The following is a 144179-nucleotide window of genomic DNA, read 5'->3' as shown; positions in this document are numbered from 1 at the left end:
CCAAAGTCGAACCAACTCCCCAAAAGTAAATTTCATTTACTCAAAACTTTTACTTGGAGTTGAAAATTCCTGCAAAAAAATGAAGGCGGCAGTGATCACCAGCCCAGGCGGTCCAGAAGTTCTTCAGGTCCAAGAAGTCGAAAACCCTAAAATTGGAGAAGACGAAGTTCTAATAAAGATCGAGGCGACCGCACTCAACAGAGCCGATACGTTACAGAGGAAGGGATCGTATCCGCCACCACCAGGAGCGAGTCCATTTCTCGGTCTTGAATGTTCTGGAATCATCGAAGCGGTTGGAAAAAACGTTAAGCGGTGGAAAATTGGCGATCAGGTATATCAAGATTTGTTCAGAATCGTTGCTTTTCATATTGGATTCATAGAATTTGTGATTCGATACTATGTTTATTTTGGATATATATATATATATTTTTTATGTAATTTTTAAGGTTTTAATTTTTTTTTGGAATTTTAGGGTGTTTTTTAGTTAATATCAGGTGGTACCCCCATTACTGTCATTCTGATTAGTGGTTTAGATAATATGGGATTTACTGATTGTTAGTATAGTTACCAAGTTTGGAGAATTTTGTGACTATGATTGTTAGTATGCCGATCTACATGAGTAGGCCCTTGGATGGTTGGTTATCACTCTTCACCAAAACCCAGAGAGTCGGGCTAGCCTGACTAATTTAGTAAGATTTCAAATCTTATTAAAGGTCGTTGAGCTCACATTGTTGTATCCAAAAAACATAATCCGATGCCATAGGGGATGTAGCAGACAAAATTTTAACAACTTTGAACAAAACAAAACAAAAAAATCACCATTGAACTTTAAGTTTAAATTTTAGAGTTCGGTAGCCATTTTTTTTGTTTTCTTTTTTAATCTGAGTTTTCCCATGAAATCTAGAAGGTTACGGTGTTGGATTGCCAATTTGGTAATCCATGTAAACCCAACAACGCTTAGTAAGGTTAAGTTAATAAGGAAACTGTTTTTCAAACCAAAATTCCTCTTCAACTGGATGTAGTGTTTGGAACGTTCCATATTGGAAAAAAAATTGGGTCCACTCCCACACTGATTTTTTAGTGTAGTTCTCCAATGGTTGGACTAACATTCATGGGGTCAGTTGGTGAAATGTGTGTTGCATGGCACCAAACAACCGTAAGCTTTGACCATGTGTGATGTTTATATTACCCATCATGTATAACACTGATAATATTTGTATGTGGTGTGACGTTGAGTCCTTACATTTATGATTTTAATGCAATTTTGTGTTGCATGGTGATTTATAATATATATTTTTCAGGTGTGTGCGCTTCTCGCTGGAGGAGGTTATGCAGAAAAAGTAGTTGTTCCATCTGGGCAAGTTCTTCCTGTCCCACCTGGTATTTCTCTTAAAGAGGCTGCGAGCTTTCCTGAAGTGGCATGTACTGTTTGGTCAACTGTTTTTATGATGAGTCACCTATCTTCAGGAGAAACTTTCTTGGTAAATTCAGACTTTATCTCAATTTTTTTCTATAAATGCTTGTTCATACATAATTCCATCACAGATAGAAATTCCAAGTTTTCAAGCAATGTCTGCTAGCATATTTGTGAATGTAAGCACGTGTGCATGCGATTGTGTGTTTGTTTGTCTCTTTGTGTCATCGTCATCATCACAATTTGGGAACAACTTCTCAAATCGTTTCCTCGAATTGATTCCTATCAAAAGCCACGTCCTTTTTGGTCTTTGTCCAATCAATGTGTTCAAATCCGCTCTCACTATCTCAATCAACGTCACTTTTGGTCTTCGTCTTAATTTATTTTAAAATTTTAAATCCGCGCCTTCTTTCTAACTCTTGTTTGTCTTCATTGTACCTAACTAAACCATATCAATCGACTTTTCCTTAGTTTTTCACTTCTTGGGGCTGTTTTTACATTTTCATGAATTTCTCATTTCTGGTTTTATTTTTCTGTCTTTCCACTCATCTATCTTAGAGTCATCATCTGTGCTATTCTAAGAATTGTACAGTGCAAAATTGTTTGATTCGCGATGGAAGTGCTTATTCTTGGGATCTAGGGTTGAGGAGAAATCTTAATGATTGGGAAATAACATAGGCGACGACTTTTTTTGATCTCCTAAGTTCTCACCAAATTAGGGAGATGGATCAGGATAGAAAAGAATGGACCAAGAGTAAGGATAAGATATTTTCTGTTTGTTCGTTTTATAAATCGTTGCTCCCTTCTTTTGAAACACCCTTCTCAGAGTCTATTGTTTGGTCCGCCCTTGTTCAGTCCAAGGTTTCTTAACCTTAGACAATTTGATTTTATGATGGTGGATTTATCCCAACTTTTGCTCTCTTTGTAAAAGAGATGGGGAATCTGTTAACCAAATTTTAAGTCATTGTCCCTTCTCGAGGGATATTTGGAAGTGTTTTATTTTACTTTTCCAAGCGGGTTGAGTTTTTCCTTGAGGTTTCTTTTCTCTTTTAGAATGGTGGACATATAATGTGTTTTCTTGTAGAAAAAGACGTCCCTTAGCTATTCTTCCCTTGGCCATTGGTTGGGGTCTTTAGAAAGAGAGAAATAAAAGGGTGTTCTGGGGTAAGGAAAGTACCACTTGAAGTAGAGGGTTTTCTCTATTTTTTTTTTTTCTGTTTTTGTTTGTTTGGTTTTTCTTTTTTTAAGGGGCTATCTCAGCTTCTTTCTTTTGCTCATTTCTAATAAATTTACGCTTATCAAAAAAAAAAAAAACCTTTTAGCTACATAAAGCCTTAGCTGGTCTTATTGTTGTCTTTTAATATTTGATTGGAATACTTCAGTCATGTAACACCCCAGAAAAGAACCCCCACTTTAAACTTTCAGTTTTAATTTTATGAACAACAACATCCTCAGACCTACACGAGGGCTTTGGATACTTTTCGACCATCGATTTTTACTATCGTTTCCTCTTTTTATGTGTCATTGTTAAATTTCCATTCCACATGCTTTGTGATTGTCCTTATTTTAAAGTCCTTAGACACCAACGCAAACTCTTGAGAGTTCCAATTTTGCATTGACTCCTCTAGTCTCATCAGGACTCTGCATCATATGCAGACAGCACACGCCAAGTGTATAAGCTTATTTATTCCTTGAAAAAATAGTGTGGTGTGTTGTTAATATATCCTGAACACTAATTAAATCACAGATTCATGGTGGATCTAGTGGAATCGGCACATTTGCAATTCAGCTAGCTAAACATCGAGGAGTGAGAGTATTTGTCACAGCAGGTCTGTCAGCACTATCGTCACATATATTCATTATCTATCTGATACATGCTTCTCATATTGCTAAAATTCATCCATATAGGAAGTCAGGAGAAATTAGCTTTTTGCAAGGATCTTGGGGCCGACATCTGCATTAATTATAAGACAGAAGATTTTGTTGCACGGGTAAAGGAAGAAACAGGAGGCAAAGGTCTGTTCTATTTTCTCATAATCTTGTCAGTTCAATTTTAAACCAGTGGTTGTGAAAATTCCTTATTGAAATGCATGCTTTTGTTTACGTGATTCCAACACGTCAAAGTTCTACGATAGTGTTTCTTCTCACTTTGTCATACCTCAAAAATGTTCAATGATAGGTGTTGATGTTATACTGGACAATATCGGTGCGTCCTACTTCCAGCGAAACCTTAACAGCTTAAACATCGATGGCCGGCTTTTCCTTCTTGGCTTCCAGGGCGGCACCATCACAGAAGTGAATCTTAGCAGTATCTTTGCAAGGCGACTTACAGTGCAAGGTATTATTATTACTTTATTTTTTTGGTGGGCATGCTGGATAACACCAGAGGAATGAAAATCCTCTGGTCTAGTGCAGGTGTGAATGCGTGTATTTGTCGCAATAGGTGCAGTTAACAGTACATGGGTTTGCATGTTGGTGCATACATTGGATTTATTGATTCACACCCTTATTTTGAGTTCCATCGAATACAATTTCTAATCTACACTGCGATTTTGAATTCATCGAAACTGCCTTCATATCATATATTGTAGAGGTTCCGTTCTAATGGAAGTGCATATTACAGGAGCGGGTTTGCGGAGCAGAAGTATTGAGAACAAAGCAATAATTGTGAGCGAGGTAGAGAAGAATGTTTGGCCCGCAATCGCTGGAGGTAAGGTGAAGCCTGTGGTTTACAAGTCCTTCCCCTTGTCTGAAGCAGCAGAGGCTCACCAATTAATGGAAAGCAGCAAACATATTGGAAAGATACTTCTCATTCCATGAATTTAAGATTCTTGTTTTTAAACCTTCTTATGAGCATCTATGTAGCTAAACGTCCGAGATCTTGTATGCAAGTAAAGGTGGACTTAATATGTGGAATTTTATCGACAAGTTTCATATTTTTGGTGATAAAAGCAGTCATGATTATCAGACCAGTGTATATATATTCAGGCTGTTTCTTATAGGCCAATTTTAGTCATTCTCTTGCACTTGAAACGTTGTTAGGTTGGTTTATGGCTTCAGAAATGAATGTTTTGTACTCTAAGAAAATGCCGAGTTGGTTCATGTCTAAATTAAACGATGGTCTCAATATTTATTTTTCTACTCGTATTATTATATGGATCAAGAGTAAAGATAAGAGATGAGATCAACTAGTTGCACACCACACATTACCAATTGCAGTCCATCATTTAAAAATCCCCTTTGCACTCCATTTGAATGATTACACTCCAAAAATACTTTAAAAAAACATCGCACTATGTTGTTGTTATTTTTTTTTTAAATAGATTTTTTAGTTCTTCCTTGACTATGCCCATATAAATTATTGTTGGTTTAATAATTTTTGCAGAAAAAATTTGTCATTTCATAATAATGTTTACAAAGTTACATTCTCTTGAAATACACAAATTCATATTAATTTTAAACAGAATTAATACTTTAATTAAGTTGAAGCCAAAGAAATCATGAGCAAAGTAAAGCATGAGCATGAGCATACAATACAAAGCTAGGAGTTAAAATAAGAGAATTGTTAAATGGACGACGTTTTTTGCCAATGCCAAATGACGTGTTGGCTCATAGTCCAACAAACATTTGACATTTGGTGCAATGACATCAATAATAGAGAGAGCTTCTCTCTCTTACCCATTGCCCATACATTTATTTTTTTAGATTTCAAATCTTAAAAAAGGTCATTGGGCTCACATTGATTATCATATTGACAACAATATAACCATTTAGATTTCACGAAAATATTCATATTGAAAAAAAATTAAAAAATTAAAAAATATTATTTTTAGAGTTTGATCCAAGGTGTTGAAAATGGACAGCCACCGAGAACCCAAATTTAAAAACAAAATTCAATGATGAAAGTAACTATTTTTAAAATTTTTATTTTTTAAAGTTCATCTAATTTTGTCCTGTACAACTCCATTGCATTGGATCATGTTTTTGAATGTCACAAGGTGATCAAATCAGAAAAACTGTTTTTTTCCATTATGGGTACGAGAGAGAAAAGAGCGTCAGGGACGTTAGCTAAAAACAACGTGCATTTAACATCAATATTTGATCACCTTGTTTGATGCTAAATGCATCATGTTTTTGACCAACGCCCCTAACACCTTTTTCTCTCTTCCATAGTGGAAAAGAGCAAATTTTCTGATTTGATCACCTTGTGACAATCGAAAACATGATATGATGCAATGGAGTTGTAGAGGACAAAATTATTTGAACTTTAAAATTAATTTTTTTTTTAAAATACTTATTTTCACCATTGAATTTTATTTTTAAATTTGAGTGTTCGATGACTATCCATTTTCAACACCTTGGATCAAGCTCTAAAATCATTTTTTTTTAATTTCTTTTTCAATATAAATATTTTCATGAAATCTAAAATTGTCTGTGTTGTGTGATTGTCAATATGGTAATCAATGTGAGTCCAACGACCCTTTTTAAGATTTGAAATCTAAAAAAGTAAATATGTGGGTAGCGAGCAAAAGAGAGAAGCTCTTTCTATTGTTGATGTTATTGCACCACATGTCAAACGTTTGTTAGACTATGAGCCAACACTTCATTGGATGTTAAGGGCGTTGGCCAAAAATTGTGTCCAGTTAGCATTTCTCTTAAAATAAAGGTTAAACCCTAAAAAATTAGATAGTGGAATAAAAGCAATAGGTTAAAAGAGAGGTTATAAATAAAAAAAAAATCAAGGATTTTTTAAGATGAGTGTGCAACCAACAATTAGTAGTGTGCAATTAGTCGGTTCCATTTTTATACGTAAGTGTTCCGATTGGCTAACTTGGGATAATGGGATGGGATAAATAATTTGACATAAATAGGGTGCAACAAGTAAATATTGGGTGCCAATAGAATCTATATAACGCACATCACTCCGAAGTCCAAAGTCGAACCAACTCCGCAAAAGTTCATTTCGTTTACTCCAAACTTTTACTTGGAGTTCAAAATTCCTGCAAAAAAATGAAGGCGGCAGTGATCACCAGCCCAGGCGGTCCAGAAGTTCTTCAGGTCCAAGAAGTCGAAAACCCTAAAATTGGAGAAGACGAAGTTCTAATAAAGATCGAGGCGACAGCACTCAACGGAGCCGATACGATACAGAGGAAGGGATCGTATCAGCCACCACCAGGAGCGAGTCCATATCTCGGTCTTGAATGTTCTGGAATCATCGAAGCGGTTGGAAAAAACGTTAAGCGGTGGAAAATTGGCGATCAGGTATATCAAGATTTGTTCAGAATCGTTGTTTTTCATATTGGATTCATAGAATTTGTGATTCGATACTATGTTAATTTTGGATTTTTTTTTTATATGTAATTTTTTGGGTTTTTTTTTTTTTGGGAATTTAGGGTGTTTTGTAGTTAATATCAGATGGTACCCCCATTACTGGCATTCTGATTAGTGGTTTAGATAATATGGGATTTACTGATTGTTAGCATAGTAACCAAGTTTGGATTCGGTAATTACTAAGCGGGTTCAACTCTGATATTTTCGGGAAAGTTACGTAGAAAATGGGGGGAAATTTTGGAGAATATGTTAATGATGATTTTGAGATTTGAATGTTGAAGAAAATAAAATTGAGGGTTAATGTTATATGCCTAATAGGAATGGGAGTAGAGTAGTTTCGAGTACGTATGATGTATAGAATATATTCCTGATAAGTGGTAGAATAGTTAAAATTAGTTGGGTGCATGGGATCATAATCTGTATGGTGGGAGAAGTTGAGCTGTGGGTTATGGGATAGTTCTTTGAATGAATAGGATTATGGGTAGTTTGGAGAAGTGGGTAGTTAGGGTAGTGTTTCTCTTGTATTTAAATTCATTGTGTGATGAATGAAAATATACAGAGAATTATTATTATTAAAAGTCTTTTGGGATTTGGAGACTAACCATCTCGAATCAGTTAACTTGGAGGTCTGATCTCCCTCGAATGAGATCAATCTCAATCTTTTTCTTCATCTTTTATTATTTTTGTCATCCAATCTAAGTAGGTACGTAATAGTTAAGGATAAAAATGTTACCATTTAGGACTATTAAATGGTAAATCATAGATTATCCGATTTAATTGAGTAGTCTCTTATTTGGAGAATTTTATGAATTTTTTAGAAAATTCTGAGAATTTTACAAGTTTTTGCAAAAATCCGGAGAATTTTGTGAGTATGATTGTTAGTATGCCAATCTAATGAGTAGGCCCTTGGATGGTTCGTTATCACTCTTCACCAAAACTCAAAGAGTTGGGCTAGCCTGACTAATTTAGTAAGATTTCAAATATTATTAAAGGTCGTTGAGCTCACATTGTTGTATCCAAAAAACATAATCTGGTGCCATAAGGGGATGTAGCGGACAAAATTTTAAGAACTTTGAATGAAACAAAACAGAAAAATCACCATTGAACTTTAATTTTAAATTTTAGAGTTCGGTAGCCATTTTTTTGTTTTCTTTTTTAATCTGAGCTTTCCCATGAAATCTAGAAGGTTGTGGTGTTGGATTGCCAATGTGGTAATCCATGTAAGCCCAACAACGATTAGTAACATTAAGTTAGTAAAGAAATTGTTTTTCAAACCGAAATTCCTCTTCAAGTGGACGTAGTGTTTGGAACGTTCCATATTGGAAAAAAGATTGGATCCACTCCCACACTGATTTTTTAGTGTAGTTCTCCAATGGTTGGACTAACGTTCATGGGGTCGGTTGGTGAAATGTGTGTTGCATGGCATCAAACAACCGTAAGCTTTGACCATGTGTGATGCTTATATTACCTGTCCTGTATAACACTAATAATATTCGTAGGTGGTGTGACGTTAAGTCCTTACATTTAAGACTTTGATGCAATTTTGTGTTGCACAGTGATTTATAATTTATATTTTACAGGTGTGTGCACTTCTCACTGGAGGAGGTTACGCAGAAAAAGTAGCTGTTCCATCTGGGCAAGTTCTTCCTGTCCCACCTGGTATTTCTCTTAAAGAGGCTGCGAGCTTTCCTGAAGTGGCATGTACTGTTTGGTCAACTGTTTTTATGATGAGTCACCTATCTTCAGGGGAAACTTTCTTGGTAAATTCAGACTTTATCACAATTTTTTTTTCTATAAATCCTTGATCATGCATAATTCCATCACAAATAGAAATTCAAAGTTTTTATAGCAATGTCTGCTAGCATATTTGTGAATGTAAGCACGTGTGCATGCAATTGTGTGTTCATTTGTCTGTTTGTGTCATCATCATCATCATCATCATCACCATTACCATTTGGGAACAACTTCTCAAATCTTTTCCTCAAATTGATTTCTATTGAAAGCCATGTCTTTTTGGTCTTTGTCTAATCAATTTGTTCAAATCCGCTCTCACTGTCTCAATCAATGTCACTTTTGGTCTTTGTCTTAATTTATTTTAAAATTTTAAATCCGCGCCTTCTTTCTAATTACAACTCTTATTTGTCTTCATTATGCCTAACTAAACCATATCAATCGACTTTTCCTTAGTTTTTCACTTATTGGGGCTGTTTCTACATTTTCATGAATTTCTCATTTCTGATTTTATTTTTCTGTCTTTCCACTCATCTATCTCAGAGTCCTCATCTCTGCTATTCTAAGAATTGTACATTGCAAAATTGTTTGATTCACAATGGAAGTGCTTACTCTTGAGATCTAGGGTTGAGGAGAAATCTCAATGATTGGGAAATAATAGAGGCGACAACTTTTTTGATCTCCTAAGTTCTCACCAAATTAGGGAGATGGATCAGGATAGAAAAGAATGGACCAAGAGTAAGGACAAGAGATTTTCTGTTTGTTCGTTTTATAAATCGTTGCTCCCTTCTTTTGAAACGTCCTTCTCAGAGTCTATTGTTTGGTCCACCCTTGTTACGTCCGAGTTTTCTCTTTTTATTTAGCTAGCCTCCCTCAGGAGGATCTTAACCTTAGATAAATTTGATTTTACGAGGGCGGATTTATCCCAACTTTTACTCTCTTTGTGTAAGAGATGGGGAATCTGTTAACCACATTTTAAGTCACTGTCCCTTCTCGAGGGATATTTGGAAGCATTTTATTTTACTTTTCCAAGTGGGTTGAGTTTGTCCTAGATGTTTCTTTTCTCTTTTAGAATGGTGGATGTATAATGTGTTTTCTTGTAGAAAAAGGCATCCCTAGGCTATTCTTCCCTTGGCCATTGGTTGGGGTCTTTAGAAAGAGAGAAATAAAAGGGTGTTCCAAGGTGAGGAAGTACCCCTTAAGTAGTGTTTCTTGAAATATTGGATTTTCTCTAATTTTGGTTCAAGCTGAGTAGAGAGTTTGTTGGTGTCTCGTTTGAAGTTTTTGTTTTCAGATGAGATGCGCTCTACAAACCGTAGTTCTCGGGGCCAGGGCCTTTATTTATTTTGGAGTATTTCCATTTTTTTCTTTTTTGTTTGTTTGGTTTTTCTTTGTTTAAGGGGCTTTCTCAGCTTCTTTCTTTTGCTCATTTCTAATAAATTTACGCTTATCAAAAAAAAAAAAAAATTAGCCACATAAAGCCTTAGATGGTCTTATTGCTGTCTTTTAATATTTGATTGGAATACTTCAGTCATGTAACACTCCAGGAAAGAACCCCCACTTTAAACTTTCAGTTTTAATTTTATGAACAACAACGTCCTCAGACCTACACGATGGCTTCGGGATACTTTTCGACCGTCAATTTTTACTATTGTTTCCTCTTTAATGTGTCATTGTTAAAGTTCCATTCCACATGCTTTGTGATTGTCTTTCTTATTTTAAAGTCCTTAGACTACAAAGCAAACTCTCGAGAGTTCCAATTTTGCATTGACTCCCCCTCTAGTCTCATCAGGAATCTGCCTTATATCTGACAGCACACACCGAGTATAATATTTACTTCAACTTGGGTAGCTTTTTGTATCACAAGATTGTGGCCTTAATTGTATTCTACTTATGTAACAAAAATATCTATAAATGGAGAGTGAAGAAAAAGGTAATAAACTATGGGTCAAAAGGATAAGACAATTAAATTGATGCTTGATCTGAGTTGTTAACTGCGAACAAGCAGATATGATAATTCCGTAATAAAATGGGTGTTCCCATTGAGAATAAACATATCAAATAACCAAAACATTCATTTTGATTTTTGATTTGTCTCCTTGTTTCTCTTCAGCATTGGCGGCCGATCTGACTGGATTCTGTATTAAGCATATTTACTCCTTGAAAAAATAGTGTGGTGTGTTGTTAATATGTCCTGAACACTAATTAAATCACAGATTCATGGTGGATCCAGTGGAATCGGCACATTTGCAATTCAGATAGCTAAACATCGAGGAGTGAGAGTATTTGTCACAGCAGGTCTGTGAGCACTATCATCACATATATTCATTATCTATCTGATACATGCTTCTCATATTACTAAAATTTATCCATATAGGAAGTGAGGATAAATTAGCTTTTTGCAAGGAACTTGGAGCCGACGTCTGCATTAATTATAAGACAGAAGATTTTGTTGCACGGGTAAAGGAAGAAACAGGAGGCAAAGGTCTGTTCTATTGTCTCATAATCTTGTCGGTTCAATTTTAAACCAGTGGTTGTGAAAATTCTTTATTGAAATGCATGCTTTTGTTTACGTGATTCCAACACGTCGAAGTTCTACAATAGTGTTTCTTCTCACTTTGTCAAACCTCAAAAATGTTCAATGATAGGTGTTGATGTTATACTGGACAGTATCGGTGCATCCTACTTCCAGCGAAACCTTAACAGCTTAAACATCGATGGCCGGCTTTTCCTTCTTGGCTTCCAGGGCGGCACCAACACAGAAGTGAATCTTACCAGTATCTTTGCAAGGCGACTTACAGTGCAAGGTATTATTATTACTTTATTTTTTTGGTGGGCGTGCTGGATAACACCACAGAGGAATGAAATCCTCTGGTCACCGTGTGATTGAGTATGCTAGTGCGGGTGTGAATGCGTGTATTTGTCACAATAGTGCTGTTAACAGTACATGGGTTTGCATGTTGGTGCATACATTGGATTTATTGATTCACACTCTTATTTTGAGTTCCATCGAATACAATTTCTAATCTACACTGTGATTTTGAATTCATCGAAACTGCCTTCATATCATATATTGTAGAGGTTCCGTTCTAATGGAAGTGCATATTACAGGAGCGGGCTTGCGGAGCAGAAGTATTGAGAACAAAGCAATAATTGTGAGCGAGGTAGAGAAGAATGTTTGGCCCGCAATCGCTGAAGGTAAGGTGAAGCCTGTGGTTTACAAGTCCTTCCCCTTGTCTGAAGCAGCAGAGGCTCACCAATTAATGGAAAGCAGCAAACATATTGGAAAGATACTTCTCATTCCATGAATTTAAGATTCTTGTTTTTCAACCTTCTTATGAGCATCTATGTAGCTAAACGTCCGAGATCTTGTATGCAAGTAAAGGTGGATTTAATATGTGGAATTTTATCGACAAGTTTCATATTTTTGGTAATAAAAGCAGTCATGATTATTAGACCAGTGTATATATATTCAGGCTGTTTCTTATAGGTCAATTTTAGTCATTCTCTTACACTTGAAACGTTGTTTGGTTGGTTTTTGGCTCCAGAAATGAATGTTTTGTACTCTGAGAGAATGCGTCTCAATATTTATTTTTCTACTCGTGTTATTATATATTTCATTTCTGCAAATTAAAAATATAAAAATAAAGAATTACGATGTTTCCTCTTATCCCTGGTTCGGAAGAGAATATGAACCAAAGAGGAGAGCCTTGAGAGTGTGCCGGTAAGGCTTCCTCTTATGACTTGAATGTGCTCAACCGTACGGCCAAACCATTTGAGTGCAAGGAAGGGGTCGAGGTATTGATGCTGAAAGTCTATCTTGCGTGGTGTGTAGGTATGGGTGGCAATGGGTTGGGTTGGGTTGGGTTGAGGTAAGGGTATTATGAATTATCAAACATCAACCTATCTCATTTAATAAATGTGACAAAAACTTAAATCCAAACCCAATTCATTTATAAATAGGTGTACCCAACCGAACTCATATATAATCTCTTTAATAAAATTTTAATCTTTATTGGAAAAAATAAATTCCATTTCTATTGTAAAAAATAAAATATACACAATGGTAAACTTAATTCAATGGTGAAAAATAATTTTCTTTCAAAAAAAAAAAAAAAAAAAATCAAAGTTCGTAAAATTTTGCCCTCTACAACCATATGACATCAGATCATGTTTTTTTGATGCCATAAGGTGATGTGGTCAAAAACCTTTCCTTAGTAAAGAAAGTTTTTTCGATATTAATATTGATTAAGCAAAGTGTATTTCATCATCACATGAGACATAATAGGTGTACTTGGTAAGATCTTAAATCTTGTTGAAGGTCATTTTATTAATATTAGGAATCAAACACTACATATCACTATATTTTAATGAAAAAAATGGAGTAAAATTATAAATATAAATAAATAACTCATTAAGAAAAGTGTTTTTTCTTTCCCAAACTAAAGTTTAACTATTTATTAATTTAAAAATATTTTAAAACACTCTTTATATTTTATAAAATTTGATAAATAAATAAAATGTATTAGGAAAAAGTTCGAGAAGATTCTAGAAAAAAATGAGTAATTTAAAAAATTCTTAAATAATTATTGATATATTTAAAATTACACGTTAAGTACAAAATAACTAAACATGTCTAAACGGGTTAACACTATTATGACTCAAACCCACTAACTTCATGTCATTTTCGAGTCGTGTTCGCGGGACATGTTGAGATTATCATCCCTATGTGTAGGATTGCAATTTGGGCGGGGTTAGCCCGATCTCAACCTGATTGATGGGCAAGCCTAGGCTCAGTTATGTAGAAGATGAGTTGAACCTAGGTTAGACTTTCTCAACCTGATGTCAATTCGGATTGACCTCGGGTTGAGGGTTCGAGCAACCCAAACCCGGTGCTATATACTAATCTATAAATACTTTCATATATCCTATATATATTTTTATATTTATTTTAAATTATATTTTTAATTATTTCTTTTCAATAATTAAGGATTTCTTTTTTCCGTCCGAGTCCATTGTTACATGTGTTCATATATATTAGAGTCGTGCTGGAGTAACATGATGGGGTACATCATGGGGGACATTTGAGGTACATCATGAGGTACATTTTTGACGTGGATGTGTATCATAACCATACATATTAGGCAAGGTTCACTAAAAAAAACTGAATATTTTATAAAATCAAAATTGAAAATCACAATTTGTACAGAAGTGTCGATACTGAAGAAAACTTGGGTAGTATATTTAAACTCTGGCATAATGGATGTTACGGCGAGGCTCTAAATGATGATAGAGAATGAAAGTTCAAATAGTGAATATATCTGGTTGTATCGGTGCAGAATTGTTGATGCTGAAGAAAACTAGGGTGAAAGTTGAGTTCGAGAAGCTCACTTAGCTAAATCCTTGTTTTATATTAGAATCAGTGACTAGGGCTTTATCCATTTTCACTTGTTACCCGTTACAGACCTTTCTGTTACTTTAGGAATCCTCTTCGGGGAAGATGGACCTAGTGTTTTACACTCTACAGCTCGGTTTTTTCTACATGGATTTTGATCTCATCGCCAAAAGTATTGACAAAGCTAAGAAGTAAGATGCGACCTAGAAAACATAATCATTTTGGACAAATTGAAGAAGTTGATTTACAATTTTTGTTGCGCTAATCATCTACACATGGATGGCAGTTTGTTCGAGGAACGAGGTGATTGGGAAAGGAAGAACTGATTGTCCACTAGAAACTTCAAGAAAGCAACTAATCTGTTTCTGGATTCTATCTCAATGTTCACGACTTATGAGCTTTTTCCCTTATGACACCTTTGGGTCGAGTTTCACTAAAACAAAAGGTACTCGGCTTCTTCTCATTACATGTTGGTTCATAGTCCTTGGTGTTGATGTGGATGCCCCAGAGATCTTGACAGTGATTGGAAAAATCCCATATATTTCAGAGTTTTTGAACTCTTTACATGAATACCAATACAAATCATTCTCTCAGCATTTGGTAAGTTAACATTACTATAAGTAGGGCAAAGAATATGCAATTTAATTGAGTCGTGCTGGAGTAACATTGAAATGTACATCATGGAAGACATTTCTGACGTGGGTGTGTGTCAGAATCATAGACCTTTTCATCGAGATACAAGTGAGATCTTGATGAAAGCATCTATGGTTCTGACATACATTCACGTCAGAAATGTCCCCCACGATGTACATTTCAATGTTACTTCAGCATTATACAATTTTATTTGGAACACTTGTAAAAATGAAGTACTACTACTAAAGACTGACAAACAATACCCAAAGAGAGTTAGGTTAAACTAAACATAAAGTTAGACAAATTGGTAATGATGTTTCCCATATAATTAGTAATGGGTGGACAAAGTGGAGTGTTATGTGATCGACATATACCGTTCAAAGTAAAAGGAAAACTATACAATACAATGGTATGAAGATGTTGACTTATCAAATCAAATTGGACCGTTATCTGAATCCCCACTTCCGGTATTACATGAGGGAGATTCGCACAGCTGTTTATTCTCAGTTTTTGGAATCCTATAAGAGTGTTACCATGGAAGCCATGGCGAATGCGTTCGGAGTAACTGTTGACTTCATCAATTTGTAAGTATTCCATCTCATGGTTATATTTATTGATAATATTTGGCCATTCGTTTCTGCACTTGGGCTCTGGAGGGTGTCTGTAAGGTCAGCCATATGGACTAGTGTCCGATCTGTTTATCTTAATGCTTATAAGATGGGCGCTTAAAATTTAACAAGCACTATCTAATTTTTTTAATCCATTTTTTCATTTTTTATGTTTTCAAGGAAACTGTCACATTTCATGGCAGCGGGGGGAAACTTCACTGCAAGATTGACAAAGTTGCAGGAATTCTTGAAACAAATAGGCCCGATGCAAATAATGCTCTTTATCAAGCAAGGTCTGTAACGCAAAGCAAAAGAACCCATTTCTTTGAGAAATTCAGTTTCTTCAGTCATCGTGCCTTATGCAGAATAGTCTTCCTCAAGCAAAGCAAAAGAACCCGATAAAGGGTCCACAAGGTCATGTTAAGGTCTCATGTTATCGGTCAATGAGACAGACTGATATGTGTTGGCTTGGTTTACCCAATTTCGCAAAGACATTTGAAGTGGTTCAGTTTACTATATTTGTTGAGAAATTCAATCTCCCATTTTTGGAAGGAATAAGCAATTGAGGTTTGTGTTGGAAGGAGCCTTATTTGCTAGTCTCAGAATCCTTTGAGAAGGATGAGGGGTAGGGACCATCTCACCCCGTAATCTTCTTGTAAGAAAAGGCTTAAAATGGGTCGGATTCGGCTCTGATACGAGTATATCCATATTTAAATCAAAATTTATTTATCTGGACCTGAATCCATATCCAAATTTGACTTGGATCCTACTAGATAAACCATATTCAAATCATAATCCGGATCCGACACAACCAAATTGCTTGATTCGGGTTCGAATAATCCTGCATGGTTCAACATTTTTTTCTTCTATAGTTGTTTGTTAATTGCTATATTATTCTATTTTACTATTATAATAATTTTATTTTATAAGTTATGTTACACTAAAGTAGTAGAAGAGAATATTTTGAAAATATAATCTTCAAAGCAATATATAATTTGGATCTAAGCAGATATACGGATGGATCCATATCTGACCCGGATTTAACTTGGATCATGGGACAACATATTCGACCCATTTTTTTTATTAGGATCTACTCCAAAGTCCCAAACCGGCTAAATTCAGATTTCAAATCACTCAGATTTGGGATAAAATCCAACCCATTTTATGCCCTACTTGCAATGTCACTGCTCTTCATCCAAAGGAAAATGCAAGTTCATAAGATCAGGTTATGACTAACCAAACCTAGGACTATTCCAATGACCAGTGACCTCAATTCCAATACATTATAACAAGCCTTTGATCAATTGATTCCATTAACCATAAGATCAGTTAGAATTGAATGGAGGAACAGGATTCATTCAGCCGATGCCAAATTTTTGGGGTAAGGCTTCGATGATGATGAACCATAAGATTAGTGGAGACAATTTTTCCCCCATCTTTCCCAGTTCGGTGAGACTATATAGATATTATATAATCACTTAATTCCTTTCGAATCTATTAATTCACACTCTTCCGCTACGTCTAGTGACATCAAAGACTCAATTGAGATCCATCACATGGCTTGCAACAATTTCGTCATCATAGAGCAAGTGGATCAGCAATTTGATCGAAGACTTTAAGGCTATTTTTGGATTGAGAGAAGTGGAGAGAAGAGAAACTCATTAAGAGAAGAGAAAAGAAGAGAAACACAATTTGTCTCCACCATGTTTGGATTGACAAGAGAGAACTTGGGACAACTTTGGGATTTGAAAATATCATAAAAGAGATCTAGGGGCAGAGTTGGAATTGTAAAATATTTTATAAGGCTTTCTCTCTTCTCTCCACTTTTGGAGAGAACGAAAACTACATTTTTTTTCTCTCCTCTTCTCTCCCCACTTAACAATCCAAACAAGAGAATGGAGAGAAACTCATTTATTTTCTCCTCTTCTCTTCTCTTCATTTCTCTCAATTCAAACATAGCATAAGAACTAGAAGACCACTTGCTCACCAAGATGCACGACATGATCTTCACTACTTTTTATAAGCTTAATGACTAGAAGAAGGAAGGAGAAGATCAATTTGGGCAATCAGAGAGTTCTCCACCATTTTTCAGCCACAAGATATCCACCCACCAGCACCCCCTTTGCTTCCCCTACCCATCCACCACCACCTTCAACCCTCCTACACATTTTTCAGCCCCTCATAACCCTTCCTACAATTACCCCAAGGATTTCCACCATCCCTCCCTCAATTCCCCCCAAAATTAAGCCATTAGAAGACCAATTAATGAGACCGAATGTACCAATTTTCAAAATTCTGGACAGAATTTTAATCATACCCAAATTGCATCCCATGTCTTCTTAAACCCTCAAACTTATCATCCACCGCCACCCCATCAAAACCCTTCTAATAACCCTCTTTTCCAACCCCTCCCCACGCCTCATACCTCCCTTCATCAACCTTCTAGCCATACCACAATACTCTTAGACCTTCAAAGTCAAAACCCTCACTCCAACAACCTCATATCAACCCCCACAACATGTTTCTCATAATCCCAAACCTCTATATAACCATAAAAAACCTTCTCAAACCTAACCAGCCTCTTATACTGATTATCTCGATGAATTGGATCCTTACTCTACCCTAACACCTACCCAAATCTATCAGCTTGAATACCGGCTTAAGATGGACATCCCACAATTCAACAGCCTTCTCCACATTGAGATTTCCTTAATTGGTTGTTTATTATGGAGCATTTCTTAGAGTACAAGCATAGGCGTTTCAAATCCTATAAAGAAGTAGATTTGGTGATGGTCTACCTTAACAAGAATTGTTTGCCAACGAGCACTTACTTCAAGACTAAGTTCAAGAAGATAGGTTCACTCCGCATCCTCAAGAAAATTAGCAATAATGCTTAAGTTGTAAACTTAACGAAAGACAAGCACATCTTTCCTTACTATCCCGACGATGGAATTTCTTTAACTGCGCCAAACTCGAGGACAAGTTATTTTTTAAGAATGGGGTCTGATGTATAACACATTATTATTGATTTTTTAAAGAAAATGGATCATAAATTTATTAAAATGAATTTTTTTAGCAAACCTGCAAGGTATTCAGGATTGTATTGGTAGAGATTCTGTTCTGAAATTTTCTTACAAGGTAACTTTTGATTAGAAATTTTTTTAATAAAGTAATCAAGTATTAATTCTTGATCGGTAGGGGAAAAACGATAACCAGACGGAATCATGAAGCCTACTTGATGATCTTCTTTAACATTAACACTCAGTTCTCCAATTTGATCTTTCATCATTTCTTCTTAATTGGTAACTAAGTTCTATATTCTTTTCTTGATTGATAACTAAGTTTGTACGGATGTAATTCTTGAGATTTCTTGATTGATAAATAAGTTCGTAGGTGTGTAGTATATAAGAAGGATAAATACGAATTTGAAACTAATTTGGACTTTAATAAAAAAGACCCTAACTTGAACATGTATTTTAATCTTATAAAAATAACGGTTGAGATGAGATCCTATTAATTTTATTTTCTCTTATCTTAACCATCCATTTAATGGAAATTCACACATACGGGATCCCTGATTCATTCATTTACATTATATAGGCTAAGGATAGATGAATTTTCTGGAATGATATAAATAGATAAACACAGATCCTAGAGATAAGTACAATCTTTTTAAGGATTCTATTTGGATTGAAAATCTTAGAATCTCAACTGTCTGATTGATGGACACCTTCAATCAATGGCCGAAGTTAGTATTTTCCTAAAAAGAATGAAGATTTGTCATTATGAGTTTCAAACTCATATTTATACTTATTATATACTACATACCAACGAACTTAGTTACTAATCAAGAAGAAAATATCGAACTTACTTACCAATCAAAAAATCAATAAGAAATCATGGAAGATCAAGTCGGAGGATTGAGTGTTACTGTTAATGAAAATTATCAAGAAGGCTTCATGCTTCCACCTGATTACCGTTTTTTCCCTACCAATCATGAATTAATACTTGATTACATTATCAAAAAACTTTCTAATCCAAAGTTACCTTGTAAGAAAATCCTATAACAGAATCTCTACCAATACAATCATGAATACCTCGCAGATTTGTCCAACAAATTCACTCTCATAAATTTATCTCTTTTAATTATTATTTCTTTTGTTTTATATACCCTCATCTTGTAAACAAAAATTTCAGATTTTTTTCTTCCTAAGATCTACCATCTTCAAAATCTTTTTTACCCTACTCATCACTTCAACCTTCAAATACCCTCATCTCTATCTACTCTTACGAACTAGGTTCATTCTTGATTGGCGAACCACGAATTGCAAACCCAAATTTGAACCAAACAAACCCACGAATCAGGTAACATAGGTTTATCCACTTATATCATTTTAGAAAAGTCCTTCTTTCAATCTTTGACCAATATAATGTAAATAAATACATCAGGAATCCCGTATGCGTGTGAGTTTCCATTAAATGGGCGGTTGAGATGAGAGGAAATAAAATTAATAGAATCTCATCTCAACCGTTATTTTTATATGATTGAGATACATATCCAAACTATAGATTCTAGGACCTTTTTTGTTAAAATCTAAATTAGTTTCAAACTTTTATTTATCCTTCTTATATACTACGTACCTACGAACTAAATTACCAATCAAGAAATCTCAAGAATTACACCCGTACGAACTTACTTATCAACTAAAAAATCAAGAAGAAAATATCGAACTTATTTACCAATCAAGAAATCTTAAAAAATTAAGAAAAAAAAATATTGAACATCAAGTCAGAGGACTGGATGTTATTGATAAAAAAGATCATCAAGAAGACTTCATACTTCCACCTGGTTACCGTTTTTACGCTACCGATCAAGAATTAATACTTGATTATCTTGTCAAAAGACTTTTCAATCAAAAGTGACCTTGTAAGAAATCCTATAACAGAATCTCCACCAATACAACTTTCAAGACCTCGCAAGTTTTACCAATAAATTCTTTCTCATAAATTTATCTCTTTTAATTATTATTTCTTGATTTTCATGACCGAATCAATTTATCGAGATTTGGCCGAGTTGACTCAATTTGACAAATTCAACTCGCTTGGACCAGCCCGATTTGGGTTGACCAGGTTGAGTCCATACTAAAGTCAATTTTGATTTTAATCTTATGTGTTTAATCTATTACAATTTTAAGTTATTTAGAAGTTGGTTAATTAGTTTCTATTTCAACTTTAGGAAATTTCTATCTTATCTGATATCTAATTTGTTTTCAGGTTTCTATTTGTTTGTCTAAATTCGTTTTAATTCTTTAGGCTACAATTAGAAATGCTTAGAAATGTCAAAATTAAGTTCTAAAAGGATTAGAAGGTTAGTAATATATTATAAAAACGTTAGGAAAGTTATTTTTTAGTATTTTAGAAGATTTTTAAGATGTTATGATAAAGTTATCTATATAAAGAGCTTCAAAAACGAAATTCAATCAATTCCAAACACATCAAGTCAATTATCTTTTTCTATCTTAATTACTTTTTAATTTTATGTTTTATTTTCTTTCAAGCTATTGTTTATTTATCAATTAAATGCATTGATTTAAATTGATTTTGTGTGTTCTATTGAACTCAATCTCTTAATTCCTTTTGAATCTATTGATTCACACGCTTCCACCACATCAATTGCAATCCATGACGAGGGATTCGTAGAGGAAAAACTGATCAAGGAAGAAGCAAGCAACAAAAAACAGTGCATGTTTGTAATAGAGTACTCGACTTTCTCAAAAATTAGACCTATACGAACTTATTTACCAACTAAAAAATCAAGAAGAAAATATCGAACTTATTTACCAATCAAGAAATCTTAAAAAATTAAGAAAAAAAAATATTGAACATCAAGTCAGAGGACTGGATGTTATTGATAAAAAGATCATCAAGAAGACTTCATACTTCCACCTGGTTACCGTTTTTACGCTACCGATCAAGAATTAATACTTGATTATCTTGTCAAAAGACTTTTCAATCAAAAGTGACCTTGTAAGAAATCCTATAACAGAATCTCCACCAATACAACTCTCAAGACCTCGCAAGTTTTACCAATAAATTCATTCTCATAAATTTATCTCTTTTAATTATTATTTCTTGATTTTCATGACCGAATCAATTTATCGAGATTTGGCCGAGTTGACTCAATTTGACCAATTCAACTCGCTTGGACCAGCCCGATTTGGGTTGACCAGGTTGAGTCCATACTAAAGTCAATTTTGATTTTAATCTTATGTGTTTAATCTATTACAATTTTAAGTTATTTAGAAGTTGGTTAATTAGTTTCTATTTCAACTTTAGGAAATTTCTATCTTATCTGATATCTAATTTGTTTTCAAGTTTCTATTTGTTTGTCTAAATTCGTTTTAATTCTTTAGGCTACAATTAGAAATGCTTAGAAGTGTCAAAATTAAGTTCTAAAAGGATTAGAAGGTTAGTAATATATTATAAAAACGTTAGGAAAGTTATTTTTTAGCATTTTAGAAGATTTTTAAGATGTTATGATAAAGTTATCTATATAAAGAGCTTCAAAAACGAAATTCAATCAATTCCAAACACATCAAGTCAATTATCTTTTTCTATCTTAATTACTTTTTAATTTTATGTTTTATTTTCTTTCAAGCTATTGTTTATTTATCAATTAAATGCATTGATTCAAATTGATTTTGTGTGTTCTATTGAACTCAATCTCTTAATTCCTTTTGAATCTATTGATTCACACGCTTCCACCACATCAATTGCAATCCATGACGAGGGATTCGTAGAGGAAAAACTGATCAAGGAAGAAGCAAGCAACAAAAAACAGTGCATGTTTGTAATAGAGTACTCGACTGTTTCAAAGATCACCTTTCCAAATCCCCCCCCCCCCCCCGATCTAATTTTGATGTCAACAGCAAGGCTATGTACACAAAGAAACTCAGCTGAAAAATTGAATTTACATGCTTCCGCAAATTCCACCTCCACCTGAAATGAAGGGTTTATTGGGAAGTTAGGAGTCAACAACAACTGATACAATGAGTTGCCAAGACCAGATTTGATCTAAGCTTTCCTTTTTAGTTGATGCATTACTAAAAAAATAAAAGAATTGTAATGAAGATAATATTCTAGTGGAAGACTTATAAGACTAAACTTATTGAAAAATTGGGTTGTTTTAACGAACAACATGGTAATAAATCCAATGAGACCAAAGAGTTGCCACGGATCCCCCTGTGCCAATGGTGTTAGCTTCAAAGAAGCCGTGTCTGAGAAACACTGGGAAAGCCTCATTGCATAAGGTTTCTTTTTTGATTTGCTGTACTTACGGGTCCGAAATTTAATTGTTAAAGATATCACTCCAAGGTTACCATACCATAAGTAATTTATTGTAGATAGTTTCAAATCATAACCCCAAACCATCCCAAATTTAAAGAAAGTCAGTATTTAAAATGTATTCATTATTTGGATATTTTTCTGTTTTTCTTTTCCCCCTTTTCCACTTTCCTCTTTAGATTACAAAATCACTGCTCATGGAAATATGGCATGTCAATCATGTTCATTTCTATTATTTATATTGGCTAATTGTTCAACACTACAGCAATGCCACCAATATGCATCAAAATGAAATATATGGACAAGCATAGATAGCACAGATAAGTTTAAAGAAGGTAGTATTAGGTTCATTAATGCAAACTTTTAGTCCCCTTAAGTAGTCACAGGGGTTTCCAACACCATATTGTAGGTGTACATGGGCCAACTTGTGCAGCCAACACTGGTTTTGACAATTTCACTTACTAGTGGCGAACAAAAAAATTTTCCGATAAGTCTTAGAGGATGATGATGACTCACTGGTGGTTGAACAAGCTAACACTTGCAGCCTGCACCAAATAACGGATAATATATCTGATTGGAAAGCTGTCGTGAATGAAAAAAAAAAAAAAAACCCAATTAAATTGTGCAAGGGATCGACAATTAGTCATATATCAAGCTTGTCAATTGGTTCATTCTCTAATTGCTTTAGTAAAAACTGACCATTTATAATCATTTTGTGAACTTCTACAATTAGTACTCTTCCCTGGTCCTCAATAAAATCAACCATCTTCATTAAGTTGAATCCAATATGGTTTCAGGAGAAGTAATTCTATCCAAGAAATAAACAGAAACTAGAGATTGTATATGTTTAGTTCCTAATTGGCTAATTTCAGTTGGAAAACTTGAAGATCCCAAACTTGGGCACTTATGATTTTACCAACATTATAAAATTAAAAAAGCAGGAACCCATAATTTTGTTTCTTGAAAATCATTGATTATGCTAAGGGAAACTATAAAGGCACCCCAGTTATTCATCAGGACCACCCGTGTACAAAGGGCACCCCGTATTATTGGATTCGCAATTAGAGCAACTCAGAAGATGAAAGCAACCCAGTATTTTTCTGAAAATGTCGACATGTTTCTGAATGTCAACACTCAACAAGACTTTTTTGTTCTATGTCAGACATAAAAATGTCGGGCATTTTTTATAAATGTCGATTTCTAAATGTCGACATTGACATTTTCCGTGGGGTGCTCTAAGAAACATCCATATCGATTCGTGGGGTGCCTTTTATAATTTCCCATATGTTAAAGATCTCAAATGAAATTGTAGTTATAAGTCTATCCATGTACAGGAAAAAGTTGAATAGGCAGGTATTAGTCCTCTTCGTCCCTATATGAAAGTTTAGAAATTTTCCCCAAGTCAATCAATATAGGGCTCTTGGGGTAAAGAAACATCAAATTTACAGCCTCGCTTAACAAACCCACATCCCCAATCTCACAAAAAAATATGAAAAAAATAAAATAAAATAAGAATCAAAGTACAACAAGATCAGCAAAAAACTAATTTTTATTTACTAACTTTTGATGAGATGTAGAGTAAAAAATTCATCTTTTCTTGAGATGGGTATTTGAAAACTCAACTGAGTGGGATTATATAATTAAGAAACAAACAGAATCAATAGAAAGAAAGCTCAAACAAAAGGACCCACAAAGCAAAATTTCGAATTTTTTTTTTTTTTTGAAAATTTAGAAGGACAGAAAGAGGAAGAGATCATACACACTTTGGTGAGGCGGGGGAGGTTGTGCTGTGGTGTGGATGCTTCGAAGCGCTCACAGAAATGGATACATTGTTCGCGACACCTTATCTCGTGCGCATGGAGGAGTATTATAGTGTATGAAGTTCAACCTTTCTTATCATACGCATTGTGCGAAATGGGCGACCTTTTAACAGTGTGCACGGATCAACTAAATTTCGAGGTGACTCGGTTCAAGACTCAATACAACTAACTCTCCAACTAAACTCAAAAATTGATGACCGAGTTGTGGTAGAAACCCTACTGAGTACTGAGTTATGCCTATGTTTTGAAACTGATGACATGCATCCCTTGACCTCAGTCTTCTACAGATTAAGAGAAAATACTCAAATGCCCTCATCTTCAACCTTTAGTCAAAACCCAGAGATTTCTTTTGAAAACTAGTTATCTTTCACTTTTTTTGATAAAAAATTTAACCCTCATCATCTTTTTTAAGATTTTATCTACTTCAAGTCCTCAACCTTCAACTCTCAAGGTGAGATTGAATTCTTGAGGATTGTTAAATAGATTAAAATTACCTTAGAGATTGAAGATGACTTGTTCTGGGCAAAAATAAATAAATAAGATTTTTTGAAAAATTAAAAAATGATTTTGAGTAAAAAATCTAGTGTTTTGTGTAAAAGAATAGTTCTAAGATTGAAAATGATGAATTGAATATTAATTAAGTTGAGTGGATATACCATGGAGGTTGGAGAACTTGAAGATGACAGGTATAAGAAGAAAATTCTGAGTTTTGGGCTAGAGGTTGAAGATGAGGGCATTTGAATATTTTCTCCTTAATTTATTTAGAAGACTAAAGTCAAGAGATGCATGTCATCCAAGGGGGCATGTCTAAATCGCTCTAATATTTTCAGGGAGGTTAAAAACATATTATCATTTTTAATTTGAGTTATTCAAGTTAGGGGTGTCAATGGGTACCTATTTAAACAAAATTGAAAATCTGGGTTCGATTCCATTTTTATTGGAATCGATTAGAATTGAGTTTAAAATGAAACTGAACTAATAGGATCCAAAACCATTAGGTTCTAACCAATGGGTACTCACAAGTACTCAGAACTCGTTTATTTTATCATTTTTTTTTATATTATAAATGATTTAAGGTATTAATTCATGCATGTTACTCTTCAAGTTTTCATATAAACTATGGATTGAAGTTTAAAACGAACTATCTCTTCTAAAAATGTATTACTTCTAAAGAAGATAAATTTCTATTTTTGAAAATAATAAATTATTAACTTATATTTTTAGTATAACAAATTATAATTAAGTTAATAATTTTGATCATAATATATTAATTCTTTAATGAAATTTTTTTATTATAATGATTTGAAATACTTTTTTTCTCATTCAATTCTTGATAATCCAATCTGATGGCTACTCATGTTTTTAGGTGATTCCGATTTCATTTATTTTGGCACTAAAATTGGAATGAAAAAAAATATAATGATTACGGTTTTAAATTCATAAGGAATGGAAATGAAACCGACCCATTGATATCCCCAATTCAAGTCGATTTGTGAGTCGTCGACTTGACTTCTACTCAAGTCTGACGAGATTGTTGTTTTGATTTGTAATCCGTCACAAAGATTAGTTGAAATGATTCAGTGGTCCCTTTCTTTGGAACTATTCCACCTCAAAACCAAAAAAGATTAATGATTTTAGCGTTGGATTTGGGATTTTCTCGAAACAAGCCCAAATGAGTTTCATTGAGCAGAAAACATTGTGTAACAAATATTGTAGCCTGGATTACTCATCAACTCCTATGATATGAGTGATCTTGAATGAATACTTTTCTTCTAATAAAATACTTCGGAGTAAATTATCATTTCCATGCAACCTTCGATTAAGGGAAAATTCTCAAGAAGCTATAAAATGTAGGGGTGCAACTTGGTTCGGTTCAAAGAAAAATTGGAACCGAACCAACAAAGGTCGGTTCCACTAGATTAGAATCATAATCAAACGAAATTACCATTAGAACCAAACCAAACTAAGGTCGGGTTGGTTCGGTTTTATGGGTTGCCAATTTCCTATAAAATTGCTTGGAAGCAATATATTTTTAATGAAAAATAAATATATAATAAAAATAAAATTTCATAATTCATATAACAAGTCACTAATCTCTTCCTAAAAAAATGTCATTAATATATCCTTAAAAAATTCATTAATTTATGTCCTAAATCCTAAAGTAATTCATAATACATCAAAATATATATATATATGGGTAGCGTTCGACTGACAATCTTAGGACAACAACATTAATTGGCAAAATTTGTCCTATTTGACTTAAAAATTTCAAATTTGGCTGATTTTTTGTGAGGATGATTTATATGATGAAGAGATCTTCCTCACAAAAAATCAGCCCAATCTGAATCCCACGAAAAGTGGTTTACAATGTTGATGATTTTTGGACCGTCGATTTTTATTATAAATTTGTAAATCACTTTTGATGGGGTTACAAACTAGTTTGAAAACTAAAAATTTGAAAATGGAAGAGTTTTGAAAGACTGTGTTGGGGACCCCTATAATGGATTTTGCACTCTCAAATGGCAGGTGAGCGAAATGGAAGGGGTTTTGGAAGATACATTGAAGTTGCTTTAAGGTTTCGATGATGATGATAAAATGGAAAGGAAGACTAGGAAAATTTTAAAAAAAAATTAGGAACCCACCCTTTTACGGGATACGTCCCCCTTTCATTTTTTAAAAATAATGACATGTCCTTCTACATTTATTTGAGATATATCGCCTTTATTTTTTAAACTCATTATTTACCTTTTGATTTTGATATTCTTTTATAAACCAATGAAAAATAATCTCAATGCACTTATTATCATGATCATCATTGTTATCATTACCTTTACCATCATCACCATTACTATCGTATTATCGATTTTTTGGTTTTTGTACTTTTAAAGTTAGGCATATAATACATGTATAAAGTATGTGCCACATATTTTTCGTTTATTAAATTTTTTTTACTGGATTTTTTAACCCAAAATGAAATGGCACTCAAAATTTTGATGTATTTTGAATGGGTGAGTCAATTTGCACACACCGAAATAGCTCATTTCACCCACTTGCTAGTAATACCCATCTTAATTTTAAAATATCCCTTTACACACACACACACATAATAAATGTGTTTTAACCTCCATTGTTTATTACACACTAAAAGTATCAAACCATTTCTTCATCCTCTCTCTCTCTCACACACACATTTATTTTTCTTTACATCTTGAAAGAATTCAATAAGAGTTTTAAACTTTGATCTTACTTGTTCTTCTTATTCTAACACTTTTAATCGAGTTGAAATTGTTCACATGAGAAAATCTTGCTGGTAAAAGTTGAGTGCTAATATAAACTCTTACACAAATCACATTAAGCATACAAATTGATACTACATATGAAATGAACTCAAACTGGGATCTCATATCGCACTTCTTGACGAAAAATCCTGGATCCACTTTTACCTTAAAGAAGTGCGATATAATGTTCGGGATTGAAGTCACCTCAAGAACTGCACGACTCAAAAAAAATTTCCACAAATCACTCCAAAAATGCAGCAGTGACCACAACCTTAAGAGTGGACCTCACATCGCACACCCAGACGTGAAAGTATATGGAAACCATAGAAGTGCAATATGAGGTCCAAGCTTGTGGTCATTGCAGCAGGACTCGTTGAAAATTCCTACAAAAAAAAAATGAAGGCAGCAGTGATCACCAGCCCAGGCGATCCAGAAGTTCTTCAGGTCCAAGAAGTCGAAGACCCTAAAATTGGAGAAGACGAAGTTCTGATAAAGATCGAAGCGGCAGCACTCAACAGAGCCGATACGTTACTGAGGAATGGATCGTATCCGCCACCACCAGGCGCGAGTCCATATCTCGGTATCGAATGTTCTGGAATCATCGAAGCGGTTGGAAAAAACGTTACGCGGTGGAAAATTGGTGATCAGGTATATCAAGATTTGTTCATAATCGTTGTTTTTTTTACATTGGATTCATAGAATTTGTGATTGGATACTATGTTTATTGGGGATATTTTTTAGGGTTTTAAATTATTATTATTATTTTTTTGTAGCATTTTGGGGTGTTTTGTACGTAATATCAGATGGTACCCCCTTTACTGGCATTCTGATTAGTGGTTTAGATAATATTGGAGAATTTACTGATGGTTAGCATAGTCACCAAGTTTGGATCACAAAAATAATAATAAAAAAATGAAAAAGATCGAGATTGATCTCGTTCAGGGGGAGATCGGACCTCATAAGCCACCAATTTGACATGGTGAATCTCCAATCCTATTAAGGACTAAATATTTTTTCTCCAAATAATTTCGTTAAACATAAAAGAAATATAAATACAAGATATAAAATAACTACACACTTCTCTAGAAAACCCACAATATGTTAAGTGCCGGATCACAAAAAAAATAAAAAAAATTATAAGCTACCATACTCTCATCCCGATAGATAGGCACATAACCAATTCGGTAATTATTATGGGGGAGGGAGGTCAATGATTTTCATGGCACATTGAATGCACTAACATTCAAAACTAGAAAACAATTCCTTTTTTATTTATTCATGATTCTTTGTTAAAAAAAACCCTAATACAATCTATCTATAAAGAAAATAAATCCAAGAATCCTAATCAAACTAAAATTCCAAATAAATAACCTAATTTCCTAATTTTTCAATCCTAATAAATTTAAATAAAAGACAAATGAAAGTTATGAAACTGCCCCTAAATATTATAGTAAGCCCATGGGCCAATAAAACATCCAAATAAGCCTAAAAAACATAAAATTTAAGTCCTAAACAAAATTTTTAATAAAAATTAAAATCTACTCTTCAAGTTTTGATGTCCCCATTGCAACCATGAGCATTGACCATGTGTAATGCTTATATTATCCGTCCTGTATAACACTAATAGTATTTGTATGTGATGTGACGTTGAGTCCTTCTTGCATTTAGAATTTTCATACAATTTTGTGGTGCACGGTGATTTATAATATATATTTTACAGGTGTGTGCACTTCTCAATGGAGGAGGTTATGCAGAAAAAGTAGCTGCTCCATCTGGGCAAGTTCTTCCTATCCCACCTGGTATTTCTCTTAAGGAGGCCGCAAGCTTTCCTGAGGTGGCATGTACTGTTTGGTCAACTGTTTTTATGATGAGTCACTTGTCTTCAGGAGAAACTTTCTTGGTAAATCCCAATTTTATCTCAATTTTTTCTGTGAATCCTTGTTCATGCATAATTCCATGACAAATAGAAATTCAAAGTTTTTATAGCAATGTATGCTAGCATATTTGTTAATGTAAGCACATGTGCATGCGATCATGTGTTCATTTGTCTGTTTGTGTCTTCATCATCATCACCATTTGGGAACAGCTTCGCAAATCTTTTCCTCTAATTGATTTCTATCAAAAGCCATGTCTTTTTGGTCTCTGGCTAATCAATGTGTTCAAATCTGCTCTCACCATCCTAATCAACGTCACTTTTGGTCTTCGTCTTAATTCATTTTAAAACTTTACAATCGTGCCTTCTTTCTAATTACAACTCTTATTTGCCTTCATTGTACCTGACTAAATCATATCAATCAACTTTTCCTTAGTTTTCCACTTGTTGGGGCTGTTTCTACATTTTCATGAATTCTTCATTTCTGATTTTATTTTTATGTCTTTCCACTCATCTATCTCAATGTCCTCATCTCTACTACTCTAAGAATTGTACGGTGCAAAATTGTTTGATTTGCAATGGAAGTGCTTACTCTTTGGATATGAGTATGAGGAGAAATCTTAATGATTGGAAAATAACGGAGTTGACATCGCTTCTGGATCTCCTAAGTTCTCACCAAATTAGAGGGATAGATCATGATCGAAGAGAATGGACCAAGGGCAAGGGTAAGAGATTTTCTGTTCGTTTGTTTTATAAATTGTTGATCCTTTCTTTTGAAGCGTCCTTCTCAGAGTCTATTGTTTGGTCTGCCCTTGTTTCGTCCAAGGTTATTTTTTTTCATGTGGCTAGCCTCCCTCGGGAGGATCCTAACCTGGGACAATTTGATTTTATGAGAGTGGATTTGTCACAACTTCTGCTCTCTTTGTAAAAGAGATGGGAAATCTGTTAACCACATTTTAATTCATTGTCCCTTCTCAAGTGATATTTGGAAGCGTTTTCTGCTACTTTTCCAGGTGGGTTGGGTTTTTCCTAGAACTTTCTTCTCTTTTGGAAGGGTGGATATATAATGTGTTTTCTTGCAGAAAAAGACATCTCTGGGCTATTATTCCCTCGGCCATTGGTTGTGGCCTTTGGAAAGAGAGAAATAAAAGGGTGTTCCAGGGTACGAAAAGTACCCATCAAGCAGTGTTTCTTGAAATATTGGGTTTTCTCTACTTTTGATCCAAGCTGAGTGGAGAGTTTGTTGGTGTCTCATTTGAAGTTTTTGTTTTTAGATGAGATGCACTCTGCGAACTGTAGTTCTTGGAGCCTTTATTTGTTTTTGACTATTTCCATTTTTTTTTTTTCTTCTGTTTTTGTTTGTTTGGTTTTTCTTTGTTTAAGGGGTTGTCTTAGCTTCTTTCTTTTGCTCATTTCTAATAAATTTACGCTTATCAGAAAAAAACTTTTAGCTACACAAAGCCTTAGCTGGTCTTACCGTTGTCTTTTGATATTTGATTGGAATACTTCAGTCATGTAACACTCTAGAAAAGAATTTCCACTTTAAACTTTCAGTTTTAATTTTATTGTCAACAACATCCTCAGTCCTACTTGATGGCTTCAGGGTGCTTTTCAGCCATCAATTTTACTATTGTTTCCTCTTTTTATGTGTCATTGTTAAAGTTGCATTCCACATGCTTTGTCATTATCCTTCTTATTTTAAAGTCCTTGGACTCCAAAGCAAACTCTCGAGAGTTCCCCCTCACCCTCTTGTCTCATCATGACTCTATGTCATATGCTGACAACACACACCACGTGTAATATTTACTTCAACTTGGGTAGCTTTTTGTATCACAAGATTGTGTTCTTAATTGCATTCTACTTATGTAACAAAGATATCTATAAATGGAGAGTGAAAAAAAAAAGGTTATAAACTATGGGTCAAAATGAGAAAAATATTAAATTGATGTTTCATCTGAGTTGTCAACTGCTAACATTCAGATATGATATTTCTGAAATAAAATGGGTGTTCCCATTGAGAATAAACAAATCAAATAAACCAAAAGATTCATTTTGAATGTCTCCTTGTTTCCTCTCTCCAACATTGGAGGCCGATCTGACTTGATTCTGTATAAGCTCATTTACTCTCCTTGAAAAAATAGTGTGGTGTGTTGTTAATATATCCTGTACACTAATTAAATCACAGATTCATGGTGGATCTAGTGGAATTGGCACATTTGCCATTCAGATTGCTAAACATCGAGGAGTGAGAGTATTTGTCACAGCAGGTCTGTCAGCGCTATCAACACATATATTCAACATCTATCTGATACATGCTTCTCGTAGTGCTAAAATTTATCCATATAGGAAGTGAGGAGAAATTAACCTTTTGCAAGGATCTTGGAGCCGACGTCTGCATTAATTATAAGACTGAAGATTTTGTTGCACGGGTAAAGGAAGAAACAGGAGGCAAAGGTCTGTTCTATTGTCTCATAATCTTGTCAGTTCAATTTTAAACCATTGGTTGTGAAAATTCTTTATTGAAATGCATGCTTTTGTTAACGTGATTCCAACACCTCAAAGCTCTATGATAGTGTTTCCTCTCACTTTGTCAAACCTCAAAAATGATCAATGATAGGTGTTGATGTTATACTGGACATTATCGGTGCGTCCTACTTGCAGCGAAATCTTAACAGCTTAAACATCGATGGCCGGCTTTTCCTTCTGGGCTACCAGGGTGGAACCATCACAGAAGTGAATCTTACCTGTATCTTTGCAAGGCGCCTTACAATGCAAGGTATTATTATTACAATTATTACTTTAGTTTTTCGTGGGCATGCTGGATACCACCATATAAGAACGAAAACCCACCATGTAAGGGAGGGGTGGACAGCACTCAAAGCACATACAATTATAGCCCTTTTCCAGTACCTACTTATGTGACCCTCCCAATCTTGGGGCATCTCACAACTATTCTGTTGCACCCATTTCCAAGTCATGACCAAATCTAATAATAATAATAACACATGGTGTTGTGGACATGGGTGGTATGGTTAAGCCTGGGATTGACTATGCCAGTGTGGGTGTGAATAGGGGATTTGTTGCCTTAGGGTCTAGAGCATAGTCACAAAATTCTCCTAAATTTCGGTTTAATTCGGTAAAATTCGCAGATCTAAGGGTTCACCGATTTAATCAGCGATTAATCACATCAATTGTTAAATCGCCCGATTAAATTGGTAACTTGGCAATTTATATGGAAATGAGGTTTGGCTTTTAATATCTCACAGATTCCCATGTAAGAAATTAAGTAAAATTTCTTTAATAACCCTCTGACAGGGACTTCTCTTAAATGCAGCCTAAATTTGTGGGATGGTGTCTTTACAACCCTACAAATTTCTTTGTTAAATGCCTGCTCATCTTTCTTTCTTAATGCAAGAAGGACCACTTAGCCAAGTGGTAAGACCTTGTGGAGGTTGTTCCCAAGGTCTTAGGTTCAAACCCCTTGAACCATTCTTATACTAAATGCTAACTGTTAACCACTAACCCCACCAAGCAAACAAAAAAGAATAATCTTTCTTTCTTAATGCTCCCTCATCCATTGAAAAATCCTTCTTTCTTAATGTCCTCTCACCCCATAAAAATGATTCTGTCTTAATGCTCCCTCACATTTCTTTTTTATGCCTCTCACCCCCATAAAATGTGAAAACTCAAAATTATAGATATTCGAATCATTCAGATAAACCATTCTAACGATCATACTTAAATTTCAAACCCTTACAATCAATATATTAAAGTTCATAGATTAAAAAAAACAATATATTTTTATCATTATAATGCATTCTTTAATCTAGATTTAATTAGTTTCTGAAATTTTCCCGAATTTGTTTTTTTTTCAAATTTTTTCTGAATCAACCAAACTGACCCCTCACTGAATAATAATCAAATCATCCGATTTTTGTTACTGTGGTCTACAGTATGGGTGTGCATGTTGATGCATTCATCTGAATCCATCGAATATGATTTGTGATATACACTTTTTTTTTTTCATCGAAATTGCCTTCATAGCACATATTGTACTGGTTTCCTTTCTAATGGAAGTTATGTGAATGCAGGAGCGCGCATGCGGAGCAGAAGCATAGAGAACAAAGCAATGATTGTGAGTGAGGTAGAGAAGAATGTTTGGCCCGCAATCGCCGAAGGTAAGGTGAAGCCTGTGGTTTACAAGTCCTTTCCCTTGTCTGAAGCAGCAGAAGCTCACAGGCTAATAGAAAGTGGCAAACATATTGGAAAGATCCTTCTCATTCCATGAATTTAAGATTCATGTTTTCCAACCTCCTTATGAACCTCTCTATTTAGCTTGTAAAGTCTCATATATTGTATGCAAGTAAGGAGGACAAATGTGTGGAATTTTATCTTCTAGTTTCATATTTTCTGTATCAGACAGACCAGTGTGCATAATAGATTCAGGCTGTTCTTAAGCCAATTTTAGAGTTCCACCTTCTATAAATCCTAGCTCCAAGAAATGAAAACTAGTTCAAATTTTTTTTTTTTTAATTAATTAATTTGTGTCTTCTAATACACTTAGAATCAACTTGATGGATTTTCATCGAATCAAGTTATTGAAATTGAAGAAGAGAATTTTTTATATTTGAAGACTTAGTAATAATATAAGACATGATGGAAAGTCCAGTTTGAGATTGTAATGTTTGTAAACGATCATCTAGATTCTAGAATTAAAGATCATAAGGAGTGAGAAGTTACAATGAGAATTAATCTAATGGATGAGTTCATCATATAGAGAAGCATTTGGGTGGTACTCCCTCCTAGGAAATGAAATGGGACGATGATGACGTACGACATGGAGAAAGAAACTGAAACCAAACATAATTAAGGATAAAAATAAAAATTTGAAATGAATGTAGTCAAGAAAATGTTGGAGTGGGTTAAAAAGGCAATTAAACTAAGAGCGTGTCTTAGTAGATCAAGATGGTTGTTTGGATATGTTCAATGATTATAATACGAACGCACAATCTATGATAGAATGCATGGCTTTGTGCTCAAGAAAGGAGGAAAAGATGATTTGTATAGCCTTACTCCAAATCAATCTTTGGTATAAGACCAAATCCAAGGGAAAGCTCCATTTTGATCTTCCATAATGGAGGATGTGAGTATTAGGCATTGGAAAACCCTGGGGGGACTTTGTTTTTCCCTGCATTGATGTGATAATCATAGATTGTTTCATCGAGATACGAGTAAAAAGCATCTATGGTTATATGCACACCTCCGTGTCAAGAATGTGAGAGTCGTAATAAATCCTAATGGACCCTAGCACCACTCTTATGAATCATCATTTTAGATGTTTAAGGTGTTTGTAATTCGACCGTGTCTTCCAAAATGGTAATCCATAAATATTTTAATAGAGTCGTGCTGGGGTGACACAGGATTTACTGTGATTCTCACAATTCTGACGTGGACATGCACACATAACCGTAGATGATTTTTAATCATATCGTGAGAAAACACATTTATGATTATGTGCATATCCCACATCAGACCTATGAGAATCACCGTAAATACTTTGTGTCATTTCAGCATTTTCTATTTTTTAATATATTTATGGATTTTTGTTAATGTGTGCCCTCGTGCAATCAATACACTTTGGAAATTGTACCAAGAGGGTATTTTGGTTAAAAATAAATTTTTTAAGGGCATTTTGGATACAAAATCTAATTTCCAAAGTGTATTTATTTTAATGTGAGCACACATAAATCAGACGCTATATTTTTTTAATTCAATCCAAAATGAAAATCGTATGAAAAACCTTACTCAACTGTAAAAAATTTGGAGCCCAAAAAATAAAAAAATGGAATAACTCTTAATATCTTTCATTTTGGAGTTTGAAAACTTAAAACTCCAAGATGGAAGAGATTTTGGAAGATTGTGCTGGAGATCCCTCTAGTGGATTGTGCACTCTGAAATGATAGTTGAGGAAAATAAATAGGACTTAAAATAGGTCAGATTTTATTCGAAATCCAAGTGATCCGAATCCGATTTTTAGCAGATTTGATTTCTCAAGTGTATCCAAATTAAAATATGGGTTGGATATGGGTTGATGTCCCTTGACCCGAGTCGAATACGGGTGGGATACGGATCATCCTTATATCCGAATGATATATTATTTTATATATTGTAGTTTTATATTTTTTAGTCTATCATTTATCAACAAATGAGTACTAGGTGAAGTGGCCAAAGCTTTTTTTCAAAAGGAGAAAGGTCTTTGATTTCAAATCACATTTAAGCCACAATTTTTAATAAATTACTTTATAATGATTTAAAATTATCCAACCTAAATCAATTAATTCAGTCGGATCGGATCTGGATATGAGTTTAATGAAAGTAAAAAAAAAAAAACAGAGATGGTTTGAACTAGTAGGATCCGAATTAAATATCCAAATATAGATATGGGCAAACACATCCAGGTCGAACACAACCCGTTCTAAGCCTTAGAAATAGAAGAGGTTTTGGAATATGTGTTGGACTTGCTTTAAGATTTTTGATGATGATGAAAAAATGGAAAGTAAGATTAGGAAAAATAAAATAAGAGAGATTTACCCGACGGACCTAACCATTGCATTTTTATTACAAAAACTCCTTGGGAATTCTAACAACTCTAAGGGAACCATACAGTATGATGTTTGTTACCTACCAAACCTTGTAAAATTCAATTGATGGGGCTAATTTGTTATTTAACATACTTTGGAGTGAATCCAACCACATAAGTTAGTGGCATCCAAAAACATGATCTGATACCATAGAGTTATAAAGGACAAAATTCTAAGAATTCTAAAAAGACATTGAAAAAAAAAAGTTAATTTTCATTATTTAATTTTAATTTTACATTTAGGAGTTCAATAGCCATCCATCTTCAATACCTTTGATCAAGCTAAAAAAGGATTTTTTTTATGAATTTTGTTCTCTTGAATCTGAGTTTCTCTACAAAATTTAGAAGATTGTGGTGTTAGATTGTCAATTTGATAATCCATGTAGGCACAACAAACCTTTCTCTTAAAATAAAGACGACCGTAATGATTTGAACATGTACAACAAAGATCAATGATGGCAATAGTGAAGAAGAGTATTTTTATACAAGTTAATGACTCTAAAAAAAAGAGAGGAAGGCTGAAAATGACATAGAATAAAGTCTAGTTAATTGAAATTACTTGACGAGGTAAGTCCAAACTTTGTTCTCTCTCTCTCTCTCTCTCTCTCCCTCTCATTTTAGATAGGATATTAGGCTTGAGAACAATTGGCCACCTCAAATTGTTTAGAGGACCACCTTTGTAATATATGGCTTTTCTATCTATTTTTTATTATCGTTCTTACCTTCTTTCCTCTCCTCTCCTTGTTTCGGCCTTCCACTCTCTTCCCGACTCAACCCAATTTATAGCTCAAGCCTAGTACAGAGTTGGTGAAGTGGACCAAGGCTTGAGTAGACATTGGGTTAGCCCTCACCCCAATCAAATTCACCTGATTTGCACACCTAAACACTTGCCTTCTTTTCTCTCCTTGTTTCTGCCTTCCACTCTCTTCTCAACTCAATCCAATTTATAGCTCAAGCCTAATAAGGGGTGGGTTAAGTGGCCCGAGGCAAGAGTTGACCTTGGGTTTGCCCTCAACCCAACCAAATGTACACAATTTGCACACCTAAACACTTGCCTTCTCTCCTCTCCTTGTTTCTGCCTTCCACTCTCTCTCTTTCTTCCCGACTCGACCCAGTTTATAGCTTGGCTTGAACAAGTCAAGCCTAATATGGGGTGGGTTAAGTGGCCCGAGGCTTAAGTTGACCTTGGGTTTGCCCTCACCCCAACCAAAATCATTTGATTTGCACACCTAAACACTTACCTTCTCTCCTCTCCTTGTCTTTACCTTCTACTCTCTTCCCGACTCAATCCAATTTATAACTTGGCTTGAGCAAGTCTAGCCTAATATGGTGGGCTAAGTGGCCCGAGGTTCCCGTTGACCTTGAGTTTGCCCTCACCTCAGCCAAAATCACCTAATTTGCACACCTAAACACTTACCTTCTCTCTTCTCCTTGTTTCTACCTATCACTCTCTCCCCGACTCAACTCAATTTATAGCTTGGCTCGAGCAAGTCAAGCCTAATATAGGATGGATTAAGTAACCTTACTCGTTGACCTTGGATTTGCCCTCACACCAACCAAATTCACCTGATTTACACACCTAATCACGTTCTTGGGTTTGTTACGTGTTTTATAAGTTAATTGTGAGTTTGAATTTAGGCATTCTTTAGAAGTTAGAAAATAAGTATTTAAATACCATATTCATGCCTTTTTTTCAATAAATTTTATTAGAAGAAAGATAGAAAATCTTAATAATTTTAATCTACATAGTTAAGAGAGGACATTCAGGAGTATGTCATCAGTATAAAATCCATGTCACATATAAAAAGTGATACATTCCTTCTCACCTATATTAGATCTTCCAAGAGGCAATTAAAAAACAGACCTAAGATCAGCTTTAGTGCTTCCAACACCATTGGACCTTCTCGAGCTCAACTGAGTGCTCCATCCCAAATCAACCATAATCAACACTGAATTACTGATCTCATAAAAACAGGCTTCCCAAAACAAAAACAAAAACAAAAAAATATGATAATCAAACAACCGATACAAGGTTGAAGTAACGGGCAGTATGATATCTAATCATATTTAGGTTCATTAATTTGCTCATTATCATCTATTGCTGAAAATTAATTTCAAATAAAGGGAATGATCATTGTGTCTCATAAGTTCAAATTCAGTCATTAAAACAACTAAAAAACTGTAACTTGACGACTGGGAATGCAAGTCGACATTGGAAAGAAAATGCTTAAAGCTTTTTTTGTAAATGGGGTTGGTGGCCTTGAAGGCGACAAAATGGGAATTACCAAGTAAAAGAACAAGGAAATACCTTGTTCAAGGGATGGGTGGAGGGTGGGGGTCAAGGGTCTAAGTTTCGGCATTCCTTGTGAAGTCGGTGCAAGTCTGGCAATTGCAGTCTGAGAATCGGCATATGTCACATCCAAAGCATACACAGGTAGTGCAACCCTTGCATGTCGCAGAACGAGTGCAACTCCTGTACACTCTACGACTTGCTCGCTCTTCTTCGTCATCGCAGGTTAGTCTGGAAAAACAATAAGAAGCATTCAAATGTAAATTGATTTTGCAGGAAAAGAGAAATGAACTACACCACACACACACACACACACACACACACACACACACAGAATGATCTACAAGGAATACAAGTTTACTACTGATTTACAAATAAAGGATACGAAGAAGGAATGAGATCTATCTTGGTAAGTTCTCTCGATTGGCATTATTGACTTCTACCTTCTGGGCTTTTATGGTTCAATAAATTTTAGAAAATAGTTTCGTAGTTAACATACATACATACATACATAGATACAAATATATACAGGGTTGGGATCTGTTGACTCATGAGAAAGCACATGATCCCCGACCGTGTAAACACAAAATCAAACGGCCGAGATTTATATGTATCTCCATGACACACACCTCGGGGGTACTTATCTCAAGGATAAATCTTAACCATTAGATTTTGTATTTAAATTGTTGGGATCATGTGTTTTTCATGAGTCACCGGATTCTGACCCATACATATAAGGACCTGTTCGGGGGACATCTAAAGTTGACAACTATTTTTACACAACCACCCGGATGCTGTCCATTTTTCCAATGTTTTCTACAACACCGCCAGATGCTGTGGGATCTTGTAAAATGGATGGCATCCGAGAGATGTAAAAATAGTTGTCACTTGTGGATGTCCCCCGAACATGACCCATATATATATAAAGAACACATACAAAGATTTTTGATAGCTTGGGTGAAAAAAATTTAGTTGTTACATACAAAACTACATGTCAACAACGAGACAGGTTCTATTAGTTTAAGAAATGCAAATAAAGAATGACAAACACTGATCCAGCAACTTATTCTAACCCAACAAGGTAAGGAAGACAATCACAAGGTCCACATAATCCAATCAAACAGAGTAAATAAGACAAACATAAGCAACCAAGCACATTTGATGCGTTAACTTGGTCAATCATAATCAAAAGCTTTCTTTTGGTTCAGGCATGCAAATTTCTTCCTAAAATAAATTTAAAAAAAGATCCCTGAGTAAAACAACACCAGGCAGGAAATTCAAATTCACAAGTTAGAGTGATCAACTTTCAGCTATAGTGTAGAAAATGTGCAACCTTTCCTTTTCAATGGTGAACACCAACCATGAGTTCTCACCACATGTCATTATGGAGAAGATTTTCAATCTTTAAAGCCTGTTGTACTCTATTATCTTTGAGAACTGGAAAATCAGATTTTGGGCTTCTTTTTTTCTTTTTTTCCTTTTTGAATTCCTTTCGTAATAATGTGAACCAAGCAAACCTCAAGCAGAATATTAGGGATACAATTGGAGTTTTTTTTTTTTAGGCTTTAGGGTCATTTATTGTTTTATACTAAATAGCTGGCCCAAAGCCTAGATAAAGGAGGGTTACATCAAGTTGGCAATCATTGTGAAGTATCACCATTACCTAGCATGAATCTTGATCCTTTGTTTCATTGACAGAACTGACTAGTGGAACAAGATTCGTTCAGCGAACCCCAAATTGTTGGACAAGGCTTTGATGAAGACGACAATGATTGTTATTTATTATTTCTTATTATTATAGGGGAGTTATTTGGGGATATTTATTTGTAGATTGGTGGTTTCATGGCCTCGCAACCATGGAAATTTTTCATGTCATCGTGAATATGTTACTATTTCTAAGAATTGCAAGGTTAAGCTTTAATTTGGCGATCCCTCAGTTTAGGATCACCTATAATTAGGAGTTCTGTATTGGAAGGTTAGCTTTTTAAACTAAATAATTGAATTTTATAGAGTGAGAACTTCCTCTAGAAAAGTTGAGACTTGAGAGTACAAGCCCTAGTGTCAGTCATGTTAATGCACATTCAATGTTTTCAGATGCTTAGGCATGAAGCAAAGCACTCAACTGGCCAATGCCTTGAGGCATAAAGCGAATGTCTCACACGCATGATACCTTTCAATAAATAATAATAAATATTAAACAATTAAAAAAAGAATAATCACCACATATTCCCAAATTTCAAATTCAAATAATCAAATTCTAAGTATTAATCCATTACAATAAACAAAAATAATAAAAATATTATTTTATAACAAAAAAAAAATCATATTTAAATAGTTGAACGTTTTCAGGGTAAACAACTATTTATGTTTATTGCAAAAATATAACTAGATATTATTTTTAGTCCTAAGTAATCCAATTATGTTGTATTCTAACAAGTAACAAGAACAAAGAATTAAAAGCACATATACGTGTGTATATGTGTATATATATGGGGTCCCGTTCGGCGCCTCACTCTTTAGCAGACGGAATAACAAACGTACTGTGACCATTGGATAAAACGCAATCGGACGGCTGAGATTGAATCTAAAACGTGATCTGCATTTAAGTTATAAATTAAATAATATTTACAGCGCCGTCCTTCCATTTTTAAATATTTAGTGTCACCTCCCTAGGACTTAAAAAACAAAAAACAACAGAAAGTCCAACTCTCGTCTCTCACTGAAACCCTCTCTGTCATCCTTTCACAACTACCACAAACTTTCTCTGTATTAAAATCTTTCTCTCCCATGGATCTCCCACTATAACATCTACTACCATTGTTTATGAAAAACTACTCATATTTTCCATTTATGACTGTTGTTAAGATCCCAAAACCACTCAAGAAAAACAACTTTTTTCCCTTTTTTTTTTTTTCTTTTTTAATAGATTTCTCAAATGGGTGTTTCACAAAATCCACAAAAGACTGATAAATACAGGAATTAATTTTTAGCTTGGAAATCTCCAAATCATAGATTTTTTTGGGAAATTTCTCAATTGTGAAGATCTCACATAACCCAAAACTTATATCCAATAAAGGGAAGAGAAGCTGTGTGTGAACACTTCAATTGCTTGAAAACCTCCAAAAATCACATTTCTACCAACATTTGAAATACCATTGGTAATCCAATGCAGAGGGTTCCTTCAAAATTTTGAAGCGGGCTGGCCGCTTCAAAGATTTTTCCGACTAAACTCTCCCTCCCCCTCTCTCTCATTTAAATTTGAGAGATTCTATAGCACACCAACTTTTACTTATAACACACTGATCGTTGTGAAATTAACCTGTTGTTTATATAAATGAGAGAGAGAGAGAGGGTCGAGTGGGAGGGAGGGTGCAGCGAGAGCGAGAGAGAATGAAAAACATAGAGGGTTTCAGCGAGAGAGATGGGAGAGAGACGAGAGTTCTACTCTCTGTTCTTTTTTTATTTTTAAGTCCCCAGGGAGGTAGCACTAAATATTCAAAAATGGAAGGACGGCATTGTAAATATCGTTTAATTTATAAGTTAAACGCAGATCGCGTCTTAGATTCAATCTCAGCCATCCGATTGCGTCTTATCCAACAGTCACAGTACGTTTGTTCTTCCATCTACTAAAGAGTGAGGCGTCGAACGGGACCCATATGTATATATATATATATATATATATATATATAGAGAGAGAGAGAGAGAGCTAGATATATGTAATCTTGTTTAATTAGTAAAAAGAAGTAATGAAGAAAGAAAAGAAATAGAATAAGAGATGAAATATATTATTTGAAAAAGGAAAAAAAATAAAAAACTTATCCTGAGGTGTAAGCCTTGTGAGCTTTATATTTCAACCTTATGCCTCAAGGCATTTTTAATGAGTCTCATCTTGATGCGTGCCTCGAGGTGTAAACCTCACCCGCCTCTAAAAACATTTACACATTGTGAACATCCTTTGGCTTGGCTTGAAGGGGTCAAGATAGTCATCTTTAGAGATGGGTCCCACATGATCTGCATTGTGAGGGGCCCACGTGCTGAGAGAGGTGTGTCATCAATGAACCTCTCTGAAAAATTGTCTAAAGACAAAATCAAAGCAATTGATAATTCGTTACACAGATTTGTGTGCACGAAACAAAGGCCCAATATGATGGGCCTTGTGTTTTGATATTTCTTTTCGAAAACCCCCCAAACACTTAACATCCTCTTTAAAAAGGGGTGCTTGCCCATAGATAGCTTGGCCCTTCCTAGGATATTCCCTAGTGCAACCTAGGGTAGGCTTGAGGTGATCAGGTCTAGTGTGAGGCTTGTGCATACTCATTATTCTACTCGAGTAGGTGTACAACCCATCCTTTACATCTATTGAATCCAATGGATGGATATGACTCTCAAACATCATGGAGTGGGTGTGCCTCACTATGGATGTTTGGTATTCTTATTTTATTTGGTTGCAAAGTTATGATCACATGTTCATGTAATATGTGGCATTTTCTAATTAGAATGGGTTACTTTAATATATTTAAGAATTGAAGGGTTAAATTTTGGGGATCACAACTCAAGATCACCCTAGAGTTAAAGAGGGTTCTTTTTATTTAAAGTTTCTCTTGTATTGAGACTTTGTTGTTCAAACTAGATAATATCATTTTTTTACATAGAGAACTTCTCTTGAAGAGTTGGAGAACAATTCCTGATGTTACCTTCATTTTAACATGCTTAATATGTCCGGCTCTGGGTTGGCCTAAAGGGGAAAGAAAAATGTATTCGGTGATGGCCAAATGCCCAAAGGCTGCGTCATTTGGAATCTTATCTTAAAGACTAGTTGAAAGCAATTGATGCTCGTGAATCAAGATTATATGAAATAAGGATCCCTAACGATTAGTCTTGTATTTCATTTTTTTTTTTCATCTAGAAATGCCCCCCAAGAGCTTAGCATCGTTGTTAAGAAAAGGACTCCCTCCTCCCCACGTCCATCACCCTGACTTCCTTTTTTAGGGCATTACCTAGAATGCATCAGAGTTGACTTGATCTCGAAAAGATAATCTCGGGTCCCATTAAGCATAGGCCATGCTTAATGCAAGTCAAACGAACTACCACTACAGGATTCGTTAACGTCAATGATCTAGTATGGACCAGTTCATACCCTTGTTATTTTACTCACATAGGTACCCCTTATGTTTGTTTAGGTCTAATGAACGAATATGGCTACCTCGAAAATCAAGGTATGGGTCTCTCTAACTATTAGATGTCTTGTTCCCTAGGCCAAGCACTCTAGTGTAAATTTATATGGGAATATTTATGTACAATGGTGATCTCATGCTCTCGTGATATGTGACATTTTCTAATTAGAATGAGTTATTTTATTCTTTAAAGAATTACATGGTTAAGATTCATTTTGGTTCTCCCATGGTTCAGGATCATCCACATCCACTATTTCATATTTAAAGCTTCCCTTTTGTCAAGACTTCAATTTTTTAAACAACGTAATAGAATTTTACTGAGTGAGAATTTTCTTCCATTAGAATTGGAATACAAGCCCAACTATCACAATCATTTTAATGTTCTCGATATGATTGTGCTCTACTGTGGGCTTAACGCAGAAACATTTGATGGTGGGGCCCACATGGCATGTAATAAGGGAACCCCATGCGTAGACGAGTTCAACGCAAAGCAATTTGTGAATAAGTGATGTTCATGCAAAATAAAGGTCCAAATTGGTCTCATACCAAGAAATGTTCCAAACGCTTAGCATTATCTTGAAAGAGGAATGCTTTACCACCTCCTCCCCATGCCCATCACTTTAACCCTTCCTAGGGTATTCCCTCGTGCAACCCAAAGTTGGCTTGGGGTGATATTGGAAGGAATCATCATTAGTCCCCTTGAGCATAGGGCATGACAAGGGATAAGGCTAGGCAGGAGGACTGGCACTACAGGGTTCATTGGCACCAAGGATATGGTACAACCGTACAAGGCCTGCCCAACTTGTCATGCCACTTGAGTTATTGTACAACCTATCCCTCACCTTTGTCAAATCCAATGGATAGATATGGCTATCTTGGACATCAAGGTGTGTGCCTATATGGCATGCTTGATGCTCCTAATGTCGAGTAGACCATCATCACGTAATATGCACAATCTGGAATGGCATGTCAATATACTAAAAATTGTAGAAATATGGCCTAGTTGGGTGTTTAATATGTGTCATGAGATCTTCCTAGTTACCTTATCACTTGGGCTGTAATCCAATGATGGTTTTTTGGATATGGGGAACCCTTGGCATGGCACGACCTCATGTCGACCACAACATCAAGGCATGGAAATGGATAACACGTGCGTCCAAGTATTTAAGGATTGCAACTAGTTGTTCCATGGCCCCTCTATTATCAAATTCTTTGGGATTGTGACACCTACTCTTCTCAACTAATCAAACAAAAGAATAAGACTACTATCATGTTTGTAAAATTGGTATATCAGCCTCACCTGAGATCCCATCACTAATGTTGCAATGCACTCTCCACCTGTAAATTGTGCCACTGTTCTCATCATGGGTACATAGCTGAAGTAATTAAATACTAATTTGTTTCTAGTCCAAATATTCTCCTTCAAGCCTAAACATCCTCGACTGTGAATGTGTATGTTGTACCTCCATATAATGCCTTAAGAAGATCAAGTACACAACTCATTGGAGCCAAGTTCTTTTTCAATCTAACGAGTATGATGTGAAATAAGTAGGCCTCAAAGTTAAATTCTAGCAGGCTAAAAAAATACAAACCATGCACCTCCTTGAGGATGGATTAAGGTAGATGTTGATCTTAGAAGAAAAGCAAACCCTAAGCTAAACAACATCCTACGGCACAATGGATCTTGTAGCATTGTCTCAAGCAAGGGGGTGGGGGGGCCTAGAACCATTTTGGCACCTCAATGAAAGGTTTTCGCATGATAGAAAAGACACGATCATTGAGATCTCTTCATTGGCTTAGCAAAGAGAGAGAGATCTTCATTGAGAATTTGGACTGATGGGAATTTTCCACATTGGCCTTCAAACTTCTACCAACAATTTTCCAATATGGCACATGGTTTTAAATCTCATCCGAGACCGAAATGACTTGTCTGATACTTCTCGGTATCGTCCACCAACGAGATGGATAGACAAGTTAAACGTATCGGACGAGATTTAATAACCATGGTTCATTTGTCTCATTGTTGAACGGGACTACTCAAACATATCAGAAAACTTGTCTGAGACGACTCAGTCTCGTTCATGGAAGAGAAGAGAAGAGACGAGACGAGATGTCAAAACGAGTTATAAAACCATGATATGGCACAACTTTCCCTTGTCGACATCATTAGGTTGGAATTTTATCCCTCATGAAGATAATCACCAAAATAATGAACAAACAATTTGAAGCCAATTTAACCATATCATAATGCAAGATTGTCTGATAAACTTGGAATTGTTTCAGAATCTCTTCACTTATTCTATTATTTAATGGATCAAGAGAAAGGAACTGATCCTGATTTGAAGATAAACAGGATAGACAAAACCAAACAAGTTTTGGAGGCCGATTCCATTTAATGTTTGTTGAGCATATGAAAGAAGTGGAGCAATTTTGTCTACAAAGGGAAAGAATCAGGCATGCACCCTATTATTTTGAAGATTAAAGGTGTGTTAAATAATACGTATTAGATATTGATCCTATTTATTCTCTCTTCATCTTTGGTTTCTCATCTAGATGTGAAGAACAAAAGATAAGGAGTTTCTCATTTTCCTTGATTGGCATCTTTATGATTTATCCAATCCACGATGTTTAGATTTTTAGTGATGGACATGCAACTCGGTCTTAATAAGTATAAATCACCATGAACAAAAATAGAACGGCGGCAGCAATCCAGTGTAGGAGAGACCCATGGGAACAAGCAGAATATCCAAAATGTGTATTTTTTTTGCTTTTGAATGGGGAGGAGTCCCTCACCAAAAGATTTTCCACCAAACAAAAACTATAGAAAAATAAAAACTCTCTTAAAAATAAATTTATCATAACAAGAAGCAATTAGTCTCACATTTATAAGAGATCTTTGAAGATCAATCTTCTCTAAAAAGGGTCAAGTTGAGCAGAACAATATTTATGCAGATTAAAAGTGAATGTCAATAATACAAAAATGCAAAATTCGGAATGTTAAAGACACGAGAGCAATGTTTGCATTTTCATATGGTATTTGACAAGGCATGAAAGCAAAACCCCATCACTTCATTGCAATGAAAACAACATTTCATAGCATACTTTTTGAGTTAAATATGATTTGCATGAAAGATTTAAAACTCAAAAGTATTTTAAATAAAAAATATGTAAAAAAATTTACTTTTAAGGATAGTATAATCATTTGGGACAAATCATACACATAATCGATCAATCATTTAAGAGAGAAACTCACTTGTCATATGGCAGGTCAGCACATTTCCAATTAGCACCAGCCATAGCATCATGGTGTATCCGGCATTCCTCTTTGTTCCTAAGACGGAACCTGCGCTCCTTGTTACATTTGGTACAGCGAGCAAACTCATCTCGATGACAAGGTCGTCCACCGTGAGATTTGTGAGACCCGTTAGCATTCTTCAATGCTTGGTTGTAGTATTTAAGCAGCGGTGTCTTTGACAAGGGAACCTTCTCTCCTTTGGCTATGATCCAAACATTGCCCTTCCATTTTCTAGCAGTCTCTCGGCCCGAATGTTTCTCAAAAGCAGCTGGGGTCAGCTTATCTAGAAATCACAATTCATCCATCAAAAGTAGAGAATGCACAACAGGACAGCATATGTTTATGTGAAAATCATGAGAAGTCAACATATAATGCTCAAACATGCATGTGTTCAACACTGCACAAACGAAGGGGAATCAGACCACCATTTGATGTGGTCTCTCACACAAAAAGGTCACAAAGACCAAAAGTGGGTACAATCCCAGTATTAGAGGACTGAATATGTGTCGAATGTCCAAGTGAGTAATTTTCCACCTCAACCATTTTTTTACCGTTTCAATTTATGGCTTAGTACAAACAAGACTGCTTCTAATTTATTAGATGTATGTGTGCTGTATTTTTATGTCCCAAATGTTCTGCTAGGACTGCTACCACTAAGTTCTCATATAAGTGAAGAGTTATTGATGGAAACAATAAAATTTGAAATACACTATTTCTGCTTAAATATTAAAATACCAGTAGGCATATCTATATTGGTAAAGTACTCTTTAATTCTCCAAAACATCTGCTTGAATCCTTGAGACCTTCATTATGAAAAAAGGAAGAAAACATGCATCATAAATAAAAAACAAATGGCACAAAGCCTTCCTATTCATCAAATTATAGTCATGCAATGTACAAGTATAGCCAAGGGTAAACTTGTAACAGTTGCATTAACCTTCAAATTACCTAACCAAATGGTATCTGATAAAATAAAAAGAGAGGAGAAAAATAACCAATAACATTAGCATCAAAGAGGGAATCACCTCTAATAAGAACATATATTAACAACCCCATCAATGAATTGTGATGAGAACCTGAGGCCCAATGAAACTGATAGGAAAGAAACCCAAGCTGAACAATTACGCAGCGCACTGCATTGCTAAGGCTTCTGCCTAGAACACATGAACCCTCAGGCACTCATAACAGCTCATTCTAGAGAAACTCACAACAAGAAACAAGAAACAAGACACAACCTTCATAGCAAACACATCCTAACCAGAAAGGTAGTGTCAACATTTTATTTTGATGATTTTCCGGGGAAAAACGACTTCATACATATGATTAGCATAAAACATCCTTAATACGCTAATTTATTACGCCATTAATCACGATCAAGCTTTCTTTTCTTATATTGTTTTTTATTATTGATAAAATTAAAAGAAAAAAAAAATCACTTTCACAGTTTAACAAAATTGAATTATAGATGTGTTGGCATTGTAGAGTTCTCAAAGGCACTTATCAGATACCTGATGTTGGACTCCATGTCTTTTTTTTTGGGTTCAAAAGGACAACTTAAATCATCAACTATTCTGCATTATTCTAAATTTACTTCTATGCTGGAAACAGAAAGAACAGAACCTCTTGAATAAAAAAACCAAGAACCAAGGATGTTATCTTATGGTCATATCTATGAACAGTAATATACTGGGTTTGATCCCACAATACTCATAAAAAAGTGGCATTTTAACCAACTCACAATATGGTTGAAGAAAACCCATGTTTTGATCTATAATACTTAAAACAACGAGAGAGATAAACACTAGAACTGCTTGGTCTATCACTGAGACAAATCTACATACACTTCTATGTATAAATACAAAACAACATCTTCAAGACTTCAACAGCACTTGAAAGGTGAAACCCATCAAAGGATCATCACCATGAACTACATCCTTGAAAGTTGAAACATATAATAAAAAACAAAGATCAATAAAAACATCTAACATGCAAAAAAAGATGAAGAACCCATCACCCAAAACAGATCAAACTAACCTTCCTGACAACCTGGAGTACATTCACAGTTAATCTCAAGATCACCATTGAGAAAAACCCTAAGCCTTCCCACAGCATCTCCATACCTATGGCTTGTGCAACCACATGTCACCTCTATATAATCTACTCCTCTCTTCAACCCACTTATCTCACTCAACTCCTCATCACTAAACATTGAAGAAACAACATCTCTTTCGACAACATTCTCCATCTCTACCCTCTCTAACTATAGAACCCAGAAGAAGAAAGAGAAGGTGAAGGAGAGAAAAAAACTTGATAGACTAGTCAAATGAGATTTATAGAGAAAACCCACAAGAACCCATCAAAGAAAATACATCATAAACATAAATCTGATGAGGAAACATGAAAAAAGTGGTGACCCATTGTAGGAAATCTCAACAAACACGCTTCAGCAGGCTTGCTCCGAGAGATCTGGTGGAGAAAACGTAGAAAAGCTAGAGAGAGAAAGAGAGAGAGAGGAGGGTTGAAACTTGAAGAGGGTGGGTGGGGAAATGGGTACTATAAGGGGTGCTAGTTGCATGACATGACATGAAGAAGAAATCAGGTTTGGATCACTCTCTCCTCCTCATGAGAAGTCGACGAGGTTGTTTGGTAACCGTACTTTTTTTTTACTATTTCCATGACTTGTTATTTTTGAAGATTAGAAATCTCTCTTTGTTTTCCTACTCTGTTTTTGTAAGTTGTATATTATCATTCCCTCACATAATATAAAACTTGGATGTTTGGGCCACCTCTAAAAAAGCCCTCTCCATATGAAATCCACTGTTTACCCATCACATATATTGTGAAAAAATTTTATTTTTATTTTTATATTTAAAATAAAAGTAGAAGTAAATTTATAATATTTATCATTTTTAGTAAGTATTGAACTTTCATTGTGATGCATTTTTTATTTTTTTAGAAATTAGGGTTTTCATTGGATACCATGTTATCCACCAAGCGCTTTTGGATCCGCTATCACAAACAGATCATTGTTGGTAGCGTGGATATTAGGCGAAGTTGTTAAGGGTATTATAGAAATTTTTTAAATAATTTAAAATTCAAATAAGAATTCTGATACTCAGTATCGTTGGACGCCAGGTGTTCAATGAATTCTGAGACGTTTTGATATTTTCGAGGGCATCTTTTAGGAAAGTTATTCTTAAAAAATTTGTATTTTTGATCCCTAGAATACTTGTATTTCTTTTTTTCATCGTAGTCGTTCATAGGGAGTTGTGTTCGACGTTGTTGGACCCTAGAAAAGTCTAGTTAAATAAATACATTTAAGATGGGTATCATTTTAAAGATTTCGATGATATCTTTGCGACGGTGTTATCCAGGCAAACAAAATCATAATTGAACATTTTGGCATTTCCAAAAAAGCCAAATAAAAAAACTGAAATAAACAGAGAATTAGAGACACGTGGATAAATATAACTGAGTGCAATAAATTTGAATGGCAGTACTTTGAATTTAGACAAATTGAAGGATGCTGGGTCGATTCAACCAAACAAGACCTAAAACCGAATCAAATTGCTCGTAAAACCGAACCAAACCAAATAGAACTAAGGTCAGTTTGGTTTGGATTGGTACAATTTGGTTTTGTTCTGTTCTATGGGTTGCCAATATCCTATAAACCTGTTTTGAAACAACATATATTTTAATGATAAATAAAATAAACACGAAATATTTTATATAATAAATCATTAATCTATGTCTTAATTTTCAAGTAGTAAGCACAATTATATATAAAATAAAAGACAACTAAGTTGCTATATTTTTGTATTTTTTAAATTGGAGATAAATGTCCCATCAACTATAGTTTTGTGGTAAGACAAATGCCGCATTGGTCTACACCATACTTTTTTTATCTTTCCTCTTCACTTCCTCTAACTTTATTATATCTCTCTTTATCCCATTTGATAATTATTTTTTTATTTTTTTTACCTCTTAACTTAAAAAATCTTTAATAATACTTGTCTAGTTTTATTTATTTTTTACTTTTACCCCCTTAACCCCCTCCTATTAAGTTATAATTTTATGGGACCACTTTATTTTCTTTACACTTCAAGCCCTATAACTTTTCTATATTTCTTTTTTAACTCATTTTATTGTTTTTCATTTTTTACCCATTTAACCTTTTAAAAAAATCAATAATACCCCTCCAATTTTAATTTTTATGCTTTTATCCTCTTAACCCGAGAGAAGATGTTTGTGACGTAAGCACAAGAATATATATTTATGAGGGTTTGATTCTTGGTTTGGTTCAGTTATCAATTTGAATCAAACCAAATTGCACTCCTAATAGAACTAGCACTCGTTGCCCCCCACCCTTTTGAAAATGCATCTCACTTAAAAATTTAAAAATACTGAATAGATCTATTTGTTTTTTTTTTTTAAAGAAAAAAGTGGGGTGCATTTTAAAATCATATGGGGCAATGAGTGAGACTCGTTATCATGGTGTCCTCTACAACTACCAAAATCACCAACTTTCGAGATGGGAGGATAATCCTTAGGAAACACTATTCAAAGAAACTTACATTTATCCCTATGAAACTTAATTTCCCTCATAGCTTATGTACACTTTTAATATCCCTTGCTGTTACGAAAGTCTTGTATGACTTATATAATTGTGAATGTAACAACCAACCCATTACGTGAGTGGTAATATCATATACTTGGGATCAAAGTTCTTCCTTCACCAACTAGTCCATTAAAAAATAAATATAATTTTAAAAAATAAAAATGAAAATACCATAGCAAGTGTGGCATATACATACTAGAGTTTGCCTGTGCCTACCGACACAGTCACCCTCTTCGGGGTTAAAAGGTAGAAAAAGTTAAGTAATAAAGTTGGAATATTAGAAAGGGGGTAAAAAAAGAAAGTCTATAAAGTTGGAGGGATATTATTGAAAAGAAAAAAAGAGGAAAAGGCGATAAAATTGAAAATTCTCATCGAGATATGTGTAAACGTGAATTTAAATTGTTGTATTTTGTTATATACTAGAGTTTGTTTGTGCCTACGGCACATGCACCCTCTTTGGGGTTGCAGGGGCAAAAGAGGAAAAGTGATAAAGTTTGAGGAGTATTATTTAAATAGAGATAGTAAAGAAAAGACAATACAATTGAAAAAGTATTCTTGGAAAGAAATGACAGTAAAATTAAAAGTTTTATTCAAGATTTGTAATAAGATTAAATTGCATCTCATTTTTTTTATTGGGGATAACGAGGTGAGACCCACCATTTATATACGATAGTTTGTCCATATTGTATAAAAGTATAAAAGAGGAAATATAATAAAGTTGAAGGGGTATTATTTGAGGGTATTGTCTTTGGTATTAAGGGGATAAATAGAAAAAATAACAAAGTTGGATTATTGAGAAAAAAATGGAGAAAAGGAGAGTCAATAAAGTTGGTGGTAAGCTTGGAAAGGGAAGGAAGAGAAAACTCAATAAAGGTAAAAAAAATCTTTGAGATACTTTCTTTATGTGGTATAAAGATTGAGACAAAGGGGAGGAGAACAATTATCTTATTTTGTTTTATGTATATCAAATCTAAAGCAAAGTAATCTTTATAGATTAATGTTTACAATCAATCAAGTGTATCCAATTAACCTCTATCAAATTAGTTGTAGTATCAAAACTACAATGTTCTAGGAAGGTTTTTTTTTTTTTTTTAATTGTGATTTTCTAACACCCCCTTTGACACGCACCCCCATACACCCTCTAACGTGGCATGAGCTAGAACTATAGTTTTTTTCCCTCGGGATACACAATTGTGCATCCCCCATAAATATATGCAATTGTGAATCCTGGTTAAAAGAATCTATGGTTCTGGCACATGCTACATCAAGGGACGTGTGTTAGAGTGGAGCATCAAAAAATCATTACTCTTTTTTCTTTTAATTGCAAACGAACATATTTTTTTACTTAACATTTACATGTAGTGCATAATGGCTAGGCCTCCCTCCCACTCATCAAGGACGTATCTCGTCTTGCCAAGACTATTATGTGTGGTTGGTGGGGTATTGCATGTACTTGAGGGATTTGGGTGATAAATGGTGCTCTAAGAGGCAAGTTGCTTCACCTCTACTAGTTGGGCCTAGGGGTCTAGACACCCTACCATAAAAAATAAAAAATAGTTTGTTATTTTCATATAGTAAATATAGAGAGATTCTACCAATTTCTGCTAAGAGCACCTCAATTCATATAAAATTCTCAAAGAGTTAGCATACATATTGTGTGTTCTTAGTAAAAGTTGGTGTGGCAATAGAAGCTCTCTAAATATAGAAATATTTCAGTGTAGCTGACCAATGCATTATGGATTGAATAATCCCTTTTTTTAGTAGAAAAAAAAATTGAGAACAAAATGTGCTGTACAGTTTCAACAATATTACTTTATTACATGTGGGAAATGAAAAAATATATAATTATCATAAATAAAAAATTTAAAAAAATAATAATAACCTGTATTCCTACGATGTATATTTTATTATGTTTGATTCTAAAGTTAGAATTGAATCTATGAGATGGATTTAGGGTCAGAGTTTTATGAAAGTGCCACCCCATAAGAATCTATGCCAAGCACACAAAGACAGACACATCTTTAGAGATACAAATCTATTGTCTTCCTAAACTCTTAATTTCTTTAGAATTACTATTTGAACCCACAACTCTTATAAGTGGGGATTTATTGGTAAATCTGTAAACAATCATTATTTTGATAAATTTTTATTATTGACTTCTAATCATTTTTTCCCTCTTTCTGGTAATCAAATGTTTATAGGGCTCCCCTTTTTTCGATTTATGAATCCAAAAAAGATGGTTTGATTATTATTGGGTTAGTGGTAATAATGAAGTGTGCAACATAACATTTTTAAGATTAATTTTTTTTATAGTCGCGAAGCAAGGGAAGTGGATTAAAAATAAATAAATGTGATTACAAATCTTCATGAAAATCCCCTCTATAACCAATTAAATGGATTTTGAAACAAAGGAGCTACAAATCAAAAACTAAGAAAATGCTCAAATGTCATCCATTTTGCAAGATCCAACAATATTCCGTGAGGATGTAGAAATTTTTTTTAAAAATGGATGGGTTTTAGACAGTGTCGTAAAAACATTGTAACAAATAGTTGTCCACCAATCCTAACCCTATATATGTGCACTAGAGTTCACCCAGGAACGGGCATCCTCTTTTGGGTTAAGGGGGTAAAAAAAATGTTGGACAGAGAATATTATTTTAAAAAAAAGGAGATTAAAGGGGTAATAGATAAATAAATAAATAATTTAATTAAAAAGGTAAAAGAGAAAATACAGTATGTTAGGTTGAAGAATTAGGGTTTCAAAAAAGAAAAAGAAGAGAAAATGACGGGGAGAGATAGAGAAACACTAATTTAGTTGATAGACCTCATGTAGACCCACTTACATAATAAGTCAATGGGTTTGTGGGCTCAATACTACCTATTACATAAACTTATAATAAATTAAATTTAGAACCGTATAATAATCAAACATGCCCAACTTTGTACATAATTTAGAAGATGAACCCATGCACAACGCCTTTGTAAGGACATCCCCCAATTGAATTTCTAGCTTGATATATGGAGTAATAATCTGCTTACTCAACATCATATCACGAATAAAATGACAATCCACCTTAATATATTTTGTCCACTCGTGACACAATGGGTTGTTAATAATATAGTTGGCTACATGATTATCATATGGGGCTTAAACGAGTTAGGTTTAGGCCAAATATGGGTATGTCCAAATTCATATTCGATTTTTTTATTTGAATTAAGATCCGAATCCGACTTGGATCTAACTAACTAAAATCATATCCGAACCCTTTTTTTTATACTCTCATTAACCTATATATGGATTGGATCTGACCGAATTAATTGATTTTAGTCGAATAATTCTAAATCATTTAAGGATATTTCAAGAAAAATTACTAAAGATGTAACATATAGGGATGGATCTGTATCCGACCCGGATCTAACTCAGGTCAAGAGACATAAACCCATATCCGACCAGTATTTTAATTCATATATACTTGAAGGAACCAAATCCATTAAATTTGAATCACTCGGATTTCAGATAAAATCTGACCATTTAAAACCTTATTATCACAATTCATAGACATAAGGGAAGGAACATCAACTCTCATTTACTTGAGTAGAGATTTAACCCATAATATCTCAAATGCAGTATGAGCCATAACTCTATATTCTACCTCAGAGCTAGAGCGTGAACCACATCCGACTTTTTACTATGTCAAGTTTCAAAATTACTACCAAGAAAAGTACAATATCCTGAGGTTGATCGACAATCTGTATGACTACCAACCCAATCAGCATCTGAAAAACCTACGATTGCTAAAGTTGAAGTTGGACGATACAATAATCTATTGACAAATGAACCCTTGAGATACTAAAAAATACGCAATACAACATTTTAATGCGGCTATCTTGGTGCATGCATAAATTGTCTAACTACACCAACTACAATGGTGATGTTGAGACGAATAATTTTAAGATATATGAGCTTTTCAACTAACCGACGATAATGACCAACATCAGCATACATCTTTCCTTGCTCAACATCAAGCTTTACAGTGAGTTCCATTGGTGTATATACAAGCTTGGAGACCAAAGTGCATGTCTCAGATAAAAGATCAATGACATACTTTCGCAAAGAAAGGTTAATACCAATCTTGAATCAAACTACCTCAATGTCAAGAAACTAATGAAGAATGGAAGAAAATAAATGAAATTAAAAAATGAGAGATGCTCTGATACCCTGTTAGATTGGAAAATTAGGGTTTGAGAAGAAAAAAAAAAAGAAAATGATGGAGAAAGAGAGGGTCTAATACACACACACACACACATATAGGGTCAGGATCCGTGTACACATGCTAAAAGTTTTGGATTGAGCTAATTTTTAGTGAGGATGATTTCTATGACAAGGAGACTATCCTCACCAAAAATCAGCTAATTTTAAAACTTTTAATCCCATATTTATGAGTTGAAGAATTGTGAACCGTCCATTTTTTGTAAATCACTTTTGACAAGGTTAAAAGTTTTGGATTGAGTTGATTTTTGATGAGGATGATCTTTGACTTCTCATCACAAAGATCATTCTCACCAAAAATCAACTCAATCTGAAACTTTTAGCCCACATAGGACAAAACACGTTGTAGATATATGAGTTAATATATGTGTACACAGATCCTGATATATATATATATATATGGGAAGTGTTTAGAGGCCCTAAAAAGAACCAAACATTATGCTAAATGTTTTTCAATATACATGTTAAGAGTTTCAAAATGGGCTGATGTTTTGTGAGAATGATCTCCTCACCATAGAGATCATCCTCACAAAAATCAATCCATTTCGAATCTTTTAATGTCTATAATGAAAAATGTTTGACACAATGTTTGGCTCTCTTTAGGGTCTCTGAACGCTCCCTAGTATATATATATAAGGGGGAGGAGGAGGGGGAGGGGCTCACTTACATAATAAATTATGGACTTATGGGCCAAATAATACCTATTACATAAATATGGAACAAATTCAATCTAGAACTCTAACATAATAAAGTTATAGTGGTGAAAAGTAAAAAAAATAAAGTGGATCCCACAAAATTATAACTTGATGAGAGGTTTATCCCAAAAAATTATAGTTTATGAGACGTTAATCCCCTACCAAAATGTAGTAATTGTGGGCTTTACAATTTTGTTTTATTATATAGACTACAATTCGTAAGCATAAGCATCCTCTTTAGGGGTTACGAGAGTTAAAAAAGGGATATATAGGACATTTATCCCCTTATAAATGGAACTTATAGTTGTCTTTTATCATATAGATATAAAATTCAAAATTATGTAAAAATATAATAAGTTGATTGGTTTTGATAGTCACAATTTGATTATCAAATTGAATCCAAAACAAAACATATTTTACTAGATTTGATGAAAACTTATAATGGAAGATCAGATTTAATTTGGTTTGGTTTGGATCTTGTAAAGTTCTTATCAGGTCAAATACCAATTTAATTATCAACCAATCTGAATTGAAACCGAATCCTCTATAGCACACGATTCCTATAGCAATCTTGTAGCACACTTTAAATGGATGAGAGAATGCTATTTAAAAATAAAAAAAACATCTTAGCCTCTTATGATCATGACTTACGACTTAGATCTAATTATAAAAAATAAAAAAAATAAGTTTTTTTTTTAATGTAGATCCAAGTCTTCAAAATGAATGGCTACTAAACTCCCCAAATTTTAAGTTGAGAGATCCTATTTTATCGATGATGTCACTACGTAAAAATTGGAAAATTCGACAGAAAAAATTGACGGGCCAAGGCCCACGAATTTTAGAAACTAAAATTTGACGGTTTAGGACAGTCGAAATTCTTAATGTTCTCATATTTGACGACTTAGAGTTGTCGAATTTCTCCCATCCTTCATTAATTTGACAATTTCGACCCGTCGAAAAAAAATTTACAATGAAACATTCTACACCAATTCGACCCCTTGGTCTGTAAAATTTGAGATTTTTTCACATTGTATGTTACGCTTTTCCAACCGTTTAAAGGATGCTTCGGGATTGCTATAGGAACTATGTGTTACAAAGGATCCGCTTCCATCTGAACCTTAGTTTATTTAGTGGATTTGCCATAAAAGGCAAAGTCTTATATGGATAAATATAATTTTGGATACAGTAATCATTTGGTGAGGGCTCAATTTGATTAATTCAAATAAAGTCGAGAAAGCAATTGCTAGTTAGCTTAATTGATAAAGTCTTTGAGTGATGAAACTAGAGACCTTAGTTCAAATCCTACCAACGTCGAGTTACTAAATTCACTAAAAACAAGCTTACTGATATAAATAAATAAATAAAGTCGATAAAATGTTATAAAAAATTCAATGAATATATTAAAGAGTTATGATAATATGACTTGCCAGGTGGCATACTCGATTGACTCCTTGACATGGACAAGTTCGGGGATTATAGATCTATACGCCTCAAGATACATTTTATGGGGAAGCACTTGTGTATCCCAAGGCATACAAATCTACGGTTCCCAAAATTGTCATGTTAGGGAGTCGATTGATTATACCACCTAGTGAGTTATATTAATCTGATTCTATATTAAATAATGTTTTTTTGGGTATCTTACCAAAATCCCTCACCTTCAACCTATATATAAATTATATATCTTATTCTTGATATTTGAATGTTGAAAATAAAATAAACTTTCAAGATTGAATGATAGAAATGTTATTATATTACGTGCTTAATGTTGAGATTTTAATCAAAACTATTTATTTATTTTGGGTTTTCTTTAAATTAAAGTATTTTTTTGTGGTCCAATTAAATAATAATTTTTAAAGAGATTGAATTGTTACTGGCTAAGAACATTAGGGATCAAGTTGAAAATACTTTCTTGCAATCAAAAAAAATTTCATCGAATGAGTTTTTATGGTTTCTTAAATGTATTAGAGTTCTTATCTTCCTAGAATTCCTTTCAATTTGGTGATGAGGTGATATTAGAAAGGAAAACTCTTTAAAGAGGGAAGTAGTAGCCGTCCCCTATTGTGTATAAGCGTAAGAGAATCCCATCATTTTGGTCATACAAAAAAAATGGGTGAAACACCACTGTTTGACTTAAGGCAGATTATAACTTGAAAAAGGGAGATCGATCGTCGCTTGAAGTAGAAGAGCAAGGGATCAAGATTCTTTATCAAATTTAATTCGAATATATTTTTACATCGATTTTTAGAGCACGACAAGCTTATTACTGGATCTCATTCTTGCTAATCTTATTATTTAAATTTCATTGAAGGTATGTGACTTGAATTCATTAAGATTTTATTTGATTAAAATCAGATTATTAAGTGTGAGAGATAAAATCATATCCCATACTTAATTGATAAATCATTCACCATCAATACCCAAAAAAATTTATAATTTTTTTTTTTGAGAAGTGAGGAGATTTTTGTAACTATGACTACGAGAATATCGAAGTTATGTAATTTTTATTTAAGAAGTTAAGACACCTATATAGGGGTAATTGATTGTAAATATGTATGCAAATCCTCACATGGCTACCATGATCCCTCCTATAACGGGCCCACTCTTTATACACCTACAACAACAAAATCAACATGATAGGTGATCTTTATTATTAGTATTTTTTTCTTTTTCGAACCCAACTCTTTTTATCGAAGGTTTCTTAGTGGAGAACAAGACCAATTCTAAAAACCATTTGATCGAATCCAACGGCTATAAATCACCTATCAAGCTGGCTTTATCTAATTATTGAACTTGAAGAGGATACTGTGTCACGTGGCAACATTTGGAATCACATGTTGGACGTATTTGTTGGCGGCATCTGTTATTAATTTTATATGTGCATGTTTCTTAACTCGCCGAAAGCAAGATATTGCCTAACAACTAGGTTCATACTTCATACAGTGAGATGACGTTTTAAGTCAGAACTCATCATTTGATTGCGTAGTCCACGTGGGTGGGCCATCCTCCTTATTACATTGGTAGAAGTAAAAAATCATCTTTGATTAACTAATCGATTTAACGGTCGTAGATGGGTTGATCATCATAGAATTTTGATCAAAACAGATAAGAAATTTTGTATTGGATTCCATTTTGGTGATCACAGTTATCAAATTGAGTCTGACTATCCTTACTATTATAGTGAAGAAAAAAGGTCTTACTAAACCTCGTCTACCATCGAAAAGACCTCTTAAGGTATTGTTTTACGCATCTCAAGGTCTTTTGTTTATGGATGAGGCTTAGTAAAACTTTTTTCCTTGCTATCATAGTAAGAAAAGGGTTTCTCTATCAACTTTGGTAGTTGGACTGCCAGTTGAAAAAGAAAAAAATGTAAATTAGCTTTTTTAACATTTCTCGACAAGTTTTCTACATAAATTTGGTGGTTGGCCTAACTCAATTTTGGGGTCTAAACTTGAATTATATTTAAAGGAATTTGGACTAGGGAAACACCATTTGCAGCAAATCAGGAATGACATTAATCATTTGATTCTTGATTCAAATATTCTTCTTATTGATTTATTTGGAGGTCTTTATTCTATGCTCGAATCATTACTTATTGAAGATTTCAACTTTTCTTCGAGGTTGAGGTAAATGGTTTTATAAAAACAATCAAGGGGTCTTGGAAAAAAAATGGTCAATGATGTTTGGGAATAAGTTGAAGGAAGATTCAACACTTGACTTCTGATTTAGACAATAATGGAATAGGGAAGAAGTCCTTATTTATAAATGAGAAAAACTAAAAACTAAAAAATACATTATATTTTTCTTTTAATTGTTTAGAGCCCATTTGAGGTTATAAGCTCAAGCTCACCTCATATGCCTTAGTATCAATTTTCATTAGTTTTTTGTTCGGTTAAGGTAAGTAAGACATAACTTTGAAAAGAGTCGTGATATTCTGAGTCACGTTTACCATACTCACTTTGTATGCTCCCAACATAGAATCATTGATCCTTTGCTTCGAGATACACAAGAATTTTTTTTTATGATATTGTAACTGCCTAGTTAGGGAGCGTACAAAGTGAGTATGGAAAAAGGGAGTTAGAAATCATGATTCCTTTGAAAATACAACTATCTCAAATATCCACAAAAATTACAAGGGGTACGTCAATATCATTTTTAGTAATAACCAAATCCTTTTGTTATAGTTGTCGCCCCTGATCCTCCACTTCCAATCCTCTCTCTCTCTCTCTCTCTTTCTCTTTTATGTTTAGGGAGTTTATCCTTTATCATACCCTTAGTTCAAAATATTAGATCCTTACACCTAAATATTGGAAAGTTGCTCTCCATGAAGAATCTTGTTCAATCAACTTACTTTATTATATATATATATATGGGGTTGGGATCCGTAGACTTGTGAAAGTGAACTCGTATGTTCACACACAATCCTAACCATGTAAATACTAAATCCAATTGTCGAGATTCATGTTATATTCTCGAGATATTTAAAAAAAAAAAAAATCAAAATCAAAATCAAAATCCTTAGATTTCACATGTATAGTTGGGATTATGAGTGAACATATAAGTTCCCTTGTCATACATACGGGGAAGGTTAACATTCAAGACCTCATAGGGACGTTAGCATTTTTCACTACATTTATTGTCCACTACATTCATTTTTCAATACTATCCTTTTCCATTTTGTCTTTTAGTAAAAAAATATAAAGTATGTTGGTTTTTTACATAATAAATGCATTTATTATATCTTTAATAAATATATTTATTATGTTGACATAAAATTGAATAAGATGAAGAGGAAATATAGTAAATTGGAGGAATATTATTAATGGGGATAGGGAAGAAAATAAAGTGGTTAATGTGAATTCTACTCTAATGGGATGATTATCTTCCATGACTGTAGCAACGACGAGACTTACCATTGTGTTTTATTTTATGGATATACTTGAGTTCACTCGTGTCTATGACATGAGCATCCTCTTCAAGGTTAAGGGGGGTAAATGTGGATAAATAATAATGTTGAAGGGTTATTACTGAAAAAAATTGACTTTAAGAGAGTAAAAGAAGAAAAATAATAAAGTTGGTGAGACTTTATTAAAAAAAAGGATATGAGGAAAGATAATAAAATAGGTTAAAGGGATAAAAGAAGAAAAATGATAAAGTCAAAGGGGTATTATTGAAAGCGGGTAAAAGAGGAAAGATAATAAACTAAATGGATATGATTGAAAAAAGGAGTGCAGAGAGGAAAAACGATATAATTTTTTTTTAATATTATCAGTAAGCCTATTTTTAATTAGTTTAGTATCTTGGCGCTGGTAAGATTTGAACCTAGGTCTCTAGTATCATCACTCAAAGACTTTACAAACTAAGTTAGCTGGCACCTGTGAAAGATAATAAAGTTGAACGAAACACTTTCCTTGGAAAGATTTTAAGCCTTACTAAGGGTCGTTTTGCTCGAATGGAATACATTAGCAATCCAAAATCACAGACCTTTAAATTTCATCAAACAATTGAGATTCAAAAAGAAAAAAAATCAAGAAATAATTTTTTTTAGGTAGATCCAAGGTTTTGAAAATGGATGGCAACTAAACTTTCACCTAATTCCCAAATTTAAAATAAAAAGTCTATAATAAAAAATAACTTTTTTTGAATTATTTTTTTCAAAGTTCATAGAATTTTGTCATTTTCAACTGTGAAACATCAGTTCATGTTTTTGTTGGATGCCAAAAGGTGAGCTCGAGGACCCTAAGTAAAGGTGAACTTCATACTAACTTAGGAAGGCTGGTTGGACTTTAAAGTTAAAGGTCTGGAAAAGAAAGGGAAAAAATGAGTATGGTAGACCCCACAAATATGTAGCAAATTGGGACGTTTATTCTCTCCCCATAAAAATGTGGCAGAGTGGGCCTTATAATTATTTTATTATAAATAAATGGGGAATGCTAATGTCCAAGACCTCATGGGAACGTAGCATTCTCCACCACATTTACTTTTCAATAATACATTTACCCATTTTATTTTTTAGTGAAAAAAGACAAGGTATGTTGGCATTTTTGACTAAGAACAAAATGGACAAGAATACTATTGAAAATTTAATGTGGTGGAGAATACTAACATCCCCCACATATATAGGACAACGTTCGATTGCCAAAATAAGAGCCAAAGTCCTAGCCAAAATTTATGTCCTATATGGGCAAAAAGTTTTAGAATGGACTGATTTTTTTATAAGTATAATCTCTATGGCGAGGAGATCATCGTCACAAAAAATCATCCCATTACGAAACTTCTAACCTCATGAAAAGTGATTTATAAACTAATGGTAAAAATAGATGGTCCATGATTCTACAACTTGTAAATTGTTGTTAGAAGTTTCATAATGAGCTGATTTTTTGTGAGGATGATCACACTGCCATATGGATCATCCTCACAAAAAATCATCCCATCATAGAACTTTTAACCCATGTAGGACATAACACTTTGGCTGTTGTACCTGACCTATATATATATATATATATATATATATAGCTTAAAAGTTTTTTATTGGGCAGATTATTTGTGGGTTTTACTATTAATTTGTAAACCACTTTTGATAGGGTTAGAAATTTTAAATTGCGATGATTATTTGTGAAGATGATCTTCTCACCATAGAGATCATCCTCACAAAATATCAACCCAATCCAAACTTTTAAGCCATATAGGTAATTTTTTTCTCCCAATGTTGCTTCCTTAATGTTGTTCGTCGTACAAGACCATATATGTATATATATATATACTGATTCTTTACCTGCTTAAAGATGATGATTATAAGTATTGGTGATTAATGTAATTAGGAGATGGCAATAGTGTGATACAATGTAAAATTTTCTACTACATAAAACTTTCAATTATTTAAAACTCATCAAACATTAACTCCTAAAAAATTAACATTGAACAGAATTCATTTAGTTGTAACTAGTTGGGGATTGTGAAATTGATAAACCATGATAGTGATAGATTTCCATTCAATAAGGTGTATACATTCAATGAGTCAAAGATAATTAAACTATGAACAAGAGTGGATCTATGATTCTCTTTTTAAAGTAGAACTTAGTTAAATGAAAATAAATTGTTTACTTATTAAAGATAACATTATTTTTTAACTATATAATAAAATATATATTTTTATAGAGGCAAATGGTAACTCACCGAAAGTGTTTATATGATAAATATTGGAGTTGACATATAATGCTTTAAGACCCTCCATGCCTTTAAGATACTTTTGATGTTGGTAAAAATACCCACTTGTTTTGACTAATTTAGACACACCTCCCATTTTTCTTTCATGCTTTTTTGGTTTTTGTTTTTTTTTTTTCCAATAAAATTACTATTCTTCCAAATACTTGAATGTATTGAAAACTTCACATATTTTAATAAGAAAATAATAAAATGATTTTTTTATGTATTGTAATATTTGGCAAAAAAAAAAAAAAAAACACTAACCTACGTTACTAACAAAGCTCCAATCTCCTCCATTAGTTGGACTTCTCAATTTCTCCATCGTCTCCATTCGCTGGCAACCCATTTAGGCAGGTCTTTCTCTCATTCTCTCTCTAACAAATTGACCAAAAGAAATTGAACAAACAGATTTGAAAATAACGAAGAAATAGTGCTAAAATCAAATTGATCTCTGCGATTTTGTAGAGAAGAATTGAAATCGAATTGATCAATGCAACTCTTTAGAGTTTTTATTTATTGATTCTCCTTTTATATTATTCTTTCTCTTAAGTGTAGAAATATGAACTTGTCTCTCTCTCATTTATTCGAGCTCAGGGGATGTTCATATATTTTGTTGAATTTTTTTTTTTTAAGTTTATTATGTCTTGAATTTTTTCGATGGTTGTTTGAGTTCTAAGTTGTAATTTTTTTAATTAAGTTTAGATGTTTTTGATTGTTCAAATCTTTTCAAGAAATTATATGATTAAGAATTTTGCTAGAATATTGATTATTGATAATTAAATATCATAATTATTTGCTCAATTGCCTAAGTGGAGGAGGAATTAATTATATATTTGTCATGTATTCTAGGTTCTAGAGTCATAGTTCACATCATTGAAAACATCCTAACTTGAAAACCATTGGATTATGATAATTATTTTACCATATAGGTTGAGCACTCCCTTTCAAAGTATACAAAATTATTTGTTTATGAATTTTTTATGTGGGACAAATAAGGCATATATAAAATATATGCTGCATATTTCCTATGTAACGGATATTTTATTGAATTTTTTCAACTCAAAATCGAATAAAACTCAAATTTTTTGCATTATTCCGAATTAGTAGCAAGGCTTTTGACTGGTTTCTTAATCCAAAGACTAAAAGAAAATGATTCAAATAGGCCCATTTTCAACCTCTCTTACCCCCCCCCCCCCCCTTTAGACCAAAATGACTTTTAATTATATCAAGTTTAAATTTAAAGGTGGGACAGTTGTGGGATCCAAAACTTGTTGTCGAGCCACTTCTACTTCGGTTTCTCTCATTATAATAGTAAAGATAATCAATAAATTCCATAAACAAACAAGGTTGAAGAAAAGGTATCTTGGTCAATTTTTTGATCTCTCATAGAAGATCACGGTCAAGGAGTATGCCATCTCATGTATAAAGGAGCATATATATATATATATATATATTATATATATATATGAGCAAAACACTTTCCTTACTAGCATGGTAAGATTTTAAGCCTTACTAAGGGTCCTTTTTTTTTCAAATGGATTACCACGTCAACAATCCAACACTACAATCCTCTAAGTTTCATAAAAAAACTTAGATTTAAAAAATAAATATTCAAAAAATAATTTCTTTTGAGCTTGATCCAATGTTTTGAAAGTGGGTGGCTACCGAACTTCCTCAGAACTCTCAAACTTAAAATCATAAGAGAAACATTTTCCTTACTAGCTTAGTAAAAATTTTAAGTCTTACTAAGATTCGTTTTTTTCCAATGGATTATCACATTAGCAATACAACACCGTATCGTTCTTGATTTCATGGAGAAACTTAGATTACAATATATATAATATCCTTTGCATTTGATCCAGGGTAAATGCCAGGATTTTGAAAATGGACGACTATTGAAGTTTCACATAATTCCTAATTTTACAATTAAAATTAGATATTAAAAAATAATAATAATTATTTTTTTTTTCAAAATTTATAAAATTTTATCCACTACAAACTAAGCATTGACTATGGTTTTGGATGCCACAATTTGAACCCAAGGACTCTTAGTGAGGGTGTAATCCTTACTAATAGTAAGGTTAATTGAACTAAAATTAAAATTCAACCGTGAAAAATAACTTTTTTTGAAAATTCTTTTTTCAGAATTTATAGAAGTTCTCCTCTAAAACCCTAAAGCATCTAACATGTTTTTTTTTATATGTCACAAGGTGAGTCCAAGGACCCTTAGTAAGAATGAATCGTTACTGACTTAGTAAGGGTAATCATTCTCTATATAATATATTGACCATAAATTATAATGATTCGCTTTCAGACGGACCCACACCACTGCATCTGACGTGTTTGTTAAAAGTCCGTAAGGGTATGCCCCAAGAAGTACCTGAGAACCACAGCAACGATGTTTACGAACTCATCGTCTTTTCAAGATGTGACAGATAAGCTGGCGCCGCTCTAGCTGTAAATCAATCTACAACTGAAACTGATGGCCAAAAAGCCTAGTTTCAGAGGTCAAACTTATTTGATTCCAATCAAACCCTAGTTTGTTTTTTCCCAAGTCCTTCATGTTCAGAGCCGATCTCAAACTTTGAAGCTGTAATCTTTTTTTTTTCCAAACGAGAAACATTTTCCTTAGAATTGTGATAGTCTGACTACCCACGTGGCATACTCAATCGACTCTCCCAACATGACAAGTTCGAGAACCGTTGATCTCTATGCCTCAGGTTACACAACTGCACTTCCCCATAAAAAAATGTATCACGAGGGAGTTATGTATCCTACAACATATAGATATATGATACTGGAACTTATCCCGTTAGGAGAGTCAATTGAGTATGCCATGTGGGGTAGTCAGATTATCATGACTATTAAACCTTACCAAAGTTGTTTTTCTTAAATGGATTGCTACATCAGCAATCCAACAATGGTAGCACTCTAAGTTTCTTCGAAAAAACTCATTTCCAATTTTTATTTTCTTCCAAAAAAAATAATTTCTTTTGAGTTTGATATGAAATTTTAAACATGGACATCTAGCGAACTTCCACATAACTCCCAAACTTAAAATTGAAATTCAATAGTGACAAATTATCTTTTTTAATTTTTTTTTCAAAGTTCATATAATTTATCCTCTTCAACCCTCCTAAAACATTGAATCATGTTTTAAGATGTAACAAGGTGAGCCTAAAGACCCTTAGCGAGGGTGAAATCCTTTTCTTACTAAGTCTTATCTACCGTCAAAAGACCTTGAGATGTGTAAAACAAAACTTCAAGATTTGTTACCTTTTTTCCTCACTAATAGTCGGAGGACTCTAATCCTTTTTGGGGCCTAAATTGATAAAGTCCTAAGAAGATCAAACAAAAAATGTTGAATTCAATTATTTTATTTGTCAAATAATTTTTAATTTTTTGTTTTATATTTTTGTTTTGCATGAGAAGGTCATCCAATCAAACATGGAATCGACAAGTTGTTTAATGATTATAGATGAGAATTAAATTGTAAATAAATATTATCTTCTATTTTTAATTAAGCATTGATACAAAAGCGTGCACCTAACTACATCTATTTCAAGAGTCGTGACAATCTGACTCGAAAAAACATACTCAGTGTGTCCAGTTGACGTGGCAAGTGTACAAAACCATAGATCTTTTTCTTTGGTATATATAAGGAAAAAGATCTACGGTTTTGTGCACTTGCCACGTCAATTATGTATGTTTTAGCGAGTTATTTTATCATTAGTCATATTATAAGCATATCTATACAATTTATATTCCCTGACTCTACATTTTTAAGCCCTAACTAACTTTGATTTGGTGGTCGGAAGTCGGAACTCAATATCTAGGTCTTGACCCTTATGTTTTTTCGAGTGGGCTCTTGGGCCCAACTGACATGGTTGACGTGGTAGGAGCATATAACCATAGATCTTTTTCTTTGGGATACACAAGGAAAAGGTCAATGGCTATGTGCCCTTACCACATTAGCCGTGACAGACAGCGTTTGTTTTGCCGCGTCGATTAATCATTAGTCATTTATTATTAAATCTACAAGGATCTTAGGATGCCAAGGGACGGATTCGGGCCAGGCTTGGATGAGCCCTAATCCAGTCCTAAAGAGGCATGCTGTACCTTAGAAGACCATCTTTAAGCACCAATCAGACCAAAGTTGGTGTAGCCCAATTTAGGCCCAAACAAGCTTAGGCTGGATTAGGTTGGACTGGACATTGGTCGGTACTAATCTAACCTAGATTTAATGGGCTAAACAATTTTGAGTCCAATCTTGTCTTTGTGGATTCAAGATCAGGGCCCAAAACCTTACTTGAATATGATCCAAAGGCCGAAATCCCTTCTTCGTCATCAAAACAGGAGATTATCACTTTGATTTTCATTATATTATAAGTTGAAGATTTGTTATTTTGTTATTTGGCAAGAAGTGGTGGTGCATTGGGCTTTTTTTATATATTTGGAACAAAAATTAGAGAAGAACAATGGAAGATATTGCGTTGATAATCCAACGGAGATGTTGAGTTTGGTCCCACATAAAACATTCATTGCCTTGTCTCTCTCCTTATAAGCTCGTGGGCCTCTTTATTCATTGTCAATTGATTTTGAGTTGGGCCCTCAAATTTATCATTGTATTAGAGCGGGTTTGTCTCTTCTCTAGTCACCCAGTTCATATCTCCCCATACGTGAGGGGGCATCAATGTGATGGATTATTATTAGTATAATTTTTTATTTTTAACCTAATGTGTAGGATCGCATTGAAACTTAAAAAAATAGTGCTACCTTAACTTTCCAATAAAAATCGTAATTAATGTTGGCTCCCTATGGAGTGGGAAAGTTGAACCACTACGTGAATTAATTTTTTATAGTAAATTTGACGCCAAGGTCCATTGAATTTAGTTCCCTTTTCACATAGTGTTTAAAAGAGTCACGTCAAATTTATCCTTTTTTACAAATAATGCACTACCTTGCTCATTTTAATTTGAACAAAGAAACGGAATTTTTGTATGTAAAGGTAACTCAATAATTCATCTTGGATTGTTTAGGGTTGAAGGATTTTAAGCTCGATTTAAAAGGATTTCTGTGAATATGAAATAATAAAAGTCGCTAATGGAATAAATGAAAAAACAAAAAAAAAAAAGAAATATGAAGAAACAACAAGCAACCCTACTGGGATCATTCAATACGATGGTAAACCCATAAAAATACTCCTTTATCAAAGAAAAATAGATACTATGTAACTCTATTGCATTGGAAATTACACGATGGATCTCCTCTTTTCAGAAGATTATCTCAGAGCAAAGGGTGAATATTTATTTCATTCCGTTGGTAATAATGGAACAATTTTGTATCCAATCGATATAAATATCTGTTAAAAAAGTTAAAGAAAAATTTGAGAGAATTTTAAGTAGATGGAGACAAACATCTTGATTGTACATGAATAAAATTATCAATCAACCATAAGTAATTATCACTAAGGGCTTGTTTGATTGCAGGGAAAACATTGTCTGGCAAATCCTTTTCCACTGTTTGAGCACATAATGAAAAATTTGGTAGAAAATTATTTTCTATTATTTGAGTGACATAAAAAAAAAAACAACAGATTGACTTTTATAATAATTATATATTAAAAAAAAATCATGATAAAATCATTCAAAATTGTATGATTTTTTTTTTTTTGTTGAAAATTTTAAAAGACTATCCTTTTATAAAATGACTATCCAACACCATATCCCTCTAGATTTCATGAAAAAACTCATATCTAAAAAAATGTTGGTCTTGATCCGAGATTTTGAAAATGGGAGGTTGATAAACTCCCAAATTTTAAACCAAGATTTAATCCCACAAGGTTATTGAGGACAAAATTTTAAGCATTTTGAAAAGAAAAAAAAAAAAATATAAAAATAAAAATAAAAGAGAGTTAATTTTCACCATTGAATTTTAGTTTTAAATTTGGAATTTCGAAAGCCGTCTCTTTTTAACATTTTTGATCAAGTTCAAACTTCAAAAAGTTATGGTTTTTTTTTCTCTTAAATCTTAGTTTTTCCATTAAATTTAGAAGTATGTGATGTTGGATTTCCAATTTGATAATCCATGTGGATCCAATGACCCTTAGTAAGAATTGAAATCTTACTGACATAGTCATGCTAGCCTGATTCATAAAGTAAGATTAGTAAGTTGGTTTAGTAGATAAAAAAAGAGAGTTTTTGTAATAAAGTTGCAACTGATTGAACCGGTCATTCTCTCTACAAAGAAACGTGTAATGTAGACTCCAATCAACAACCTAAAGCAATATTTTACAGCCTACAGTTTCCAATTTTATTCTTATTTATTTTTAGTTAAGTGTGGCAAATCGTTTTCTTAGGGTGGAGGGTGAGAAGATTTTCCACTTTGAACTGCAAATCGTATGGGCGAGACAAATCATTTTTTCTGTCTTTTTAAATTTATTTTGTTGTCAAACACCTAAAGATAGCAGTTTTCCATGAAAAATCATTTGCTACAGTATTTTTCGTGTAATCAAACACACCTTAATTGTAAAAGTTTTACGTGTCAACCTACGGATAGAGAAAAAAGATCATTGGAGGGAAAAGCTCTACTCACAAGCATGTTAAGAAGCTAACCAAAGCAATGTACACAGTCAAAAAGACTTAGAAATATGGAAAATTAGGGTCCGTGTGGATACAGGAGCCAGAAGTACTTAAAACATAAGTACTTCCAGAAGTATTTTCTGAAGTACTGTCTGAAGTAGCTGAATACGTATTGTACATTTGGAAGCAAGATCTGAGAAGTACTGTCAGAAGTACTTTTTACAGAGTTTTGTGTTAAGGAACTATTCTATATTCTGTTAAAATGATCAGAATACCCTTATATGTAATAATTATTGTTTTTAATATTATAACTCAACAACATTATAACTCAAAAAAGAAAAAAATATTATAACTCAAAAAAAATATTATAATTCAACAACATATGTTCAAAAAAAGTAACAATTATGAATGATGAGACTTACTAAAGTCCAAGGAATTGTTGGACTCATGTATACATATAAACAAGGGTTGGGATCTGTTGACCTTTAAGATTTATGAGTATCTTGATAACACAAATCTCAAATATACTTATCTCAAGGATAAATCTCAATCATTAGATTTTACATTTAAAGGGTTGGGATCATGTGTTTTTTTCATGAGTCATTCTTAGGAGTCAAGAGATCCTGATCCTATAAACAAAGGTCAGGTATAGAACAAGGTTCATAAGAAAGTGTAGGTCAATTGTTCGAGACTCCATGAAACAATAAATTCCTTGGGACCACCCTCTAAGGTTTGGTTGACCCTCGACTCAACCAGTTGCACGTAAGATTTTTCGAGAGAGTAGTGTGTGAGACTGTGGAATTAGTCTCACTCTTGGGAGGGGGGGGAAGAAAAAATACATGTTTTTTATTTATCACCGACATAACTTGAGCTAAATATTTATTTTACTGGGGCCCAACTAGTTACCCCATGATTCACTTAGTTAGGTTACCGACGAATCTACATTGAATGTGTTTGATCATAAAAAAGACCACACATTATTTAACATTAGTCTAATAAATCATAAATAGGATTCAACAATTCATTAATTTGGACATGGGCCATGGTATCAACTTAAGTTGGCATATTAGAATATTGTTTGATTAATTCTATGTTTTTTAACTCAAAACTCACTTAAGAAAAATAAAATAGAAAAATATGACTTAACTTGAATGTTCTAGTCAAGTTAAGTCAACTCAGAAATCTCCGAGTTTACTTGAAAGTTGAAACAGTCAAATAAATATTTATTAACTTATTAAACGTCTGAAATATTTATAATTCATTAGTTTTCAAAGTTGTATTTATTTTCAGGAGTAACATATGATATAACACATAATCAGTTTTTGATCTCTACTAGCAAATTAGAGCAATATTTCAAATGTATTTCATTGCCGAGTCAACTCGACTGAGTGTAAAAGTCCGAAATGTTTTGACGCATATTAAGACTTAGGGGGTGTCAATGGGTACGCATTTAAAAGAAAGTGAACTCGAACCAAAATGGAGAACCTTAGTTCCGATTCTCTTTTTATTGAAATCGATTAGAGTCTGGTTTAAAATGGAATCGAATCGATAAGAACCAAAACCATTAGGGTCTATCCAATGGATACTCTTTGTACCCGAAATTGATTTTTTTTTATTCTATAGATGATTTAAGATATTCTCTTAGGGTCGCATTTCGTATACACTTATCTCTAATCATATCTTTTTTTTTTTTTTTTTGATAACGAAGGGTATCCGGGCCAATTTGCACGCACCAGACTAGTCCCTACGCCCCGCACTCAGGCTATACCCCACTACGTGGAGCGGTGCGTGGCCACCAAGATTTTTTATGGGTAGTGGGATTTGAACTTGAGACCATAGAAAGAGCAGATTCCTTGGCCCCAAGTTACTACCATTCAGCCACCCCCATGGTGGTTATCTCTAATCATATCTCCACAACTCATTTATAGCGTCGGATTTAACGCACATCTACGGACGAGATGGATTATACACTTACAAAATTTTCTTATCGAATAAAATTGTTAAAATTAGTTTTACCTCCCCATAATTAAATCCTCCGCTCTCAACTTTATATAATATGATAGACACTCTTCTCAATCAAATAGAACCCCATTTCAGATTTGTCTGTTTTCGTCTCATTCTCTTTAAAATATATATAATTGATGAACAGAGAGAGAGAGAGACCCTATATATGTATATGGGTCGCGTTTGAAGACAAACATACGGACTCACATCTCTACAAACGGTTTAAACTGTCTAACATGACTTTACAATCGTTTGTAAACAAACAAAAATTTCAAAATTGCAAGTACCTCCCCATAAAAACAAATCTTAGCTTCTCAACTTCGTCTTCTTCACTACAAACCCTCAATTTCAAATCCTTCTTCACGATTTGTCTACGATGTATTTGCTTTGAAGATCAGAAATACCTCACGTGCCTAAATCAAATACCTCGTACGGTCATTTCTCAAGTTTTTTATCTTGAACTTTGTTACCAATTCATTATCAGACTTCCTTTCCTTCTCATTTTCTACCTTGTTATTTGAAAGGAACCTCTCCACAATTTCTCTCACACTCAAATTAAGTAGAAGCACATGTCAAAAAGTAAGATAGGATAAAGATAAAGGTTCCTTCTTTACATCATTCGCATTGGCTTCTTTTTGGCTGATTTGCTGAATATCTAATGGAATAATGTTGAAATCAATCATTCACATTGAGTACAGTGGGGGGGTGTTGTCTTAATCATTTGAGGGTTGTTATCTGAAAGATAGAGTGTAGGGGAGAGATGAAGACAGAGATGGAGTTTTCTTCAAACTGAAGAATATGATTTCTTCACTTTTGGGTTCGTTTCTTTTGATCATAGGAGAAGTTTTTTGTGAAGAAGATAATAAGTTGGGTTTGGGGTTTTATTTAAGTACAAGGAGGTGTCTGCAATTTTGGGGAGGTATTTGTAATATAGGATAAGTTTTAAGTGAATAATTGAAAAGGTGGTGTTTAAATTGATCTCTACCGTAGGATTGTCATCTATTAAACAAGATCGGATGATCTACACACGTTGTAGATATATGAGTAGATATGTGTGTATACGGATCCTGATCCTGTATATATATATCACGCTTTGTTAAGAAGGTGAGAAGTCAAGAAGCCATGAACGCAACTCTTCCCTAGGTTAGAGCTTCAACTCTCTCTCTCTCTCTCTCTCTCAAAGACTTAACAACAGCCATGCTCTCAGAGGCAACGTTCTTCCAAACCAAACCCTCAACAGCAGCCATGCTTCCATTTGATTGTAAGTGTAATGAAGGATGGAAGAAAATTTCCCTTTTTGTAGGTGTGAATCTATAAAACCCACAAGGTGTTTGACTATATTACCATGTGAGATGAAACTTTTCTTTGTTCATGGTGTGGCATTGTTTGAGATGGAAAGTTAGAGGATTGATTGGAGATTATTGTGGGAATGCCCACAAAGAAGACCACTGATGTAATTTTCGTTTGCGAGGGATATTATCGTGTTGGGAGGTAATAGTAAATATTGAAATAATTAAGTTTAGATACTAAAGCATGTGCTCTGTTTTCTCACATTTTAAATCATGACCATTGGATCATCTTTTAATCCAACGACTACTACATTTTGTAGAGATATAAGTAGATATATGTATACACGGAACGCGACCCATTCTCTTATATCAAAATTGATGCATGTTATACAAATTTTTAAATTTTTTCATATAAATTATCAATTTGAACTTAAAATGAGTTATATCTTTTAAAAATTTATTATTCTTAACTAAGGAGTTTTTTTTTTTCTTTTAAATATTAATTTTTATTTTTTTTTTTTTTATACCTCAAGGAGCATCCTCATGTTACGTGAGACTAGTCTTGTTACGCCGCACGCACCATCACACCGTTTAACTAAGTTAATAATTTTATAATTTATAAATTTTTTTATTTTATTTTATAAAATAATACTTTTATAATGATTTGAAATATTTTTTTTCTCATTATTCTTAAAAACGGGAATTGATGGATATCAGTGTTATTTTTTTTTATAATTTTATAATTTAAGACACCACTATTTAACTGAATCAATTGATGAACAATAATTTATGATTGACACGTGTGCGTTGATGCCAACTTCCTATCCATCAAACATGAGGAAAGAAACGCGTATCTACACCGCAAAAAACAATAGTCATAATGATATAATATGTAGGAAAATAAAATTAATAATTTAACGCTTATTTAATTAATTTTTCTTCCCAAAATTCCAGTTTCTTTCAAGCATTTAAAATGCAAATCTAACCACAGATCTGTACGGTCGCGCGTCATACTCTTTTTGTTCAGCTCTGCTTCCCCTCCTTCAAGCTTTCAATCTTTTTTTGCCCTAATTTTTGTTTCGTGAAACTCAAGATCTGAGAAGAAAAAGAATCAGCGATTTGTTCGTCGAAGCTCGTAAGATTTATAGATTTATCTCCGTTTTCTGTAGTTTTTTTTAATAGGAATCAACGGTTTTATGTTCGTTTGCGTTTTCTGTAGTTTGTTCATCGAAGCTCGTAAGATTTATAGATCTTGCAGTTCTGATGTTTAATTGCAATCGATGTGTTCTTTGATCTGAAATTTGTTTTGTTTTAAGTTATCAGGTCTGGAAAATTTCACGAAAGAGAAAAAAAATTCGATCTTTAGTGAAATTTAACCGATAAACTGTTTTAAGTTGGATTATTACTGTGAGATTTTGTCAAAATTTTACCTTTTTTTAGGTCCTCTTTAGAACGTAGTCTACAAAGAATTGTAATTGTTATTTTGTTGGATTGGGGAAATTAAGATGTGCGATATTGGAGAAATCCAACTTCCAAGCTCTGATTTTGATTCGAATTAATCAATTTTATTCAAACTTTGTATGTTTTTGAACTACTTTAGGTTTCCCGCTTAAATGTTATTATTCATCCCTCAAAAAAGGCGGCTTTGGTTTTGTTACCGAAGCTCCTTGCTTCTCTTCAATTTTCTCGTTGTTCCATTGCCGAATAAACCAATTTGCTACCAATTAGCTTGAATGAACATGAGGAAGAATGCCCATTCTCACTCAGGAAGGTCATTTAGTGACCGAAGATGGATTCTTCCCTTCCTCGCGAGTTTGCTCGTTTCGGTTACTCTTCTCTTGGCAGCCACTTTCGGTCTTTTCTCCACTTCATATGGTGGAGATTCGCTGTCCCTTGATTTCATTTCATTTGCTAGAATGGAGGACTCAAGTGAGTATTTTGTAGAATCAGATTTAAGGAAATATTCGGATCGATCTATGGTTTCAAAAATAGAAGCTCCACGGATAGCTTATCTTATTTCGGGTACAAAGGGTGATAGCCAAAGAATGAGGAGGACTTTACAGGCTGTATATCATCCAAGGAATCAATATATTCTCCATTTGGATCTTGAGGCTCCTCCACGTGAAAGGATAGAGTTGACGACATCTATAAAGAGCGATCCAGCGTTTCTTGAGGTGGAGAATGTGCGGGTAATGGCACAATCAAACTTGGTCACTTACAAGGGCCCTACAATGATTGCTTGTACACTTCAAGCTGTAGCAATTTTGTTGAAGGAGAGTGCAGATTGGGACTGGTTTATAAACCTCAGTGCTTCGGATTATCCGCTTGTCACGCAAGATGGTTAGTTCTGGGTTTTCTCCCTTTATGTTTGTTTCATCATTGCTGTGTTCATGGTGATAATGTTTTATTTTCTTAATTTTGGTTCAGTTTACTGTCCTGTTTTTCCATTATTTGTTGAAGTGGGTTGATATTGATACAAGGCCTTATCTTTAGGCTTTAGAGAACAAGGCATAATTAGCATGCTAGGCTGAAGCTTTTATCTTTGGGAAATGGTCCATAAGTGGACTGTTCTCTTTTAATCATGCCATAATTCTTCAGCACTTATATAATCATGCAAGACATTGAGCCACCACTGTCTTTGTTAGATTAGCTTGCTGCTATGACTGAGAGTCATTCCTCATATTGATTGTGGTGGAATGTTCAAGACAGTCTTGAAGGTGCGGTCCCTAAAGTTTTGAATGATTTTTTAGGAAGACCCATGACTAATTCATCAACAAATATATTCCCAAAAAGTCGAAAACCAAGCGATAAAGGTTTTGTGAAATATTGTAGGATGTGAATTGGTTGAATGTATTTACCGAAATAACCCAATCCTTTTTTGGTAAGACCCGCATAGAAATATGCCACTGACGTAGGTAAAGCTAAAGCAACAGTAGTATTTATATCATTCGTGGGTGCGGCTAACTCCCCATGAGGTAACTGTATGATTTTCCGAGGTAAAAGAGCCCCTGACCAGTTAGAAACAAAAATAAATAAGAACAGAGTTCCAATAAAGGAAACCCAAGGACCATATTCTTCTCCAATCTGAGTTTTGCTTTAGTCTTGAATGATCTTGAACAATGCAGAATATTGCAGGGAGGTTATGCATCCCAAAAGCCATCTCCCTTTTGTTGGGATTGTCATCTTGCCTAGATGATTTCTCTAAGCTCCCTAAGGATGCATATCATTATTTAACAAATCAAATTTTGTTAAAGCAAAAAGAAATTACCCTTGTTGGTAGTTATTCCTGGGGAGAATTGCTGGAATAGGGTAGATTTACTTTCACCCAAATGCATTTATTTATTATCTATAAGGAGATGTATGAGTTATTGTTGACTAGTGCGAGAAAAGGTGATGGTGAGAAAATGAGTTTATAGTTATTTTAGGTTTACATCGATGCTCTAATGTGAATGCATAACTTTTTTTTGCTTATATATGCAGTAACTGCTCATATCTAAGAAGGTGTCCCTTGGTGTATGTTATTGACATTGTTAATTGATAAGAGTATTAAGGGGATAAGTGCAAAACAACTTTGGATTTAAGGGCTTTAAAATTAATCCGAGAAGGAAAGAGTATATGGAGTGCAACATTAATAAGTATACACATAGAGATGGTGTATTAATAAGTACCCATTAAGTGACCATTTTCATTGTAATGGTTTTATTATTCATAAGGAGTGATAGACTGGGAAGGATGGTGTCCATAGATGGCTAAAAAGTGGGGATGTACTTCTTGAGTGTTGTCTGACCAACATCACTATTCAGGAATAAACAATTATGTGTTGGTAGAAAGAGCATAGCTGGATGACAATGTTGAGATGGACGAGAGATGAATGTGTTCGAGAAAATGCTGTAGTTCTTATAAGTGATGAAATAGGGGAGAGTTGATTGAGATGGTTTGTGCATCTGCAACAAAGATGGCAATATATATTTTTTATGCGTCAGAGCGTCCCCACTCCTTTTGGAAATGAGACTAATCCCTTCGGATACACCCTACCACCACAAACAGGTGTATCGGGTAAAGTCGCGGGTGGGGGGATTCACGACCTGGGGAGCACACCCAGGTTGTTGAACCATTGCTCCACCATTCGGGTGGCAGATTGATGGAAATATCAGTGACAAGAAACACATAGATTTGATAAAATCATCAAATTCCAAGGTCATCGAAGCAAAAAATGATGTTTTACTAGCAAACCAAGAGTGGAGTGTTCTAGAATAAGATGATTGAATCATGCAAATTGCTTCATTGGGGTGATATTTGTTAGAGGATTCTGAAAGATTATTTGAACCACTGGTTTGTGATGCTTAGGTCTAAGAGTGAGAGAAATGTTTGGGGCTTTGACTTCCAAGTTCAAACATGTTCAGAGTTACATTTTCTTTTGTGACTTGAACTATGAAGTTTTTCATATATATTTTATTTTATTGGTTAGCTTTTTTTTTTTAGAGATCAGTAACTCTGTGATGGTGGGAATCGAACTCAGGTCTATGGTATCATCACCCATAGACTTTACCAACTAAGCTAGTTTGCACCTTCAAATCTTGAATAATCTTGAGTCTTTTTTTTCTTCAATTTTTCAGTTCAAGTTGTTGGAGAAACTAAAATGTTGAGGAGAAAAGAAATGAAAGCGAAGGCACAAGAACATTATTTTCTTTGAATCACTATTTTCCCTCAACACATAAACCATGACAAGTTATTGGCAAAGTTGCTTCCAAGATATACTAGATCAAAAGTGCATTCTTGTGATATATTTGCAAAATCTATGCAAATCTATATGAATACCAAAATAATGATAAATGTACTATGATAAAATAATGAAAATAGAAGGACAATTCTACTGTTCAAATTCTAAGAAATGGAGTGTCTCTGTGACATTGATATCATTACTTCACATATGATCTCTTATGATCCTAAGCTAGCAACTTGGAATACCCATTGTATGTATTTGCAAGAGAATGATAGATGCATTTCATACATTTGTTGTAGACAGTCCATTATCGTACTAAAGATCTAATTTTGGCCTTGATGCAGATCTGCTCCATGCTTTTTCTAATTTGTCAAGGAATCTCAATTTCATGGAACACACACAGATTCTTGGCTGGAAAGTGTACGTCTAAAATTATATATAACATGCAAATTTCCAACTATTTACTTTCATAGTTGCTATTGCCTCACCAACTTTTGTTAATGCCACACCAACTTTGTGCAATTCTTTGGTGATTGACATAGGAATTGGTGTGGCATTAACAAAAGTTGGTGTGGCAATAGTAACTCTCTTTTTTCTCTCCAAATTCACCTTTAAAATTTTCTCTACATAATTGTTTCACAAACTAATGCAGGAACCAGAGAGCAAAACCGATCATCATTGATCCAGGTCTATACTTATCCAAAAAGTCTGATATATCTTGGACTAGTCAACGTCGGTCACTTCCAACATCTTTCAAGTTATTCACAGGCAAGTTATTTTTTCTTGGTTGCATGTCTCATTTTCTTGTTGATATTAGTTGTATGTTATAATATTGTTCCAATGTAAAAATGTGCTTATTGGTCAAATAAATGTCTCTTAGAGGGTTCCTTAGAATTTTTTGCAAAACAATCTTGAACTTTGAGCGGATTGGTAATGTGGTTTCAGTGGCCCATTCCACTACATATTCAAAGCATTTAAGTATGAAAGCTTACCTACAAAACAAAGAACTTATTTCTGAAACCATTGGACCTGACCACTCCTAAAGTAGAGCAGACATAATGTGCCTTGTTTTCTGTGCAGGCTTAGAAAATTTTATTTTACGAGGCCTTTTGTTCAAGCTGTTTTTTTGTTCAAAAAATCAGCAATCTTGTGTTGAGCTCTTCTTGCCCCTTCTATCGAGTACTCGTTTTACCGACTAAAAATTATGTACTAAATGATAATGTAATTCAAATTAATACTGATTTCATAGCTTAATAAAGTAATTATTAATAGCTGAATCCAACTGGTGTTGAAGCTTATTGCATTTGTAAAATGGATTATGTCTCCCACATTGTTCTTCTGATTTGATAACTTGGTGACCAAACTTCATGATCAACTACTTTCAGAAAAGTTCCAAATCGGTTGTTTTTGTGCTCTAATTGATGATTATTTCTGGTATTGTTTTTGATTCTTGGTACAGGTTCAGCATGGGTAATGCTTACTCGATCTTTCCTCGAATACTGCATATGGGGTTGGGATAACCTTCCACGAACTGTTCTAATGTACTACACAAACTTTGTATCATCACCAGAAGGCTACTTCCACACTGTAATTTGCAACACTGAAGAGTTCCGTAGCACTGCCGTAAACCATGACCTCCACTACATAGCATGGGACAATCCTCCAAAGCAGCATCCCCTCTCTTTATCAATGAAAGACTTTGACAACATGGTCAAAAGTGGAGCCCCATTTGCTCGAAAATTTGCAAAGGATGACCCGGTCTTAGACAAGATTGATCGAGAACTCTTGGGTCGGTCTGAAGGTAGGTTTGCTCCTGGTGCATGGTGCACTGGAAGCTCGAACAGTGGGGCTGACCCTTGTTCCTTGAGAGGCAATGACTCCGTCTTTCGGCCGGGTCCAGGCGCTGAGAGGTTGCAAGGGCTAGTTCAGAAGCTCATATCTCAAGATTTTCATAGCAAACGATGTGCAGTTCGGTGAACCTGGTGAATGTTTGATCCTAGATCTAGCAATGTATACAGTGAAATAAACAAGAAACAATTAAGAAATCAAGTAAAACACAAGATTTCCCGTGAAATTTTCTTTTGAGAATGATTGCAGTCCTTTCTTGGTACTTATAAACCACAGATTTTCCAATTCGAAACCTACTCTCCTTTTTTAGGCAACCGGATCATAATCATCATATTTTCCTTCTCAAAAAATTATATTCACCGTTGGGGCATGCAAGACGTGTAGTTTAGGCCCTCAGGAGACCCTCAATAAGAGCGTGTCATGATGTAGGGCAGGGTGGGCGAGGCACCTGCAGCACGACTAAGCAAAACTGTAGTTGTAAAAGACAGGAATAAAAGTGTAGAGCTTGAAGTAGCTCTTCAGATAGAGGTCAGCTCACGTTCATGGAGTCCTGCCTCCCTGTACTCTCTAAAGGGAGGGGAGGAAGAAGGGGATTATACGACGGAGAGTGGAATAAGGAAAAGCAGTTATCAAGAAGTATCCCGACATGAGTGAAATCCAATCGTTTATTTAGCAAGTGAGTTGAGAGCCCATTTGAATTGGAAGTAGTTTTGAGAGAAAGTAAGGCCTGTGTGGATACACCTCTCCGTGCAAGAGCAAAAGCTCAATCTCTTCTCGTAAGAGTAAAAAATCTCTCCGTGCAAGAGCAGGTTCTTGGAGTTTCTCAACAAAGAGCAAAAAACCTCTCCTTGTAAGAGAAAAAATCTCTTCACACAAGAGTAAAAATCTATCCAAACGTTTGCTAGCTACCCATTGGAGCAGAAGTCGTCAAGAAGCTCTATCCAAATGAAGTGTAACTTTTAGAAAGTAAAAGTCGTTTCCTTCTGTTTTTTAAAAGTAATTTTCTAAAACAAATCTAAACAAACTTTATGACTTTTTAACTTTTGAAAGTAAAAGAAGTTACTTTTTGTGGGTTTCCAAATGGCTCTAAGGAAAGAAGCTGTCATACACAAATATTACTGAAGATTAATGATAAGTCGATGCAGCAAAACATAAGCAGTCTGTACGTGGCTGACATGGCAAAGCACAGAATCATTCATCTTTTTCCTTGTGTATCCCGATGAAAAAAATCAATGGTTCTATTCCCTTAGTCTCACCCAGAGACGATAAGCAAAAAAATAAAAATAAAATGTAGTATACTGAGACTTGTTTATGATCTAAATTTCTATTTTGTTGGGGGTACAAAAGGCCAATGTCTGGGCCCACTAAATAATAAACATGCTTAATCACATAGCCTGAGATCACTCTCTTTGTAAGATTTCAGCTTGATAAAAAATAACCCACCAGTTGATAAACTTATCAGATCTGGGCTTGACCCACATAATTGGGTCCACAACATTTGGGCCTGCTTAAAATGATGAACAGAAGTGAGATGACATCCTATTGGCACACCAACTTTAACTTATAACACACTCACCCTTTTGAAATTAAGAGGGTGATTTTTCCCCAAAAAATTCGATTTTGTTTTAATTCCAGAACATGTTTTTCGAGCGAGTTCGCTGGTAAGTATTTTAGTTTAAAGTGTCGATCTCGCTGATAAAAAAGTGATGATCTCACTAGTAAATTTAAAGAACAGATATCATTAATTTTGAAGTGATGATCTTTGTGGTAAATTTAAAAACAAATGTCCTTATTTTTTAACGAAAAGATTGCTGGTAATTATTAGCGAGTTCGTATCATATTAACAAAATTATCACTTTGAATTAGAATACCTTCTATAGAACTCGCTCGAAAACATGTTTGGGGAATTAAAAAGAATAATGTATCGGAATCGGAATTTTGTCATATTCACCATGCGAAAGGGTGGTTCATATGTGGATTGGTGTGTTATAAGTAAAAGTTGACATGTTCATAGAAGTTATCTTGTCTTACCTCTTCTAAGGGTCTGTTTTGTTGGCGAGAGCATCTTATGAGAAATGAAACAGCTCCCTACTTACCTTACGTTTAATGACCAAATTACCCCTTTTCAGATGGGGTACTAATAAAAAGGTGAGATACATTTATCAGGTTTTCTCATTGGTGGGTTGACGCTGTTTCAGGGTAGGTATGTCCTTCTGTGCTTGAATGAAAAATAAAAAATAAAATATCTGATTAAAAAAATTCAAATGATGGGTATTGGAGAATTGTTTTGTCTCATCATTTGGATTAATTTGTATTGTTGGTCCGTTTGGGATTCATATATTAATTAGATACTTTTATCATGATTGTGGTATTTTAAATTCATAATTATTTTGTGAAACATTTATTGGGTTGACATTGATAGGTTGAAGATTCTTCGCACTAGGTGTTTGATATTGTGCTTGAATGAAAGTAAAATCTTTTACTCATGATATGTGGCTCAACAAGTGACAGACAAAAAAAAAAAAAAGAGAGAATAATTTCAAGCTCAAGCATCATTTAATCTGTCCCATGTTAATTATACATTTTTTTTTCACAATTATTTATCAATTTAACTTTTTTATTAATTTAAAAAATAAAAAATTATGGAGGAGTTGTATGATTCAAACCTTTCCTTGGTGTGTCTTAGACCTGATATTTTACATGGAATTTGATTGGTGCATTCTTTTTACAAGGTTGTGGCTTGAAAAATTGCCAATCTTACCATCATCCCAATTGAGTGGTCCAAGAGAAATTTTAGTGTCATTATTATTATCTACTCTCTCTCTCTTTGTGCAGTTTTTGAAGAAGATTGATAAACAGGAGAAATGTTAAAGCTAATGCTTGCTTGTTGCAAAGTCTACATATCCGAAAGTCGAAATAGATTAGCATTGGAGTCGATCGAGCGAGCTGCCAAGCTATACCCTGGGGCATCTTTAGCCAACAAATTCGAAGACGAGGCTTATAACCGAGTTGGTTACACCCTTGTCTCCAAGTTGGGTCAGAACTCATCATCGGACTCCCTTCCCTTGAGAAAAGCCGTGCATGCTATGGTTGAAGCGGCTTTTGAAACAATTGACCTTGAATCACATTGCGGTACTCATCCACGTCTTGGGGTTGTTGATCACATATGTTTCCACCCTTTGGCTCAAACTTCTCTAGACCAAGTGGCCTGGCTTGCAAAGTCCGTGGCGGCTGACATTGGCTCCAGTCTTCAAGGTTCGTGTTCTTTGTCTTGAAAAGGTTATAGATGGGAACTTGGTTTAAAATATCGGAATGTATTGGCTAACATTGACCCCAAAATATTCAATGTTTTTGGGAATGTATTGGGTATGTATCGAAATGTAACCAAAACTTTCAATCGATGTGACATTTTCAATCTTGGATGGGAATGCAAAAAAAGCGTACAAGTTTGGTGATAGTTGTTTGCAAAGTAATTCTTAATTGCCTCTCAAGCTAGATTGTTGTGATTTAGTTCACTCAATCAACAATGATGTGGTGCTTCAAATCTCTATGTGCCAATCGGTCATGTATCCATCAAATTGGATTTGTGTCAGGCTGTCAGCTGAGGAGATCATTAATGGATGATCGATCAAATGAAGCCTCTTTTTAAATAAGAACTTGATTTTTCGTGGAAGGATTGGCAGTCAAAATGTGTTTAGTAACATTTATCATACTTCAATTTTACTTGTCTTAGTTTCTTCTCAATTATTTCTCCCTATTGTGACATGTTTGCAGTACCAACATTTCTATATGGGGCTGCCCATGAAGAAGAGAGGACACTTGATTTTATCAGAAGAGAACTAGGATATTTCAAGCCTAATTCCGAGGGAAACGAATGGTTAGGAGGGCCTGAATCCGAGTCCTTGCCACTGAATCCAGACGAGGGTCCACCTCAAGCAGCTCGATCCAAAGGTGTCTTAGTAGTCGGCGCGACCCAATGGGTTGATAACTACAATGTGCCCATCTTCTCTACTGATATTGCTGTTGTTCGTAGAATCGCTAGACGGGTAAGTGGGCGAGGAGGAGGGCTTCCATCAGTACAAGCTATGGCACTTGCCCACGGTGAAGACGTAATTGAGGTGGCTTGTAATTTGTTGGAGCCAAGTAGAGTTGGAGCTGATCAAGTTCAACGTGAAGTAGAGCGGCTTGCCGGGGAAGAGAGGATAACTGTAGGGATGGGTTATTTTACTGATTTTTCACAGGAGAAAGTAATCGAAAATTACTTGACATTTGATTCTCTTAAGTGAAGAAACCATTGCAAATTATATAGGACTGTTGGGGTTCTGAAAAATTAGAAAAAAAGAGGAAAAGGAGTATGTAAAACCAAGCCACACGTCTTGTCGGTTGAAAGGGTATTTTCATAATTTTACTAGTATTATGTAAAACCTTAGTTATGTTTTCCTAGGGTATATATTTCTCTTTTTTTTTTTTTTAGGTGAAAGGGTGTAATCTGTAATTGAGAGCTTTCTCTTCATAGTGGAATCGGTGTGATCTGTGGATTTACCTCAATCTTGAGGGAATCACGTAATATCTGTGTTCAAGGGCAGATCTGGGATTTTCTTCTGGATGGGGGACCTATAGTTAATGGTAAGGTTGAAGAGCTTGAAGATGATTGATTTTGAAGAGAAAATTCAAGACTTATTTTTTTTGTTAGAGTTTGAAGACAAAGGGCATTTTGGTCATTTTTATTATTTTATGAGAGAAGACCGAAGTCAATGCAGACAATGTCATGAATTTAAAAACATAAAATTTTTCAAATTTTTACCAAAATCTAAATGCTCCTATTGACTTCAGTCTTTAACTTGAATATATTAAAATTAATTTAATATAGACATTGAAAAACTTGAAAATGAGTAGTATCATGAAGAAGAAATTCAGGGTTTTTGGTTATAGGTTAAAGACATTTCATCAATTTGAAAACATAGCCAGGGTGTAAACTATTCACCAATCCAGACAAGGGTGTCTAAATGATCACCCAAAATGTTCCGGGGGGGGGGGGGGTAGGAGGCGGGGAGCGGGGAGCGGGGGGCAGTTGCCCCCTCTGGGCCCTTCTTGGCTCCACCCTTGTCTGTGTTCTCTATGTGATTTACGTTTGTTTTTATTTTTTGGTTTTTTTTGTTTTTGTTTTTTTGGAGGACTCTTATACTTGAAACCTTTCATGGGGTAGCTTAGACGTGACATTTTACCTGCAAAGTGACTTGAAAATATGTTAATTGAGTAGGTGGAGTGTCTCCAAGAGAAATAATGACCACAAATGTATTTTTAGGATCCTTGTTATATCATCTACTCTCCCTCTTTCTTTTGTGCAGTTTGTGAAGAGAATTAAGAAACAAAGAGAAATGGTGAAGCCAATGCTTGCTTGTTGCAAAGTCTACATATCCGAAGGTCGAAACAGAGCAGCATTGGAGTCGATCGATGAAGCTGCCAAGCTATTTCCAGGGGCGTATGTCATCAACAAATTCCAAGATGAGGTTTACAACCGAGTTGTTTACACCATTGTCTCCAAATTGGCTCAAAACAACTACCCATCATCGTTAGACTCGGTTCCCTTAAGAAGAACCGTTGTTGCTATGGTTGAAGCGGCTTTCGAAACCATTGACCTTGAGTCACATTGTGGTACTCATCCTCGCACTGGCGTCGTTGACTACATATGCTTCCACCCTCTAGCTCAATCTTCACTAGACCAAGCGGCCTGGCTCGCAAAATCCGTGGCAGCTGACATTGCTTCTAGTTTTCTAGGTTCGTTTTCTTCGCCCTGAAAATGTTTTATATGGGAATGCAAGTGATGACTGTTTGAAAAGTAATTCTTAATTAGCTATGTAGCACTAGATATGCAGTTGTGATTTTGGTGCCATTAGTGCTCTTTATGTGCTTTTCTAGAGATTCTGAGCCTCCTTTACTTGGTCTCTGTTGGGGTTTCTTTTGAGGATTTTGTGTTCAAGTGGGACTCTTTTTGCGCTTTGTAGCTTTTTTGGGATTCCTTTTTTTTCTTTTTCTCTGTACTGGGGGCTATCTCGGCCTCCTAAAATCATTCGGTTTTAATCAAATATATACTTACAAAAAAAACAAAAAAATTATCTGCACTTGTTTTAAAGAATCTACAAACTATGTTTTGGTTTTACCTAGTCCAATTGTGGTGCTTCAAATCCCCAACCTATTGCGGAACAAAACAAGAAATAGCAAACACACAATGCAAAATAAAATAGAAAAAACGGATGTGCACAAAGATTTACAAGATTCACCCTTTTATGGTTTACATCCTCGAAGGTGATCGATCTTCCCTTGTCTAATTAATGTACCCATCTCTTGAATGGACCAGACCATGTATCATTTTCAGTGACAATAAAAGAAAAGGTATAATTTTGAGTGGAAAATTGGGACCGTATGATTGATGATTTTTTGGGGAAGAATTGGAGGTCAAAATGTGTTGAGTAACATTTGTGATACTTAAAAATTTTACTTGTTTTTAGTTTCTTCTGTTACATTTCTAATGAGGTAATGTGACATGTTGCAGTCCCAACATTTCTATGTGGAGCAGCTCATGAAGAAGGAAGGACAGTTGATTCAATCAGGAGAGAATTGGGTTATTTCAAGCCTAATTCTGAGGGAAACCAATGGGTAGGAGGGCCCGAATCCGAGTTGTTGCCCCTGAACCCAGACAAGGGTCCATCTCGAGCAGCTCGAGCCAAAGGTGTCTTGGTAGTTGGAGCAACACAATGGATTGATAACTACAATGTGCCCATCTTTTCTACTGATATTGCTGCGGTTCGTAGAATTACTAAATGCGTACGTGGGAGAGGAGGAGGGCTTCCATCAGTGCAAGCTCTCACACTTGCCCATGGTGAAGACATAATTGAAGTCGCATGTAGTTTGTTGGAGCCAAGTAGAGTTGGAGCTGATCAAGTTCAACTCGAAGTGGAACGGCTTGCCCAAGAAGAAGGGATCACTGTGGGGATGGGTTATTTTACTGATTTTTCGCAGGAAAAATTGATCGAAAATTACTTGAAATTTGATTCTCTCATGTAAGGAAATTGTATCTAAAATTCCATTTCATGTTGGAGAAATATAATGAAGGAATGTTATCGATGGTTTTAAATCCCCTAAAACGTCTCTATCGCCTCCCCATGATACACATAGTAACCAAGTTTGGATTTGGCAATTGTTTGACGGGATCGACTCGTTAATATGAACAAATTCAAGATAATTATGATTTTTTTCTTCGGGAATGTTTTAGCTTTCATCCCAAAACACATCCATCTTTGTTATTAATCATTAATTTATCATTTGTAACAATCTTCAACCTCCCTAAAAACCTTATGATATTTGAAAGTTGACGAAGACAAATGTTGAGGTTGAATTGGACCCATATTCAGCGAATTTTCTAATTTTTTAAAGATTCGGTGAATGTTGTGATAGTGTCAATACCAAGTTTACTCGCCCGTTCATCTCGTCTTGGACAAAATTAAAATTATAACTTGGTTTAACATTATTTATTAGTATATATTTATTTTCAAATAATAATGATTTTATTTTTATAAGGATAAGATCAGTTAAAATGAGAGAACATATATAAATTATATCTTAAATTTTATTTATATAATGATGTTTGTTTACATTGTATATATAAAATCGGGTTTAGATCCTAATATTTAGATTTGATAAAAATCCAATCCGTTAAGAGTCTGACCTGATACTTATCAGCTCAATTGTGGATCCGATCCTTATAATAAAGGTCCCAAATCAAATCGAATCTAATCCGATCCAGACCAGACCAGACCAGACCAATTGAGAGCCATATTTTGAACTGATCTAAAACTACAATTATTGCTGTTTGGATCACGTGAATTTGTAAACGAAAATGACATGACAGCGATAGACAAGAGCCAGATATGGTCTCTTATCTTCTTGGGACCAAATCACATCGATTCTGGATTTCTTATCCTCTCGGGACCAAATCATACCAATTTTACTGTCTTTATTAGAGAAACTCCGAACCAAAGTACAAGCTAAGCTTCAAACCAAAGTATAAGCCTTTATTAGTTTTAAAACACAGGGGTCTCTCAAATATTTATCAAAACATGGAAGGCCTAAAAATAATTTGTTCAAGGGCATGTTTTTTACCTGAACTTGATAATGAAAACGTCCGAAAATTATTTTTATTGAACCATAATCTCTCCTGATGTGACATGTCTCAGAATCATAAGACCTGTGTAGATACACCTCTTTGTGCAAGAGCAAAAGCTCAATCACTCCCCGCAAGAGTAAAAAACATCTCTGCAGAAGAACAGATCCTTGGAACTTCTCAACAAAAAATAAAAAAATCTCCCCACAAGAGTAAAAACCTTTCCATTCAAAACAAAAATATATCCAAATATTTGCTAGCTCCCCGTAGGAGCAGAAGTCGTTAAGAAGCTCTATCCAAACGCAATGATAATTTCCTCGGGATATACAATTTTACATTCTCATAATGTGTAGTTGTGTATATCAAGAAAAAAAAATCTATAGTCAGAGAGTCAAAAAATCATTATTTTATTTTAAATCATAATTAATAGTGAAATGATTTCCAAACACCCCCTTTGACACAGTCCCTCTACGCCTCCATCACAAAATCATAGATCATTTACTTTAAGATACGCATAATCATAAATCTTTTTCTTGGGAATCTCAAGGCAAATGATGTACGGTTATGTGACGAGGCATTTGTTAGAGGGGGGGGGTCATATTATCATAACTCTAATCAATAAGATATATCTTATTGTTTTGACCGATTAAAAATTTACAGGATTATAATTATTAAATTATCAAATATTTTTAATAGTAACTTTTGTTTTGCAATTTCTTTACCTCCACCTGTCATCAATTGTCCTTTTTCTGTTGGATGGGTAGGTAAGCTGGTCATCAATTGTCTTGATTACCATCGGGCACACCATAAAGTAGGATTTGCTTTAGGTTAATTGATTCTTTTTAAGGAAATTACTTCAAAGACCTTGGTGAAGGGATTTCTTTCTAAATAATTCCTAAGTTTTGGACGATAATTTGACAGTTCATTTGGTAAACTTTTAATTTCTTAATATTCCTTCATTATTGTCGAGCTCACCAATTATTATTATTGAGGTCAACATTTAAAAAATAAATGTCGAACTCGACACTGTTAAAATACCTCGTTTTTGTTTTTTGAGTTTTTTCGAGTAAAATACATGGGAAGATCGACAAAAAAACTTGATATAGCAACTTATCTAGATGATTTCAAACCAAAAGAACCATTCTTGATTAATTTTTATCCAAAATAATATTTATTTAATTTTTAAAAAACCTTAGTTTTTAACATACGTGTCGAAAATGCTTGAAAAAAAATCCTTCAAAATAATTTCTTTTTTCCTTCTCAAATCAATTCCGTCAAAATTTGGGTCTTCAAAATTCAATTGAGATGTTGAAAATCCAATTTTTTTGGATGAAAACAACGAGTTCAAGTAGTTAGGACAGAATCAATGTTTCAATATTGGGAAATGAGGTAAGTGTGATTCAAGGACTGATTAAAAATAATTTTTTTTATTAAATGACTTATTAAGGGAAGCCCCAAAACTTAGGTACTAATTAGAAAGAAATCCCTTCAACTTAGGCATTAATTCCTCAAGGGCCACCCATGAGGGCACCCGTCACTTACTTGGTGCATGTGATGTGTGGCATTGCATGTGCCCTAGGACTAATCCTTGGACAAGACCATGGTCTATGGATTGGGCAAAAAAATCGAGCCGGTCTGCTATCTACAAGGATACCCGATTATTAAAAAAATAAATGCTAAGCCCCAAGATTATACTTAGATATTAAATAAATCTTTAAATATAAATAAATAAATAAATAAATATATATATATATATATATATATATATATATATATATATATATATATATATATATATATATATATATGTATATTATTTTTTTTAAAGAAAAATACAAAACTAGGTGATTCAAAGTAATATTATTAAAATATCAAACCAGTTGTCTTAGATGAGTCAATATGAAGGGCTTATTTCAACACCTTCAAATAGTCCAATTTTTCCTCCACCTTCAAATACCCATTTTAACTTTTAGTAAAAAAGATAAGGATATATTAATCTTTTATCTTTTATATAATAAATATTAAGGGCATTTAGTCTTTAGATTTAAATATCTTATTTTCAATACATGTGTTGGCAATTAATACAAACAAACATTTATTATTTAAAAGACCAACACATCCTTATCTTTTTCACTAAAAAATAAAATGGATAATGATATTATTAAAAAAAATGTGGTGGAGAAAATTAATATTCCTATAAGGTATTGGGCGTTGATATTCCCCATAAATAAAGGATGATAAAAATAAAAGAAAGAAGAAAGAGATACTTTCATTTTTTCTAAAATAAATAAATAAATATATATATATATATATATATATATATATGTATATTATTTTTTTTAAAGAAAAATACAAAACTAGGTGATTCAAAGTAATATTATTAAAATATCAAACCAGTTGTCTTAGATGAGTCAATATGAAGGGCTTATTTCAACACCTTCAAATAGTCCAATTTTTCCTCCACCTTCAAATACCCATTTTAACTTTTAGTAAAAAAGATAAGGATATATTAATCTTTTATCTTTTATATAATAAATATTAAGGGCATTTAGTCTTTAGATTTAAATATCTTATTTTCAATACATGTGTTGGCAATTAATACAAACAAACATTTATTATTTAAAAGACCAACACATCCTTATCTTTTTCACTAAAAAATAAAATGGATAATGATATTATTAAAAAAAATGTGGTGGAGAAAATTAATATTCCTATAAGGTATTGGGCGTTGATATTCCCCATAAATAAAGGATGATAAAAATAAAAGAAAGAAGAAAGAGATACTTTCATTTTTTCTAAAATAAATAAATAAATATATATATATATATATATATATATATATGTATATTATTTTTTTTAAAGAAAAATACAAAACTAGGTGATTCAAAGTAATATTATTAAAATATCAAACCAGTTGTCTTAGATGAGTCAATATGAAGGGCTTATTTCAACACCTTCAAATAGTCCAATTTTTCCTCCACCTTCAAATACCCATTTTAACTTTTAGTAAAAAAGATAAGGATATATTAATCTTTTATCTTTTATATAATAAATATTAAGGGCATTTAGTCTTTAGATTTAAATATCTTATTTTCAATACATGTGTTGGCAATTAATACAAACAAACATTTATTATTTAAAAGACCAACACATCCTTATCTTTTTCACTAAAAAATAAAATGGATAAGGGTATTATTAAAAAAAATGTGGTGGAGAAAATTAATATTCCTATGAGGTATTGGGCGTTGATATTCCCCACATACAAAAGATGATAAAAATAAAAGAAAGAAGAAAGAGATACTTTCATTTTTTCTAAAATAAATAAATAAATAATATAAATCAATGAAAACTGACAAAGTGGACTCCTGTATTCATTCTTTAGGGTTCTTGAGCTAGGTTGGTAAATCAATTAGATCAGACCTAAAATTGGAGTTTCAATCTATAATTTCAGGTTTAGATTGAGAATCATAGATTTCAATAATTATTGGATTGTTTGAATCAACAATGACTCAATTGATAGGGACTTGATCTGATAAAATGAGAGAAAGTATAAAATTATATTGTGCATTTTATTTAAATAATGATGTTTGTTTACTTTTTGTATATCAAATTGGATTTGGATCCTAATATAGAGATTTGATAAAGATCCAATCCGATCAAGACCGAATCACAACTACCACAGACCTGAAACCAAGTACAAGGCCACAAGCCCACGATCAAGTTTTTCGATACATCTCACGACCTTTTGTATGAAGTCGTAGACAATATAAAGATGCAACCCTAGAATCATGTCCCTCTTCTGTTGCGTCGTCATGGTAAGTTTATAAGAGTCTTTATCAACACTAAATTATCTAGTCAACCTGGGATCAATCCACTAATGATCGAATCAAATTAACCGATTGATAAGAATCCAATCAAACTCTTGTTGGGTTAGAGTTTTTTTAATCGGTCTCAATATTAAAATCCAAATCCGATCCAATAACAATTGGATCTGATCAAATCCCATTTAATACATAAAATATAAATAATTTTCATTTATTGAAACAAAACATAAAATATAATTTCATTAATTTCTCATATTTTTCGGACTGGAACTCTATCAAATTGGGACTTGGTTAGTTTAGTTATGGATCTTCATCAGAGCTCAAATCCACAATTCAACTTTACAATTATTGGTCAGAATGGATTGGATTTTGGGTCTCAACTGATCCATTTACAAGTTAACGGTTTGTTTGATAGAGGGACTAGTATTTTCCATCAAGATTTGCTGCCTTAACGGGCAACAAAATCGTACTCAATCAAGTGGTTCAGTTAGAATCTGAATTTCGAATGAAACTTATGCAAAGCAAGTGAAAAAAAAATCATGTTGTCGGAAGGACCAACGAGTTTTCTGCATGGTCTTCGTAACTTCAATAGTTTTGAAAAAATCGCTTTTATCATACAACACTTATCCGTTTTTTCGTACCCACAACTCTGAATCTACTACTTTTACTTTTGAGTCGTGATTTTCTGACTTCCCCCTTAGATATACTCCCCTGTTATAGCATGTGTTGGGATCATAGATTTTTCTCGGGATACACAATTATATCTTGAGAAAAGAATTTATGAATCTAGCACATGCCACGTTAAGTGAGTAGGGGTTTGTAAAAAAATTATTATTTCTTTACTTTTAAGAGAGATTTACTTATTGTTGAAATTTTATTTAAAAAACTCCCTTACTTTACAAATTAACATGACTTACTTGATAAGGTTTAAAATCTTACCAAGGGTGATCAAATTGGCAATCCAACACTATAAACTTCTAGATTTCATAGAAAAACTCATATTAATATATATATTAAGCTTGATCGAAAGTTTTGAAAAATGATGTCTACCGAACTCTCAAATTTAAATATAAAATTCGACCATGAAAATTAATTGTTATTATTATTATTATTATTATTATTGAATTTTTTAATCTTCCAAGTTCTTAATTTTTTTTCCTAACCAGATCGTTTTTTTTTTTTTTTTCTTTTTTATGCTACAAATTAATAATGATAATGGTGATGATGAGGGCAACAAAAGCATTTTCCTTTAGTCCATGAGAGAAGATTTCAATCAAGGTAGATTAAAAAATTTCATGTTAAGATGATTTATCATCTTGGAGAAAGCATGCTAAACTGAACAAAAAAAAAGGAGAGATTTTTCTACCTGTTGCATTTTTTTTATTATGAGAACTCCCTTGGAGTTGTGACAAATGTAAGGAACCTTACTTCATCAAGTTTGTTACCCAACAAACCTTGAAGAGGGGATCAATGTCATACAATTCAAATTGATGTGTTACTTTTTTACATAACATACTTTAGAGTGGATTCTAATCGCATCAATTAGTAGTGTCGAAAAACATGATCTGATGGCACAGGAAAATAGAAATCAAGATTCTAAGACTTTGAAGAAAATAATTTGAAAAAAAGTTAATTTTCACCTTCGAATTTTAATTATAAATTTGGATATTCAATAGCCATTTAGTCTCAACACCTTGTATCAAGCTTATATATATATATTCGAATTTTTTTCCTTTTAATATGATGTTTTCTATGAAATCTAGAAGTCTATGTTGTTGGACTGCCGATCTGATAATCTATGTGGGCTAACAACCCATAGTAAGATTTGAAATCTTACTAAGCTAGTCATGATTTATAAAGTAAATGTTTGTGCGGTAACAAACTTATAAAGTAACAGAGTTTTTGTAATAAATTGCAATAGATCTACTTGGTAATTCTCTCTGAAAAAAGAGTAATGATTTTTTTATTCCCCCCTCATGGCATACTCAAAATACTCTCCTAACATGGTGTGTATTAGAACGATAGATATTTGATCCTTGGGATACACAACCACATATATTTATGGGGATATGAAATGTGTATCTTGAAGCATAAACTCTATTGTTTTAGCACATGCCATGTCTGTAGAGTATTTTGAGCATGCCACATGCATAAGTTAGATTATTACAACTCAAAAAAAAAAAAAAAAAAACTCAAATGATGGGGAATGGACATAGAACTCTATATTTTTTTTTTCGCGGTTCTGTGCACATTCCATTTCAATTGAGTGGATTTGAGTAAATTTATAGTCAATTTAATATTATTCTATTGGGACAATGACCCCAAAAACCTAATTTTTGAAAATATGTACCAAAAAGTCCCTTATAAAAAAAATAGACTCTTTAGTACTCTTTTTATCAAATATTATTCTAAAAAGGATTTTTGAAGAAAATATGCCGTAATTACCCTTTCAACGAATTTTGAGGTTTATAGAAATATGATCATTTAAGAATATTTGAAGTAATCCTATGTTTTAAAATTAATGACATGCCCCTTAACTATGGTCATCTCTTATATAACAATGAAAAAAAAAAGAAGAAGATCTAAATGAAAAAAAATAAATAAATTCATTGTTTACGCTTTCCCAAAACTAGTGATTTTTAACTCACATAGATGATGATGATAATGATGATGGAGATACGTATGATTATCGTCATCAACTAATTTGATCTATGTATATTAGATTTATTAAAATATATAAATCCTTTTAAATAATTAAAATATTATTTAAAACTCAACTTGAATGTTCATCGAATTGATTCAACTAAAAAAATTAGTAAGTCTACTTAAATGAGTCAAATAAAATTATATGGAATTTATAAATAGATTTTAATAAATAAAACTATTTATTATTTATTTTGACAAAAATATTTATAACCAAATAAATTGGTCAAGTTTTTTATTTGACTCGGTATATTTTTAGATTAAACCACTTTACAAATTGTTAAAAAGATATTTCAGGTTTTTTCTTAAAAAAATATTCAAAAGATCTTTAATAGGTAAATATTTTATTAAGTAGGACTTAAATGGTCTATATTCTTTTTTAAGAGACTAATTGGTACATATTCTCAATAAAGAGTCCCTCACGGTCATTGTCCGTATTTTATTTGTAATCCAACACAACAAATTTCATGAAAACCTTAGATTAAAATAATATTAAAAAAAAAATCATTTTCAGATTTTATCAAAGGTTTTGATTTTGAAAATGAATAACCCCCAAACAACAAAATTTTAAATTAAAATTCAATCACAAAAAATAACTTTTTTTTTTTTATTTTTCTTCAAATTTCTTGGATTCCATAAGTTAAGAGACCCGTGTGGATACTGGAGTCAGAAGTACTCTACCAAAGAGTTGAAGTTGAAGTATTTTACGAAGGAGTTAGAGAAGTACTTCAGAATGAGATATGCATTTGGGAACAAAACTCTATAAAGTACTTCTATGCTGGAATTACATTTGGAAATTATTCTAAATTTTGAAAAAAGACTAGAATACCCTTATATTGAATATGTTACTATTTTTTTTTTTATCCTTTTTTCATAATAGAGAATTTCATACATAATGAAAAGATCTTTCTTGAGAAGGGCATTTCCGACCAAGCTTAACTAAAGCACCTAAAATTACCAATGATACTAAAAAAAACAGACCTATGTGTTGGAACAAAATCCAATCTTTACTACTTCTATAATACAGTGACCTTGAAGTTTGGGGGACAAAAGAGACGAAAATAGCATATGCGTTTTGCACATATGAGATTATTAAAGAAATTAATTGTGATGGATGCAATAATTAGAAAATTTTAAAACAATTACTTGTTTCAAATGAATTGATTTCCATGGAATAAAGTACAATCAAAGACGAACAAATTAGTTATTGTGGTAACGATTTTTGTGATCACTTAAGAATTTGAAATTCTTAGTGAATTGAATCTCCTCTAGATCGTCCCTGTTCCCTAATACACAGAGTCTCCAATGCCTAAATTAAATTTCACAAGTTATTCAACAAAACTTTCAGTTTATGAGGTCTAGTTGCGTACGTTTCGTTATGACTATCCTCCTCTCTTTATAGAGAAAGAGTTTCCAATTTCATCTTCTTTCTGTTTTGGATAAGAAAATGTCGAATCCCTTGATAGTAGGAATTTTCCTAGGATATTACGCTCAAATCCTGAAGATCAAGGGATCTGCGTGCTTCGTCCTCTGTGATTTCCTTCTTCATGATTGTTTTTTGATTTTATGATGACTTGGTAAAAACCTGAACTACCTGATCGTATGAGATATCGGACGATCTTCCAACCTATGTCGCTGTTCTCGAGGCTAGGGGATTTATTCCTCCAAAGTTATTATTTCTAAATTCGAACAAATTAATTCAAATCTGAAATGTCCAAATAAAATTAGTTGGAAGTTCAAAGGGAAATTTTGAAAGAAATTGATTGCTATGGAACACATCTTTAATTTCTATGATTGATAGAGATAATGTGTTGGAAAACACGTTTGGGGGTTTGATATTCTATTAGTAGAATATTGATCCAATGCAGTTGGGATTTCATCGAAGGACCTATTCGTCATCGATTTCAATTTTATTTCAAAATAAAGATAACATTTCTGACGATGGAAGTCAAAGCATTTAGAAATGAAAATTGGAGAAGAGAGGGATTAATGGAGAAGATGATGAATTCCTGTAATTAAAGAAGGGGCATGTGTGAAATTTCATAAATATATGAGGGGCACAAAAATTATTAGGAGCCGTTTTTTACGATAAATATTACTCCCGCAAGAGCAATCTTAGGAGCAGTTTTTTTTTGTTACCAGAAACTAAAAAATGGTTGTACCAAAATTTTGAAGTGGAACCACCCGTCAAAGTCACGCCACGCCCACTTGTTAGTATTAGTGCCATAGCATTGGATCATGTTTTATCGATGTGTGGTTAGAAAACTTTCCTCTCTCACAGCCACCGAGCGACGCACACTGGCACACAACAAACACACAATCTCTCTCTCTCTCTCTCTCTCTCTCATGGCGGCAAAGGTACTTGAGGAGTGCCAAATCACTCCACCATCAGAAGCTTTGATCCCTCAAACACCTCTCCCTCTCACCTTCTTTGATATACCATGGCTTCGCCTCCCACCTGTCCAGCGTCTCTTCTTCTACCAATCACACCACTCTATTACCCATTTCATGAACTCCATCCTTCCCAACCTCAAACACTCTCTCTCACTCACTCTCCAACACTTCTACCCACTCCTTGGAAATCTCACTTGGCCTCTATATTCAGCTCTCCCCCAACTCATCTACAAAGATGGTGACTCAGTCCCTTTAACAGTGGCCGAGTCAACTCACGATTTCAATCATCTCATAGGAGATCACCCAAGAAACAATCATGATTTCTATCATCTTGTTCCCCAATTACCAATAATGTCCAATGAACGAGTTCCTCTACTAGCCCTACAGATAACTTTGTTTCCAAACTCTGGGATTTGTGTTGGAATCACCATTAATCATGTGGTTGCGGATGGTCGAACGTCGAACCACTTCATCAAATCTTGGGCGTCGGTTTGTAGATCAGGAGGAGATACAGCTTTCATTGTCGAATCGCTTCCGTTCTTTGATAGGACAGTGATAAAGGACCCCGATGGGCTTGAGATGATTTACTTGAAAAATTTGGAGCAAATACAAATTTCTCAAAAATGCTTCCACTTCTTAATGAACGCCCATGAAGCTCCAGTGGATCGGGTTCGAGCCACATTCGTGATGAGTCGTGCCGATATTGAGAAGCTCAAGCAATGGGTAGTGGCTCGACTGGAGATGAGCAAGCAGGTCTCGTTATAATATAAATATTACCAGTTTCCGTGACATAAAATCATAAATTTCTATTGGATTTTTTTTTTTTGTCTTTTCTTCTTGTTGGGTTTAAGGCTGGAACCTTGGCAATGTTGGAGCGTGAACCCAGGCTCAACCCTATCTTGAACTTCTAAAATCAGTTGAGCTCGGGTTTGGTCGAGTTAAGTAATTTTGAGAGTTTTACGATGGTGCATCCCTTTACTCCTTCGTCTTTAATGTCACTGCCATTAATTAAAGAGTGCTATTCTATAACTCAACTACTTGACAGAGTGACTTAAAAACTCACCAACGTGGCATGGGCAAAGAATCAAAGAATCGTAGATTTTTTCCCTCGCGATACACAACTGACCTGACCGACCTGCCATCTGTAATTGTGTATCTCAAGCTTTTTATTCTTTGCATGACATGTAGATGAGTTTTTGAGTCATACTGTCCTGTTGAGTTACAAAATCATTAGTCTAAATTAACTTAATTTTCATCTTCAAGGAATCTATACATGCTATATATAAACATATGCGGCAATGAACTCAAATAGAAAGAAAATTTCAAAATAAAAAACCTCCCCCCCTCCCCTTATTTATAGGAAGAAATAATTAAAATATACTTTAAAATAAATAAATATTAATATAAAATTATTTATATATTAGTATGTAACTTCTCAACTCGAATTGAGGTCAGGTTGAGATCTTCCAACCTAGCCTCAACTCATTTTCTACATAACTCAACGCAGGCTTGCTCATTAATCGGGTTGAGTTCAGGCCAATCCGTCCAGGTTACAACCCTAGGTGGGTTAAATGGAATTTTAAGAAATTGGGCATTTTGATATTTGTTTGTTAGATCCAAATTTTATGTTCTTTCAAAGATAGTCCCACTAGGCCTCTTTTTGCAAATTTGAATTCAAACTTGAGTAGGAAGTTAATAATTTCTTTTAAGGCAATGAATATATGCCTCCAATTTCTCATGTCTTGTTTCATTTCCATTATTCTTTTGGATTCTTGACTACTTTTTCTCTAACAGGTCTTATTACCCACATCTCGTTTATCAAAATTTGTGCTAACATACGCCTATCTGTGGGTTTGCTTGGTTAAAGCTCGAAGAGATGAAGAAAATGTCAAGGAATGGCTACATTTACTTTTTCCGGTGGATTGCACGGCTCGCCTAGACCCTCCTTTGCCTATCACATATTTTGGTAATTGCTTGATGGCTTGTATTTTAAATGTAAAAACGAAAGATATAATTGGAGAAGATGGGATAGCTATTGCAGCAGAATCAATTGGAAATGAGGTTCAAAGGATGAATGAAGTAGTATTGAGAGATGCACAAAATTTGTTGGTTAAATATTTTTCATTGGGTTCAGAACAAATTTTGTCCATTGCTGGGTCACCAAAATTGGCAGTTTACGAGACCGATTTTGGGTGGGGAAGGCCCAAAAAGGTGGAAGTGATTTCAATTGACACAGGAGGAACCACAGGAGCCATATCTCTTAGCGAGAGAAGAGATGGAGAAGATGGCTTGGAGGTTGGCATTGTTCTTAACAAGCTTGAAATGGATGCTTTTGCTTCTCTCTTTGTAGAGACACTAAAAATTGTTTCTTAACGTACTTATATCCCTAGATCATGATGTAATGGTACCAAAGATGGTAAACCTAGTATTATGGTTACATGAAAAATAAGATAAGAATTGGAGAACTCGTTGAGGACTTTGATAAGAATATTTTGTTTTTCTTCTTAGATTAGATTTTGATTAGATAGAATTTTTTTTACATGAATAAAGCAAGTATAAGTGTTAATTTTTTCATGGTATCAACATCATCATTACCATTTTATTAGAAACATATAAGTGATTAATAAGCTATGATCATTTGGGGGTTAGATTCCAAAAAACCATTTTTGGGATAAGTCACCATATTTTGGTGAGCTTCCAACTTTCCACTAAAATGAGGAGACAAATATGGATCAAAATTAGTAGCATCACGACCTTCGTTTCGGATTGCATTTGTAGGAAGCAGGTGTATGAATGCAGATAAAAAAGACTATTTTGATCCCATTTCTCGTTATTTTAAAAAAACATACCCTTGTATCATACATACACTTAAATTATTTAACGAAACACACTTAATTTATATCGTTTCCTTTATCAACTACCTAATAGTAAACCACCCTAGGGTTTACACATTGATAACAAATGCTCCCATTTGTTATGGTAATATGTCCAAAGATTATTATATTTTATTTTACTTGCTCTATTTAGTTGAGGAATGATGCCCGCTTTTTTCTTAAAATCATTAAATTTGATTGTGTATGATTGTGAAATAAACACTTGAATCAAAAGTTATTTTTTTCTTCAAATATTAAAAGTTTTGTTGATCATTTTTTTTTTATTATAGATCATTGAAATAAATCAAGAAATACATCTAAATGTTCAAAATTAGGACTATGATGTCATACTTATTAAAAAATCATTGGAAACATTTACAATTGCCGGTGAAAAACTTATGTATGGGAAGAAGATGAGAAAAGAGTAGTTGGGGTACTCCAAAAATATTATAAGGAAAAAGATGGGGTTGAGAGACCGTTTAGATATGTATAAAAAGTCTACCAAATGGACTATCGACCTACCACCAAAAGATAGGAACTATTTACATTGGAAACCGTACGATTGAGTCTATTAATTATTTTTTTTCATTAAGTAAGAGAACTTCACTTGACAACCCACTATTAAATAAGTGAACCGGTCAGGTTCCTAAGGTACTTATAACCGTAACCATTTAATTTTTTTGGTTTTTGATTTTTATCGATCTAATTCTTATTCTAAGATAAATGGAACCAAAATCACCAAGAAACACGAGTACCCAATGGTTGTGGTTCCAAAGAATTGAATGAGAAAATATGATTTCAAATCACTACAAAACCTTTTTTTTTTTTCCTTTAAAAAAATTAACATATAATCTACAAAATATCAACTTAGTTATAATTTGTTCTACTAAAGATATAAGTTATCCATTTTTTTTTTCAAAAATTAAAAGCTATCGTATTTTCTTTTATAAATTTATGGCTATACCCTACCTCGATGAATATTTGAGGATTGTTCTTTCATTAATAAGTTGGGGGTGAAGGGACCCCTCCCTAATAATAATGACTACCCCAAGGACTAGTCCTAGGCTAAATTTAATGCTCGTAGGTCGTGAATTTGATATCCAGCATGAGCATTAATTGGTGCATGTGAGGTGCACCCCTCATTTAATTGGTGCATGTGATGTGCGGCTTTGTATGTTCCCCAGGCCAAGTCCTTGGACAAAACCATGGTCTATGGATTGGGCAAAGATACTGGGCTAGTCCGCTATCTACAGGGATACCCGATTATCAAATATATATTGCTAAGTCCCAAGATCGTAGTTAGATATTAAATAAATCTTAAAAAAAAATATTTTTTTCAAAGAAAAATACAAAACCATATGGTTCAAAGTAATATTATTAAAATATCAAACCAATCGTCTTAGATAAGTCAATATGCAGGGCCCATCTCAACACCTTTAAATAGTCCAATTTTTCCTCCACCTACAAATACCCATTTTGTCTTTTATATAATAAATATTAAGGACTTTTAGTCTTTAGATTTAAATATATTATTTTCAATAGATGTTTTGACAATTAATGCAAATAAATATTTATTATGTAAAAACTAACACACCCCTATCTTTTTCATTAAAAAATAAAATAGGTAGGGATATTATTAAAAAAAATATAGTGGAAAAAGCTAACGTCCCTGTGAGATATTGGGTGATAACATTTCCCATAAATGAAAGATGATAAAAACAAAGCAAAGAAGGGATACTTTCATTTTTTTTTCTAAAATAAATAACTAATATAAATTAATGAAAATTTTGGCAAAGAAGACGCATGTATGCATTCTTTAGGTTCTTGAACCAGGGTGGTGAATCGATTAGATCAAACTTGAAATTTGAGTTTCAATCTATAATTTCAAGTTTAGATCAAGAATCATAGACTCCAATAAGGATTTGAACCAATAATTATTGGATTGTTTGAATCAACAATGGCTAATTGATACGGACTTGATCCGATAAAATATGAGAAAGTATAAAGTTATCACAATGATAAAAAACCTATATTTGACAACCCAAGGCTGTTGAATTTCACAAAATTCAATGGACTAAGACGTCAAATTTTTCATTGTCAAATATTTTTTTTCAACGGATTGAAACCGTCAAATTAATGGAGGATGACAGAGATTTGATGGTTGTAAACCGTCGAATTGGGAAACATAAAAAATTTCAAAAGTCATGGGCCGTCAAACTTTAGTTTCTAAAATTTGTGAGCTTTGGCCTATCAAATTCTTTGTGTCAAAATTTTCAATTTTCACATGGTGTATATTGTGCATTTTATTTAAATGATGATGTTGGTTTAGTTTTTGTATATAAAATTGGGTTTGGATCCTAATATAGCGATTTGATAAAGATCCAATCCGATCAAAATTCAATCACAACTAGCCCAAATAGGATCTTTTATATTCTAGGGACTAAAATATATCAATTTTTGTTCCAATTTAAGTGTCTTTATTGGAGAGAGCTGAAACCAAGTACAAGACTACAAGCCCATCGATTGTACGACTAAGTTTTTTGATACATCTCACGACCTTTTGTATCAAGTTGTAGACCATTAAAGATGCTACCCTAGAATCATGTCCCTCTTCTATTGTGTCTTCATGGTAAGTTTATAAGAGTCTTTATCGACACTAAATTATCTAGTCGACTTGGGATCAATCCACTAATAATCGATTCAAATTAACTGATCGATAAGAATCTGATCAAACTCTCATTGGATTAGAATTTTTTATTGGTCTCAATATTAAAATCCAAATCCGATCCAATAACAATCGGATCTGATCAAATCCCATTTAATATACAAAATATAAATAATTTTCATTTATTGAAACAAAACATAAAATATAATTTCCTTAATTTCTCATATTTTTTTGGACTGGGACTCTATAAGATTGGGACTTGGTTAGTTTAGTTATGGATCGGATTTTGGGTCTCACCTGATCCATTTACAAGTTAACGGTTTGTTTGATAGAGGGACTAGTATTTTCCATCTACATCTACAATTTACAATTATTGGTCGACTTACAAGTTAACGGGTTGTTTGGGTCTCATCTGATCAATTCAACTTTACAATTATTGGTCAGAGAATGAAACTTTTGCAAAGCACGTGAAAAAAATCATGTTGTCGGAAGAATCAATGAGTTTCGTGATGGTTTTTTCGTACCTACGACTCTTTTACTTTTGAGTCGTGATTTTCGGACTTCCTCCATAGATATACTCTCCCGTAATAGCATGTGGTAGGATCATAAATTTTTTCCTCGGGATACGCATGTATATCCTGAGAGAAGAGTTTATTCTTTACTTTATGACAGATTTACTGTCGAAATTTTATTACAAAAACTCCCTTACTTTACTGGCTAACATGACTAACTTGGTAAGATTTAAAATCTTACTATATATATTTTAAGCTTGATCGAAAGTGTTGAAAAAGAATGTCTACCAAACTCCAAAATTTAAATCTAAAATTCAACTGAGAAAATTAATTAAAAAGTTTTTTTTTTGAATTTTTTAATCTTCCAAGTTCTTAATTTTTTTTCCTAATCAAATCAATTTTTTTTTTTTTTTTGGAAGCCACAAATTGATAATGATAATGGTGATGATGAGGGCAACCAAAGCATTTTCCTTTATTTCTCCATAAGAGAAGATTTCAACATCAAGGTAGATTAAAAATTTTCATGTCAAGATGAATGATCATTTTGGAGAGAGTATGTTAAATTGAACAAAAAAAGAGAGATTTACTTACTTCCAATTTTTATTACAAAAACTCATTTGGATTTCTGACAACTATAAGAAACCTTATTTTTGAAATTATGGATTTTGTATCGTGTTTAAACTTAGAGGAGGGGTGAATAGGTAAATTAAAATTTCAATTTTAATGTCACCCTTTGAAGTTAAATTATGGCTTGATAATGCAACGATGATGGAGATGCACAAGATTAATTTAATTTGAGTTAGAACATGACATATTACGCATACTCATGAAGTCGACAATTTATTTAATGTTGGATATGCATGTCATGGTATTCATGTAAATTCAGGCATATTGCATACTCATAAGAAAGTAGTGGTTCGGCAAGTTGCCTACATTCACTATTAAGTACTCTACTCTTGGGTTTTGGATTCCACTGTCAAAATAGAGGTTTATGGTTCACCTCGAAATTTTACAGAAAAATTTTAAGCCTAGGATAATTCTAAACCTTAAGATAGAGAGAATAACTTTCTCTCGAAATAAAAATTTCTATCGGTAGAATCCCTAAACCGATTTGTTCAAATGAGATAGCACCTCATTCAAACTCTAAGTTTTATTCTTTGAAAAAACTTATAACCTTATTCTTTTGAGTATAATTCTCAAATCTTTTTAAGAACTTAATTTTGGGATGGAACTAAGAACCTCTTTTGTTATAGAAAAAAAATTTAACAAAAGAAATACTCATAAGAACTAGACTTAATAAATCGATATGCCAAAATGTTGCTTGAGTTCTTCACGTCCTTCAGAGAGTCATCTTCATCTTTATGTATTCATTACTTTAAATATATGCTCCAAACTTTTTTGGATTCACTAATGTGTACACAAACGTGGATGTTGGATGAAGAGGTTCACCATTGAAAAGATTGGGTTAAAAGTTATTCAACTAAGTGTAGAGTCTATTTAAGCTGGAAAAGGCATGGGAAAATGTAAATGAGGTGTGGGTTTTCTCTAGAGGAGGAATCATATGAGAAATGAGTCAAAAATCACTTTTTAATGTCATTTTCGAATTCTCAACGACTATAACAATGGAACCGATTTTTAAAAGTCTCTTACCAGTTCTATTTGGTTGTTGCTGCCGGTGCGACCGATTTTGGTAAACAGTGTCATCGGGTAAATTACATAAATACCATTGGGGGTTATTTTGGGCATAACTTTCAAATGGTAACTCCGTTTCACATAACGTTCAGAGATCTGATAGATCTTATTATGTAGAACGTCCACAAATTTCCACTAAGAGGTGGATCATGAAATAATTTTATGAAATGATCAAAATACCCTTTTTGCCTATTTTGGTCAAATCGAACTTTCGGGAAAGTCAATGTCAAAACGGTTCGAAGGTATGCTAGATAATACCACCAAAATGACATTAAAGACAGAAAATGATTTTAGGGTGGTTAAATCTCTAATCTCCCCTCTGTGATCATTTTCAATTCCTAAAAATTTCAATGAGAGAATAGGTTGAGGAAAGAGTTTCCCTAATTACTAAGGGTTGACCTATCAATCATCTAAGTGTTGGGGAATAATCTTAAGTGGTCCCATTACCTTTTAAGCTTTGTGTACACACATTAGAGGTTTTTGTTGAGGCACATGCAATTGAGCAGCTTTAGCAGAGTCTTCATCAGTCTTCAATGATAAATTGATCTGACACTCAAACATATATCTCGGAATTGACAAAATATGAAATTAATAATTTTATCAAGTTTCTTACCTGACAAACCTTGAAGTGGGGATCCGCATCATAAAATTCAAATTGATGAGTTAATTTGTTACATAACATACTTTGGTGTGGATTCTAACTGCATCAATTAGTGCATTGATAAACATGATCTGATGGCACATGATTATAAATGTCATAATTCTAAGAACTTTGAAGAAAAATAATTCGAAAAAAAATGTTAATTTTCACCTTCGAATTCTAGTTATAAATTTGGGAGTTCAGTAGCCTTCTAGTCTCAACACCTTGGATCAAGCTTAAAAATGATATATTTTTTTTTGAATTTTTTTCCTTTTAATATGATGTTTTCCATGAAATCTAGAAGTTTATATTGTTGGACTGTCGATTTGATAATCTATGTGGGCTAACGACCCATAGTAAGATTTGAAATCTTACTAAGCTAGTCATGCTAGCTTGATTCATAAAATAAACATTTGTGCGGTAACAAACTTATAAAGTAACAGAGTTTTTGTAATAAATTGCAATAGATCTGGTTGGTAAATCTCTCTAAAATATGAGTCATGATTTTTTGAATCTCCACATGGTATACTCAAAATACTCTCCTGACATGGCGTGCATTAGAACAATAAATATTTAATCCTCGGGATACATAACTACATATATTTATGGGGATATGGAAGTGTGTATCCCAAGGCATACACTCTATTGTTCTAGCACATGTCACGTCGGGAGAGTATTTTGAGTATGCCACATACGGAAGTCAGATTATCAAGACTCAAAAAAAAAAACTCAAATGATAGGGAATGCAAAACTGTATATTTTTTTTGAGGTTTTGTGCACATTCCATTTCAGTTGAGTGGATTTGAGTAATATTTTTTATTCTATTGGGACAATGACCCTAAAAACGTAATTTTTGAAAATATGTATTTTGTCGTTAGAATCCGGTGGACAACGTTGATGTACTCTGCCACACTAATCTGAAGTCACTCCTGTTATGTCCCTCCTCTTACCAGCGTGGTACCTGTTAAAATCGCTCTGATACTCAAGTTTGACAAACAGGGGAATAATCTAAAGAACTGATTAGACCACCAATTAGCTAAAAGATCCTTTCACCAATGCTTATTGTGCTATTTATGGATCCTGACTGCGAATCAGGGTTTTTCCTTTTTTAGGCGACGATCTTGAGAAATCCGCTAAATTAGTGATTTTTAACTCACATAGATGATGATGATGATGATGATGGAGATAAGTCTGATTATCATCATCAATTAATTTGATCTATGTATATTAGATTTATTAAAATATATAAATAATTTTAAATAATTAAAATATTATTTAAAAATTCAACTTAATTGTTCATCGAATTGATTCAACTAAAAAATTAGCACGTTTACTTAAATGAGTCAAATAAAATTATATTGAATTTATAAATAGATTTTAATAAATAGAAATATTTATTTTTTATTTTGACAAAAATATTAATAATCAAATAAATTGATCAAGTTTTTTATTTGACTCGTTATATTTTTAGATTAAACCACCTTATAAAATTATTAAAAAAATATTTAAGGTATTTTCTTAAAAATATATTTAAAAGATCCTTAATAGGTGAATATTTTATTAAATAAGACTTAAATAGTCTATATTCTTTTCTAGGGGACTAATCGATATATATTCTCAACAAAAAATTCCTCACGGTCATTATCCCTATTTGATTTGCAATTCAACACCACAGATTTCATGAAAACCTTAGATAAAAAAAAAAAAAAAATTATTTCCAGATCTTATGAAAAGTTTTAATTTTAAAAATTCCCAAACTCCTAAATTTAAAATTAAAATTAAGAAAATGCAGTCAGGAATCTTTCCTTATCAAGGAAAGAAAAAGAAATCGTTTGCTTACTGGATCTACAAATCACATGTCTCCGCGTGTATTACACAATTGACAACAAAACTTTCCTCCCTCACAACCACCGAGCCACGCACACTAGCACGCAACAAACGCTCTCTCTCTCTCTCTCTCTCATGGCGGTAAAGGTTCTTGAACAGTGTCAAATCTCTCCACCATCAGAAGCTTTGATCCCTCAGACACCTCTCCCTCTCACCTTCTTTGACCTACCATGGCTTTGCATCCCACCTGTCCAACGCCTCTTCTTCTACCAATCACACCACTCTATAACCCATTTCATGAACTCCATCCTTCCCAACCTCAAACACTCTCTCTCACTCACTCTCCAACACTTCTACCCACTCCTTGGAAACCTCACTTGGCCTCTCAACTCCACTCTCCCCCATCTCATCTACAAACATGGTGACTCTGTCCCTCTAACCATATCCGAATCAACTCACGATTTCAACTATCTCATAGGTAACAACCCAAGAAACAATCATGATTTCTATCATCTTGTTGCCAAATTACCAATAATGTCCAATGAACGAGTTCCTCTACTAGCCCTACAGATAACTTTGTTTCCAAACTCTGGGATTTGTGTTGGAATTACCATTAATCATGTGGTTGCGGATGGTCGAACATCGAACCACTTCATCAAATCTTGGGCGTCGGTTTGTAGATCAGGAGGAGATACAGCTTTCATTGTCGAATCGCTTCCGTTCTTTGATAGGACAGTGATAAAGGACCCAGATGGGCTTGAGATGATTTACTTGAAAAATTTGGAGAAAATACAAGTTTCTCAAAAATGCTTCCACTTCATAATGAACGCCAATGAAGTTCCAGTGGATCGGGTTCGAGCCACATTCGTGATGAGTCGTGCCGATATTGAGAGGCTCAAGCAATGGGTAGTGGCTCGACTGGAGATGAGCAAGCAGGTTTCGTTATGTATATATTTTTTTAATATATAATATAAATATTACTAGTTTCGGAGACATAAAATCATAAATTTCTACTGGATTTTTTTTTTCTTAGTGGGTTTAGGGCTCCAACCTTGGCTTGTTGGAGGGTGAACCCGGGATCAATCCATGTTCAACTCGACTCGACCATTGGGAGAAGCTCATCTACCCAAGCTCAACACTATATTGAATTTCTAAAATCAGGTTGAGCTCCTTTTAGGTTGAATTAGGTAATTTAGGGAGTTTTAGGATGATGCATCCCTTTCACTCCTTAGTCCTTAATGTCAATACCATTAATTAAAGATGATTGATTTTATTACTCAATTTGACAAAGTGACTGAAACAACCTACGGACGTGGCATGAGTAAAGAATCGTAGATTCTTTCTCTTGGGATACACAACTGACCTGACCAATCTGTCGTTTGCAGTTGTGTACCTAAAGCCTTTTAATTTTTGTGCAACTACAGTAGATTCTTTCCCTCTGGATACACAACTGACCCGACCAACCTATCAATGCAGTTGGGTATCTTGAGCTTTTTGCGTTACAAAATCATTAGTCTTAATTAAATTATTTTTCATCTTCAATGAATCTATGCTTACTATATATAAACATATGCAGCAATGGACTCAAATAAAAGGAAAAGTAAAAAAAAAAAAAAAAAACTCCCCCCCCCCTCCTCTCTTATTTATAAGAATAAATAACTAAAAAATACTTTAAAAATAAATAATTAATATAAAAATAAAAATATTTATATATTACCCTATAGCTTTGGGATCGGGTTGAACCCTCAAATCGAATTGAGATCAGGTTGAGATCTTCCAACTTAGGTGGTGTTTGTTTGCGCTATATTTCAGTGCTTATTGCTGAAAAAAATTAAATTCAGCACTTTTGTCAAAATAGCGCGTTTGTTTACTCGTGCTTATTGCTGAAAATAAGTGAAAAAAATTCAGCATTATTTTGATGCTGAAAAAAAGTGCTGAAGCGGTAAGCACTTCGCTTTTTTCAACACGGACAAGTATGCCCTTTGTTTTTTTGAACATGGACAAGTATGCCCTTATTCTTAAAAGGATATTACCTCTTATATCCCATGATAAGTATATAAACACCTCACAAATTAATAAACCCACACCATAACTAAATTATTTTGTCTTATATGGGTTAAAAATTTTGGAATGAGTTGATTTTTGGTGAGGATGATCTCTACAATGAGGAGATCATCTTCATAAAAAATCAGCACATTTTGAAACTTCTAACCCTATCAAAACAAATTCAAGAACCGAAAATTGTACCTTTAAAAAAAAAAAACTATTTTTATCGAGTTAGAAGTTTCAAAATAGACTGATTTTTGGTGAGGATGATCTCTAGACCATATAAACCATCCTCACTAAAAATTTTCTCATTCCAAAAATTTTAACCCATATAAAACAAAATAAAAAATGGCTATAATGTGGGTTGTCCTTATTAATTCATAGGGTGCTTTAATAATTACACATCCTTCATTTCCATCGAAAATTATTCATCCAAAATTAAGTTCTTTTAAAGTTGATTTCAAATTTTGGTGGCTTGTATGACATTATTATTTTTAATTTGAAATTTGTGGGTTTTTAGAAATAGAAATTATTATTTATAAATTGAATATTATTTGAGTATTATTTATTATTTAAAAATAAATTGTATTTTAATTTTATAAGAAATAATATATTTTATTGTGTTTGATAATAAATAAGCATTTGAAACATGTAAACAATGTATAATATGATTGTAAGGGTAACAAAGACAATTTATCAGTTTCAGCAATGTGTAACAAACATGATTCAGCATTTAAACAAACAACTTTTTCAGCACTTAAATTTAGCGCTTATAAGTTTCAGCGCTTAATGCTATTCAACACTTATTTTTTTCAGTTTAACAAACAGCACCTTAGCCTCAACTCATTTTCTACATAACTCAACCTAGGGTCACCTATTAATCGGGTTGAGTTCAGGCCAATTCGTCCAGGTTACACCCCTAAGTGGGTTAAATGGAATTTTAAGAAATTGGGCATTTTGATATTTGTTTGTTAAATACAATTTTATATTCTTTAAAAGATAGTCCAACTAGGCCTCTTTTTGCAAATTTGAATTCAAACTTGAGTAGGAAGCCAATAATTTCTTAAAATGCAATGAATATATCCCTCCAATTTGACTTCTCTTGTTACATTTCTATTATTCATTTGGATCCTTGACAACTTTTTCTCTAGCAGGTCTTATTACCCACATCTCGTTTATCAAAATTTGTGCTAACATGCGCCTATGTGTGGGTTTGCTTGGTTAAAGCTCGAAGAGATGGAGAAAATGTCAAGGAATGGCTACATTTAGGTTTTATGATGGATTGCACGGCTCGCCTAGACCCTCCTTTGCCTATCACATATTTTGGCAATTGCTTGATGCCTAGTTATGTAGATGTAAAGAGGAAAGATATGATTGGAGAAGATGGGATAGCTGTTGCAATAGAATCAATTGCAAACGTGATTCAAAGGATGAATGAAGGAGTGTTAAGAGAAGCACATAACGTGTTGGTTAAACTTTTCTCATTGGATTCAGAATGTGTTATGTCCATTGCTGGGTCACCGAAATTGGCAGTTTACAAGACCGATTTCGGGTGGGGAAGGCCCAAAAAGGTGGAGGTGATTTCAATTGACACAGGAGGAACCATGGGAGCCATATCTCTTAGTGAGAGAAGAGATGGAGAAGAGGGCTTGGAGATTGGCATTGTTCTTAACAAACTTGAAATGGCTGCTTTTGCTTCTCTCTTTGTAGAGACACTAAAATTTGTTTCTTAACGTACTTCTATCCCTAGATCATGATGTAATGGTACCAAAGATGGTAAACCTAGTATTACGGTACATGAAAAATAAGATAAGAATTGAAAAATTCGTTGAAGACTTTGATTAGAATATTTTGTTTTTCTTCTTAGATTAGATTTGATTAGATAGATTTTTTTTTTCATGAATAAAGCAAGTACATAATTGTTATTTTTTCATGGTATCAACATCATCATTACTATGTTCGTTAGAAACATAGTAAGTGATTAATAAGGTATGATCATTTGGGGGTTAGATTCCAAAAAACCATTTGGGACAAATCACCCTATTTTGGTGATTTTCCTGTTAAGAAATATAGGGTTATTTTTTATTTATTTTTTATTAAGGGTAGAATAGTCTTTTCAATTTCCTTTGACTTAACCTATATATAGTCTCTTTGTGTTTAGGTTAAATTATCTTTTTGTATTCAATAGCATTACGTAGAATCAATGAAATAGTAGCCTTTTCTTTTTTCTTTGTGTGTTTTTTGGATTGTTTAACATGGTATCAGAGCGTTTATGGAACGAGGTTTGATCTTACACACAGTTTTCGCAGATCCAACTCCGCGGTGAGTTGGCAGGGGGTTGCAGGGGGCAGCGCGCCCTTGCAGGGGTTCGGGGCAAAAAACATACAGATCCAAAAAAATTTCTGTTGTGATCTCTTCCCTTGGATTTGCTTCTAGTAGTCATGATTCTACTCTTTTTATTAATTGCACTGATGCAGGTCGTATCATTCTATCTTTATAGGTTGATGACATGATTATTACTGGTGATGATATGGTATTTCAGTTTTGAAGACAGAGTTAACTAGATAGTTTGAAATGAAAGATTTGGGTTCTCTACGATATTTCTTGGGCATTGAGGTAGCTTGCTTACCCAGAGGTTATCTTTTTTCTCAGTCGAAATATGTTGCAGATATTCTTGAGCGGGCTAGACTTACAGATAATAAGACTATTGATACTCCTATTGAGGTTAACGCAAAGTATTCTTTTTCTTATGGTTTACCTTTATCAGATCCTACTTTATACCGTACTATTGTTGGGAGCTTGGTATATCTCACTATTACTCGTCCAGATATTGAATATGTTGTTCATGTTGTTAGTCAGTTTGTTGCTTCTCCTACTAAAGTTCATTGGGCAGCTGTTCTTCGTATTTTGCGGTATCTTCAAGGTACAATATTTTAGAGTCTTTTACTTTCATCCACTTCTTCCTTTGAGCTGCGTGCATACTCTGATGCTGATCATGGTAGCAATCCCACAGATCGCAAGTCTGTTACTGATTTCTATATCTTTTTGGGTGATTATCTTATTTCGTGGAAAAGCCAGAAACAATCTATTGTTTCTCAATCTTCAACTGAAGTAGAATACCGTGCTATGACATCTACTACCAAAGAGATTGTTTGGTTACGTTGGTTACTTGCAGATATGGGAGTTTCTCTTTCCCATCCCACTCCTATGTATTGTGACAACCAGAGTTCTATTCAGATTGCTCACAACTCGATTTTTCATGAACGAACTAAACACATTGAGATCGATTGTCACCTCACTCGTCATCATCTCAAGCATGGCACCATTACTTTGCCCTTTGTTTCTTCTTCTTTGCAGCTTGCAGATTTCTTTACCAAGTAGCATTCTATTTCCCATTTTCATTTTCTAGTTGGTAAACTCTCGATGCTTGTAGCTGCCACATCCTGAGTTTGAGGGGAGATGTTAAGAAATATAGGGTTATTTTTGATTTATTGTTTATTAAGGGTAGAATAGTCTTTTCAATCTCCTTTGACTTAACCTATATATAGTCTCTTTGTGTTTATGTTAAATTATCTTTTTGCATTCAATAGCATTACGTAGAATCAATGACATAGTAGCATTTTCTTTTTTCTTTGTGTGTTTTTTGGATTGTTTAACACTTCCAACTTTCCACAATATGGATCAAAATTAGAAGCATCGCGAACTTCGTTTTGGCATTGCATTTGTAGGAAGCAAGAGTATGAATACAGATAAAAAAAAAAATACTATTTTGATCCCATTTCTTGTTATTTTTTTAAAGTACCCTTGTATGATACACAAACTTTACATTAATTATTTATCAAAACGCAATTAATTTATATTGTTTCCTTGATAACAAATGCCCCTCATTTGTTATGGTCATATGTCCAAAGATTACTATATTTTATTTTACTTGCTATATTTAGTTGAGGAATTATGCCCTCCGTTTTCATAAGATCATTAAATTTGATTATGTATGGTTGTGAAACAGACACTTGGCAAATCAGGTCTTATTCAGTGTTGAACTACCTTTTTAGTCGGATTAGGAAAATCTTTGCTTTGATTTGTCTTGCTGAAGCGTAGTGCCTGTATGCTGATTTGCGTATAGTACTATTTAATCGACTTGGACACGTGTATGACTTAGATGATTATGTAATTATTTCCTTCTATATGTACCAAAAAGTCCCTACTAAAAAAATATGGATTCTTTAATCCTCATTTTATTAAATATTAGTCTAAAAAGGATTTTTGAAGCTAAAATATCGTAATTACCCTTTCAACGAATTTTGAGATTTATAGAAACGTGATTGTGGAGGGCTAAAATTGTCTTCTATCCGGATCGTCCATTCGCACCATCAATACGCATCTCAAGGTGGACATGTGGCATCATTTAAAGAGAGTTCTATCTTATTAGGAAAGATTTCAAATTTAAAAGGATTATTCTCCTTGTTATATAATTGATATTTTAGATAAGAAGTATGGTGGTCAATTGTAATTAATTAGGGTTAAGATTCTAATTAGGATTTCTCTATTTAAAAATCTGGAGGCTATTGTAAAAAGGGAGGAGGAAAGATGGAGAAGGGAAAAGGAGGCTATGTAAATCTGAGATATATAGTGAAATGGCTCCCTGAGCCTGTGGACGTAGACACGTTTGCCAAATCACGTAAAAAACATTTTTGTTATTTCTCTTTTCCGTTATTTTTTTCATGATCTCTATGATTTATTGATGAATAATCTTGTTAAAAATTAGATTTTGAGGTCAATCACAAAAATGACCTCCACAATTGGCGCCGTTCGTGGAATAACGAACATAAAACTATGAAAAATCACGTGGAATGGTCGATATCTCAATCAAGAAAGGGGAAAACCTCGAGTGATAGTTCAACAATTAACAAGTTTGGGTTTGAGCAAACTTTTTCAAAGAGTGGATCATTGATTATTCAATTGAAAGGTGAAGATTGGTAGGAACAATGCAACGAATCAGCAATGGAACAAGTTTAGAGCATCATCAATAATCAGCTGTTATACGAATAAAATCAGGTTTGTGTGGCTGTTGGAAGCAAAACCCTACATAAACAAGATTACTTTTTGTGATCGGTAAATGGGGCAGTGACGGATCTAATTGAATTGTGGGTATTAACACCGTCACATAAACATGTAGTAGGGAGGCATTGAGAAGGTTTAGAAGCTTTGATATTGTCAGACTCCCCTTGATAAAGGTATGTTATTGAAAAAGGCTTTGATTTTGTTAGGAAGTGCCCTAATAACAGCAGGTACGTGTTCTCAAGAAAGTATCACATGAGTTGTGATTTCACCAGTATTTTACTTTAATCTTTTATAAAGATTTTGTTACCTCATATGTTCATCATTTTTTAAATGTACATTGAAGCTTCTTCTTAGTAAAAGGTAAACATTGATGCATTAAAAGTTAAGATAACCTAAATTATGATAATGGGAATTGGGTTTAAATTATGTGATTAGCATATACATCATGCTGGATGCATAAGAAAATTTTATTTCTCACATTCATGGAAAATAATGAAATGGTTGAATGTGTGACAGTAAAGCTTGGGGTATTGTCTTTTGTACACTAGGGAGTTGGTTTATTTTGGTATTGAGAAGGTCAAATCAAGAAAACCTTATGTAATGTGAGTTACCCAAGAAAAAAAAAGTGCACATTCAATTGATGACTAAGACTAGATTGAGTGAATGACTCAAGGCTTCTCTTAGCACACATTAGACTTGGAGAGGTTCTTATTACACCATAAGATTTACAATTTAGAACTTAGGGTTTCATGCGCTCTTGCTTAGCCAAATTCTATTTTGTGGGCTCGGGTTATACCCATAATTAAGGGTCCTATGTGACCCTATTTATTACATAAGTTAACTCATCTTAAAATTAACATGGGGGCTGATGTTTGGGGGCCTAGTTTGATTCCAATTTGTTTGTTTGGTTGATTTGACAGAAGAAAATTTTTGGGATTAATTATATGTCTAACTCGGTCGAGTCTACAAACTCCACCGAGTTAAGTAGCTTAATTTATAATTTAATTTATTGTTGTATAATTGGGGATTTAGTTCGAGCTCGTAATAAGGGTCCCATGTGACTTAATTTATTACTTGAGGAGACTCGATTTAAAAGTAGTATGGGGGCTAACCTCGTACCCAATTTGATTGAGTTTAAGGACTCTGTTGAGGTGGGAGGTTCAACCCATAATTCTAACCCACCAAGATAAAATGATTATATTTTATGAACGTTGTAATTTCTGTTGGTTCAAGTTTTTCAAGTCAATTTAACAAATTTTTATAAGGTGAGAAGGTCGATTCCCTCTACAGACCCGTGGGTCAGTCTATGAGGTGAGTGTCACGAAACTCTAATAAGGTCGGTTCCCTCTGTGTACCCGTGTGTTACTCTATGAGGTGAGTGACACGAAACTCTAATAAGGTCGGTTCCTCACGGACGTGTGAGGACCCGAGCGTCACTCTATGAGGTGAGATATGCGAAATCTAATATGGTCGATTGTTCTATTATTTATCAAAGTCTTTGATCATTTTGGAATCCAAGTCCGATCTGGGATTTCGATCGATTTTATGGTTATTTATCTAAGTCTTGGATCATGTTGGGATCCAAGTTCGATTTGGGATTTCGATCGATTATGTGATTTTTTATTAAAGTTTTGGATCATTTTGGGATCCAAGTCCGATCTGGGACTTCGATCGATTTTTTTCTTATTTATTAAAGTCTTGGATCATTTTGGGATCCAAGTCTGATCTGGGATTTTGTTTGGTTCTTCTATCACTTGTCAAAATTTTGACTCATTATGAAAATCAAGACCAACTTGCAGTCAATTATATTATTGAAGCATTTACTTATTATGTGAGTTCAATCAAGTTTGTAAAAAATAGGTTCGGGGGAACAATAGTCATACTAATTTAAAAATCAGGGATGGAGTTCACTTAGGTCAGAAGTATTTCTCGAAGGCAGATCTCAATACATCGATCTCCACCTTCGAGAAGGGACTATGTAGAGGGCTAAAATTGTCTCCTATCCTGATTGTCCATTTGCACCATCAATACGCATCTCGAGGTGGACACGTGGCATTATTTAAAGAGAGTTTTATCTTATTAGGAAATATTTCAAATTTAAAAAGATTAATCTCCTTGTTATATAATTGATATTTTAGATAAGGGATAAGGTGGTCAATTGTAATTAATTAGGATTAAGATTCTAATTAAGGTTTCTCTATTTAAAAACCTGGAGGCTATTGTAAAAGAGGGAAGAGGAAAGATGGAGAAAGGAAAAGGAAGCTATGTAAATTTGAGATATATAGTGAAACGGCTCCTTGAGCCCGTAGACGTAGGCACGTTTGCCGAACCACGTAAAAAACCTTTTTGTTCTTTCTCTTTTCCATTATTTGTTTCATGATCTCTATGATTTATTGATGAATGATCTTGTTAAAAATTAGATCTCGAGGTCAATCACAAAAATGACCTTCACAGTGATTATTTGAGAACATTTGAAGTAATCCTTTGTTTTAAAATTAATGACATACCTCTTGACTATAGTCATTTCTTATATAACAATGAAAAAAAAAATTCCTTATTTACTTGTTCCTAAAACTAGTGATTTTTAATTCAGATAGGTGATGATGATGATGATGATGAAGATAAGTATTATAATCATCATCAACTAATTTAATCTATATATATATATTAAATATATTAAAATATAAAAATAATTTTAAATAATTAAAATATTATTTAAAAAATTCAATTTGAATGTTCATCGAATGACTTGCAGGTGGCATACTCAATCAATTTATCGATGTAAAAATTTCACAACACTATGTTTTTTCATCGGGAAACACGATTGCACTTCTTAAAAAAAAGTGTATCTCGAGAAAATAATGTATTTTGAAGTGGAAGGATCTACGATTTTAAAATCTATCCACTTTAGTGAGTCAAGTGAGTCACTGGATTCACAACTAGGGCGGAGTTAGTAAGGAGCTGGTGGGGCAATTGTCCCCACAGAACTTTGAGACACTCCTATAATTTAAACTAATTACATACCCCATTTGTCCCCACTCCCTCACCTCTCTTCCCATTTGCCCCCACACCCTCATACCCCTCCAAATTTCGCCCCCACACCCTCACCTCCGTCTATTCATGTTCTTCAATTATACACCTAATCATAGTTTGCCCCCATTATAAGAAAATCTTGACTCTGCCCCTGTTCACAAATCACATGACTCCGTGTGTATTAAGCAATTGACAAAATTACCCGCGCTAGACTTGACGTGACATGCATCAGAAATAACTGTTAGCATTCTGCCATATATTAAGGTGTGACGCATGATACGAGGAACCGGGGTTGGGTTTGATGGTAAGACTGGGTGTGCTCCCCAGGTCTTGTCTTCGAATCCCCTTCCCACCACCTTGTGTGGCACTTAAATGGGTCTGGGTTAGTCCCCTTAAATCTCGTATGGGGTTGGTCATGCGGGGCCCCCAAGGGAGATTAGTCCGTCACGCTTACGTGAGAGTGTTGATGGGATACTCCCTCGGTTACAAAAAAAAAAAAAAAAAAAATGGTTGTACTGAAATTTTGAACCAGTCACGTCCACTTGTTACTACTATAGCATTGGATCATGTTTTATCGATGTGTGGTTAGAAAACTTTCCTCTCTCACAGCCACCGACCGACGCACACTGGCACCCAACAAACACACAATCTCTCTCTCTCTCTCACATGGCGGCAAAGGTACTTGAACAGTGTCAAGTCTCTCCTCCATCAGAAGCTTTGATCCCTCATACAGCTCTCCCTCTCACCTTCTTTGACCTATCATGGCTTTGCATCCCACCTGTCCAACGCCTCTTCTTCTACCAATCACACCACTCTATAACCCATTTCATGAACTCCATCCTTCCTAACCTCAAACACTCTCTCTCACTGACTCTCCAACACTTCTACCCACTCCTTGGAAACCTCACTTGGCCTCTCAACTCCACTCTCCCCCAACTCATCTACAAAGATGGTGACTCTGTCCCTTTAACAGTGGCCGAGTCAACCCACGATTTCAATCATCTCATAGGTGATCACCCAAGAAACAACCATGATTTCTATCATCTTGTTCCCCAGTTACCACTACCGTCCGACGACCGAGTTCCTCTACTGGCCTTACAAATAACTTTGTTTCCAAACTCTGGGATTTGTGTTGGAATCACCATTAATCATGTGGTTGCCGATGGTCGAACATCGAACCACTTTATCAAATCCTGGGCGTCGGTTTGTAGATCAGGAGGAGATGCATCTTTGATTTTCGAATCGCTTCCGTTCTTTGATAGGACAGTGGTGAAGGATCCAGATGGGCTTGAGATGATTTACTTGAAAAATTTGGAGCAAATACAAATTTCTCAAAAATGCTTCCACTTCTTAATGAACGCCCATGAAGCTCCAGTGGATCGGGTTCGAGCCACATTCATGATGAGTCGTGCTGATATTGAGAGGCTCAAGCAATGGGTAGTGGCTCGACTGGAGATGAGCAAGCAGGTCTCGTTATGTTTATATATATTTTTTAAATATATAATATAAATATTACTAGTTTCGGAGACATAAAATCACAAATTTCTATTGGATCTTTTTTTCTTGGTGGGTTTAGGCCTGCAACCTTGGCATGTTGGAGGGTGAACCCAGGCTCAACCCTATCTTGAACATCTAAAATCAGGTTGAGCTCGGGTTTGGCCGAATTAGGTAATTTTAGGAATTTTAGATGATGCATCCCTTAGTCCTTAATGTCACTACCATTAATTGAAGAGTACTATTTTATAATTCAACTTTCCCTCAAGATACATAATTGACCTGACCGACCTTCCATCTGTAATTGTGTATTAGTTTTAATTAAATTACTTTTCATCTTCAAGGAATTCATGTTTACTATATATATATATATATATATGCAGCAATGGACTCAAATAAAAAAAACAAAAAAAAAAAACTCCCACCCTTTCCTTATTTATACGGAGAAATAACTAAAATATACTTTAACAATAAATAATTAATATAAAAATATTTATATATTGTAGAGATTGTTTTTCACTCTACCTCAAGATCTCCCTTGAGGTCTCTTAGTTCGGTGGGTGGCCTACAATAGGACCACTCCAACGATCAAGTTAGAATTAGTGCCGAACTAATAAAGAATTCTCAAAGAAGATTTTTTTTAATCTTTGACATGAGTTGCAACCTGGTATTTATAGGGGTCCTGATTGATAGATTTTTCAAGATATTCTCAGTGATCTCTCTTAAAGTGGTTAACCTGCTCTCTGACCTGTCAATTGTAGGATTTGCTACAATTACCCTAGTAGGTCTGAGGTAACTACAACCGATCTGTTAGGCTGTGAGTTGTCACATCTGTCCCGTCAGGGATAGGGTTATCACTTCTATCACGTCAACACTTTAGAAGTTTGACCTATGCATTAAGCTCAGTGCATTTCTTACATAACTCGGTGGGTCAGTAACTACTTCCTCTTGGAAGCCACGTGTCGATAACTCCGAGAATTATCCTCCACATAAATTAGTATGTAACTTCTCAACTTGAATTGAGGTCAGGTTGTGATCTTCCAACCTAACCTCAACCCATTTTCTACATAACTCAACCCAGGCTCAGCCATTAATTGGGTTGAGTTCATGACAATCCGTCCAGGTTACAGCCCTAGGTGGGTTTAATGGAATTTTGAGAAATTGGGCATTTTGATATTTGTTTGTTAGATCCAGATTTTATATTCTTTAAAAGACAGTCCCACCAGATATCTTTTTGCAAATTTGAATTCAAACTTGAGTAGGAAGCCAATAATTTCTTAAAAGACAATGAACATATGCCTCCAATTTGACATCTCTTGTTGCATTTCTATTATTCTTTCTAGTTCTTACTACTTTTTCTCTAACAGGTCTTATTACCCACATCTCTTTTATCAAAATTTGTGCTAACATGCGCCTATGTGTGGGTTTGCTTGGTTAAAGCTCGTAGAGATGAAGAAAATGTTAAGGAACTGCTACATTTTGGTTTTACGATGGATTGCACGGCTCGCCTAGACCCTCCTTTGCCTATCACATATTTTGGTAATTGCTTGATGCCTACCTTCGTAGATGTAAAGAGGAAAGATATGATTGGAGAAGATGGGATAGCTGTTGCAACAAAATCGATTGCAAATGTGATTCAAAGGATGAATGAAGGAGTGTTAAGAGAAGCACATAATTTGTTTGTTAAATATTTTTCATTGGCTTCAGGAAAAATTTTCTCCGTTGCTGGGTCACCGAAATTGGCAGTTTACGAGACCGATTTTGGGTGGGGAAGGCCCAAAAAGGTGGAGGTGATTTCAATTGACACAGGAGGAACCACAGGAGCCATATCACTTAGTGAGAGAAGAGATGGAGAAGATGGCTTGGAGTTTGGCATTGTTCTTAACAAGCTTGAAATGGATGCTTTTGCTTCTCTCTACGTAGAGACACTAAAAACTGTTACTTAACGGACTTATATCCCTAGATCATGATGTAATGGTACCAAACATAGTACATCTAGTATAATGGTATATGAAAAATAAGATAAGAATTGGAGAATTCATTGAAGACTTTGATTAGAATATTTTGTTTTTCTTCTTAGATTAGATTTGATTAGATAGATTTGTTTTTTTCATGAATTAAGCAACCATATAATTGTTAATTTTTTCATGGTATCAACATAATCATTATCATGTTTGTTAGAAATATAGTAAGTGATTAATAAGGTATGATCATTCGGGGGTTAGATTCTAGAAAACCATTTTGGGATAAATCACCATGTTTTGGTGAGCTTCCAAAAATGAGGAAATGAATATGGATCAAAATTTGAAGCATCACAAACTTCGTTTTGGCATTGCATTTGTAGAAAGCAGGAATATGAATACGGATAAAAAAGACTATTTTGATCCCATTTCTTGATATTTTTTGTAAATACCCTTGTATTATACACACACTTTACATTAATTATTTAACAAAACGCACTTAATTTATATCGTTTCCTTTATCGACTAGCTAATAGTAAACCAACCTATGGTCTACACATTGATAACAAATTCCCCCATTGGTTATGGTAATATGTCCAAAGATTACTATATTTTATTTTACTAGCCCTAGTTAGTTGAGGAATGATGCCAGCCTTTTTCATAAAATCATTAAACTTGATTGTGTATGATTGTGAAACAGACACTTGAATCAAAAGTTACGATAAAATCTTCAAAAATTAAAAGTTTTGTTCGTCATTTTTTGTTATAGATTGTTGAAATAAATCGAGAAATACATCTAATTAAATGTTTAAAATTAAGACTATGACATTATACTTGATAAAAAAATCATTGGAAACATATACAATTGCCAGTGAAAAACTTATGCATGGGAAGAAGATGAGAAAAGAGCAGTTGGGGTACTCCAAAAATATTATAAGGAGAAAGATGGGGTTGAGTGACCTTTTAGATATGCATAAAAAGTTTACTAAATTGACTATCAACCTACCCCCAAAAGATAGGAACTATTTAGATTGGAACCCCTAGGAGTGAGTGTATTAATTAATTTTTTCATTAAATAAGAGAACTTACAATGATAACCACTATTAAATAAGAGAACCAGTACGGTTCCCAAGGTACTTATAACCATAATCATTTAATTTTTTTATTTTTAAGTTTTTCGATTCTAATTGTGGTTGTAAGATAAATAGAACCAAATTGCCAAGAAACACGAGTACCCAATGGTTGTGGTTCCAAAAAATTGACTGAGAAAAAACTATTTCAAATCACTACAAAAGCTTTTTTTTCATTTAAAAAAATTAACATATAATCTACAAAATATCAACTTAGTTACAATTTGTTCTACTAAAGATATAAGTTATTCATTTTTTTTTTAAAATTAGAAGTTATCTTATTTTCATTTATAAATTTATGGCTATATTCTACCCAACATTCGGCTTGTAATAAAACATCTTTAATTTTTGTTTGTAAAACCAGTCAGTCATCTTCAACATTTTTCATAGAATATTATTTTACAAAACTCTACATATTTTACAATAGAAAAAGCATTTATGTCTATGAATTAGTGAGTTATTGCAATAGATTTTGGTGACAGATAAAGAAATTTGTCACTATTGCCCCCATAGATATTTTTTTCCCACTTTTTGTTATCCCCACAAAAAATTTCTACTCTTGATTACCCCCACATGGGCAAAATCTTGGCTCAACCAGTGCACATCAGGATGTGCAATATGAGGAACAATCTTGAGGTCACTCCAACAATACTCTTAATTTATATATGAGTGAAGGCATTTATATATGGTGACTCCAACTTTTGTGCTCTCATTAAAAGAGTTCAGATCGTAGGCACCAAGGGTGGAGAATTACAATCCTCCTCCAACACCTCAACACATGCTACGTAAGTCACAATTCAAGAAAATTTTAAATATTTCTTCGATCTCCACAATTATTAAAATGAATACGTTTCACATACTACGTCCCATTCCAATCAAATAGGAACAAAGTCTACGTGACCTGTCTTTGGTTGAAGTTTAAAACGTATGGGACTTTCAGACCAAGCCATTTTCTAATCACATTGAGTGCTTTTTTGCTTATAGGGCTGTGAGCAAATTTGCTCATAGTCCAACAACCTCTTGACATGTGGTGCAAATGACATCACCAATAAAAGAGAAAATTTCTCACTCTTGTCCACGGTGAAAAAGGGAGATTTCCTAATCGGATCACCTTATGGCACTAAAAAAACATGATTTGACACCATGGAGTTGTAGAGGACAAATCAAACAAAAAAAAAAAAGACTTTTTTTTAATAATTTTAAGTTTGGGTACTCTATAAGGGTCGATTTTTAATTCCATAGATCAAGCTAGAAAAATATTTTTATTTTTATTTTTCTAAATGAATATTTTCATAAAATCTAAGAAGATGTGATGTTTGATGGACAAATGCGATAATCCATGTAGCCTCAATGACTCATTTTAAGATTTTAAATCTTAAAATTTAAAAGGAAAATGCTGAAGTAATATTGAAATTAACATCCTTTCAGACATTTTTGATGTGGATGTGTTTGTATAATCATAAATGTTTTTCATCCAGATACAATGAGAAGGATCCATGGTTCTATGCACACCAATGTCTCAAACGATGTCAATTTCAATGTTACTCCAGCATGACTCAATTGAAAATTGGGAACAGAGGACGTGCGTGCAGGAGTGAGAAAATTTCTCTCTAGAGCTATTATTGGGTTTTGAGCCAAAAAAAAAAAATCATTCAATCACACTCAGCCCGATGCATTTATTCTCATAAATACACGTCATGTTGACATTTTAGGTTGCTATGGTAACAATTAGACACTGTTCATATGAACGTCAATCTAAACGCGAAAGATCCGTCGGATTGGTGATGTGCCTCCATTGATTATAGCATTATATAAAGAAAAATAATTCAAAAAAAAATGTTAATTTTCTTCGTTGAATTTTAGTTATAAATTTGAGATTTCAATAGCCATCGAGTCTCACACCACCTTCGATCAAACTTAAAATATATATATATATATATAAAATTTTTTTTTAATTTTTTCCTTTTTAATATGATGTTTTCCATGAAATTTAGAAGCCTGTGTTGTTGGACTGCCGATTTGATAATCTATGTGGGCCCAATGACCGTAGTAAGATTTGAAATCCTACTAAACTAGTCATGCTAGCTTGATTCATAAAGTAAATATTTGCGCGGGAACAAACTTATAAAGCAACCAAGTTTTTGTAATAATTTGCAATAGATCTGCTTGGTAATTCTCTCTAAGAAAAAAAAAGGAGTACTGATTTTTTTATTCCCCCACATAATATACTCAAAATTCTCTCTTAAATGGTATGTGTTAAAACAATAGATATTTAATCATCGGGATACACAACTACATATATTTATGGAGATATGAAAGGCATAAACTCCATTGTTCTAGCACATACCACGTCAAGAGAGTATTTTGAGTATGCCACATGCAGAAGTCAAATATCACAACTCAAAAAAAAAAAAAAAAAAACCTCAAATGGTGGGGAAAGTGCACAGAACTGTAGATTTATTTTTCTTTGTGATTTTTTTTTTCGAGATTTTGTGCACATTCCATTTTAGTTGAGTGGATTTGAGTAATATTTTTTATTCTATTGGGACAAATGCTGTAATTACACTTTTAATGAATTTTGAGATTTATAGAAATGTGATTATTTAAGAATATTTGAAGTAATCCTATGTTTTAAAATTAAGGACATGCGTTTGACTATAGTCATCTCTTATATAATGATGAAAATAAAAAGATCTAAATCAAAATAAAAAAAATCCTTGTTTACTCTTTCTCAAAACTAGTGATTTTTAACTCACATAGAAGATGATGATGATGATGGAGATGAGTTTGGTTATCATCATAAACTAATTTGATCTATGTATATTAGATTTATTAAAAAAATATAACTAATTTTAAATAATTAAAATATTATTTTAAAACTCGACTTGAATGTTCATTGAATTGATTCAATTAAAAATTAGCAAGTTTGAATTTGTAAATAGATTTTAATAAATAAAAATATTTATTTTTTATTTTGATAAAAATATTAATAACCAAATAAATTGGTCAAGCTTTTTATTTGGCACGGTATATTTCTAAAGTAAACTACTTTATAAAGTTGTTAAAAAGGATATTTTAGGTATTTTTCTTAAGAAAATATTCAAAAGATCTTTAATATGTGAATATTTTATTAAGTAGGACTTAAATTATTCATATTCTTTTCTAGGGGGTTAATCAGTACATATTCTCAACAAAGAGTCCCTCACGGTCATTGTCCCTATTTTATTTGCAATCCAACACCACAGATTTCATGAAAATCTTAGATTAAAATAATTTTAAAAAAAATCATTTTCACATTTATCGAAGGTTTTGATTTTGAAAATGAACAGCCTTCAAACTCCTAAAATTAAAATTAAAATTAAAATTCAACTGTAAAAAATAACTTATTTTTATTTTTCTTCAAATTTCTTGGAGTCCATAAAATTAAGATAATGTAGTCAGGTGATATACTCACGCTTTGTTTAGAAAAGTTGTATATAAAATTGCTAATGTTGAATTAAATTGCTGAAATTGAGAGAAAGTTGTTGTTGTTATTGCTGAAGCAACTTGCTAAAGTGAGTATACTGTTTGGTAACATGTTAGCTAATTTTGCTGTCAAGATGTTGAATTGTTTGATAACTTGTTGTCTAGAATTCGTTAGATGAAATTAAAAACAATATTAAAAAAAGAGATTATTTATCTGATATAAATAATAATATGTTAACAATAAGTATAAACATAAGATTTAATATTGAAAAATTAAAAAATAAAATTGAATTTCATTTTTTATGTATTAACATATTTAATGTCTATCAAATAAACAATAAATAATTAAATAAAATTTTATATCATCATGTATATATGGCATTATAAATCTGTTGAACAATCTCATTTCTTATAATATTCATATCAACAATGAATTCATCATCAACTTCATTTGGTGTCGTATTATACACGTCTCCTCTATGAATATTAGCATATTCATCCTCATTGTGTAAACCAATTATCAGTAAGTAATTGTTGTCAGTTGAAATTATGTAAGGTCATATACATATATACGATATGTGTCTGAGTCACAAAAGAGTATAAAGCTATCCGTTTTAAAATCGAAAATCGTTTCTTCAGTACATTGAAATAATGCTCAATAACGTTTCTACACAAAGAGTGATAATAATTGAACTACTGCTTCATTCTTAGCTCGTTTCTTTTACGGATATTATGTATCCGATGCCATGTATTATGATATGGTGTAAGATATCCTCGCATATTTTTGTAACCCGCATCAATCATGTAATATTTTCCTAATATAAATTTTGAAAAAAAAATTAATTAATTTAAATTACCTTAATGGGTATAAAAAATATCAAAAATAATAAAATAAGATAATGTTTCTTTACCAACGGAAAGATTCAAGAAATTCAAATTCGAATCGCTAAGAACAGATTGAAAGACTCATCAATCATGTAATGAACCTTCCCACCCAGCTAAAACAAAAGTGAACTGTATGTCAAATAAACAAATAGTCTAGACATTATGTGTACATTTAGTCTTAATTCCTGATCAAAATAATATAAATTTGTCAAATGGTATAACTGTAGGTATATGAGTGTCGACAATTACACCTACGCAATCTTATTTCATCTAAAAGTAAACATTAAATAATTATTATATTATTAATTATATTAATTCAAATATTAAATAATTAATTATCTTAAATCATGAAAAATATCATCGACCTACTAATATTTTTGGTGGTGTGACCCTCAAATCAATTATTTTTATTAAGTCACGGGTAAATATTGACTACACGTGATGAAAATATTGACTTATCATTTCATTAGAATATTAGAATCTCCTGATTATTTTTATTCCTAACATTATGTCCAACTGTATATAAAAAAAATTGCTATTTGTTCTTTAACTCTCATCATTCTACGATCTTCAAGCAATCATCTATCTCTTATAAAATAACATAATCTATTGAAGACATACTTATCTATACGAAAATTATCGTAGACAGGCACTAAGTTGTCTGAATCAAGTAATTCTATGACATATGAATCACAAGAAAATAATGAAGTCTGACGTAGTTGTTTCATGCGTTAATTTCTTGTACGATAATAATGTCATAGTAAAATTAAAGGGAAAATTTTCTTCTTTACGTTAACATCTATCTCTTATTGTATATATACAAATCACATGAGTATAAACATATAACAATTCATAATCATTCAATCATATATAGTTTAAATGAAAAATAAAAAGTTAAACACAAACATTTTTATAAACCATAACGAAAACATTTAAGTAAAAAATTCATATAGAAATTGAATAAATTAAAGTAATGTCTTATAGAAAATGCAGTAATAAAAAAATAGAAATAATATTATTGTTCTATAATAGCATTTAAGAAATTGTAATCATAAATTTACCATATTCTCAAAAGATTGCCCATCATGAAATCTCATAAACTTCTTCAAACTTTATTTTAATCCACTCTAATGTAAACATATAATCAATATCTATCAATCTAACAAAAATCTCCCTATTAGAAGTCTCTTTAAATAATTTGTCAACAAAAAACATTCATACTGGTCCACATCAATCAATATCATATAAATTACTCAACAGGTTGATGGATGAGATAATAGAAGTGTTTTTGTTTGTACTTTGCGTCATTATTTTAAAAATATGTCTCTATGTTGTCAATCATCACACAAAGCATTCTATGGACTTTAACATCACTAATTTTTTTACTTCTTTTCGCATTCATACTTGTGGAAAAAGATGATTTAAACTCATTTGATCTCTTATGAAATCTTCTAGGTATCTTTTCAATAGATTTTTTAACTAAATCAATTGAAGTATTTGGTAATGATCATTCATTCACATCATCAATATCTATGTCTAAATCATCGAGAGAAATACGATTATCTTATATGATTGAAGAAGTCTCGTTTGGAGTTATACAATATTTTCCTATTGCAATGGTCCTACCAAATATTTAGTCTAACTTATCTTCGTACTCTAATGTCTTATATTGAAATTAATTGAAATGCTTATTTAACTAATAAAATATATAAAGCATAATAATAATAAATAAAAAAATAAAAATAAATAACAACTAACTTATTTAACTTCAATTATCATATGAAAAAAAATAACAAAACATATGACTTCCATTGTTCATTAATTGCTTCAAAAGATCTCATATGTACATCCCATCCTAATCCAAATTTCATTATAAGATTATTCCATGTTTTTCATTTATCCTTCATGTAATCCCAACGATACTTGTATTAACTTTTAATGTAAGATTTTTTCTTTTTCTTCAAATATAGTTGTAAAATAATCATGCCCTTTGAAAATTAGACATTCCCATTCTTTATCATATTTTTTTAACTATTTTAACATAACATTCCACCCAAATTCTATGTATCGCTAAATCACAATATATCTTTACTGATAGTTAATTAGACATTATTTTTATAAAACCTATAAAAATTAAAAAAATATAAATCTATTAAAAAGAGTAAGCTTCTATTTACACGATTTAAACAAAAATCATATAAGGACTATTAGTAAAGTTATAATTTTATTAAAAAACTGTTAATGGCACCCAAACTTTTACTTATTAAATCCTAATTTAAAATATAGAAACAAGTGAATGATTGGGAATAAGTAAAAGTTGTGGTTCCAATATTTATTATTATTATTGAAGAAGAAGATTAAAACACTTCATTTAAAATTATAAAAGTTTGGTTTAAGCTATGACCTTGACATTATAAAAAATTATAGGATAAATTCTCAAATAATTTTTTTATAAATATTTTCGAAGTGTTGTTAGTGTTGACAAAGTTATCATGTAATATTGATAATTTGATAACATTATTTGATAGTTGTATCAACACGTAACACTTTTGATATTTTTGAAAACTCCAATAATTATTTGAGAATTTATCAAATATTACAACACATTCAAAAAACATCAACAATTATTTACAATTAAGACTACAAGGTGACATGTGCAGAATCACTTGTATCAAGAGGTTTATTTATAATTTAAAATGTTGATTAAAAGATTTTTTTTAGATTAGTTAATAAAAAATAAAATTAAAAAGGATATTTTGTATTTTGAAAATAGGTAATGTGATTCAGGTTGTAATTTTCTGGGTGGGTTTTTGACTAAATTTAGTTGATTATATTAAATTTATTTAAATATAAAAAAATGAGAGTATTTATGGTCAATCAAATTTTGGCGTCAAAAGACTTCCACCCCATATTTTGTTATTATAAGAGTAAATATTAAATTAAGTATAAAAACCAAAATTTAACAATTTAAATAAATAAAAAAAAGAGAGAATTTCTATTGGCATCTCTGCTCTATGAGCACTCTTTTCTTATGTAATAAGTAGAATTTGCTATCTTTTCTTGTGTAATAAGTAAAAGTAGGTGCCAACAAGACTCTTTTCTTGTGTAATGAGTAAAAATTGCTGCCAATTGGTGTCGACATCAGTGTAATAAGTAAAAGTTGGTGCCAACAGCAGTGTAATTAGTAAAAGTTGCTGTCTTTTCTTGTGTAATATGTAAACTTTCCTCTCTCACAACCACCGAGCCACGCACACAGGCACACAACAAACGCACACCCTCTCTCTGTCTCTCTCATGACAGCCAAGGTACTTGAACAGTGCCAAGTCTCTCCACCATCAGAAGCTTTGATCCCTCAAACACCTCTCCCTCTCACCTTCTTTGACCTACCATGGCTTTGCATCCCACCTGTCCAATGTCCCTTCTTCTACCAATCACACCACTCTATAAACCATTTCATGAACTCCATCCTTCCCAACCTCAAACACTCTCTCTCACTCACTCTCTAATACTTCTACCCTCTCCTTGGAAACCTCACTTAGCCTCTCAACTCCACTCTCCCCCAACTCATTTACAAAGATGGTGACTCGGTCCTTTAAGTTTCATAAAAAAACTTTGTCAAAAACATAAAATTCAAGAAACAATATTTATGGCTACCAAATTTTCAAATAACTCTCAAACTTAAAATTAAAATACGACGGTGAACTATTTTTTTGGGATTTGTATTTTCAAAGTTCATATATTTTTGTCCACTACAATGTTGAAGCATCCCATCTTATTCTTAGATGTCTCAAGGTGAGTCCAAGGTTACTTGTCACAATAAAGTATTTTAGGGAAGCAATTTTCCTACTTAGTAAAATTTGAAATGTTACTAAGTGTCGTTGAACTCAAATGAATTACCAAATTGGCAATCCAATACCAAAATTTTCGATTATAGAAGAAAAAAAATCAAAAAAGTAATTTATTTAAACAAATTATGCTTTTTGAATGAAAATGATTTCCTTGAAAATTCAAATTAAAAAAAAAAATATATGCAATAATAAACAAATTTTTTTTTTCTAATTAACTTGCAAAAATAAAAGGAGGTGTTTCGACTTTTTACTATGAGAGATATTTTAAGATAAGTGTTATTGACACCCCAAGTTTTTCTATTATTACACCCCAAATAAAATAAAGAAAACAATTGAATGGTTGTGAATAAGTAATAGTTGAGGTGCCAATAGAAACTCTCTCATTTTTTTTTCTTTTCTTTTGCTTAGATTCTTTTGTTTTGGGTTTATGATTTTATATGAACAATTTTTTAAATAATAAAAAACTAATAAAATTATTTTGAGTGAGTGCTATAATATTTTATTATGTTAAAATTGTAATTTGAGGCAAACCTTAATAATAAATAAAGAAAATATGTGAATGGTTGAGAATAAGTAAAAGTTGTGGTGCCAATAGAAACTCTCATTTATTTTTTCTTAGATTTTTTTGTTTTAGGTTTAGGATTTTATATGAACCTTTTTTAATTGTAAAAAACTATTGAGATTGTTAGAATGCGTGTTATAATATTTTATTACGATGAGATTGTAATTTGAGGCAACCCTGAGTAATATTTGAATAGTGTGTTTTGATCTTTAATTGGGGTGTGATAATTAATTTAAGTAATTGGAATGTAATAAGTAAAAGTTGGGGTGTCAATAGCCCCTCTCTTAAAATATCTATCATGGTAAAAAAAAGTTGAAACACCTACTTTTATTTATGTAGGTTAAATAGAAAAATATTTTTCATTCATTATCATTATTTTTATGTGAATTTTTCGAGAAAATCATTTTCATTAAAAAAATATATAGTTTTGCTTCATGATTTTTTTTTCCTTAAAATTTTTTTTTTTCAGGAACAGATACCTTAGCTTAGGATTTGCCAATATGGTAATTTATTTGAGCTTAATGATCCTTGGTAAGATTTCAAATCTTACTAAGTTAGTAGGCAAAATGCTTCTCTAAAATATTATACTTGTTTTCGACTAATCTTTAGTTCACCTTTTGGCATCCAAAAATATGATCGGATGCTTCACTTTTGTCGAGGACAAAAATATATGAAAAATGCTTCTTTAAAATATTATACTTGTTTTCGACTAATCTTGGGCTCACCTTTTGACATCCAAAACATGATCGGATGCTTCACCTTTGTCAAGGACAAAAGTATATGAATTTTGAAAAAATAAATACCAAAAAAGATTATTTTCTTCAATGTATTTCAATTTTAAGTTTGGGAATTATTTGAAAGTTTGGGAATTTTCAAAAACTTACATCAAATTAAAAAAAGTTATTTCTTGAATTTTATTTTTTTTATCTGAGACTTCTGATACAATTTAGAGGGCTGTGGTAGTCTTGGACTGATGATGTGATTATCCATATGAGTAAAAAGATCCTACTAAAATCTTATTATGTTATTAAGACAAGTGTTTTGCTATTTCAATTGAAAATGACAGTATTTGGATGTGAATTTAATTAATAAAGAGTATAAGGATTGTAAATAAAATTAAGATGGACGGATTGCTGCAAAATTATTCCAAGCAATCTTCCACTAGGATTGCGCGATTACTACGCATCAACAATGTGCCCGTCAACCAGAAAACTTTCCTCTCTCACAACCACCGAGCCACGCACACTAACACACAAGAAACATTGTCTCTCTCTCTCTCATGGCGGCAAAGGTACTTGAACAGTGCGAAGTCTCTCCACCATCAGAAGCTTTGATCCCTCAAACGCCTCTCCCTCTCACCTTCTTTGACCTCCCATGGCTTTGCATGCCACCTGTCCAACGCCTCTTCTTCTACCAATCACACCACTCTCTAACCCATTTCATGAATTCCATTCTTCCCAACCTCAAACACTCTCTCTCACTCACTCTCCAACACTTCTACCCTCTCCTTGGAAATCTCACTTGGCCTCTCAACTCCACTCTCCCCCAACTCATCTACAAAGATGGTGACTCAGTCCCTTTAACAGTGGCCGAGTCAACTCACGATTTCAACCATCTCATAGGTGACAACCCAAGAAACAACCATGATTTCTATCATCTTGTTCCCCAGTTACCACTACCGTCCAACGACCAGGTTCCTCTACTAGCCTTACAAATAACTTTGTTTCCGAACTCTGGGATTTGTGTTGGAATCACCATCAATCATGTGGTTGCCGATGGTCGAACATCGAACCACTTCATCAAATCCTGGGCGTGGGTTTGTAGATCTGGAGGAGATACATCTTTGATTGTCGAATCTCTTCCGTTCTTTGATAGGACAGTAGTGAAGGATCCAGATGGGCTTGAGATGATTTACTTGAAAAATTTTGGAGAAAATACAAATTTCTCAAAAATGCTTCCACTTCTTAATGAACGCCCATGAAGTTCCAGTGGATCGGGTTCGAGCCACATTCGTGATGAGTCGTGCCGATATTGAGAGGCTCAAGCAATGGGTAGTGGCTCGACTGGAGATGAGCAAACAGGTCTCGTTATGTATATATTTTTTTAAAATATATAAGATAAATGGGAAATGTTCAGCAACAAACATTTTGGCAAAACATGAGTTAGAGGTTTTGGAATGGGCTGATTTTTGGTGAGGATGATCTCTAGGGTGAGGAGATCATCCTCACCAAAAATCATCCCATTCCAAAAGTTCTAGCCCCAGTTTACAAGTTGAAAAATCATTTTTAATGGGGTTAGAAGTTTTGGAATGGGCTGATTTTTGGTGAGGATAACCTCACCAAAAATCAGCCCATTCCAAAACTTCTAACCCATGTTTTGAAAAATGTTTGTTGTTGAACGGGACCCAATATAAATATTACTAGTTTCGGAGACATAAAATCATAAATTTCTACTGTATTTTGTTTTTTTCTTGGTGGGTTTAGGGCTGCTACCTTGGCATGATGGAGGTTGAACCCAGGCTCAACCCAAATTCAACTCGACTCGACCATCGGACGAAGTTCATTAACCCAAGCTCAACCCTATCTTGATCTTGAATTTCTAAAATCAGGTTGAAGTCGGGTTAAGCCAAGTTATGTAATTTAGGGAGTTTTAGGATGATGCATCCCTTCACTCTTTAGTCCTTAATGTCAGTACCATTAATTAAAGTGTGCTGATTTTATCACTCAACTTGACACAGTGACTCAAAAATTCACCGATGTGGCATGGGCAAAGAACCGTAGATTCTTTCCGTTGGGATATACAACTGACCTGTCATATCCAGTTGTGTATCTAAAGCCTTTTATTCTTTATGCAAGACCTGTAAATTCTTTTCCTCTGGATACACAATTGATCTGACTGACTTGCCATCTACAGTTGTGTAACTCGGGCTTTTTATTCTTTGTGCATGACACGTCAATGAGTTTTTAAGTTACAAAATCATTAGTCTTAATTAAATTATTTTTCATCTGTGAGGAATCTATGCATACTATATATAAACATATGCAGTAATGGACTCAAATAGAAATAAAGTCCCCCCACCCTCCCAAAAAAAAAAAAAAAAAAAAAGTTCTCCCCCATTCTCTTATTTATTGGAAGAAATAACTAAAAAATACTTTATAAAAATAAATAATTAATATAAAATATTTATATATTAGTATGTAGCTTGGGGTTCGGGTTGAGTTGGGCTGAACCCTCAACTTGAATTGAGGTCAGGTTGAGATCTTCCAACCTAGCCTCAACTCATTTTCTACATAACTCAACCCAGGCTTGTGCATTAATTGGGTTGAGTTCAGACCAATCCGTCAGGTTACACCCCTAGTGGGTTATCTGGAATTTTAAGACATTGGGCATTTTGATATTTGTTTGTTGGATCCAAATTTTATATTCTTTAAAAGATAGTCCCACTAGGCCTCTTTTTGCAAATTTGAATTCAAGCTTGAGTAGGAAGCCAATAATTTCTTAAAAGGCAATGAATATATGCCTCCAATTTGACATCTCTTGTTGCATTTCTATTATTCTGTCGGATTCTTGACTACTTTTTCTCTAACAGGTCTTATTACCCACATCTTGTTTATCAAAATTTGTGCTAACATGTGCCTATGTGTGGGTTTGCTTGGTAAAAGCTCAAAGAGATGAAGAAAATGTCAAGGAATGGCTACATTTAGGTTTTATGGTGGATTGCACAGCTCGCCTAGACCCTCCTTTGCCTATCACATATTTTGGTAATTGCTTGATGCCTACTTTCGTAGATGTAACGAGGAAAGATATGATTGGAGAAGATGGGATAGCTGTTGCAACAGAATCAATTGCAAACACAATTCAAAGGATGAATGAAGGAGTGTTAAGAGAAGCACATAACGTGTTGGTTAAACTATTCTCATTGGGTTCAGAATATCTTATGTCCATTGCTGGGTCACCGAAATTGGCAGTTTACGAGACCGATTTTGGGTGGGGAAGACCCAATAAGGTGGAGGTGATTTCAATTGACACAGGAGGAACCATGGGAGCCATAGCTCTTAGTGAGAGAAGAGATGGAGAAGAGGGCTTGGAGGTTGGCATTGTTCTTAACAAGCTTGAAATGGATGCTTTTGCTTCTCTCTTTGTAGAGACACTAAAAATTGTTTCTTAATGTACTCATATCCCTAGATCATAATGTAATGGTACCAAAGATAGTAAACCTAGTATTATGGTACATGAAAAATAATATAAGAGTTGGAGAATTCGTTTAAGACTTTGATTAGAATATTTTGTTTTTCTTCTTAGATTAGATTTGGTTAGATAGAATTTTATTTTTTCATGAATTAAGCAAGTATATAATTGTTAATTTTTCCATGGTATCAACATCATCATTATCATGTTTGTTAGAAACATAGAAAATGATAAATAAGGTATGACCATTTGGGGATTAGATTCAAAAAACCATTTTTGGGATAAATAACCATATTTTGGTGAGCTTCCAACTTTCCACAAAAATGAGGAGACAAATATGGATCAAAATTAGAAGCATCACGAACTTTGTTTTGGCATTGCATTTGTAGGAAGCATGAGTATGAATATGGATAAAAAAAAGACTATTTTAATTCTATTTCTCGTTTTTTTTTTTTAACTACGCTTGTATGATACACACACTTTACATTAATTATTTAACAAAACACACTTAATTTATATCATTTCCTTTAGCAACTAGCTAATAGTAAACCACCCTAGGGTTTACACATTGATAACAAATGCCTCCATTTGCTATGGTAATACGTCCAAAGATTACTATATTTTATATTACTTGCTCTATCTAGTTGAGGAATGATGCCCCCCCCCCCCCCCCGCGCCCCCGCCCCCGCCCCCGCCCCCGCCCCCTGCCCCCCTCTCATAAAATCATTAAATTTGATTATATATGATTGTGAAACAGAAACTTGAATCAAAAGTTATGATAAAATCTTTAAAAATTAAAAGTTTTGTTTATTGTTTTAGTAAAGACCGTTGAAATAAATCGAGAAATACATCTAAATGTTCAAAATTAGGATTAGGACGTCTTACTTATTAAAAAAATCATTGAAAACGCTTACAATAGCCTGGGAAAAGCTTTTGTACGGGAAGAAGATGAGAAAAGAGTAGTTGGAGTACTCCAAAAATATTATAAGGAGAAAGATGTGGTTGAGAGACCGCTTAGATATGTACAAAAAGTTTTCTAAAAGGACCATCCACCTACTCCCAAAAGATTGGAACTATTTAGATTGGAACCCCTAAGACTGAGTCTATTAATTAATTTTTTCATTAAATAAGAGAATGTGGTACAGCTCCTAAGGTACTTATACTTATAATTATTTAATTTTTTTTTATTTTTAATTATTGTCTATTCTAATTCCGGTTCTAAGATAAATGGAATCAAAATCGCCAAGAAACACGAGTACCCAATGGTTGTGATTCCAAAGAATTGAATGAGAAAAAATCATTTCAAATCACTACAAATCCCTTTTTTTTTTCCTTTAAAAAATTCAACATATAATCTACAAAATATCAACGTAGTTATAATTTTTTCTACTAAAGATATAAGTTATCCAATTTTTTTATCAAAAATTAAAAGTTATCTTGTTTTCATTTTTATAAACTTATGGCTATACCTAGCTACCCGAAGAATATTTGAGGATTGTTTTTTCATTAATAAGTTGGGGGTGAAGGGACCTCTCCCTGATTATAATGAGCATCGGGAATAATTACATAAAATATCAACAATCAAAATTGTATTTAACTCCTGAGGAATACCGCAAGTAGTCTCAGTTACAAAAATAATTCACCAAATGATATCCCAACTTAACTAGATAATCAGCCATTCTATTTAGTTTACACCAATGAAATTAAACACATGAAATAAAATTTGACACATTCCTTTGAATTTTAAAACTTATGACATGCCACCACTATCTCCTCTGATAGATAAAAAGATGACCTAAATGCCCCAACATTTGACTTGTAATAAAACATCCTTAATTTTTCTTTTTAAAACCAGTCAGTCATCTTCAACATTTTTCATAAAATATTTTACAAAACTCGTCATATTTTACAATGGAAAAAAGCATCTATGTCCATGGATCAGTGAGCTATTGCGACAGATTTTAGTGGTGGATAAGAAAATTTACCATTATTACCCCCACAAATATTTTTTTTCCACTCTTAGTCGTCCCCACAAAAAAATTTCTACTCTTGGTTGCTCTCGTATGGGTGAAATCCTGGTTCTGCGAGGATTGCGCCCTTGCACATCAGGATGTGCGATATGAGGTACAATCTTGAGGTCACTCCAACACTACTCTAAATTTAAATATAAGAGTGGAGGCCGCATATATGGCGACTCAAATTTTGGTGCTCTCAGTAAAAGAGTTTAGATCAGATGCACCAAGTCACAATTCAAGGAAATCCTCTTGCAACACCTCAACACATGCCACGTAAGTCACAATTCAAGGAAATTTTAAATATTTCTTCTCCACAACTATTAAAATGAATACGTTTCACATACTATTTCCCATTCCAATCGAATTGGAACAATGTCTACATGACATGTCTTTGGTTGAAGTTTAAAACACATAGGGCTTTCTAACCAAGCCATTTTCTAATCACATTGAGTGCTTTTGGCTCAGAGGGCTGTGAGCAAACTTGCTCACAGTCCAACAACTATTTGACATGTGGTGCAAATGACATCAGCAGTAAGAGGAAATTTCTCTCTCCTGTCCACGGTGAAAAATACAGATTTCCTAATCGGATCACCTTGTGGCATTAAAAAACATGATTCGACGCCATGGGTTTGAAGAGGACGAATCAAGAAAAAAAAACAAAAAACTTTACTTTTTATCACTGAATTTTAATTTTAAGTTTGGATACTCTATAGCCGTCCATTTTTAATTCCATAGATCGAGCTAGAAAAAACATTTTTGTAATTATCTCACTACTTTTTTTCTTTTAATATAATATTATAAGAGTCCTGATAAAACTCACATGCAATATGTGCAGAATCATATATGCTTTTCATTGAGATATGAGTGAAAATATCTATGGCTATGTGTGCACCTCCAGATCAGCAATGTGAGAATTGATGTCAATTTTAATGTTACTCCAGCACGGTTAAAAAATTTATGGTTACGTGCACATTCCACATATTTGACTATATTCTTTTGAGTCAGTTTAGTATTACTCTTCAAAGATAGTCCCCATAGAGCCCTTTTCATAAATTTTTATTTACACTTAGGTAGGGAGATAATAATATCTTAAAGAAAACAATCATGTGCCTTGAATTCAGCATTTGTTGTTGCATTTTCCTTATTCTTTTAGATTCTTGACCACTTTTGGTCTAATGGCTCATATTACACGCATCTCGTTTATCAAAATTTGTGCTAACATGTGCTTATGTGTGGGTTTGCTTGATTAAAGCTTGGAGGGATGAAGAAATCGTCAAGGAATGGGTACATTTAGGTTTTGCGGTGGATTGCACCGTTTGCCTAGACCCTCCTTTGCCCATCACATATTTTGGTAATTGCTTGATGCCTTGTTTTTAAAATGTAAAAAATGAAAGATATAATTGGAGAAGATGGGATAGCTATTGCAGCAGAATCAATTGGAAATGAGGTTCAAAGGATGAATGAAGTAGTACTGAGAGATGCACATAATTTGTTTGTTAAATATTTTTCATTGGGTTCAGAACAAGTTATGTCCATTGCTAGGTCACCCAAATTGGGTGTTTATGAGACAGATTTTGGGTGGGGAAGGCTGAAAAAGGTGGAAGTGATTTCAATTGACAGGGGAAGAGTCATATCTCTTGGTGAGAGAAGAGATGGAGAAGATGGCTTGGAGGTTGGCATTGTTCTAAACAAGCTTGAAATGGATGCTTTTGCTTCTCTCTCTGTAGAGACACTAAAAATTGTTTCTTAACATACTTATATCCCTAGATCATGATGTAATGATACCAAAGATGGTAAGCCACATAATTGTGGTGTGTTTCAAATAGGTTTAATATTAACTATTAAGGTAAGAATTGGAGAATTTGTTGAAAGCTTGATCCGGTTCTTCTAAAGCCCACAAAACTAGGGGTGCAACTTGGTCCGGTTCACACCGAGAACCGAACCAAATTGATAGCTTTGGGGTGGTTTGGAACAAGTTGAGATTCGATCCCGGGTTACAAAATTGGAGAACCAATCAATTTGATTTGATTCTCGAATCAAACTTGTATAGAATCGAACTAAACCTAGAACTGAACCTCTATACAATAAATAAATATATATGTATATAATAATAATTATGAATTATTTTAGGAGTTAGGACATAGATTAGTGATATTTTATGAATAACCTAATGATTTTTTATGACTAGATTTGTGATTTTTGTATGAAATTTTATATTGATTTTTTCATTAAAAAATATTACTTACAATTTATAGAATATTGGCAATCCATAGAACCGAACCGAACCAAACCAACTTTAATTTGATTTGGTTCTAATTCTTATTTAGTTGAACCGACCTATGTTGGTTCGGTTCCACTTGACCTCAAACATCAGTTTTGAAAAAAAATAACAATTCAGATTTCTTGTACTTATGGTTTGGATCATATTTGAAAAAAGAAAAAAAAAGTCTTTTTTAACATGATCCATGACAATGAAAATGGACCATCACTGAATCTCCAATTTTAAAACAATGTCAAACGGTGCAGTTTGCATGTGTGGTTGCCGTGACACTCTCTTAATAATCTATGTGCGCCGTGGGAAAAGAGCGCTACAGAAGATCCACTCGGGGTGGGGGGAGGGGATGGAAAACACCATATTTTGGTGAGCTTTCAACTTTGGAAAAATATGATTAAAATAAGATGCATCCCCAATTTGCTTTTGGCTTCTTACATTCGTAGGAAGCAAGAACAAAATGCCCTTGAATCGATGTACTAGCTTTTAAATATTAAACAAAAGCACTTGATTATCTTTTCCTTCGTCGATTAGCTAACAGTAAACCACTCAAGGGTTTAATCATTGATAACAAATGCCTCCATTTTTACGTCATAGTAATAAGCTTAAAACTTACAATGTATTATTTTAATTATATTTTTTATTTGAGGAATGATGCCCCCATTTCTCATAAAATCATTAAATTTGATTGTGTGCATCCGAGGGTCTATGGTAGAAGCCCATATGCCATACTCATCCTCACAAAACCCATTTGTCAGGTGAGGATGGCCCAAGATTTATATATAGTTGAAGGTCTTGATACCTAAGCAATGTGGAACAGTCGATCACACCCCCACTATGATTACTCACTTTGATACCACGTAGAAATTCAGGGAGTCTAACTCATCCTCACAAAACCAGCTTATAAGGTGAGGATGGCCCAAGATTTATATATAGCCCAAGGTCTTGATAACCAAGCAATGTGGGACTATCACTCACAGACTTTCCATTTAGACATGATTGTAAATATTGAACAACGTTTTAGATCAAATTGTGATCATTTTAAGAGATGATATTGGCCGTTGATATAATCATGTGTATGATTGGATTTTGATGCCATCATAGCCATTGATTCTTGATGATCAAAAGTTGAATGAATGAGAATTAAATCAGATCCAATGGATGTGATCATAATTCACAACGATCAACATCAAATACTTGAGCATAAAATTTGATGTCTTTTCAAAGTTTGAAAATTCATTTCTAATCCTTTCCAGTTTCTAGAACATGTCAGACCTTTGAATATTTACAATTTAATCATTTTGACTAAATAATTACAATTTTTCCATAATTCATATTTTTTGAAAGAAAAAAATAAATAAATAAAAGTCTATACCCCCTCTTTACAAATGCACCATTTTTTTCAAGAAAAATGTTTCTGTGAGGGGTCAGTTGTGTATCCCGAGAAAAGAGTCTATGGTTCTAGCACATCCCACGTTAAGAGAGCAGGGGGTTTCTTGAAAAATTATTATTCTTTACTTTTAAGGGAGATTTTAAGTTGAAATTTTATTACAAAAACTCCCTTATTTTACATGCTAACATGACTAGTTTCGTAAGATTTAAAATCTTATTTAGGGTCGTTGGGCCACAATGATGATCACATTGGCAATCCAACACTATAGACTTTTAGACTTAATGGAAAAAACTTAGATTTATATATATATATATATATATATAAGGTGTTGAAAAAGAATGTTTACCGAACTCCCAAATTTAAATCTAAAATTCAACGGTGAAAATTATATATATATATATATAATTTTTATTTTTATTTTCCTTTATGACCTTGTGGATCAAATCATGTTTTTGGAGGCCACAAATTGATAATGATAATGGTGATGATGAAGGAAACAAAAGCATTTTCCTTTAATCCACAAGAGAAGATTTCAACGTCAAGATAGATTAAAAAATTTCACATCAACATGGGTTATCATCTTGGAAAGAGCATGCTAAATTGAAAAAATAAATAAAAAGAGACAGAGATTTACCTACATAAAGCATTTTTATATTACAAAAACTCCTTTGGAGTTCCGACAACTACAAGTTTGTTACCCAACAAACCTAGAAGTGGGGATTCACATCATAAAATTCAAATTGATGAGTTAATTTAATACTTAAACATACTTTGGTGTGGATTTAGTGACGTCAAAAAACATGATCTGATGGCACAGAGTTATAGAAGTCAAAATTCTAAGAACTTTGAATAAAAATAATTCGAAAAAAAAAATTAATTTTCACCTTCAAATTTTAGTTATAAATTTGGGAGCTCGGTAACCATCCAGTCTCAACACCTTAGAACAAGTTCAAAAATGAATTTTTTTTTTTTCTGAATTTTTTTTTCTTTTATATGATGTTTTCCATGAAATCTAGAAGTCTATGTTGTTGGACTGCCGATTTGATAATCTATGTGGACCCAACAACCCATAGTAAGATTTGAAGTCTTACTAAGCTAGTCATGCTAGCTTGATTCATAAAGCAAACGTTTGTACAGTAACAAACAAAGTTTTTGTAACCAATTGCAATAGATCTGCTCGTTAATTCTCTCTAAAATAAGAGTAATGATTTTTTTATTTCCCCACATGGCATACTCAAAATGCTTTCCTAACATGGTATGTCTTACAACAATAGATTTTTAATCCTTGGGACACACAACTACATATATTTATGGGGATATCTGAAGCATAAATTCTCTTGTTCTAGTACATGCCACGTCAGGAGGGTATTTTGAGTATGCCACACGTAGAAGTCAGATTATCACGACTTAAAACAAAACAAAAAAACAAAAAAAACTCAAATGATGGGGAATGCTGACATAACTATAGATTTTTTTTTTTTTTTTTTTTTTTTTAAAGATTTTGTGCACATTTCATTTCAGTTGAGTGGATTTGAGTAATATTTTTTAGTCAATTTAATATTATTCTATTAGGACAATGACCCCCAAAACCTAATTTTTTAAAATATGTATCAAAAAATCCCTTCTAAAAAAATATGAATTCTTTAGTACTCATTTTATCAAATATTAGTTTAAAAATGATTTTTGAAACGAAAATGCCGTAATTACCCATTCAACGAATTTTGGGATTTATAGAAAAGTGGTGATTTGAGACTATTTGAAGTAATCCTATGTTTTAAAATTGATGACATGCCCCTTGACTATGATCATCTTTTATATAACAATGAAAATAAAAAGATCTAATATATATATATATATATATGGATTAGGATCCGTATACACATAAAGTTACTTATAAAGCTATAATGTGTTTTGTCTTATATGGGTAAAAATGTTTGGAATTGGCTGATTTTTTGTGAGGATGATCTCTATGGTGAGGAGATCATCCTTGTCAAGAATCAGCCCCTTATGAAACTTCTAGCCCCATGTTTATAAGTTGAAAAATTTTAGACCGTCCAATTTTTGTAAATCAGTTTTGATGGGGTTAGAAGTTTTGGAATGAGATGATTTTTTGCAATGATGATCCCCTCACCATAGAGATCATTCTCACCAAAAATCAGCCTATTCCGAATCTTTTTGACCATATAAGACAAAAACGTTATAGTTTTATGAGTAGCTTTATGTGTCTACGGATCCTGACCCTATATATATATTTATATATATATATCCTTGTATACTCTTTCCCAAAACTAGCGAATTTTAACTCACATAGATGATGTTGATGATGGGATGAGTATGGCTATCATTATCAATTAATTTGATCTATGTATATTAGATTTATTAAAAATTATAAATAATTTTTAATAATTAAAATATTATTTTAAAATTCGACTTGAATATTCATCGAATTGAGTCAACTAAAAAATTAGCAAATCTACTTAAATGAGTCAAATAAAATTATATTTAATTTATAAATAGATTTTAATAAATAAAAATATTTATTTTTTATTTTGACAAAAGTATTAATAACTAAATAAATTGGTCAAGTTTTTATTTAACTCGGTATATTTTTAGATTAAACCACTTTATAAAGTTGTTAAAAAGGTATTTCAAGTATTTTTCTTAAAAAATATTCAAAAGATCTAAAATAGGTGGATATTTTTATTAAGTAGGACTTAAATGGTCTATATTCTTTTTTAGGAGACTAATCAGTACATATTCTCAGTAAAGAGTCTCTCACGGTCATTGTTCTTATTCTATTTGCAATCCAACACCATAGATTTCATGAAAATCTTATATTAAAATAAATTTTTTTTAAAGTATTTTCAGGTTTTATCGAAGGTTTTGATTTTGAAAATGAACAGCCCCGAAGTCATAAATTTAAAATTTAAATTCAACCACAAAGAATAACTTTTTTTTTTTTCAAATTTCTTGGATAAAAGAAAAATTAAATAAATCATGATAAAATGACTCGTTAGGTGGCATACTCTATCGACTCACTAACATGACAACTTCGAAATCTTACATCTTTCCATCTTGGGATACAATTGTAGGCATCAAAATCATGAGGAGGTCTTTACAAATTTTATAAATAAATAAATAAAAAAGTCCCTAAAATTATAAATAGGCCTCGCATACAAATTGGGGGTCCATTAATCGGAGTGGGGCTTCATATGTTTGGGTTTAGGTTTTTTGCAGATAAAACTCATGATCTAAACAAAATTAAATGATCCACATAAATATTGAATCATACATCCAAATAAATCAATTTGGCCCAATAATAATCCATAGATTACTTAAAATTGGATTTGGACAAATTTAACCTTTAAACAAATCAATTAAATCTCTTTAAGTTGGGGTATAATTGAAAAGTTAAATTATCTTTAAGTATATAAATATAAGAGTCTCTCTCATTGAAAAGGGATCGAGATCA

At 33.3% G+C, this 144179-nt stretch overlaps 12 protein-coding genes, 1 long non-coding RNA gene and 1 pseudogene across 17 annotated transcripts; 12 read left to right on the top strand and 2 right to left on the bottom strand.

The window, feature by feature from the left end:
• Nucleotides 1-9: 9 nt before the first annotated feature.
• Nucleotides 10-4501, top strand: LOC147387507 (uncharacterized). The gene is made up of 6 exons (XM_086420039.1): nt 10-331; nt 1302-1481; nt 3162-3243; nt 3323-3430; nt 3594-3752; nt 4038-4501. Exons 1-6 carry the CDS (start codon nt 80-82, stop codon nt 4232-4234), a joined length of 978 nt encoding a protein of 325 aa, XP_086276165.1. The 5' UTR covers nt 10-79; the 3' UTR covers nt 4235-4501.
• Nucleotides 4502-6347: 1846 nt separating this feature from the next.
• LOC147387506 (uncharacterized) lies at nt 6348-12051 on the top strand. The gene is made up of 6 exons (XM_086420038.1): nt 6348-6676; nt 8326-8505; nt 10693-10774; nt 10854-10961; nt 11125-11283; nt 11588-12051. The coding sequence occupies exons 1-6, from the start codon at nt 6425-6427 to the stop codon at nt 11782-11784; spliced, it is 978 nt and encodes a 325-aa protein (XP_086276164.1). The 5' UTR covers nt 6348-6424; the 3' UTR covers nt 11785-12051.
• Nucleotides 12052-22777: 10726 nt separating this feature from the next.
• LOC147387505 (uncharacterized) lies at nt 22778-24385 on the bottom strand. Its single transcript, XR_015171097.1, has 2 exons — nt 24216-24385; nt 22778-23038 (listed from the first exon to the last, which is right to left on the bottom strand). It is a non-coding gene; the product is annotated as an uncharacterized LOC147387505 (long non-coding RNA).
• A 3414-nt stretch (nt 24386-27799) lies between these two features.
• On the top strand, nt 27800-33900 carry LOC147387504 (uncharacterized). Its single transcript, XM_086421280.1, has 6 exons — nt 27800-28202; nt 29275-29454; nt 31613-31694; nt 31774-31881; nt 32045-32203; nt 33519-33900. Exons 1-6 carry the CDS (start codon nt 27891-27893, stop codon nt 33713-33715), a joined length of 1038 nt encoding a protein of 345 aa, XP_086277406.1. The 5' UTR covers nt 27800-27890; the 3' UTR covers nt 33716-33900.
• A 4263-nt stretch (nt 33901-38163) lies between these two features.
• On the bottom strand, nt 38164-49553 carry LOC147387503 (protein ULTRAPETALA 1-like). The gene is made up of 3 exons (XM_086420754.1): nt 48861-49553; nt 46785-47109; nt 38164-38588 (listed from the first exon to the last, which is right to left on the bottom strand). Exons 1-3 carry the CDS (start codon nt 49069-49071, stop codon nt 38414-38416), a joined length of 711 nt encoding a protein of 236 aa, XP_086276880.1. The 5' UTR covers nt 49072-49553; the 3' UTR covers nt 38164-38413.
• A 24836-nt stretch (nt 49554-74389) lies between these two features.
• On the top strand, nt 74390-80286 carry LOC147387502 (beta-glucuronosyltransferase GlcAT14A-like). The gene is made up of 5 exons (XM_086420692.1): nt 74390-74624; nt 75090-75829; nt 78557-78632; nt 78865-78980; nt 79672-80286. Exons 2-5 carry the CDS (start codon nt 75223-75225, stop codon nt 80187-80189), a joined length of 1317 nt encoding a protein of 438 aa, XP_086276818.1. The 5' UTR covers nt 74390-74624; nt 75090-75222; the 3' UTR covers nt 80190-80286.
• Nucleotides 80287-81956: 1670 nt separating this feature from the next.
• Nucleotides 81957-84362, top strand: LOC147387501 (formiminotransferase cyclodeaminase-like protein). Of its 3 annotated transcripts, none has more exons than XM_086421237.1 (3): nt 81957-82208; nt 82896-83315; nt 83835-84362. In XM_086421237.1, exons 2-3 carry the CDS (start codon nt 82925-82927, stop codon nt 84344-84346), a joined length of 903 nt encoding a protein of 300 aa, XP_086277363.1. In that variant the 5' UTR covers nt 81957-82208; nt 82896-82924; the 3' UTR covers nt 84347-84362. The 3 variants fall into 3 exon arrangements, with proteins under 3 accessions (XP_086277363.1, XP_086277362.1, XP_086277361.1); XM_086421236.1 differs by having other exon boundaries at nt 81957-82259; XM_086421235.1 differs by having other exon boundaries at nt 81957-82263.
• A 146-nt stretch (nt 84363-84508) lies between these two features.
• On the top strand, nt 84509-87205 carry LOC147387500 (formiminotransferase cyclodeaminase-like protein). 2 transcript variants are annotated; one of them, XM_086421232.1, is made up of 3 exons: nt 84509-84686; nt 85409-85838; nt 86614-87205. In XM_086421232.1, the coding sequence occupies exons 1-3, from the start codon at nt 84684-84686 to the stop codon at nt 87123-87125; spliced, it is 945 nt and encodes a 314-aa protein (XP_086277358.1). In that variant the 5' UTR covers nt 84509-84683; the 3' UTR covers nt 87126-87205. The 2 variants fall into 2 exon arrangements, with proteins under 2 accessions (XP_086277358.1, XP_086277359.1); XM_086421233.1 differs by lacking the exon at nt 84509-84686 and having other exon boundaries at nt 85136-85838.
• A 9789-nt stretch (nt 87206-96994) lies between these two features.
• LOC147387498 (phenolic glucoside malonyltransferase 1-like) lies at nt 96995-111230 on the top strand. 2 transcript variants are annotated; one of them, XM_086421001.1, is made up of 3 exons: nt 96995-97088; nt 107487-108287; nt 110552-111230. In XM_086421001.1, exons 2-3 carry the CDS (start codon nt 107487-107489, stop codon nt 111128-111130), a joined length of 1380 nt encoding a protein of 459 aa, XP_086277127.1. In that variant the 5' UTR covers nt 96995-97088; the 3' UTR covers nt 111131-111230. The 2 variants fall into 2 exon arrangements, with proteins under 2 accessions (XP_086277127.1, XP_086277128.1); XM_086421002.1 differs by lacking the exon at nt 96995-97088 and having other exon boundaries at nt 107441-108287.
• Nucleotides 97088-99630, top strand: LOC147387499 (anthocyanin 5-aromatic acyltransferase-like). The gene is made up of 2 exons (XM_086421003.1): nt 97088-97895; nt 98937-99630. Exons 1-2 carry the CDS (start codon nt 97095-97097, stop codon nt 99513-99515), a joined length of 1380 nt encoding a protein of 459 aa, XP_086277129.1. The 5' UTR covers nt 97088-97094; the 3' UTR covers nt 99516-99630.
• Nucleotides 111231-118012: 6782 nt separating the features above from the next.
• LOC147387497 (coumaroyl-CoA:anthocyanidin 3-O-glucoside-6''-O-coumaroyltransferase 1-like) lies at nt 118013-121067 on the top strand. The gene is made up of 2 exons (XM_086421344.1): nt 118013-118961; nt 120356-121067. Exons 1-2 carry the CDS (start codon nt 118161-118163, stop codon nt 120932-120934), a joined length of 1380 nt encoding a protein of 459 aa, XP_086277470.1. The 5' UTR covers nt 118013-118160; the 3' UTR covers nt 120935-121067.
• An 11051-nt stretch (nt 121068-132118) lies between these two features.
• LOC147387496 (phenolic glucoside malonyltransferase 1-like) lies at nt 132119-132820 on the top strand. The gene has a single exon (XM_086421598.1). The coding sequence runs from the start codon at nt 132119-132121 to the stop codon at nt 132818-132820; it is 702 nt and encodes a 233-aa protein (XP_086277724.1).
• Nucleotides 132821-132854: 34 nt separating this feature from the next.
• Nucleotides 132855-135007, top strand: LOC147387495 (coumaroyl-CoA:anthocyanidin 3-O-glucoside-6''-O-coumaroyltransferase 1-like). Its single transcript, XM_086421597.1, has 2 exons — nt 132855-132920; nt 134429-135007. The coding sequence occupies exons 1-2, from the start codon at nt 132855-132857 to the stop codon at nt 135005-135007; spliced, it is 645 nt and encodes a 214-aa protein (XP_086277723.1).
• Nucleotides 135008-138429: 3422 nt separating this feature from the next.
• On the top strand, nt 138430-138792 carry LOC147387494 (phenolic glucoside malonyltransferase 2 pseudogene; annotated as a pseudogene).
• Nucleotides 138793-144179: the final 5387 nt, after the last annotated feature.

Source organism: Akebia trifoliata, chromosome 13 (genome assembly GCF_017979445.1).
Source record: "Akebia trifoliata isolate Shusen 1 chromosome 13, ASM1797944v1, whole genome shotgun sequence".
In the NCBI taxonomy this organism is placed as follows: domain Eukaryota; kingdom Viridiplantae; phylum Streptophyta; class Magnoliopsida; order Ranunculales; family Lardizabalaceae; genus Akebia; species Akebia trifoliata.
This window is presented reverse-complemented; position numbering and strand designations above follow the sequence as displayed.

Coding starts and splice junctions, on each gene's coding strand:
- LOC147387507 (XM_086420039.1), top strand. CDS start 80: ATGAAGGCGGCAGTGATCACCAGCCCAGGCGGTCCAGAAGTTCTTCAG. Junction 332..1,301: donor GGTGGAAAATTGGCGATCAG/GTATATCAAGAT, acceptor TATATTTTTCAG/GTGTGTGCGCTTCTCGCTGG. Junction 3,431..3,593: donor GGAAGAAACAGGAGGCAAAG/GTCTGTTCTATT, acceptor GTTCAATGATAG/GTGTTGATGTTATACTGGAC.
- LOC147387506 (XM_086420038.1), top strand. CDS start 6,425: ATGAAGGCGGCAGTGATCACCAGCCCAGGCGGTCCAGAAGTTCTTCAG. Junction 10,775..10,853: donor GAGAGTATTTGTCACAGCAG/GTCTGTGAGCAC, acceptor TTATCCATATAG/GAAGTGAGGATAAATTAGCT. Junction 11,284..11,587: donor AAGGCGACTTACAGTGCAAG/GTATTATTATTA, acceptor TGCATATTACAG/GAGCGGGCTTGCGGAGCAGA.
- LOC147387504 (XM_086421280.1), top strand. CDS start 27,891: ATGAGGTCCAAGCTTGTGGTCATTGCAGCAGGACTCGTTGAAAATTCC. Junction 29,455..31,612: donor CTTCAGGAGAAACTTTCTTG/GTAAATCCCAAT, acceptor ATTAAATCACAG/ATTCATGGTGGATCTAGTGG. Junction 32,204..33,518: donor AAGGCGCCTTACAATGCAAG/GTATTATTATTA, acceptor ATGTGAATGCAG/GAGCGCGCATGCGGAGCAGA.
- LOC147387503 (XM_086420754.1), bottom strand. CDS start 49,071: ATGGAGAATGTTGTCGAAAGAGATGTTGTTTCTTCAATGTTTAGTGAT. Junction 47,110..48,860: donor TACTCCAGGTTGTCAGGAAG/GTTAGTTTGATC, acceptor TGTGATTTCTAG/ATAAGCTGACCCCAGCTGCT. Junction 38,589..46,784: donor GCTGACCTGCCATATGACAA/GTGAGTTTCTCT, acceptor TTGTTTTTCCAG/ACTAACCTGCGATGACGAAG.
- LOC147387502 (XM_086420692.1), top strand. CDS start 75,223: ATGAACATGAGGAAGAATGCCCATTCTCACTCAGGAAGGTCATTTAGT. Junction 75,830..78,556: donor TCCGCTTGTCACGCAAGATG/GTTAGTTCTGGG, acceptor GCCTTGATGCAG/ATCTGCTCCATGCTTTTTCT. Junction 78,633..78,864: donor CAGATTCTTGGCTGGAAAGT/GTACGTCTAAAA, acceptor AAACTAATGCAG/GAACCAGAGAGCAAAACCGA.
- LOC147387501 (XM_086421237.1), top strand. CDS start 82,925: ATGTTAAAGCTAATGCTTGCTTGTTGCAAAGTCTACATATCCGAAAGT. Junction 83,316..83,834: donor CATTGGCTCCAGTCTTCAAG/GTTCGTGTTCTT, acceptor ACATGTTTGCAG/TACCAACATTTCTATATGGG.
- LOC147387500 (XM_086421232.1), top strand. Junction 85,839..86,613: donor CATTGCTTCTAGTTTTCTAG/GTTCGTTTTCTT, acceptor GACATGTTGCAG/TCCCAACATTTCTATGTGGA.
- LOC147387499 (XM_086421003.1), top strand. CDS start 97,095: ATGGCGGCAAAGGTACTTGAGGAGTGCCAAATCACTCCACCATCAGAA. Junction 97,896..98,936: donor GACTGGAGATGAGCAAGCAG/GTCTCGTTATAA, acceptor TTTCTCTAACAG/GTCTTATTACCCACATCTCG.
- LOC147387498 (XM_086421001.1), top strand. CDS start 107,487: ATGGCGGTAAAGGTTCTTGAACAGTGTCAAATCTCTCCACCATCAGAA. Junction 108,288..110,551: donor GACTGGAGATGAGCAAGCAG/GTTTCGTTATGT, acceptor TTTCTCTAGCAG/GTCTTATTACCCACATCTCG.
- LOC147387497 (XM_086421344.1), top strand. CDS start 118,161: ATGGCGGCAAAGGTACTTGAACAGTGTCAAGTCTCTCCTCCATCAGAA. Junction 118,962..120,355: donor GACTGGAGATGAGCAAGCAG/GTCTCGTTATGT, acceptor TTTCTCTAACAG/GTCTTATTACCCACATCTCT.
- LOC147387496 (XM_086421598.1), top strand. CDS start 132,119: ATGGCGGCAAAGGTACTTGAACAGTGCGAAGTCTCTCCACCATCAGAA.
- LOC147387495 (XM_086421597.1), top strand. CDS start 132,855: ATGAGTCGTGCCGATATTGAGAGGCTCAAGCAATGGGTAGTGGCTCGA. Junction 132,921..134,428: donor GACTGGAGATGAGCAAACAG/GTCTCGTTATGT, acceptor TTTCTCTAACAG/GTCTTATTACCCACATCTTG.